Source organism: Oryx dammah, unplaced genomic scaffold (genome assembly GCF_014754425.2).
Source record: "Oryx dammah isolate SB20612 unplaced genomic scaffold, SCBI_Odam_1.1 HiC_scaffold_11, whole genome shotgun sequence".
Classification (NCBI taxonomy): domain Eukaryota; kingdom Metazoa; phylum Chordata; class Mammalia; order Artiodactyla; family Bovidae; genus Oryx; species Oryx dammah.
This window is the reverse complement of record NW_024070195.1, coordinates 48,634,791-48,778,969: the sequence shown is the minus strand read 5'-3', so window position 1 is coordinate 48,778,969 and position 144,179 is coordinate 48,634,791.

Genomic DNA, 144,179 nt, shown 5'->3' with positions numbered 1-144,179 from the left:
GAAGTTTATAGCAATACAATCCTACCTCAAGAAGCAAGAAAAGCATCGAATAAACAACCTTACTTTACACCTAAAATAACTGGAAAAGAACAACAACCAAAAAAAAAAAAAAAAACAAAACATTATTAGTAGAAGGAAAGAAGTCATAAAGTTCAGAGCAGAAATAAATGGGAAAAAATGAAATAAACATTAGTGACAATTAATAAAACCAAAAGCTAATTCTTTGAGAAGATAAAAATTAACAAACCTTGAGCCAGAGTCATCAGGAAAAAAGAAAGAATAATCAAATGAACAAAATTAGAAGTGAAAAAGGAGAGGCTACAATAGACAATGCAGAAATACAAAGGATTATGAAAGAAAATGAAAATGAAAGTCACTCAGTCATGACTGACTCTTTGCAACCCCATGGACTATACAGTCCATGGGCTTCTCCAAGCCAAAATACTGGAGTGAGAAGCCTTTCCCTTCTCGTGAGGATCTTCCCAACCCAGGGATTTAATGCAAGTCTCCTCAATTGGAAGCAGATTCTTTACCAGCTGAGCCACAATGGAAGCCTAAAAGTACTGGTGTGGGCAGCCTATCCCTTTTCCAGTGGATCTTCCTGGCCCAAGAATCAAACCAGGATCTTCTGCATTGCAGGCAGATTCTGCACCTACTGAGCTATCAGGGCAACACACAAAGGATTATAAGAGATTGTTATTAACAACTATATGGCAATAAAATGGATAACCTGGAAGAAATGGGCAGATTCTTAGAAAATTTCAATCTTCTGAAGAAATAGAAATTATGAACAACCCAATTATAAGCACTGAAATCAAAGCTATGATTAAAAACCTCCCCCCCCCCCCCCCCCCCAAAAAAAAGCCCGGGACCAGATTGTTACAGGAAAACTCTATCAAACATTTAGAGAAGAGTTAATGCCTATCCTTCCAAAACTCTTTAAAAATTTACACAGGAAGAAACTCTTCCAAACTCATTTTATGAGGCCACCATCAACCTGATACCAAAACCAGACAAAGACAGCACACGCACACACACACACACAAACTACAAGCCAATAGCACTGATGAACACAGATGGAAAAAAATCCTCAACAAAATTTTAGCAAAGATAATTCAGCAACACATTAAAAAGCTCATACACCATGATCAGGTTGGGTTTATTCCAGGGATACAAGAATTATTCAATATAAGCAAATCAATAAATGTGAACACCGTATTAACAAATTGAAGAATAAAAACCATATGATAACCTCAATAGATGCAAAAAAAAAGCCTTTGACAAAATTCAGCACCAATTTATGATTAAAACTCTTCAAAAATTAACACAGAAGGAACCTACCTCAATATAGTAAAGGCCATATATGATAAGCCTACAGCAAATATTATTCTCAATGGTGAAAATCTGAAAGAATTTCCCCTGAGATCAAGAACAAGATAAGGGTGCCCAGTTTCACCACGATTATTCAACATAGTTTTGGAAATCCTAGCTACAACAATCAGAGAAGAAAAAAATAAAAAATAAAAGGAATCCAGATCAAAAAAGAAGTAAAGCTCTCACTGATTGGAAATAGCATGTTGCTAAACATAAAAAACACTAAAGATACTATCAGAAAATTACTAGAGCTAATCAGTGAATTTAGTAAAGTCACAGGATACAAAATCAATACACAGAAATCACCTATATAATAACAATGAAAAATCAGAATGAGAAATTACGGAATTCATCACATTCACCATTGCAACAAAAAGAATCAAATATCTAGGAATAAACTTACCTAAGGAGACAAAAGAACCGTATACAAAAAATTATGACATTGATGAAAGAAATCAAAGATGACATAAACAGATGGAGAGATGTTCCTGAGGAGGAAGAATCAATATTGTGAAAATGACTACCCTACCAAATGCAATCTACAGATTCAATGTGATCCCTGTCAAATTTCCAATGGCATTTTTTTCACAGAACTAGAACAAAAATTTCACAATTCATATGGAAACACAAAAGACTGCCAAAGCAGTCTTGAGAAAGAAGAATGGAGCTGGAGGAATCAACCTTCCTGACTTCAGATTATACTACAAAGCTACAGTCATCAAGAGAGTATGGTACTGGCACAAAAACAGAAATATAGACAATTGAACAAGATTGAAAGCCCAGAAATAAACCCATGCACCTATGAGTACCTTATTTTTGACAAAGGAGGTGAGAATATAAAATTGGGCAAAGACAAACTTTTCAATATGTGTTGCTGGAAAACTGGACATGTACAAGTAAAAAAATGAAATTAGAACACTTTCTAACATCATACACAAAGATAAACTCAAAATGGATTAAAGACCTAAATGTAAGACCAGAAAAAACTCTTAGAGAACATAGGCTGAACACTCGATGACATAAATCAAAGCAAGATTCTTTCTGACCCACCTCCTAGAGTAATAGAAATAAAAACAAAAGTAAACAAGTGGGACCTGGTTAAACTTAAGAGCTTTTGCATGCAAAGGAAACTGTAAGCAAGGTGAAAGATAGTGCTCAGAATGATAGAAAATAATAGCAAATGAAACAACTGACAAAGGATTAATTTCCAAAGTATACAAGCAGCTCATACAACTCAATGCCAGAAAAACAAACAACTCAATCAAAAAGTGGGGAAAAGACCTAAACAGACATTTCTCCAAATAAGACATACAAATGGCTAACAAACATGAAAAGATGCTCAACATCGCTCCTTATTAGAGACATGCAAATCAAAACTACAATGAGATATCTCCTCACACTGGGCAGAATGGTCATCATCAAAAAGTTTAAAAACAATAAATGCTAGAGAGGGTGTGGAGAAAAGGGAACACTCTTGCACTGTTGGTGGGAATGTAAACTGATACAGCCACTATGGAAAACTGTATGGAGGTTCCTTAAAAAACTAGGAATTAAACCACCATATGATCCAGCAATCCCACTCCTAGGCATATACTTTGAGGAAGCCAGAACTAAAAGAGACACATGTATTCCAATGTTCATTGCAGCACTATTTACAATAGCTAGAACATGGAAGCAACCTAGATCTCCACTGACAGATGAATGGATAAAGAAGTTGTTACATGTACACAATGGAATATTATTCAGCCATTAAAAAGGAACACATTTGGGTCAGTTCTGACTAGGTGGATGAACCTAGAGCCTATTATACAGAGTAAAGTAAGTCAGAAAGAGAAAGATAATTATCGTTTACAAACACATATATACAGAATCAAGAAAGATGGTACAGAAGAATTTATTTGCAGGGCAGCAATGGAGAAACAGACATAGAGACTAGATTTATGGACATGGGGAGAGGGGAGGAGAGGATGAGATGTATCAAGAGAGTAACGTGGAAACTTACATTACCATATGTAAAATAAATAGCCAATGGGAATTTGCTGTATGTCTAAGGGAACTCAAACAGGGGCTCTGTATCAACCTAGAGGAGTGGGATGGGGAGGGAAATGGGAGGGCAGTTCAAGAGGGAGGGTACATGTGTACACCTATGGCTGATTCATGTTGAGGGTTGACAGAAAACAGTAAAATTCTGTAAAGCAATTATGCTTCAATTAAAAAAATAAATAAATATAAAAAATAAAAATAGGATTTTTTTCAGATTAAAGTGTACTAAATTTATCACCAGTAGACCTGTACTACAAGAAAGGCTAAGTAGACTAAAAGAATATAATACATGATTGAGAATGAAATCTTCAAGAAAATCTGAAGAACACTGAAAATTATATACAAAAGAGAAAATTTTAAAGACTGTTTCTCTTTTTAATTTATTAAGCATATATAACAGTTTAAAAGCATTATAATATGTTTTATAATAGATAGCACCTGTGTAGCTCTACTATGACATCTATTATGAAGAGGTTGGGAGGTGGGGTAAATAGACCTAGACAGTAGCAAGATTTCTACATTCAATGTGAAGTGGTACAATCAACTCTGTATATACTGTGAGATTTAAAGTATAAATATTGTAATTCCTAGAACTACCACTAAAAAAAATCTGTATAATGAGATTGGTGAAGAATAATAAATGAGTATGATTTAATAATTATAAACAAGGCAGAAAAAAATGTAAAACAGCAAAGTAATAATGACAACAGCAACAATAGTAAAACTATAGACCTAAATACAACGAAATAATAATTAAGTGTTCATTGACTAAGGACTCAGACTCAAAGTTAGCCATAGATTATCAACATGGATTTAGAATGAAGAAATGAAAATTAATTCTATGTTGCCTACAAAACCTACTTTTAAAACAAGTGGGTTAAAAGTAATCAAATGAAAAATAGATATTCCTTGCAAACAGGAAACATTAAAACGGTGATAGTGGCTGCTTTAATGTCCTGTAAAATAGACTTCAACACATAGAGAACATCCAGAAATAAAAGCTGTATTTCATAAGATAAAACTTCAATAGATTGAAGAATCTGTATCATAAATACATAACTTCCAATATGAGAGCTTTAACTAGGTGAAGGATCAAAACAAATGCTTTTGATGTTTTGGAGATTAAAAATTTTATCCCTTTCAAGGGAAAGCTTTGAGATATTTGTGTAGATATACTGAAATCATGTGGGTAAGATTTTAGAATTTCTTCATATTAAAGATGAGCCAAGGAAATTAAATAATTTTTAAAATAATCTAACTAAATTTCCAGCCACAAAGACATTTTAAAGGAAGGACTAAGTAAACGTCAATTACCTTTTCACCTTGGAAAGGTGTCTAGGACAAGTTTTCCATTTCAAATTCTCCACCTATTCCTGAAAGAGACTAGAATCTTAAAACATAGGTTTACCTTCCTGTCTACATCTTCTCTGCTGGGTTTTTGAAAAGCTGATATCTTTTGGAGCCATCAAATGTAAAATTTTCCCTTCCCTTAGATATAGAAATAACCTTAAGATGGAAAATAGTCCCTTATGGAAATCCTTAACAAAAATAGTATTTGGAATTCAACAGTATGACTGCTTTGGGATAAGGGAAAGAACACTTGGTTAGCAGGAGTGTGAGTTTTCCCAGCTCATCCACCTATAACCTACAGAACTGTGATAAAGGAGCTTAAGACTTTCTAAGTCTCATTTTTCTCATCTACAAAATGCAAGTTATAAAGTATGTGGCTCAGGTTTTCTCCGACCTTAGGGACTTTGTTTTACAGATACAGTGGAGAAGGACAAGCATCATCAAGCCAGTTGCACATTTATTGCTTTATGTAGCAAAGAATTTGTAAACAATTACCAGCACTAAAAGGTATTTTAAAAGCTATATGACTTGTTCATTTTTACGTTTTCTTGGCAAAGAAAGAAATTATAAGTAAGCAGATTTGTTTACTTTGACAAATTGACAGAAGTTGTTTAATTTTTTGTTTTCCAGAAAGAGGAAAAATGTCTCCAAAGTTTCTATGTTTTTAATTGTTTATTTCAATGTCAGCATATCCTCAAAAATGTGGAAAGAAGGCAGATTTAGATTCACATTGAGTCTTTACTTAAACTGACATTTATACTTGCATAATGGAGCAAGACAAAGCATTTATGTGTAAAACACATGAAAGATAGTGCTGATAGTACAAACCCAGTTAAGTCTGACTCAGAATTTGCTTATTATTTCTACTTACTCCCAGAAACATATAATACTGAAGTAAATCACTAGACTTATTTTACAATGGTGACAAATGTCAAAATCATAAATATCTGATATTAATATATCATAATATATTTTTATGTCCAACATGACGTATGCTCTATAAGATACACTGGAAATAATTAAATGTTAAGGAAATATATTAATACATGATTTGAAAAAATTATAATGGCAATTAAAGAAGACATTGATATTTATCTCCTTTAAAGTTAGATTGACACATTTACAAAGAATTTACTACATGCAGCATTTGAGTTTGGATTTGACATTTAATGTTTATGAAAGATACAATATATACCAATTTTATGTTCATGCAATCCTGGTTTCTCTAAAATACATATAGCTTAATAAAGAACAGAAAGTATATTTTACTTAATAATCGAGATTCATTCATTTCTTTTAATGAAAAAATTGCACATTTTCTTATTTTGTAAATGGCAACTGTATTTTATGCTATAATATGAAAACCTGAATTTATATTATCTGTTATGAAAACACATCTAAATAGTAACCATAATGTTAAAGATGATTATAAAATTTTTCCTTTGTATTGTGCATGTTAAATCACTTCAGTTATGTCCAACTGTTTGAGACACTACGGACCGTAGCCCTCCAGGCTCCTCTGTCCATGGGATTCTCCAGGCAAGAATACTGGAATGGGTCACTGTACCCTCCTCCAGGGGATCTTCCTGACTCACGGGTTGAGCCTGCATCTCTTGCATTTCTTACATCGGCAGTCAAGTCCTTTACTACTAGCACCACCTGGGGAACTTGTTGCTGCTGCTGCTGCTGCTGCTGCTGCTAAGTCTCTTCAGTCATGTCTGACTCTGTGTGACCCCATAGACGGCCTCTCACCAGGCTCCCCCGTCCCTGGGATTCTCCAGGCAGGAACACGAGTGGCTTGCCATTTCCTTCTCCAATGCAGTCAGCTTTTGAATAAATGTTACTGCATAGTCTTTTTTTTTCTTTTTTAAATTTTCCTAGTTACTTTGACTAGAATTCATATCTGAACTTTCTGGCTAGGGCAATTAACTCTGTTTAAAATAAGTTGATCCAATGTAATCTATGTTATAGTAACTATTGGAAGGACTGGAATAGTAACTATTAGAAGGACTGATGCTGAAGCTGAAACTCCAATACTTTGGCCACCTAAGGCAAAGAACTGACTCATTTGAAAAGACCCTCATGCTGATACTAACTGAAGGCGGAAGGAGAAGGGGACAACAGAGGATGAGTTGGTTGGATGGCATCACCAACTCAATGGACATGAGTTTGAGTAAGCTCTGGGAGTTGGTGATGGACAGGGAAGCCTGGCATACTGCAGTCCATACAGTTGCAAAGAGTCGGACACGACTGAGCCACTGAACTGATAGTAGTTATTAAGAGGACATTCCCCTAGTAATTCATAAATAAAAGAAATGATTACTCCAAGGCTTAAACTTGAACATCGATAGTTAAGAATTATGAAGCATTCAGAAAAATGCACTGACTTTTGGTCCTGCAAGACTGGCATGTAGCATGAAGACCTGGGTAGCCAGCAAGTCTGTAGCCTTCCGGTGAGGGAGGTTTCCCAAAGCAGGAATTTGTTCACAAGTTACCCATGTCTTCTGTATTGAGACCACAGATCAGCATTCTTAGCAAGGCAGTCATCACACAATGAAGGTAAGAAAGCAAATGGCTTATGGAGAGAGACCATGTGGGTATTCTACCCAGTATGGCTGTCTTCTCCGAGCAAGTGGGAAATGTGAAATTTAAAAAAAAAAAAGAGTCACTTGTGCCAGGGGCTCTCAAGTCGAGCCAGAAGGCGATTAAGAAGGTGGGCATTAACCATGTCCTCACCAGGTGGAACTATGAACGTTTGAACTGGGACAAGTCATTGATATTCCAAGGACTATCCTAGAAAACCTACAGCCTGTCACCATCACTGCCTTTTCCCTCTCTCTGGTTATGGCCTTAGTGATCAGTCCTTCAGCCAATACTGGCTTCTGCCTCCATGTTCAATTAAAATTCTTTGTAATGTAAACCTCTCTCCTTTGCCTCTAAAAGCCCCTGACTTTTACTTTCTAATAGGACACTGTTTGGGAACGCATGTACACCTGTGGTGGATTCATGTCAATCTATGCCAAAACCAATACAGAATTGTAAAGTAAAAATTAAAAATAAATAAATTAATTAATTAAAAAAAAATAATAATAGGACACTGTTTGGGCTGCCAGCTCTCTCTTAGTGACCAAATGGCAGTTCTCTGCTCCCAAATAAACACTGTTTGTTTGATTATTACCTTCTAGGTTTATTTAGGTTGACTTAAGAAAGAGATTAGATTATGTCGATTAGATTATGTGCTCTCTCTGGATGCTGATGTGAGGACACTCAGAGACAACAGAAGTGTTAATGCTAGGTCACTAGTGTTATTCTTGGTCATGATATATATTCAAGTTGATTGATACCAGCCACCAAAGTTTTCTTTACTTGTAATCTCAAAATAAACCTAGTTACCTCATCACCTGTGGAAATCTGAGTGTCTTTGCAACTTCAGTGAGCCAGTGCTAATAGAAAACTAGAACTCATTTCAATGCATTATCATCGTTAGAAAAGGACTGTACCTTTAAAAGAGTGGGCTATTTAGTCTCAGGAACGTAGTGGAAAGAAAGTCATAGAATAAAATATTGGCAGTGTCCATCCTAACATGCCCCATGGGAGAGGAAGCCCAGCTCTGGGACAGCAAGTGTTCTTGCCCTATATAAAACCACCTCTGCTGTGACGTAGGAGATTCCATCATTTTTCAGCATGAAGGCAGGACAGGTCAATTAATCTGAACACTCTATCCTTATTTTATGGCTTGTAAACAAGCTTAGATTATGCTTTTGTTTCTCAGGGACATGAGCCTATAAGAATAAAGTACATTAATGGGACATAAATATTATCCTTTGTGCAGCAATACATTTTCATTGTAAGTTGATAAATTGGTATTTTTATTTGTTTACATTTGAGTTACTTTGGTTAATAAAAATGAAACACTCAATAACTGTATATACTCTCAGATAAAATAAGGTTTCTAGGTCTATGGGCCAGAACTAGGCTATTTTAAATTGACCATGGTGATAAGTGGTCCCTAGTAGGTGACCTAGTAGACTTTTAGGAGACAACAAGCACCCAAAAGTTTCATGGTCATGATCCTCATGGGAGACTCTTCTCTGCCCACCTAAACTTCCACAGTCACACCTTGAAGAAGGGAGGAGCTCCCCACTGTCATCACTGAAGAGGCAAATAGATGAGGTCCCTTGTTCCCCAGACAGGTCATTTTAGTGCTACCACTGTCTGCATTGTCACCATCATCTCATCCATTGCTGTATTCAGTGCCAACCTCCTTACTGGAATCTAACAGGTATGAAGAATTCCCAATCTAAAACATGTGAAATACTTCACATTCATGATTTTTCCTTTTGTTTTATATCTTATCCCAAACTTAAGGAGTTGCCATAAGCTCTGTGTGTTTTCTAAGCTCTGCTTCTCCACATGCAATCCATGTCCTGTATCAGAATTACTGCTCTGCCTGTCAAAATGAAGAGCATTCTGAGCTCTCAAGGGAATTCTAAGCATACTGAGTTAGATAAACATGACTCTCCAATGAGAATAACAACACACAGCCCTAGTTCCCTGAATTCTGGGAGAATTAATGACATAATTTTCTTTCCCAAAGTTTTAGCCAATGGCTCCCACCTTGACAGCCTATTTAAAGCACCTGGGGATACACCAATAAATAGCCTCAGTCCACACCAACTACATCAAAAGTGTTGGGAACAGAATTTTTAAAGCCCCTCCCCCTGATGATTTTAATGTACATCCACAATGGAAAAACAACTATTCTAGTTTTTGTTTTTTGGTTGTTTCTTTTTTTTTTTTTCACTATTAATGTATGTTAACTCTTTCTCTGGGCATGGATGAGAAATTTAAGTATGATCACCAGATATTAAGAAATCTTAAATACATAAATTAAAACCACAAACACAGATTTTATTAGGAAAGTGGCTACTCATCATTGAAATATGCAAAGGGAAAAATAAAGTATATGTCTGTAAGCAAAGAGAAGTAAGTGATCTTGGCCCAATAATACTCAGCACCTCAGATGTTGCCTGAAAGTTGACCACTTTGGGGAATAAATAAATACCCTGGGCCTACAAATAAATTCTTGCATTTATATTGTTGTTTTGTTGATGAATATAGGTAAGTTCAGAATCTTAGAATGTTACAGGTCTTCACTATATAATACAATAGCTACTAGACACATGAGATTTTTAAAATTTAAATTAATTAAAACTAAATAGAAAATTTTATTTCTCCTGTGTCTAGTGCCTTGCACAAAGCAGTTCAGTGATAAACCATTACCCATCACGTAGAGAAAACTCTACTGGAGTGTGTTGTACACCCTTATAGTTTGTTTCACTTTGCAGATGAGAAAAGAAAAACACATATTTAAATGTCTTGTTCCATAATTGAAGAACCAAGAGAAGAATTAAACCAAGTTCAGTGTTCTGTATACTGTCATTATCATCATATTAATAATCAGCATGATAGCCAAAATTATAATAATAAGCCAGACTACCCTCAAGGTGTACTTGTGTACTTTAATTATTACAGAAACAAAAAAGCTAGATAGTGATTATTATACTTACTTAGGAAACATGGTAGCAAGTGCCACAGAGGTTACTCAAGAATGCACAGCTATGTAATAACAGAAATGGAATGACCATGTATATACAATCACGTGTATACATGCCTATATATATATCAGTTCAGTTCAGTTCAGTCGCTCAGTCTTGTCCGACTCTTTGCAACCCCATGAATTGCAGCACGCAAGGCCTCCCTGTCCATCACCAACTCCCGGAGTTCACCCAGACTCGCGTCCATCGAGTCAGTGATGCCATCCAGCCATCTCATCCTCGGTCGTCCCCTTCTTCTCCTGCCCACAATCCCTCCCAGCATCAGAGTCTTTTCCAATGTGTCAACTCTTTGCATGAGGTGGCCAAAGTACTGGCGTTTCAGCTTTAGCATCATTCCTTCCAAAGAAATCCCAGGGTTGATCTCCTTCAGAATGCACTGGTTGGATCTCCTTGCAGTCCAAGGGACTCTCAAGAGTCTTCTCCAACACCACAGTTCAAAAGCATCAATTCTTTGGCACTCAGCTTTCTTCCCAGTCCAACTCTCACATCCATACATGACCACTGGAAAAACCATAGCCTTGACTAGACAGACCTTAGTTGGCAAAGTAATGTCTCTGCTTTTGAATATGTTATCTAGGTTGCTCATAACTTTTCTTCCAAGGAGTAAGCATCTTTTAATTTCATGGCTGCAATCACTATCTGCAGTGATTTGGGAGCCCAAAAAATAAAGTCTGACACTGTTTCTACTGTTTCCCCATCTATTTCCCATGAAGTGATGGGACAGGATGCCATGATCTTCATTTTCTGAATGTTGAGCCAACTTTTTCGCTCTCCTCTTTCACTTTCATCAAGAGGCTTTTTTAGCTCCTCTTCACTTTCTGCCATAATGGTGGTGCCATCTGCATATCTGAGGTTATTGATATTTCTCCTGGCAATCTTGATTCCAGCTTGTGTTTCTTCCAACCCAGCATTTCTCGTGATGTACTCTGCATATAAGTTAAATGAGCAGGGTGACAATATACAGCCTTGATGTACTCCTTTTCCTATTTGGAACCAGTCTCTTGTTCCATGTCCAGTTCTAACTGTTGCTTCCTGACCTGCATACAGATTTCTCAAAAGGCAGGTTAGGTGGTCTGGTATTCCCATCTCTTTCAGAATTTTCCACAGTTTATTGTGATCCAGACTGGCAAAGGCTTTGGCATAGTCAAAAAAGCGGAAATAGATGTTTTTCTGGAACTCTCTTGCTTTTTCCATGATCCAGCGGATGTTGGCAATTTGATCTCTGATTCCTCTGCCTTTTCTAAAACCAGCTTGAACATCAGGAAGTTCACAGTTCACATATTGCTGAAGCCTGGCTTGGAGAATTTTGAACATTATTTTACTAGTGTGTGAGATGAGTACAATTGTGCGGTAGTTTGAGCTTTCTTTTGCACTGCCTTTCTTTGGGATTGGAATGAACACTGACCTTTTCCAGTCCTGTGGCCACTACTGAGTTTTCCAAATTTGCTGGCATATTGAGTGCAGCACTTTCACAGCATCATCTTTCAGGATTTGAAACAGCTCAACTGGAATTCCATCACTTCCACTAACTTTGTTCGTAGTGATGCTTTCTAAGGCCCACTTGACTTCACATTCCAGAATGTCTGGCTCTAGATGAGTGATCACACCATGATTATCTGGGTCGTGAAGATCTTTTTTGTACAGTTTTTCTGTGTATTCTTGCAACCTCTTCTTAATATCTTCTGCTTCTGTTAGGTCCATACCATTTCTGTCCTTTATCAAGCCCATCTTTGCACAAAATGTTCCCTTGATATCTCTAATTTTCTTGAAGAGATCTCTAGTCTTTCCCATTCTGTTCTTTTCCTCTATTTCTTTGCATTGATCACTGAAGAAGGCTTTCTTATCTCTACTTACTATTCTCTGGTACTCTGCATTCAGATTCTTATATCTTTCCTTTTCACCTTTGCTTTTTGCCTCTCTTCTTTTCACAGCTACTTGTAAGGCCTCCCCAGACAGCCATTTTGCTTTTGTGCTTTTCTTTTCCATGGGGATGCTCTTGATCCCTGTCTCCTGTACAATGTCATGAACCTCATTCCATAGTTCATCAGGCACTCTATCTATAGATCTAGGCCCTTAAATGTATTTCTGACTTCCACCCTATAATCATAAGGGATTTGATTTAGGTCATACCTGAATGGTCTAGCGGTTTTCCCTGCTTTCTTCAATTTCAGTCTCAATTTTGTAATAAGGAGTTCATGATCTGAGCCACAGTCAGCCCCTGGTCTTGTTTTTGTTGACTGTATAGAGCTTCTCTATCTTTGGCTGTAGAGAATATAATCAATCTTATTTCAGTGTTGACCATCTGATGATGTTCATGTGTAGAGTCTTCTCTTGTGTTATTGGAAGAGGATGTTTGCTATGACCAGTGCGTTCTCTTGGCAAAACTCTATTAGTCTTTGCCCTGCTTCATTCCGCATTCCAAGGCCAAATTTTCCTGTTACTCCAGGTGTTTCTTGACTTTCTACTTTTGCATTCCAGTCCCCTATAATGAAAAGGATATCTTTTGGGGGTGTTAGTTCTACAAGGTCTTGTAGGTCTTCATAAAACCATTCAACTTCAGCTTCTTCAGCGTTATTGGTTGGGACATAGACTTGGATTACTGTGATATTGAATGGTTTGCCTTGGAAACGAACAGAGATCATTCTGTCATTTTTGAGATTGCACCCAAGTACTGCATTTCAGACTCTTTTGTTGACCATGATGGCTACTCCATTTCTTCTGAGGGATTCCTGCCCACAGTAGTAGATATAATGATCATCTGTTGTGTATGGGGGTATCATAAATTATAAGGCTGATATAAGAGATTCATTATATCAATAAAGCTTAAGCACATTTTAAAAACTATGTTGCTAAAATATATTTGAGGTGCCACCAGAGATAAAGAATTTTCATCCATTGTACTAGGAACTTGTTTAAATAGACCCTTAGAAATATTATTGTGACTTCATTTACTTAATCAATATAAGTGGAGCAAAGAACCTGGCAACCAAACCCCAACAAGGTTATTTTGAGGAGCTAGCCTGCCATATGCTTCATCAGCAGACTCCCCAAAAAAATCCCTTCCTCATCCCAACACCTAGTCTTGGCTTCATTGACTTATTGTGCAGTGAGCAGAATCAGCTTGGACTCCATAAAGGTCACCCTGAGCATGAAACGACAGATGTGTGTAATATACCTGGCATAGGATAAAGCAACCTGATGTTGTAGCATGAAAAGTGAAACAGGTTAATATAAAACCTCTAGGAAAGGATGGAGAACAAACTGGTGGAGGAGTAGGTGGACGTGGAGTACATCTCTCTCCATGGATGCATCAGGAATACACCTTCAGACACTGAAGTGCATGCAGAACACCAGCTGAGAGGGGGCAGGAGTACCTGACCACCAGAAAAGAATATATAGAACCATGCAAAACTCGGTAGGATGAGGGAACTAGGGGGAAAAACAGGAACGTTGTTAGGACTGGACCTACCCTTGATGGGTGGCAGAACTGCAAGGAGGGTCTGATCCTAACGTCAGGCCAGTTGTCTGAGTCAGAGGAGAAACATTTTAGGTTGAGAGTGAAACAGCTGATCTGGGGCAGCCTAAATGGAATGAGAATCAGACAGTCCTTGCCACAGCCATATATACCCCAGACAGGGACATGGGTTCCCTGGAAGGCACAGTGGCTGGAAGCTAGAGTTTGGGGATTGTGGAGTGATCCCAGGGTGAGGGCTGCTGTTAACTGCAGAGAGACGGATAAAGGAGATGTGAGGAAGGAGACTGTGGTGGGAAAGGCCTTTGGAGGAAAGCCAGGCAGTCATGGAAGCAAGGGGATACTGCTGAGTCATGCATAAGGCGTGGAGCCATCACCATAGCCTCTCTTTTCCCACATGCTAGCAGCGGCACCTAAACAATAGAAAGCTTGGTCCATCAAGCACCTGATGCACCGAACTACAGAGTAGTACCCCACCCAGGTTGCCCCTTTAACGCCTGATGCACCAATCTACAGAGTAAGACCCCACCCAGCGGGGCCCCTCTATGTGTCTGATGCACCAAATAACAGAGAAGGACCCCAGGAAAAGAAGTCCTCTAAGTGTCTGAACAGGCAGAACTAGGAGAAAGACTGGCCAAAGAAGCCTTCTGATCACCAGCTACAAAAGGCTCGAAAAAAGACTGATAGGGCCATAACTGTGGTGGAGGCAGTCTGTGTTTCTGCACACTTGATGCTGCCAGAGTCCCTGCAAACCAACCAGCTGTGCACCTTCACGTTCAACTCTCACTGGGGCAGAGCTGCCATAGGAAAAAAAAAAAAGGTCTTGCATCTATATATTCAGGGTCGCTTCAGTCCTATCCAACTCTGTGACCCTGTAGACTATGGCTTGCCAGGCTTCTCTGATAGGAAGAGGGTTCTCCAGTCAAGAATACTGGAGTGTATTGGCCAATACTGGTCGCCATACCCTTCTAGAGCACTATATTTCCTGCTGCCCTAGCCGCCAACCCGCCTGAGTATCTGGTGTTGACAGAACTTCTGCGACCCAAGCAGCTGCACCACCTCCAGACCTGGCCTTCACAGAGGCAAACCCAACTCCACCAGATAACCTCAGAAGGAAAGCCCAGTGGATGATCCACATGCAGAGGTGAAAATAAAACCACAATTGAAACCCAGGGGCAGTGTGGCTAAAGAAGAAAACCTAAAATTTCCACCAGCTGTACAAGGTGCAGATTAAATCCACATGATCAACTAGGCAGACTCTATCTATGGTATATCTAAAAGGACATTGAGAGCTCCCACAAAAGAAAGTGCACTAGTTCTGATAGCTGTGGACACTGGAGATAACTCAGTTGAGTGGGACCAGATTAGAATCTGAGCTGCCCCTACTTCCAGAGATCAGCACAGTACTGGAAGGCATCCTAGGGAGGTGAGGTGGACTGTGACTCCCAGCGAGGGATAGGACTCTGACATCAGTGACTCAAGAAAAACATTTATTATTCTTATGTTTTGACTTGTTTTGTAGATTCTTTTGGATTTTTTTTTTCTTATTTCCCTCCTAAAAACTGTAGATTTTAATTGACGCTATGAAATCTAATTAAGCTTTTGAGCTTTTTGTTTTCCCTCAGTCACATTTTCTATTGGTGTTATAAACCTCTGCTTCTATGTTCAGTTTTTGCAATTGTGTGGAGTGTTCTTTTTTTTTTTTTCTTTTCTCTTCTTTAATTTTAATTTTTGAATTTATTATTAATTTTTCTACATTTATTCCTTTGTTTGCTTTTCCTACTGTACTTTTCCCTTTGCAGTTAACCTTTAATGTATGTAAATCTTCTTTATCTACCTCTATTTAACTTTGCATATCTATTCTTTCTTTCTTTTCATTCTTTCCTTTCCTCTCAACATATTTATTAGCTTTATTTTCACTGCTTCATTCCCCAATTGGCACCTTGCTTTAGTATTGCTTTCCAGTTTGTGATTTAGTTTTGTTCTGATAGATATAATTTTTGGTTTCCTTTGTTCACTGGGTCAATCTATTATACTTTTTATTTTTGTTGGACTGTTTTGATTTTGCTTATGTGTGTATATGTATATGTGTATACTCAGTCACACTTTTTATTGTTGTTATAAACATCTGCCTCTACATTGGGCTTTTGCAGTTGTGTGGAGTTTTCCTTTTTTTCCCCTTTTTTCTTTATTCTTCCTTTTTTATTTTATCTTTTTTATAAACTCAATTTTTAATTTTTAAGCCTGTTATATTTTTCTACATGTATTACTTTGTCTGCCTTTCCTACTGTTCTTTTCCCCTTGCAGTTAATCTTTAATGTATATAAATCTTCTTCATCTACCTCTATTTAACTTTTCATATCTATTCTTTATTTTTTTCCTTCTTTCCTTTCCTCTCAATGTATTTGTTAGTTTTGTTTTCAAGTGTTCTAGTTTCATTCTTTTATAAGTGGTTGACCAGTTTTCCCAGCACCACTTGTTAAAGAGATTGTCTTTAATCCATTGTATATTCTTGCCTCCTTTGTCAAAGATAAGGTGTCTATAGGTGCTTGGATTTATCTCTGGGCTTTCTATTTTGTTCCATTGATCTATATTTCTGTCTTTGTGCCAGTACCATACTGTCTTGATGACTGTAGCTTTGTAGTAGAGCCTGAGGTCAGGCAGATTGATTCCTCCAGTTCCATTCTTTTTTCTCAAGATTGCTTTGGCTATTCAGGATTTTTTGTATTTCCATACAAATTATTTTTTCTAGTTCTGTGAAAAATACCGTTGGTAACTTGATAGGGATTGCATTGAATATATAGATTGCTTTGATTACACTCATTTTCATTATATTGATTCTTCCAATCCATGAACATGGTATATTTCTCCATCTATTTGTGTCCTGTTTGATTTCTTTCATCAATGTTTTATAGTTTACATATATATATTACATATTTACATATATATATAATATATATATATGTCTTTTGTTTCTTTAGGTAGATATATTCCTAAGTATTTTATTCTTTTTGTTGTAATGGTGAATGGAATTGTTTCCTTAATTTCTCTTTCTGTTTTCTTATTGTTAATGTATAGGAATGCAAGGAATTTCTGTGTATTAATTTTATATCCTGCAAATTCACTATATTAATGGATTAGCTCTAGTAATTTTCTGGTGGAGTCTTTAGGGTTTTCTATGTAGAGGATCATGTCATCTTCAAACAGTGAGAGTTTTACTTCTTTTCCAATCTGGATTCCTTTTATTTCTTTTTCTGCTCTGATTGCTGTGGCCAAAACTTCCAAAACTATGTTGAATAGTAGTGGTGAGAGTGGACCCTTGTCTTGTTACTGACTTTAGGGGAGCAAGGATTCTATATATGCAAAAAAATCAATGTGATACACTATATTAAATTGAAAGATAGAAAGCATATGATAATCTCAATAGATGCAGAAAAAGCCTTTGAGAAAAATTCATCATCCATTTATGATTAAAACTCTTCCAAAAATGGGTGTAGAAGAAACCTGGATCAGTATAGTAAAGGCCATATATGATAAGCCTACAGAAAACATTATTCTCATTGATGAAAAACTGAAAGCATTCCCCCTAAGGTCAGGAACAAATCAAGTGTGCCGACTTTCCCCACTATTATTCAACATTGTTCTGGAAGTTCTAGCTAAAGCAATCAGAGAAGGAAAAGAAATAAAAGGAATCCAGATTGGAAAAGAAGTAAAGCTCTCGCTGTTTGCAGTTGACATGATATTGTACATAGAAAATCCTAAAGATAGTATCAGAAAATTACTAGAGCTAATCAGTAAATTCAGCAAAGTTGCAGGATACAAAATCAATACACAGAAATCACTTGCATTTCTATATAATGACAATGAAAAGTCAGAAAAAATAATTAAGGAATCTATCCCATTCATCATTGCAACAAAAATAATTAAATATCTAGGAATAAACTTACCTAAGGAGACAAAAGAACTGTACACAGAAAATTTTAAGACACTGATGAAAGAAATAAAAGATGACATAAACATATGGAGAGATATTCCATATTCCTGGGTAGGAAGAATCAATATTGTGAAAATAACTATACAACCAAATGCAATCTACAGATTCAATGTGATCCCTACCAAACTACTAATGGCATTTTTCACAAAACTAGAAAAAAATTTTTCACGACTCATATGGGAACACAAAAGACCCCAAACAACCAAAGCAGTCTTGAGAAAGAAAAATGGAGTTAGAGGAATCAACCTTTCAGATTTCAGATTATGTTACAAAGCTACAGTCATCAAGACATTATGGTACTGGCACAAAAACAGAAATACAGACCAATGGAACAATATAGAAAGCTCTCCCCACCAAAAAAAAAAAAAAACAAACATGCATCTATGGGTACCTTATTTTTTACAAAGGAGGCAAGAATATATAATGGGGCAAAGACAGTCTCTTCAATATGTGTTGCTGGGAAAACTGGACAGCTACATGTAAAAGAATGAAATTAGAACACTTCCTAACACCATACACAAAGATAAACTCAAAATGGATTAAAGACCTAAATGTAAGACCAGAAATTAGAAAACTCCTAGAAGAAAACATTGGCAGAACACATGATGACATAAATCAAAACAAGATCCTCTATCAACCACCTCCTAGAATAATGGAAATAAAAACATAAGTAAACAAGTGGAACCTGATTAAACTTAAAACTTTTGCACAACAAAGGAAGCTATAAGCAAGCTGAAAAGACAACCATCAGAATGGGAAAAAGTAATAGCAAATGAAACAACTGACAAAGGATTAATTTCCAAAATATACAAGCAGCTCATACAACTCAACACCAGAAAAACAAACAACCCAATCAAAAAGTGGGCAAAAGACTTAAACAGACATTTCTCCAAAGAAGACATACATGTGGTTAATAAAAACATGAAAAGATGCTCAACGTCGCTCGCTCCTTATTAGAGAAATGCAAATCAAAACCACAATGAGGTATCATCTCACACCAGTCAGAATGGCCATTATCTGCTGCTAAGTCACTTCAGTCGTGTTCGACTCTGTGCGACCCCATAGACGGCAGCCCACCAGGCTCCCCCATCCCTGGGATTCTTCAGGCAAGAACACTGGAGTGGGTTGCCATTTCCTTCTCCAATGCATGAAAGTGAAAATTGAAAGTGAAGTCATTCAGTCGTGTCTGACTCTTAGCGACTCCATGGACTGCAGCCTTCCAGACTCCTCCGCCCATGGGATTTTCCAGGCAAGAGTGTTGAAGTGGGGTGCCAGTGCCTTCTCCAGGCCATCATCTAAAAGTCTATGGAAAATAAATGTTGGAGACGGTGTGGAAAAAAGGGAACTCTCTTACACTGTTAGTAGAAATGCCAACTGGTACAGCCCACTATGGAGAACATTGTGGAGATTCCTTAAAAAACTGGGAATTCGTTTTCTGGTTCCAAAGCAACCAGAACTGAAAGAGACACATGTATCCCACTGTTCATTGCAGCCCTATTCACAATAGCTAAGACATGGAAGCAACCTAGATGTTCACTGAAAGAATGGATAAGGAATTTATGGTCCGTATACACAATGGTTATTTTTGTGGTACAAATACAAATAAAATTATGGTACAAATACAAATACTCAGCTATAAGAAGGATCACATTTGAGTCAGTTCTAATGAGGCAGATGAACCTGGAGCCTATTATACAGAGTGAAGTAAGTCAGAAAGAGAAAGGCAAGTACTGTATATTAACACCTATACCTAGATTTTAGAAAGATGGTACCAAAATCCTGTCATTTTCATTTTGAACCTTCCACATTAATTTTATAGTTTTTCTAAACCTTTCTTTGTCTTTTCTCTTTCTACTTTCTGGGAATTATTTTTCAATGAAACTTCTGTTAAGAATTATATTTTTGCTCTTAGATTTATAATTTCCAAACATTTTACTTCTAAAGCAAAAGTCTTGTTGACTAAATATTTTTAATAGCATCTTGCTCTCATTTTTTATAAACAATACATTCTCTTTCCACTCAGAGGACATTAACTGTAGGTGTCTTTGGGTTTTTCTTCTGGTGCTTTTTCTTACTTCTTCCACATGGAAGGTAATCTTTTGGCATCCTGTTAAATTTAAAAGAAAATTATTGTTAATATTTATAGGAAGCAATGTGTGATTTTGTGGGTGTATTTTTGGTACAACTATACAGTAGAGAGATGAAAAATAATTTTGCTTTTTTTAAATAGGTGGAGCTCCAATATATTAATATCTCTAGACCTTGTCAGTTCCATTAATAATCCACCTTCTCATTTCTCCCCTGGATTGGAAAGTGATAGTGCTTGAGTCAACACATTCGGAGCCAAGTAGGAGAATATGGCTGAATGTGCCCATATTAAATATACATATCTTTATTTGAATCACGTTTTTTTCACCACAGTAACTAATGTCTGAGCTTCCCAGGTGGTTCAGTAGTGAAGAATCTGCCTGCCGATGCAGGAGCTGTATGAGTAGTTGGTTTGATCCCTGCGTCTGGAAGAATCTCTGGAGGAGGAAATGGCAACCAACTCCAGTATTCCTGCTGGAATAATCCCAGGACAGAGGAACTGGGCAGGCAAAGAGTCAGAGAGGTCTGAGCTACTGAACATGCTTGAACCTGAACTCTAAAATACTCATTATCTTCAATTATATACCTTTTCTACCCTCTGCTGCTGCTGCTGCTGCTGCTAAGTCACTTCAGTTGTGTCCAACTCTGTGCGACCCCATAGACAGCAGCCCACCAGGCTCCCCCATCCCTGGGATTCTCCAGGCAAGAACACTGGAGTGGGTTTCCATTTCCTGCTCCAATGCATGAAAGTGAAAAGTGAAAGTGAAGTTGCTCAGTCGTATCCAGTTCTTAGTGACACCATGGACTGCAGCCTACCAGGCTCCTCCATCCATGGGATTTTCCAGGCAAGAGTACTGGAGTGGGGTGCCATTGCCTTCTCTGTTTACCCTCTAGGCTTCATCTAAGGATAAATACCATTCTGCAAATGCCTTCACTAGCTTCCTGATTACCCAAGCATCAAAGTATGTCTACCACCAGTTTCTTTTCCCTTTTGAATAAAAATAACCTCTTATCACATACTTATTTGGAAACAGCAGTCTAAATATTCCTGCACTGGTTCAGTGAAAGTAGAGCTCTGAATCAACCTCCAGTGATTCTCTTCCTTTTGTCCCCATGATCACAGGATGGCTGCAGAAGCTTCAAGCATTAGGTCTCCTTGGGATTTCCTGGTGGCTCAGACGGTAAAGCGCTTGCCTGCAATGCAGGAGAGCCAGGTTCGATCTCTGGGTCAGGAAGATCCCCTGGAGAAGGAAATGGCAATCCACTCCAGTACTCTTGCCTGACAAATTCCATGGACAGAGGAGCCTGGTGGGCTCCAGTCCATGGGGTCACAAAGAGTCGGACACAACTGAGTGACTTCACTTTCACTTTCAAAGCCAGAAGGAAAGAAAGGCCTTTCCTTGGACATTTGTATTTATTTAGAGGAAAAGAATCCTTTCTAGAAAATTCCCAGAAAGTTTTGCCTCAGATCCCATAACCAAGATCGTCTTTTATGTCTAGTCTTTTACAGCAAGCAGGATGGGAAACTGTATCTGTTTTTTAGTTTGGGGGATTAGAGGTTTCTTCTACCAGCCAAGAACTGAGAGTTTGAGGAATAGTGAGGCATCACCACACTTGCCAATTATCCCACTAAATTATTAATGGGAAATCTGTCTTTCAGTTTGTAGCAGCACTTTTATATCTGTCACTTGTTCAGCTTCTTGTAGGTGTTGCCATCTGTTTCTTTTTGTTCCTGTAACTAGAACACTTGTCAGAAGGAAAAGAGAAGACCTTTTAAATAAAGCATGTAAGTGGTTCCTCTGACTTCAGTGTGAGCTACTAAGAAAATCTGGAGAACCCTGACCACAGAACAGCACTACATAGCTAGGAAGTGTAGTTCCCTCCCTGAGATACAGAACAGAGTATCAAGGAGTTGACAGTGATTTTGGTAGTACTTTGACTTAATATCTACTTAATCAATAAAGTTTAATCCAGTAACACATTTGCAGCCATGATGCTTGATACTGTCATTTCCTAAAAATGAGAAAATGTGGGCATGGAAAATGGAATGCCATTGATCTGGGAAACTGAATGCAGCTTCATTGAAGGGACTTTGTAGGAAGTAAAGAGGGAAAAAAAATCCTTCTTGCTATACCCATAGAAATGTCTCTGCTCTGAACTCTTGTTAGAGTGAATAGTAATCAAAAGATAAATAGAATTTGTGATTATTCTCCAATAACTTTCAATATTGTCTCCTTAGGAAAGTTCTGGGAAAACATCTGAACCAATCACATAGACCTTGTGAGCTGCTCATGAAAAGAAGTGTTTATAGGGTTAAACAAAGCAAACACAAAGCTTTTCTGCCTTTACTTCTGAAAGAGTGTTCTCAGTACTTGCTCATCCAGAAGAAAATTAAATATTTAAATAACTTTGACATTCAAAAGCAACTTAAGATGAATTAAATTACACTGGTAGTAACTTATACTCACGTAGCAATTTCTGTTTTTCCAAGTCCTTTGAACTAACATTGTCTCTTATTTGCTAGAGCAATAATCTACCAAGTTACTTGTACAAGGGAGTATAGACCATCCCCCCAGTCAACAAACCTCCAGGACTCATGTACCTTCCTTCTCTGTACATCTGACCTCACCAGAGGAAACTATGGCCTCAAGCAGACCAATCACACGTGAGCCATATCTGCAGGGACTCCCACTGTGAGCCTCACTGTCATTTTGCCAGCTGAGTGGCCCCTCACTTACCACAAGACACCCCGGCCCCCTGAGACCAGAAGCAAGAAGAGGGCTCCCCTCCATTTACAGTTTTGACAGTTCTCCTATTTTGCTGTGACCTTACCAACATGGTGATAGTCACCCTAGTTTGGAAAATAATGCCATTGCCTTTCAGACACATAATTTAAAGGATTTGTGTACATAAACCATTACAGATGTGTGTTGTCCCTGTAAAATGAGAAATTCTTACTTATAATTACCGTCAAGTCATTTATTTTCATGCCACACACAATAGCAGCAGAGATTTTAAAATGAGAAAATAAAAATACATAAGTCTCTGTTGCTCTAATTTAAAGTATTGCTGTAAATTTCACAGTGACCCTTTTGGCAGGAAGCAGTCTTTTCTTCAGGTCTGTTACTATAGTTACCATATGTTCAAGCAGGGTCAGGATCATAACCTTGTACGCATTTTCTAGAAACAGTGTTTTAAGAAATATCTTCAAGCTCCCAAAGTAGGTAGACCACCAAAAAGAAACAATTTTTCTTTCATCTGGAAGCTTGGAAACTCTCCTGATCTGCGTCAAGGTGTTTAGTCTGGATCCAATCTAATATACTCAGGTTAGCTTTTCCATAGACTGTGAAAATTTGAAGAAAGTATTAGTTGCTGGAAAGGTCAGAAAAAAATATAAATAAAATTTTCTTTAAAGTTTTATCTAAGTAGAAAATATGTGCAATAATTATACTATTTTAACTTTGCTAAGTTTAGTTACTTGATATATAGATCTAGACCTAGCTCCTCATATCTGTAACCAGGTTAGAATATTTTTATAACAGTTTGCTTTCCTTATAAAAAATAAAGGTAAAAAGTGCAAGATCTGTACTATTAACTTAAAGCATGTTGGTAATTACAATAATTGAACAAAATGATTATTTAGTTCAACTACTATGCTGATGCCTGTTTGAATAATAAAGGGAGGTGATCATTAACAACTTGTTCAGTTGCTAAGTCATGGCTGATCCCATTAACTATAAATAGATAAGTTTTGTCAAGTGGCTGATTGTTTGCGATCCCATTAACTATAAATAGATAAGTTTTGTCAAGTGTTTTGCAATTTGAAATGCTGTCAATGCAATAATCAACAACCAAACTATAATATGTATAAAAATGGTTTTTATTTGAGCCAACTTGGGGACTATAGCCTGGGAGACATAGATTCAAAAAGCACGTGAATTGTGTTCTCCTAAACCATAAAATGAGGGAAACTTATAAAAGCAAAGAAACACAAAAATACATAAGCTGTTTGTCAAGAATTAAGATGGGAGCTGTCAAGAAGGAAGGACAGTTATTAAGTCAGGGTTGGCTGGAGTCTACAATGGTTGCATAATTACAAGGGGAGTGCATTAGACCATAAAGTTGGAGATGGTAGCTGCTGAAAGACATTGTTTTGAGAGCAACTGGTGCAGTTTGATACAGTTCAGAAAATTCATTGTCTCAGTCATGCAGAAAGTGTCTGAAACCACAGTCACATTGGCCACCTGGCTTCATTTTGGATGCCTGAATCACAGTTACTCAATTTTTTAAAATTCTTTTAAAAATGTTTTTAATTGAAGTATTGATTTATAATATTATATTTACAATATCAAAATTCAGGTGTACCGTGAGTGGTTCCAGTGAAATATATAGTTTATATATATATATAATTTTCAGATTATTTCCATTATATGTTATTATATGATGCTACATTGTATTATTATACTCACCATTATGTTATTACATAAGGATTTGTATAGGCGCCTGTGTTATGCAGTAGATCCTTGCTGGATTTTAAATGCATTCTTTTTTTGATGGTTAAAGCAGATGTACTGCTGCTGCTAAGTTGCTGCTAAGTCACTTCAGTCGTGTCCGATTCTGTGCGACCTCACGTGCCCACCAGGCTCCCCCGTCCCTGGGATTCTCCAGGAAAGAACATTGGAGTGGGTTGCCATTTCCTGCTCCAATGCATGAAAGTGAAAAGTGAAAGTCAAGTTGCTCAGTCATATCCAACTCTTAGTGACACCATGGACTGCAGCCTACCAGGCTCCTCCATCCATGGGATTTTCCAGGCAAGAGTACTGGAGTTTAATATGACACAAACAGGCTATTCTGGTTGGCCTAAAGTTCAAATCAAATCGTGTGTATACCAGGCTGACTTCTCTACACCTCAATTTGTGAAAAATTATTCCATCAATGCGTGTGTGTGTGTGTATAAATAAACTCATTTCATCCACACAAACTTGAATTAGTTGGTTTAGATGAATTTTCTGCTATATGACCTCTCAAATAAAAGTACTTGAAAATCCTAAATTATTATGTTTTCAGTTCAGTTCAGTCACACAGTCATGATGGTCTCTTTGTGACCCCATGGACTGCAGCACACCAAGCTTCTCTGTCCATCATCAACTCCCAGAACCTACTCAAATTCACGTCCATTGAGTTGGTAATGCCAACCAACCCTCTCATCCTCTGTTGTCCCCTTCTCCTCCTGCCTTCAATCTTTTCCAGCATCAGGGTTTTTTTCAAATGAGTCAGTTCTTTGCATCAGGTGGCCAGAGTATTGGAGTTTCAGCTTTAGCATCAGTCCTTCCAATGCATATTCAGGACTGATTTCCTTCAGGATTGACTGGTTTGATCTCCTTTCAGTCCAACGGACTCTCAAGAGTCTTCCCCAATACCACAGTAAAAAAGCATCAAGTCTTCAGTGCTCAGCTTTCTTTATAGTCCAACTCTCACATCCATACATGACTACTGGAAAAACCATAGCTTTGACCAGACAGATTTTGTTGGCAAAGTAATGTCTCTGCATTTTAATATGCTGACTATGTTGGTCATAGCTTTTCTTCCACGGAGCAAGAGTCTTTTAATTTCATGGCTGCAGTCACCATCTGCAGTGATTTTAGAGCCCCCCGAAATAAAGTCTGTCACTGTTTCCATTGTTACCCCATTTATTTGCCATGAATTGAAGGTACCAGTTGGCATGATCTTAGTTTTCTGAATGTTGAGTTTTAAGCCAACATTTTCACTCTCCTCTTTTACTTTCATCATAGGCTTTTAGTTCTTCTTCACTTTGCCATAAAGGTGGTGTCATCTGCATATCTAAGGGTTATTGATATTTCTCCCAGCAATCTTGAGTTCAGCTTGTGCTTCATCCAGCCTGACATATCACATGATGTATTCTTCATATAAGTTAAATAAGCAGGGAGACAATATACAGCCTTGTACTCCTTTTCTGATTTGGAACCAGTCTGTTGTTTGATGACAGGTTCTAACTGTTGCTTTTTGATCTGCATACAGATTACTTTGGAAGAAAGTCAGGTGGCCTGGTGTTCCCACCTCCTTAAGAATTTTCACAGTTTGCTATGATTCACACAGTCAAAGGCTTTGGCATAGTCAATAAAGCAGAGGTAGATGTTTTTCTGGAACTCTCTTGCTTCTTCAGTGATCCAATGGATGTTGGTAATTTGATCTCTGGTTCCTTTACCTTTTCTAAATCCAGCTTGAACATCTGGAAGTTCACGGTTCACATACTGTTGAAGTCTGACTTGGAGAATTTTGACCATTACTTTGCTAGTGTGTGAGATGAGTGCAATTGTGTGGTAGTTTGAGCATTCTTTGCCATTGCCTTTCTTTGAGATTGGAATGAAAACTGACCTTTCCAGTCCTGTGGCTACAGCTGAGTTTTCCCAATTTGCTGGCATATTGTGTGCAGCACTTTCACAACATCATTATTTAGGATTTGAAATAGCTCAACTGAAATTTCATCACCTCCACTAGCTTTGTTTGTACTGATGCTTTCTTCCTAAGGCCCATTTGACTTTGCATTCCTGGATGTCTGGCTCTAGGTGAGAGAACATACCCGCATGGTTATCTGGGTCATGAAAGTCTTCTTTGCATAGTTCTTCTGCGTATTCTTGCCACCTCTTCTTAATATCTTCTGCTCCTGTTAAGTCCATGCCTTTTCTGACCTTTATTGTGCCCATGATAAATGAATCACCTGTCTAGGTTCGATGCAGGATACAGGATGCTTGGGGCTGGTGCACTGGGATGACCCAGAGAGATGGTATGGGGAGGGAGGTGGGAGGGGGGTTCAGGATTGGGAACTTATGTACAACCGTGGCGGATTCATGTTGATGTATGGCAAAACCAATACAGTATTGTAAAGTAAAATAAAGTAAAAAAGAAAAACAGTGAACAGGGGGAAAAAAAAGAAATGTTCCCTTGATATCTCTAATTTTCTTGAAGAGTTCTCTAGTCTTTCCCATTCTATTGTTTTCCTCTGTTTCTTTACATTGATCACTGAGGAAGGCTTTCTTAGTTCTCCTTGCTGTTCTTTGGAACTTTCTGTTCAAATGGGTATATTTTTTTCTTTTCTGCTTTGCCTTTAGCTTCTCTTCTTTTCTCAGCTATTTGTAAGGCCTCCTCAGAGAACCATTTTGTCTTTTTGTGTTTCTTTTTCTTGCAATGGTCTTGATCACTGCCTCCTGTACAATATCACAAACCTCTGTCCATAGTTCTTCACTATCAGATCTAATTCCTTGAATTTATTTGTCACTTCCCCTGTATAGTCATAAAAAAATTGATTTAGGTCATACCTGAGTGATCTAGTGGTTTTCCCTACTTTCTTCAAGTTAAGTCTGAATATTGCACAGAGTTCATGATTTTGAGCCTCACTCAACTCCCAGTCTTGTTTTTGCTGACTGTATAGAGCCTCTCCATCTTTGGCTGCAAAGAATATAATCAATCTGATTTCAATAATGACCATCTGGTTATATCCATGTGTAGATTCTTCTCTTGTGTTGTTGGAAGAGGGTGTTTGCTATGACCAGTGCATTCTCTTGGCAAAATTCTGTTACACTTCGACCTGCTTCTTAGGTTTTAGCCATGCATTAATCGCATAGAGAGGTTTATTGTATAATAAACACCATATATGAACACAGATATAGGAATAATAATAAAAGTTACTAATTTTTAAGTTCTTTTAAATGATATTGTGTTTTTACATGCCTTATCTCATTTAGTTATCTTAAAATCCTTTGGAGTAAATATTAGTATCCTCATTTAACTTTCGAGAAAGTCAAGGCCCTAAAATAAAATTTTTTAGAAAAGAAAATCAAGGCTCAAAAAGCATGGTAATTTCCCCAAGGTCAAAGTTATAAAGTAACAAAGGAATTCAGTCCCATTTCTTTTCATAGTAAAACCTATACTTTTTCTCATTTTACCCTGCTATCTCTAATTTTAGAACTCAAACCAACCCCATTTAGAAAAACACACTTTCAAATCATATGAAATAGGAGAAAAATTCAACGAACATATTGAGAATAAAAATCATACATAACTCAAGAATGACCTCATAATTCACAAAACAAGCTTGCATCTGTTATTCTAATGTACTGCCTGTGTTGTAAAAGCATATTTTCATAACTTGTTCATACTGCTACATTATTTCTCTCCACATAAATCCAATGTATACTTCTTTGCCTTAGCAAATACTTTCCAGTAAACCTGACAAAGTTACCTGCTAGCTGACGCTGATTGGTAACAGACAATCAGAAAATCTCTTGCTGCCAGGCCTTAGAATGCTTTGCACTGTTTAAGAGAAACAACTCATGCTACTTGGAAAGGCACAGTAAAAGAAGCCCTGAAAAAGACATTCAATGCTTGATACATAGCATGTCCTTAGTGAATAGAAAGTAGGTGCTGAATGCAGGAAGGATTGACACTAGTAACTGACACTAGGTAGGCAGTGGGGATACGTTTCAGCTTTACTCAAATAACACTGCAACAGACTTGGTGCCTTGGGCACAGACTCTGAGATGGGTTTGCTTCAAGGAAGCAACTGTGCTGACTCTCAGAGGCAGGTCCTGTGAGGGAGTGAAGGAAGTGGGATGGAGCAGAGGGAGAAACTGACCTGTTATGCAGAAGCAACAGAGGCCTTGGCCAACCAAGGCCTCTAATTTGGGAGCCACTGTCCCTTCCAGTGGTGTCCTCTATTTGGGGAGCCAGTATCCCTTCAATGGTGACGGCCTTGTGGCAATGGCGCTGGTCCTCTGGACTTCTTATCAGTCAGCCATTGAATTTACCTGTGGTCTGTCAGAAGCTTGAAGTCCCATCAGCTACTGGAAAGAGGACTTCAGACACTAAAGTGGAATCTGCATGCTACACAATATAGTCTACACACAAAGCATGATACCCACTATACAGAAGATTTCCTTATGGGTAGAAAGGAGTTCAACACTTTGCACGCAATGGTAGTTTCCATTTTAAAAACCTACTATAAGCTTTGCAATGTACATAAGTTGTTGGTTTAGTTAGTCATAAAAACAATCTCAAATGTTGCATTTTTCTCAAGCCTGTTCTACAGATGAGGAAAGTGAGATTCAGAGATGTTAAACATCAGCCTGCAATCAGAGAACCACAATCTTCCTCACTGTTGCAGCTGTTAACCTTTTGCATTTGCTAAGGAGACAGGCAGAGAAGGCAATGGCACCCCACTCCAGTACTCTTGCTTGGAAAATCCCATGGACGGAGGAGCCTGGAAGGCTGCAGTCCATGGGGTCGCTGAGGGTCGGACATGACTGAGCCACTTCACTTTCACTTTTCACTTTCATGCATTGGAGAAGGAAATGGCAACCCACTCCAGTGTTCTTGTCTGGAGGATCCCAGGGACGGGGGAGCCTGGTGGGCTGCCAACTATGGGGTCACACAGAGTCGGACACTACTGAAGTGACTAGCAGCAGGAGCAAGGAGACAGGGGTTCTTGGGAGTTCAACTTTTTCTCCTGATGATGACAGCATGCTCCATAAAATGTGATGAATTCTAGAAATTGTCTCTGTTTTAATATCCTGTTTTGCATTATAACCCCATCATGGGTGTAGTGCCTCAGAAGCATGCACCTGATTTAGGTTTATTTATTGATATTTTTCTTTTCAAGTAAACAGGGAACAAATGAGTTTTTCCCCCAAGATAGAAATTGTAATTAAGTTGTAATTTTATTTTACAACTTAAGTAAATTCTAAGAAATAGTATATCAGTACCTCTTTTTCTGAAGTATCTTTGTTTCCATTTATTGTGACTAGAAATGCAATATTTGATAGATGCAATACTTAATTGAAAACAATATAAATGTCACAAGCAGAGGTATTTTGGTTTCTTCTACAAGGAAAATATAGATATTAAAAGTTAGATTTACTATAAATCATGTAAAGATAACCAAAAAAAATTCTGTATTTGAAAAAAAATAAAATTTGTCTTGCATATGAATAAGAGGATAAATGAACAGAGTACATCATTTTAAAGGCATAATCATTTTTTCATCAAAAAATATATAGAAGGAGATGTTAATTCTAAGAAATGCTTTGAACAAATTGGACATTATATTATTTGAGATAAACAATTTGAGATGAACATATTGACCATATGCATCAGAATGTTTCCCTTTGCTTCCTGGAAAGCACACAAGGTAATAAAAGAGCACATGCAAAAATTCCATTCCATTTTCAATGAAATTAAAAGAAGCAATATCCACCAAATCCAAAATACACAAAAGGCTCCAGTATGATCTGAGAACTGGCACTGGCAAAAGCCATGCAGAAAATGCCATGAGCACTGTTAAAGGGTCTGAGCTTCTCAAGCTCTACCCTGAAGATGACACAGAAGTCTGCAGTCCAAGGCTATAGTCCTCCAGTGGATCTGCTGTGAGCAAGGCTGAGCTTAGAGCTAAGATGCACCAGGGCAGGAGAAACACTGGGAGTAGGGGGGAACCCCAGCAGCAAATCTCAGAATTCATTAGCAATTACTTCTTTGTTGAGAGTGAGGAGCCCACCTTGGAATGCAGAAATCCTGTGCCTTGATTCTATGAGGCCGTGAGAAGATGGGGAGAGACTGCTCTGGATAGGGTTTGGTTTGTGGACACAGAGGAGACAAGCTGGCCCAAAGGAGCACAGAGAGCCACCTTATCAAAATTCTAACTCTGTAGCTACAGAAGAGGTGACAAGTTCTGGAAACTACTTTTTTTCTCAACTGAAAGAACACCCTGAAAATAGTTCTTCTAAGAAAACTCAACTTTTCTTCCATAAGAAATTAAAAAAGAGAGAGAGAGAGAAAGAGATGGCACAGTACCAACGTAGCATGAGAATTCCTTTTATAAAAGCATAAAACATCTGTGTCTCTTTTGCTGTCTCGCATACAGGGTTATCGTTACCATCTTTCTAAATTCCGTATATATTAGTGTTTTCCATATGTATTGGTGTTTTTCTTTCTAGCTTACTTCACTCTGTATAATCGACTCCAGCTTCATCCACCTCATTAGAACTGATTCAAATGCATTCTTTTTAATGGTTGAGTAATACTCCATTGTATCTATGTACCAGAGCTTTCTTATCCATTCATCTGCTGATGGACATCTAGGTTGCTTCCGTATCCTGGCTATTATAAACAGTGCTGTGATGAACATTGGGGTACATGTGGCTCTTTCAATTCTGGTTTCCTCGGTGTGTATGCCCAGCAGAGGGATTGCTGGGTTGTAAGGCAGTTCTGTTTCCAGTTTTTTAAGGAATCTCCACACTGTACTCCATAGTGGCTGTACTAGATTGCATTCCCACCAACAGTGTAAGAAGGTTCCCTTTTCTCCACACCCTCTCCAGCATTTATTGCTTGTAGACTTTTGGATCACAGCCATTCTGACTGGCATGAAATGGTACCTCATTGTGGTTTTGATTTGCATTTCTCTGATAATGAGTGATGCTGAGCATCTTTTCATGTGTTTGTTAGCCATCTGTATGTCTTCTTTGGAGAAATGTCTGTTTAGTTCTTTGGCCCATTTTTTGATTGGGTCATTTATTTTTCTGGAATTGAGCTGCAGGAGTTGCTTGTATATTTTTGAGATTAGGTTTTTGTCAATTGCTATTAGTTTGCTATTAGTTTCTCCCATTCTGAAGGCTGTCTTTTCACCTTGCTTATAGTTTCTTTCGTTATGCAGAAGATTTTAATTTTAATTAGGTCTCATTTGTTTATTTTTGCTTTTATTTCCAATATTCTAAGAGTTGGGTCAGAGAGGATCCTGCTGTGATTTATGTTTTCCTCTAAGAGTTTTATAGTTTCTGGTCTTATGTTTAGATCTTTAATTCATTTTGAGTTTATTTTTGTGTATGGTGTTAGAAAGTGTTCTAGTTTCATTATTTTACAAGTGGTTGACCTGTTTTCCCAGAACCACTTGTTAAAGAGATGATTGTCTTTTTTCCATTGTATATTCTTGCCTCCTTTGTCAAAGATAAGGTATTCATAGGTGCATGGGTTTATCTCTGGGCTTTCTATTTTGTTCCATTGATCTATATTTCTGTCTTTGTGCCAGTACCATACAGTATGGTACTGAAAAAACTTAAAAAAGAAATTCACATCAGACATAGCCATAGGAACAATCACTGTCAGAAGAAAGTGAAGTAACACATAAGACATTTAAGTAAACAAAACGAGGGCCAGTCTACCATTGTTTGGATGGCACAAACAAAACCTTGCATGCACCAGGACCCAGGAGAAAAGAGCGGTGACCCCACAAGAGACTGAGCTAGACTTGTTTATGAGTATTTGAGAGTCTCTGGTGTAGGCGCGGGTCATCAGTGGTAAACAAAGAGTCACAGTCATTGACAGCAGAGGTCCTGGGGGGCATGATGTGCTGGCATAAATCTTTTTGGAGGAGGTCTCAGTTGCCCCTGCCATGGGTTGGCCTAAGGCCAAATTAGAGCTCCACCCATAAGCAGAAAATTGGATTAAAGATTTGTTGAACATGGCCCTGCCCACAAGAGCAAGATGCAGTTTTCCCCACAGCCAGTCCCTCTCATCAGGAAGCTTGCACAAGCCTCTTATCCTCATCCATCAGAGGGCAGGCAGAATGAAAACCACAATTAGAAAACTAACCAAAATGATCACTTCAATCACAGCTTTGTGTAACTTAATGAGCCACACCATTTGAGCCATCCAAGATGACTAGGTCATGGTGGAGAGTTCTGACAAAATGTGGTCCACTAGAGAAGTGAATGGCAAACAACTTCAGCACTCTGGCCTTGAAAACCCCACAAAATGTATGAAAAGGCAGAAAGATATGACCACTGAAAGATGAACACACACACACACAACCCCCTCCCCCCCCCAAGTCAGTAGGTGTCCAATAGGCTATTGGAGAAGAGTGGAGAAATAACTCCAGAAGGAATGGAGAGGCAGAGCCAAAGCAGAAACAATGCCCAGTTGTGGATATGTCTGGTGCTGAAAGCAAAGTCCAATGCTGTAAAGAGAAATATTGCCTAGGAACATGGAATATTAGATCAATGAATCAAGGTAAAGTTGAAGTCGTCAGAGCAAACATCGATATTTTAGGAATCAGTGAACTAAAATGAACTTGAATGGATGAATTTAATTCAGATGACCTTTATATCTACTATTGTGGAGAAAATTCCTTAGAAGAAGAAATGGAGTAAGCTTCATAGTCAACAAAAGAGTCCAAAATGCAGTACTTGGGTGTGATCTCAAAAACAACAGAATGATCTTGATTCGTTTCCAAGGCAAACCATTCAATATTACAGTAATCTAAGTCTATGCCCCAACCACTAATGCTGAAGAAGTAGAAGCTGAATGGTTTTGTAAATACCTACAAGACCTTTTAGAACGAACACCAAACATGATGTCCTTTTAATTATAAGAGACTGGAATGCAAAAGTAGGCAGTCAAGAGATACCTGGAGTAATAGACAAGTTTGGCTTTCTAGTAAAAAATGAATCAGGGCAAAGGCTAACAGAGTTTTGCCAAGAGAATGCACTGATCATAGCAAATGCCCTCTTCCAACAACACAAGAGAAGACTCTACACATGGACATCACCAGATGGTCAACACTGAAATCAGATTGATTATATTCTTTGCAGCCAAAGATGGAGAAGCTCTATACAGTCAGCAAAAAAAACAAGACCAGGAGCTGACTGTGGCTCAGATCATGAACCCCTTTTTGCCAAATTCAGACTTAAATTGAAGAAAGTAGGGAAAACCACTAGGCCATTCAGGTATGACCTAGATCAAATCCCTTATGATTATACAGTGGAAGTGAGAAATAGATTTAAAGGACTAGATCTGATAGACAGAGTGCCTGATGAGCTATGGACGGAGGTTTAAGACATTGTACAGGAGACAGGGATCAAGACCATCCCCATGGAAAAGAAATGCAAAAAAGCAAACTGGCTATCTGGGGAGGCCTTACAAATAACTGTGAAAAAAAGAGAAGTGAAAAGCAAAGGAGAAAAGGGAAGATATAAGCATCTGAATGCAGAGTTCCAAAGAATAGCAAGGAGAGATAAGAAAGCCTTCCTCAGCAATCAATGCAAAGAACTAGAGGAAAACAACAGAATGGGGAAGACTAGAGATCTCTTCTAGAAAATTAGAGATACCAAGGGAACATTTCATGCAAAGATGGGCTCAATAAAGGACAGAAATGGTATGAACCTAATAGAAGAAGAAGATGTTAAGGAGAGGTGGCAAGAATACACAAAAAGGTACAAAAAAAGGTCTTCACTACCAAGATAATCACGATGGTGTGATCACTCAACTAGAACCAGACATCTTGGAATGTGAAGTCAAGTGGGCCTTAGAAAGCATCACTACGAACAAAGCTATTGGAGGTGTTAGAATTCCAGTTGAGCTATTTTGAATCTTGAAAGATGATGCTGTGAAAGTGCTGCACTCAATATGCCAACAAATTTGGAAAAGTCAGCGGTGACCACAGGACAGGAAATTGCCAACATCCGCTGGATCATGAAAAAAGTAAGAGAGTTCCAGAAAACCATTTATTTCTGCTTTCTTGACTATGCCAAAGCCTTTGACTGTGTGGATCACAGTAAACTGTGGAAAATTCTGAGAGAGATGGGAATACCAGACCATCTAACTTGCCTCTTGAGAAACTTATATGCAGGTCAGGAAGCAACAGTTAGAACTGGACATGGAACAACCGTCTGGTTCCAAATAGGAAAAGGAGTACCTCAAGGCTGTATATCGTCATCCTCCTTATTTAACTTATATGCAGAGTACATCATGAGAAACGCTGGACTGGAAGAAGCACAAGTTGGAATGAAGATTGCCGAGAGAAATATCAATAACCTCAGATATGCAGATGACACCACCCTTATGGCAGAAAGTGAAGAACTATAAAGCCTCTTGATGAAAGTGAATGTGGAGAGTAAAAAAGTTGGCTTAAAGCTCAACATTCAGAAAACGAAGATCATGGCATCTGGTCCCATCACTTCATGGCAGGTAGATGGGGAAACAGTGGAAACAGTGTCAGATTTTATTTTGGGGGGCTCCAAAATCACTGCAGATGGTGATTGCAGCCATGAAATTAAAAGACACTCACTCCTAAGAAGGACAGTCAAGACCAACCTAGATAGCATATTCAGAAGCAGACATTACTTTGCCAACAAAGGTCCATGTAGTCAAGGCTATGGTTTTTCCAGGGTTTTCCAAGGCTATGGTCATGTATGGTGTGAGAGTTGGACTGTGAAGAATTTGAGCACCAAAGAACTGATGCTTTTGAACTGCAGTGTTGGAGAAGACTCTTGAGAGTCCCTTGGACTGCAAAGAGATCCAACCAGTCCATTCTAAACGCGATAAGTCCTGGGTGTTCTTTGGATGGACTGATGCTAAAGCTGAAACTCCAATACTTTGGCCACCTCATGTGAAGAGTTGACTCATTGGAAAAGACTCTGATGCTGGGAGGGATTGGGAGCAGGAGGAGAAGGGGATGACAGAGGATGAGATGGCTGGACGGCTGAACTCCGGGAGTTGGTGATGGACAGGGAGGCCTGGCATGCTGCGATTCATGGGCTAGCAAAAGTAGGACACAATTGAGCAACTGAACTAAACTGACCTGAACTGAGGGAAAACCACTTAGCCATTCAGGTATAACCTAAATCAAATCCTTTATGATTATACATTGGAAGTGATAAACAGATTAAAGGATTAGACCTGATAGAGTACCTGAAGAAATATGGACAGAGATTCCTTACATTGTACAGGAGGCAGTGATCAAAGAAGACAAAGTGGTTGTCTGAGGAGGCCATACCAATAGCTGAGAAAAGAAGAGAGGTGAAAAGCAAAAGAGAAAAGGAAACATTTACCTATCTGAATGCAGAGTTCCAAAGAATAGCAAGGAGAGATAAGAAAGCCTTCTTAAGTGAACCATGCAAAGAAAGAGAGGAAAACAATAAAAAGGGAAAGACTAGATATCTCTTCAAGAAAATTAGAGATCCCAAGGGAACACTTCAGGCAAAGATGCATGCAATAAAGACCAGAAATGATATGGACCTAGCAGCAGCAGAAGATATTAAGAAGAGGTGCCAAGAATACACAGAAGAACTATGCTAAATGTATTAATGACCCAGATAACCATGATGATGTGATCACTCACCTAGGGCCAGACGTTCTGGAGTATGAAGTCAAGTGGGCTTTAGGAAGGATCACTCTGAACAGAGCTAGTGGAAGTGATGGAACTCCAGCTGAGCTATTTCAAATCCTAAAAGATGATAGTGTTAAAGTCCTGCACTCAATGCCAACAAATCTGGAAACCTCAGCAGTGGCCACAGGACTGGGAAAGGTCCATTTTCATTATGATCCCAAAGAAAGGCAATGCCAAAGAATGTTCAAACTACTGCAGAACTGCACTCATTTCACATGCTAGCAAGGTAATGCCCCAAATCCTTAAATCTAGGCTTCAACAGAACATGAACTGAGAATTTCCAGATGTATAAGCTAGTTTTAGAAAAGGCAGAGGAAGCAGAGATCAAATAGCCAACATCCGTTGGATCATAGAAAAGGGGGAATTCCAGAAAAACATCTACTTCTTCTTCACTGACTATGCCAAAGCCTTTGACTGTGTGGATCACAACAAACTGTGGAAAATTATTAAAGAGATGGGAATACCAGAACACTCTACCTGCCTCCTGAGAAATCTGTATGCAGGACAAGAAGCAAAAGTTAGAACCAGACATGGAAAAATGAACCGGCTAAAATTGGGAAAGGAGTACGTCAAGGCTGTGTATTGTCACCTTGCTTTTTTAACCTATATGCAGAGTACATCATGAGATAGGTCAGGCTGGATGAACCTTAATCTGAAATCAAGGTTGCCAGGAGGAATATCCATAATCTCACCTCTGCAGATGACATCACCCTAATGGCAGAAGAGAAGAGGAACTAAAGAGCCTCATGATGAATATGAAATAAGAAAGTGGAAAAGCTGCCTTAAAATTCAGCCTTCAAAAAACTAAGATCATGGCATCTGGTCCCATCACTTCATGGCAAATAGATGGGGAAACAAAGGAAACAGTGACTTTAATTTTGGAGGTTACAAAATCACTGCAGATGGTGACTGCAGCCATGAAATTAAATGATTCTTGCTCCTTGGAAAAAAAGCTATGACAAACCTAGACAGCATATTAAAAACCAGACATCACTTTGCCAACAAAGGTCCATATATTCAAAGCTACCGTTTTTCCAGTAGTCATGTATGAATGTGTGAGTTGGACCATAAAGAAGGTGGAGTGCCCAAGAACTGATGCTTTCAAACTGTGGTGTTGGAGAAGACTCTTGAGAGTCCCTCAGACAGCAAGGAGAGCAAATCAGTCAATCCTAAAGGAAATCAACCCTTAATATTCACTGGGAGGACTGATGTGGAAGGGGAAGCTCCAATATTTTGGCCACCTGATGGAAAGAGCTGACTCATTGGAAAAGACCTTGACGTTAGGAATGATTGAAAGCAAGAGGAGAAGGGGGCAACAGAGGATGAGATGGTTGGATGGCATCACTGACTCAATGCACATGAGTTTGAGGAAACTCCAGGACATAGTGAAGGACAAGGAAGACTGGCATGCTGCAATCCATGGGATAGCAAATAGTGGGACATGACTGAGTGACTGAAAACAATATATGCTTTAGACTTTTCTAGTGAATAAACAGCCAAATTCCTACTTTTCTGGACCTTACAGTTTATTTACTGCTGGATAAGAAAAAATAATGAACATTATAAATAAGTACTTTGTATAGTATTTTACAGCGTGGGAAGTATTACAGAAACAGAGAATAAGACGCCATAAGAAGTACTGAAGGAATGATACTATTTTTTAAAGCATAGTCAGAGTAATGCATTATAGGATATGATTAGGAAAAAATTAATTAACCATATTTTAAAGTGAAAACTCTTTGTCTTTTGAGAGTCTCTAGAGCAATTTCCAAGGCCTGAAAATTAACTCTTTTTAAAAATTGGACTAATTAATTTCATAACTTATTTTACTCTTTAAAGAATCAACCCAGCATTTTCACCATCTATTTTATTATTCCATTATATTGATTTTGATCTTAAGTATATTTCTTTATTTCTTTCATTTTCTTTCCTTGGGGAAGTGTTTTTTTTTTTTTTTTTTTTTTTTTCATTTCTTAGCCTCTTGAGCTAAAAGTTTTGTTGTTTCATTTTCATCCTTCTCATTTAAGAAAACAATCTTTTAGGATCATGAAATTTCATCTGAGTAATTTTTATTATGTCATGAATTATGATTTGAAAAATTACTAATTACTGTCTTTCTCTATTTTGTAATTGCAATTTAAATTTTTATTATACCCGAGAATCAATTAGAGAGAGTTTTCTTTTCTTTTTTAATTTCCAAGCATGCATACAGGTTCAGTTGCATCCAACTGTTTGCTACTCCATGGACTACAGCCCACCAGGCTCCTCTGTTCAGGCAAACATAATGGAGTGGGTTGCCATTTCCTACTCTGGAAATCTTACTGACCCAGGGATTGAACTCACATTTTCTGCATCTCCTGCATTGGCAGGCTGATTCTTTACTACTGCACCACTTGTGATTATTTTCTAGTGTTAATTTTTGAAGTGAAGTGAAGTGAAGTCGCTCAGTCTTGTCCGACTCTTTGTGACCCCATGGAATAGTAGCCTACCAGGCTCCTCCCTCCATGGAATTCTCCAGACAAGAGTATTGGAGTGGGTTGCCATTAATTCTGGTCAGCAAAAGGGGTCTGTATCTTTTTCTATTTTGTTATTATTTAACTATTCCTCATTACCTAATATATAGTAAACTTCAGTAAATGATATCTGGAAATTTGAGAGTAAATAATACACCAGTCAGTGAGAAACAGATTTCATGTGTATTTGGATATATGAATACTATGTATACAACGATGCTTCTGTGAGTTTATATCTCAAATGGTTGGCATAGTATTCATTAAATACAATGGTATTTATCTTAACATGTATTTACTTTTATCTTAACATGTATTAACATGTCTCTTCTTTAACAAAAAAAGATTACTTGTTTCTAAGAAAGAATTTAGCAAAGAAGTGACAAAATAGCAAGTGGATTAAAATGTGTTGGCAGAACTCAGACATACAAAGAAGTAAGATCAATACACACACACACAATAAAGTTGAAAGATGTAAAAAGAGACTAAACACTGAAAAAACAGAATAAGTGATACTGAGAAAGAAATAAAATGAAAAATTTTAATGTTAAAGTACTACAGATAAAATAACTGAAATATGTACAATCAAAAGAGAACCAAGATTCACATAACTTGGGTTCTCTAATAAAAGCAAAATCAGCTATCCATGATTGAAAGCACGTTAGTAAGTTAAGTGTCCATGCACACCAACTTGATGAAGGGAATTCTGGTTTGCACCTATTTACCCAGTGTCTGTGCAGTTACACTCTATTCTTTATCAAAAGTGACTTGCTCTTAAAGATATATCATAAAATCACTCTATGTACAAAGGAAAAATTGAGGGTAACTCAAGTTTCTGTGTAGTAACATTCAGTATCAGAAAGTAATTGAAAAAGCATTCAAGCAAAGCTCTATCTTTGTTATAAACATTACAGATGCACAGTTCTGAACATGCAAGGACTTTGATAGTAACGTTCTTATGAACTTTTCTTGAAGAAATTGCTAGATGCCTAACTTTAGCCAAGTATAATATGGCTAGAGAAATTCAGCAAAAAGACTACAAATGAGCATTTTAACATGCACTATTTAATTGCATAAGTAAATTAAATAATAGAAAAACATGAGTAAAATATGTAACAATTTTTTTATGTAGAAATGATAAGGCTTTTAAAATTTTGAAAGCAGAAAGGGGAAAAATTGCAAAATAAAATAAAATTGGTGCTTAACACATTTTAAGAGCTAAGAGGCAACAAAAGTATCATTTAACGTAAATTAAATGATGAGTAGTAGCATAATTAAGAGCAAAAAAGCTAAACATGAAGAAAAATTATAGCTTAGTAAAATAATGGAAGAGAACAAAGGGAGTGGTACAGAGAACTTCTCAACTATAATAAGAAACAAAAGCAAACAATAAGTGAAAACAAACAATAAAGTAAGAGACATTTAAGAAAAAAATTAAAAAAGAAAATATCACATAGGGTAGAATTCAGTTCAGTTCAGTTCAGTTCAGTCGCTCAGTTGTGTCCGACTCTTTGCGACCCCATGAATCACAGCACGCCAGGCCTCCCTGTCCATCACCAACTCCCGGAGTTCACTCAGACTCACGTCCATCGAGTCAGTGATGCCATCCAGCCATCTCATCCTCAGTCGTCCCCTTCTCCTCTTGCCCCCAATCCTTCCCAGCATCAGAGTCTTTTCCAATGAGTCAACTCTTCACATGAGGTGGCCAAAGTATTGAAGTTTCAGCTTCAGCATTAGTCCTTCCAATAAACACCCAGGACTGATCTCCTTTAGGATGGACTTGTTGGATCTTCTTGCAGTCCAAGGGACTCTCAAGAGTCTTCTCCAACACCACAGTTCAAAAGCATCAATTCTTTGGCACTCAGCTTTCTTTATAGTCCAACTCTCACACCATACATGACCACTGGAAAAACCATAGCCTTGACTAGATGGACCTTTGTTGGCAAACCCCACTTATCTGTCATGATAAGTGTATTAAACTCAACTGTTAAAAAATGTGTAGATTAGAGCATAAGCTACATATCAACAGTAGGATGTCTATAACTGATTTCTAAAGTTAAAAATCAAATAATATGCAACTGTAAACAAACAAGAAAAAATTAATGCTGCAATCATAATAAAAAACCACATAAATTTCAACCCAAAAGTATTAAACTTGGCTAAAAGGAAACTTCATAATACCAAAAGCTACTAACTAATGATAAACGTAGTACAGTTATGACTGTCATAACTGAATATCAAATAAGAGCAAAAATGTTGTCAGAAATTATGAGATATATAAAAGAGCAGCAGCAACAAAATTTTATTTCAGTTCTTTCAATTTACTGGATATTAAATTAAAGAAAAATAAATGTCCATAGAAAACTTGAATAATATAATCGATAAGGTCAATCTAGTTGACATATATGGTCACTGCCAATAAAGAACACACCTTTTTTTTCAAATGTCTGTAGAGTACTGACAGTCATAGACTATTGAGAAGGCTACAGAAGATGATCAATAAGATAGGCCTGACTGATACATACTAACTTTGGTCAAAGGAAGAAAGAAAATAATCAATGCTTCCACAATTTTACATCTAATATTTAGAACTGAATCAAAAAGTACCAGACATGCTGAGATTCAGAACCAAATAACCTGAAGAAAAAGGAAAAAAGAAAAAAGGAATAGAAACAGTAACAGAAGACTGAAATTGTCCAATCTAAATGATTATGATTAATATATTTGAACATAGATGAAAAAATGAAGAATTTTACCACATAATTGGAATGCATATAGAAAATCAAATAAAAATAATAAAAATTTAAAATAGTATCACTGAAAAAATAATTCACCAGATAGATTTAAAAACTGGCTGGACATTGCAGAAATTAGAATTAGTATAGTTTAAGATAGAAAATATTCATAAGATAGATAACAAATGGGGAAAATACTGGAGTCCAAGAAGCAGAGATAATGAGGCAGAATAAATAAAGAGAATTCAGTTCAGTTCAGTTCAGCTCAGTCGCTCAGTCATGTCCAACTCCTTGCGACCCCATGGACTGCAGCACACCAGGCTTCCCTGTCCATCACCAGCTCCTGGAGTTCACTCAGACTCAGGTCCATCAAGCCAGTGATGCCATCCAGCCATCTCATCCTCTCTTGTCCCCTTCTCCTCCTGTCTCCAATCCCTCTCAGGATCAGGGTCTTTTCTGACGAGTCAGTTCCTTGTATCAGGTGACCAAAGTATTGGAGTTTCAGCTTCAGCATCAGTCTTTCCAATGAATATTCAGGACTGATTTCATTTAGGATCAAAATTGATCAAAACTGATTAAAAACATCAGGCCAAAGTTTTAGGAAACTTTCCTTACTTCAAGTTGGGGACGAGGGACAAACAACAATAAAAAAAGAAAGAAAGAAAGGAGGAAAGAAAAGAGAAAACCACATCTGGCCACTGGCACCAAGGGATATTGGGTGACTGGGAAGGGGGCAGGATGGAAGAGTCTGGGTGCTGCTCCTCTTTGGCCTTGTGACCCAGGTGATGGCCACAGGGGTTTTCACTGTGTGAAAAGTCATAGAGCTTCAGGTGTATGCATATTACTGTTTGCATATCAGATTTTGATTTGCAAATTTAAAAAAAATCTAAATGTTTCTTGTTTAGCAATCAACTCCCTCCTGTCCCCCATCCCCACCCATTGAATCTCATAGAAGGAGGGAGGATGGATAACATCTTAAGAAAAAATAAAATCACACACACACACCAAAAAAAAAAAAAAACAGGCAATGCAAAGATGGGAGTCGGGAAGTGAATTACATACTCCAGTCTCATCTTTTCCTAATGGAGCTACAGGGGAAATGTCCAATAAAACATACTAAACTGTGTTCAGTGTGATCAGGACCCACTGGGAAAACTGTGGATGCTGCTGGTAACCTCTCCCTGTCGTGTGCAGGCAGCTTACATCATCTAGGAGAGAATCCCTCATAGGATTAATGTTAACGTGGGAAAGGGAAAAATGCCAGTGCTGCACTGGGGCAGATGTTTAGGTAAATGACCCAAGGGAGGCAGCCTTCTGGATCCTTTGCTGTGTGTACTGGGGGTTCACAAGCTACCACACCTGCAAGTGAGAGTTCAGGGTTTACAGGAGAAGGGGGGCCTCCCATCAGAAAAGGGGGCTACTGTCCACGGGATTTGCTATTCTGGGTGTGAACTCCTGCAAGGGCACCTAGTTTTGTTGTTTTCATTCAGTCACTAAGTCCTCTCTCCATGGACTGCAGCATGGCCAGTTTCCCTTGTCCTTCACTATCTCCTGAAGTTTGCTCAAATTCAGGTCCACTGAGTCAGTGATGCTATCTAATCATCTCATCCTCAGTCACACCCCTCTCTTTCTGCCTTCAATCTTTCCCAGCATCAGGATCTTTTCCAATGAGTCAGCTCTTCCCACCACGTGGCCAATGTATTGGAGCTTCCGTTTCAGCATGTCCTTCCAATGAATGTTTTTGTTCAGTCGCTCAGTCATGTCTGACTCTTCCTGATGCCAGGGACTGCAGCAGACCAGGCTTCCCTGTCCTTCACTATGTCTAAGAGTTTGCTCAAACTCATGTCCATTGAGTCAATGATGCCATCCAAACATCTCATTCTCTGTCACCCCTTCTTCTCCTGCCCTTTATCTTTCCCAGCATCAGGGTCTTTTCCAGTGAGTCAGCTCTTTCCATCAGGTGACCAGAGTGTTGGAGCTTCACCTTAAGCCTTCGTCCTTCCAATGAATATTCAGGGTTGATTTCCTTTAGGATGACTGGTTTGATCTCCTTGCAGTCTAAGAGACTCTCAAGAGTCTGCTCCAGCATAACAGTTCAAAAACATCAATTCTTCAGTGCTCAGCCTCCTTTATGGTCCAATTCTCACATCCATACATGACTACTGGAAAAACCATGAAAGTGTCAGTCCCTCAGTCATGTCCGACTATTTGAGGCACAGAGTTAGCTCACCAGCTTCTTCTGTCCATGGAATTCTCTAGGTAAGAATACTGGAGTGAATAATTAATCCCTTCTCCTGGGAATCTTCTCCACCCAGGGACGGAACCCAGGTCTCCTGCATTGCAGGTGGATTCTTCATCATCTGAGCCACCAAGAAAGCCCCCTAGTTGTGACTATGTGGGACCTTTGTCAGCAAAGTGATATCTCTTCTTTTTAATATGTTGTCTAGGTATGCCATAACTTTCCTTCCAAGGAGCAAGTGTCTTTTAGTTTCATGACTGAGGTCACCATCCACAGGGATTTTGGAGCCCAAGAAAAATAAAATCTGTCAACACTTTTTCCCTTTCTATTTGCCATGAAATGATGGGACCAGATACCATGATCTTAGTTTTTTAATGTTGAGTTTCATGCCAGGTAGTTCACTCACCTCTTTTACACTCATCAAGAGGCTCTTTAGTTTCCTCTTCACTCTCTGTCATTAGAGTGGTATCATCTGCTTATCTGAAGTTGTTGATATTTCTCTCAGCAATCTTAATTCCAGCTGTGATTCATCCAGCCTGCCATTTCACATGAGGTACTCTGTATATAAGTTAAATAAGCAGAGTGACAATATACAGCCTTATATTCCTTTTCCAACTTTGAGCCAGTCTGTTGTTTCATGTCTGGTTCTAACTGTTGCTTCTTGACCCTCATACAGGTAACGTGGTCTGGTATGCCCATCTCTCCAAGAATTTTCCAGTTTGTTGTGATCCACACAGTTAAAACCACAGCATAGTCAATGAAGGAGAAGTCGATGTTTTTCTGGAATTCCTTTGTTTTCTCCATTATCCAGAGAATGTTGGCAATTTAATCTCTGGTTCCTCTGCCTTTTCTAAACCCAGTTGGAACATCTGGAAGTTCTGGAAGTTCTTGGTTCGTGTACTGCTGAAGCCTAGATTAAAGGATTTTGAACATTACCTTCCTAAAATAAGAAGTGAGTGCACTTCTACAGTAGTTTGAACATTTTTTGGCATTACCCTTCTTTGGGATTGGAATGGAAACTTTTTTCAGTCCTGTGGTCACTGCTGAGTTTTCCAGATTTGCTGAGGTATTAAATGTAGCACTTCAGCAGCATCTTTCAGAATTTGAAATAGCTCAGCCCAGAGTCATTCCCAAAGTCAGAAGGCGTCCATGGCATCCCTCATACTTCAGAGATCACTGGTACAGAGGCCAGAACTGAATCAGCACTGACCCACAGAAATTGCTGAATGTCTAGAAGACAGGCAATCATGTAAGACCCCTGTCCTACCATGGCAAGGATAAAATAGTTCCCTTAAATTTCCAGATTCCAGTATGCAAGATGAGTGGGGAGGTTGGGTACAGCTATGAAACACAAAGTATTTCCCTGAAGTGGATGAGCAGTCTCAAAGAGCTCAATCAATTCCAATAAAGTATATAACTTTGAGTAGACTAATTATTTAAGCAGAATGCAACACTGTATGAACTGTCAAATAAAAACAACAATTATGATAGGAAATGAAGATGCTACATATTTTTTTAGTAAATCAAAAGATAGGGCATCAATTCATGACCCCAATACATCAATAAAACCAATTAAATAGCATATACCAATCCTTACCCTCTAAAACAGCCAAAACTTAAAATAATTACAATTCCAAATGTTGTTAAAATTATAGTAATAGCATTGCATTTATACACTGATGACAGAATAAACAAAGACATAATTTTACTTTAGGCAATAAAACTTATGAATTATAAGTAGATCCATGATAATATATTTTTGTAAGAAAATTGTTCATTAAAACCCATTATGGCATTATTTATAAAATGAAATAATCAAGAAAAACTTAAATGGCCAATAGCAGGAAATCATATAATAAATTCTAATACATCAACACCATGGAATATTAGACATCCATTAAAAATGTAAAAATTTTAAACCTGCATTGCTATAGAGAATTATTTAGTGGAAAAATAAATAAAATATAAAATTATTCTATAAGTTTAATAACTATATAAAAATTCTGTAAGGTTTTGAAAAATATCTAGAATAACAATGGAAAAGCAAAGAGTTTAGCCACAGAAAGTAAGAAGATAAAAAGTAGTTTCCATTTAAAAATATATTTTTGTCATTTTAATAGTATTTCACAATTTTAAATACAAAACATTAATAAAAGCCAATCACAATTATTGGAAATTAGACTCTGACTTTATACTTTGAGTCCTCTAATTTCCTACTCTCTTTCCAGCAAAGAGAGGACTTCTGACCCTGTAACCCCACTATCTGGGTTCAATTCTTGATTTAACTACTTGTATGCCAGGAGACTGCTGGCAAGTCACTTGCCCTCTTTCTGTCCCAATGTCTTCCTCCTATAACAGGATCGATAGTCCCTTACTAAGAGTGTGATGGAGAGGATTAAACAACCTTCCATATTAAAGCACTTTTCCCAAGTCCTCACTCAGTAACCATTCTGAGAGTTAGCTGCTGTTGTTTTCTTATGGCTGCTATTGTTTTTCTTTGTTAAATAATGGGAACAATACATCATGGTTCACGAACAAAGCATGTGGTAAACACTGAGTGATCCTTGAATTGAATTAGGTTCAGAACCTAATGGAAGACTCTGAGTGCATCTGTCTTTCTGTTCTGATTCTTTTTGTTTGTGGCATACTTAATATGTACAGTCTCTTCTGTTGGGATTGAATGGGTAATTTTAGTAGCAAACAAATTGACTTATTTAGAATTAGAATGTTGTTTCTTCTTAGCAGTGTCTCTGCTGCTGCTGCTGCTACTGCTGCTGCTGCTAAGTCGCTTCAGTCAAAGCAAAATAAATACTGAGTCTGTGTAGCTGACTGATGATGTTCACAAGAAGTGTTTGCAGATTCGAACTCCCCATTTTTCAACATACGTTATATTTGTTGTCATCATGCAAACACACTCATCATCTGCAAATACACCAGCTACTTTTGCCAACAGTCATCATCAGTGGTTTCTGAACGTCCTCAGAAACGTTTAAGACCACAATCAATCATTTCACACTGGAACATGAATTTTATAGGCTCTTTTAATCTTCAATCATCATATGTGTGTACCAAAATAAAATTATATGGGAATTTACTTAAAATAAGCTTTTATGCTTTTCTTCTCAAGTTATTTTCTTCATAATATACTTTTTAAGTGAGAAAAACGAACACCACAGATACTAATTATTTGAGTGAAAAACAATCAAAATATATTCTGGTTTTCCTCTCCCCTCCTCTCAATGATTCTTCCCGCCCATAACTCCCCTCTCTTTTCCAATCTCTCTTGCCTTTTTCCCAAGTATATTAGACTCTGAGCATGTAGGTGGGTGTGAGCTGTTGTCTTTTTCTGCTGACTCTTGCCACAGAGAGTGGATGACATGGAACACAGTAAGTGAAGACTCAATAATATAAACACCCCAATTTCAGTGCCTTGAAGCACAAGGAGTATTTCTCTTTGATGACCCTAGTTCCTCCGCATCTGGCTGTGGTTCTGTCCTGCATTATCCTCATTCTGGGAAGGAACCGTGTGAATGCAGCAGCCAATGTCTCGAGTCACCATTTCAGAGAGAAAGACTGAGGCAAGTCACAGTATCCCTTAAAACTTCTTTCCAGAAATGACTTGAATCACTCCTTACATTTGGCTGGCAAGGCAAGTCACCTGGCAAAAGCCAACTTCAAAGGGCATGAAATTGTTTCTACAGAAATCAAGGAGACTCACAGATACCTGCAAAATAGCATTAATAACTACTGCAAAGTGCACTCCCAAAGTGAAGATGGCACAATTCTTTATGGCTGCATGATCAGTACCAAAAAGCATGATCCCTCCTGGGATTTATCATTTTAGACTCATATCTATTCCTTCGTTGAAAATTAATTTTTCTATAGTTATTCTTTCATTTGTACTCTTTCTTATCCAACAAAAGTAGTTTTGAGAAACCCATAGCTCCTTCAGACATCTAGAACAGATTTTCTGCTCTTCATGGCAGAAGAATTTAGAACCAAATATTTTTTTACATGGTGGTTGGTTAGTTTGTATAGTAGTTTGACCAGTAGGTTGATTATGTTCAACGGAGGTCTTACCCAAAACAGGAAACCAAACAATAGCAAAAGCTGTGGGAGGAATCTTTCCCTGAGAAGCCAAAAGTGTTTACCTAACAGAACTTAGTGAAGTCTAGAGAAAAATTTAGAGTTTTTAGTCCACCACCTGGCCATTTGGGATTACAGTAATAAAAATTACCCAACTTGTTGTGATTTATGCTATATCATAGTTTTTCAGTAAGTGTTGAAAGTGTTGTGAGCAGTGTAGAAAACGACTGAAACCCATTTGACATTCAAGTCGTTTCCTTCAATAGCCTGATTTTGAGTGCATCCATGTTTGTTTTGTTTCTGAAATAAAAAGACAGTTTGAATCCACACATAAATAAAAGAAAGAGTTATTATCTAACTGACAAGTTATTAATTATGGGTTTATATGGTCTCTGTTGGAGCCTTGAAAACTGGAAAATCTTGTTTAAGCACTAGCATTTATTTATTTCTACTTTCACCTCACTTTTACAACTTTTTCGATGCCTGTAAGAACACTCTTCCCCAAAGATCTCAAATAAGTACTTGAATAAAACTACAGTATAAGCATAGCTATAAAGAATGCATTTAATTTCAAGGGCTGCTATAAAGAATTTTACAAATGACATACAGGGTCCTTTTATTGTCCCTAATTTCATTCCATAGCCTTTCTAACAGCCCTCCTGAGAACAGAGCTGTGCTAGTGTCAATTTTTTTTATCAATTCACTTGGTTACAAAAGGAGAACATTATTCTGACATTATGGACACTGGTCTAGTTATTTGAAGGGTCCCTATTGTAACTTTCTCTCAAACTTAGTGCTGAACACAGATTCAGTTTCTGAAGAACCTGAAAGTATTGTCAGAATTAATGGGATAAGTTCATATTTTGTCCAGGTAAGCTGAAAAGATGAGACGACCCAGAGGGATGGTATGGGGAGGGAGAAGGGAGTTAGGTTTAGGATGAGGAACACATGTATACCTGTGGCAGATTCATGTTGATGTATGGCAAAACCAATACAATATTGTAAAAAAAAAAAAAAAAAGGAGTATGCACTAAAATGCATCCGTGCTGCCAAATTGACCTCCAATAAATTATACCAATTTATTTTTTAAAAAAAAGAAAGAAAACAACCCATTAGCTAAAAACAAATGTCATCTAGAATCAGCACAAGCCCCTAGATACAATGTGAACTGAGGAAAGAGACTTTTTGCTTCTCCTCTTCTAAAAGAGCTTCCCAGTGAAAGCCCATCTAGACTGCTGTTACTCAAATATCTTTTAAGGTTTCTATGGTTAGTTATCAATAATTACTCCTCTGAATCAGAATATGCCAACTTCAGGTCCACAGGTTTAGAGTTATAAAACGATCTGCTAAATTTTTTTTAATTTTTTACTTTTGTGATAGTTGTAATACCAAAAAAAAAAAAAAAAAAAAAGATATTAGACAAAAACAGTGAAAGGGTTGCCCAATCACAGGATGCATGTGGTCTGGTAGATCCAAATGTCGCAGAGCATTGGCCTTGATCATCATCTTGGACTCATCTCTGCAGTACAATTGCTGTATCACAGCAAGAACCAGCTTTTATTATATTAAGATAACACTATTTTGAAGGATATCAAAGACAATGTAAAAGAGAAAGAAGTTAGACACGAAAAAGTGCACACTGTACAATTCTGAGGCAAAGGTGGTGGCTAACTGACAGTGTTGACTTCAAAAGGCCATGAGTGAGTCCTCTGGGCTGCTGTAAATAGTTCACCTTGACCCTTAGGGTTTTTTCAGGTGAATATAAATATTACATAATATATGTAAAATTCATATACTTTATACTTGATTCATGTTCTTTATTGTATGTGTCTGATGCACTTTGAGAAGACATTTTTAATATTAAAATTGGTAGATTGAAGTGGTTTTATATATTTGTTATATCTTTTGTATACTACCTATAAATATTTTAAATATTTTTGTTTCATGGGTGTGAAAGTGAAGTCATTCAGTCGTGTCCGACTCTTTGGGACCACGTGGACTGTAGCCTCCCAGGCTCCTCCATCCATGGGATTCCCCAGGCAAGAATACTGGAGTGGGTTGCCATCTCGTTCTCCAGGGGATCTTCCCAACCGAGGGATTGAACCCGGGTCTCCTGCATTGTAGACAGACACTTTACCATCTGAGCCACCAGGGAAGTCAGTGTGAAAGAACTATAAATGGACTTCTCTGGTGACTCAGAAGTAAAATATTTGCCTGCCATTGCAGGAGACATGAGTTCAATCCATGAGTCAGGAAGATTGCCTGGAATAAGAAATGGCAACCCACTCCAGTATTCTTGCCTGGGAAATCCCATGGAGAGAGGAGCCTGGTAGGTTGTAGTCCTTGGCATCACAGAGTCAGATACGACTTAGCCATTGAACAACAGCAATAACACAGAGCTATAAACACAAGGGATTTATACCTACAGCTAAGTTTGTATGCTTTTAAAGTATACTATAATTAAATCAGTTCACCTCAACTTAAAGGACGATGAGAAAATTCTCCCTTTAAAGAGGGCTTGAACATACATAATTTGATATCTACTGCCTTGAGCTGTGACACTTTCTCCAAGTAATTCCCCCAAAGCAGGGATACAAGCCTGCTGCTTCTGGGGCATTTCCCCTTAGTCACAAAAAGATCCCATTTGGGTTTACGTAATGGCTCTTACTTCCTTCTGCAACCTCACAGGGCCTCCAGAGGAGAGTCAACATCTTAGAGAGACTGGACACAGCACTTCTCAACCCTCCAGACTCCCATCTACCCTTTTGTTTCCTGGTTGAGCATCAGATGGCCAATCGATCCTCTCTGCTTCCAACCTGCTGGAAAATCAAAGTGCTCTCAGTGACAGGAGTTGTTGTTTGGTGGCTAAGTGGTTTCCAATTCTTTTGTGACTCCATGGACGGTAGCCTGCCTGGCTCCTCTGTCCTTGAGATTTCCCAGGCAAGGATAATGGAGTGTTGTCATTTCCTTCACCAGGGGATCTACCCAACCCAGGGATTGAATCCATGTCTCTATGTCGGCAGTTTCTGTTTCATTGAAGTGAAGTGAAAGTCGCTTAGTCGTGTCCAACTCTTTGTAACCCCATGGACTATACAGTCCATGGAATCATGGAATTCTCTAGGCCAGATTACCAGAGTGAGTAGCCTTTCTCTTCTCCAGGGGTTCTTCCCAGCCCAGGGATTGAACCCAGGTCTCCCACATTATAGGCAGATTCTTTACCAGCTGAGCCACCAGGGAAGCCCAAGAATACTGGAGTGGTTAGCGTAGCCCTTCTCTACTGGATCCTCCCATTCCAGAAATCAAGCCAGGATCTCCTTTATTGCAGGCGGATTATTTACCAACTGAGCTATCAGGGAAGATAGGTTCATTTCTGTCATATATTTGATTCCACATATAAGTGATATCATATGGTATTTATCTTTCCCTGTCTGACTTACTTCACTTAATATGATAATCTCTAGGTCCAACCATGTTTGCATGAAGTATGATTCTTAAATATGATAAAAATTTTCAATTAGACAGAGGAGCCTGGCAAGTTACAGTCTATGGGATTGCAAAGAGTCAGACAGGACTGAGCAAATAGCACAAGCACACTCATACACAGATAGGTACACAGAAGTCTCTTAAGAGTTTAGCTAGTTTGTAAAGATTCAGCACTTTCGTTTCATATGTCAATCCATCCATCTTCATCTGTACCCCAACCCCCAATAGATCATGATTCTTGGCAGCAAATGTCACAGACTTGTCAACTATGATATCAGTAGGCTCTGCACAATAAATATTGAAAGAATGGAAAATGGATACCATAAGAATGAAAAACTGCAGAGTAACTAAAATTTTGTGCAAGTAAACCAAAATGATACTAACACAACCTTGACTTTATCTAAGTTTATGAACACCAAAATTAAGCAGTTTTATTATTAAAAGTCAAGTTGCAAGGAAAGAGAAAAAAACTACTTCTGCCAAGAAAATGAAGGTGATTCTCAATTGTGAGTTAAAGATGAATATAAGTGCAAATACAGTATTCTTTTATTGGAGGGTGTTGGCAAAGGATCCCAATTAAGCAAGATTTCAAAATGAATAGAAGACTTAAAAAAAAAGTCTTGATGCTCATCCTCTCATTTTAAATTTATTTTTATCATATACCTGTAAGAGCAACTTTATCACAAAAAGAATATTTTTTAATTTATATGGCTTTCATGTGGCAAGAAATGGCATCCTCACAGGGAGATTGCCCATCATGCTGAGAGGCCAGCGGTAGGGAGACTTGTGGAAGCCCAGTGAATTCAGAGAGATAGCTCATTACCTGGAGAGCAGGATGGCTCTAGTGGTGGGGTGGACCTCAATCTACAGATGCCAGTCCACTACCCATGGAACTTCCACCTTAACACATCCTGCCAATCATGCCAAGACTTGCTCAGCCTTATCTGGAATGATATTTGCAGGTCTCCTGAATTAGCAGACAAGTGTCTTCAACACCTGGAGAGGTAATAATTGTGAGAAAGGAGAACCTCATCACTGGAAACTGGGTAGAATGGACAGAGGTACATCCTACCCCTGTTAAACATTAAACAAAGCAGATTTTCTATAAAAAAATTTTAAAATGTCATTCCCTTTATGAACCTAACTATGAAAGGTCAAATTGAACATAGTTTGTTTTGCTTTGTTTTGTTTTGTTTTTTGTATCCACACACTTAAGCTAATCTGGAAATAAAACAGCATGAAAATAAAACCTCTCTAACACAAAAATAATTCATATGGTTTTCTTGTCAAATGTTTTCAGAATGACAATTTTATTCATTCCTAGAATGCATGTTTTATAATCTATTGTAAATCTTAGGTGGAATATTCACACACACCTAGCAAACAGTATTTTTGTTTTGTGCCTGAAAAGAGCTAATGTAACACAAAATCCAACAGTCAAATAATCAGGCATATCATTGGTGGATAGAATGCTAAATAGCATTGACTCTAAAGGCTGGAGAGCCTAAACTTGGTTTAAGATGAATTTTATCCTGATTTTAGAAGAATTTTACAGAGGTTAGAAAAACTTCATAAGAACAATGTCAAGAATCTAGCCTTTGATTCAGCAATCCCACTGTCAGTATTTATTCAAAACAAAGAAAATATCTTGAAAACATATGTGCACTTCCAGGTTCATTGCAGCATAATTTACAATAGCCAAGATATCAAAGTAGCTGAAGTATCCACTGACGAATGAATAAAGAAAATGTGGTATATACATAGATTGGTATATTATTCAGTCACAAAAAGAAGGAAATTCTGCCATCTACAACAATGTGAATGGACCTAGGGCATTAGGCTTAGTGAGAAAAGTCAGACAGAGATAGACGTATGCTGTATGATCCCATGTATATGTGAAATCTAAAAAACAATAACAACAACAAAAACTTATATATGCAGAGAACAGATTGGTGGGGCCAGAGGCAGTGGTTAGGAGGTCAGCAAAATGGGTGAAGATGATCAAAAGGTATATACTTCCAGCTATTAGATAACTATTCCTAAGGGTGTAATTATGACTATGTGTGTGCAGTTGCTCAGTTATGCTGTATTCTTTCCAATCCTGACTGGAATCCAGCAGACTCCTCTGTCCAAGGAATTCTCCAAGTAAAAATACTGGTATGGCATATCATTTCCTATTCCAGGGCATCTTCCTGACTCAGAGATGAAACTTGTGTCTCTTTGCATTCCCTGCATTTGCAGGCAGAGTCTTTACTACTTCGTCACCTGGGAAGATGCTAATTGTGACAATAGGTAACAAAAATATATACTGTATATTGGAAAGTTGGTAAGATAGTAAATCTTAAAAGTTCTCATCACAAGAAAAAAATGTTGTAATTCTGTGTGATTGAGATTAAATAGATTTACAGTGATAATTTTGCAACACATACATATACCAAATCATTATATTATACATCTAAAATTAAATCAGTGTTATATATCAAGCATATCTCACTAAACAAAGAAGAATATAGCTTGAAGCAAACAGAAAACAGAAAATGAATTTGAATAAGTTTTAGACAAGTAATATAAACTCATCATCTTCCTTTATGTTACTTTCCTTTCCAAGGCAAACCATTCAATATCATGGTAATCCAAGTCTATGCCCAACCAGTAATGCTGAAGAAGATGAAGTTGAATGGTTCTATAAAGACCTAAAAGACCTTTTAGAACTAACACCCCAAAATGATGTCCTTTTCATTATAGGGGACTGGAATGCAAAAGTAGGAAGTCAAGAAACACCTGGAGTAACAGGCAAATTTGTCCTTGGAATGCAGAATGAAGCAGGGCAAAGACTAATAGAGTTTTGCCAAAAAAATGCACTGGTCATAGCAAACACCCTCTTCCAACAACGCAAGAGAAGACTCTACACATGGACATCATCAGATGGTCAACACTGAAATCAGATTGATTATATTCTTTGCAGCCAAAGATGGAGAAGCTCTATACAGTTAACAAAAAACAAGACCAGAAGCAGACTGTGGCTCAGATCATGAACTCCTTATTACCAAATTCAGACTGAAATTGAAGAAAGTAGGGAAAACCACTAGACCATTCAGGTATGACCTAAATCAAATTCCTTATGATTATATAGTGGAAGTGAGAAATAGATTTAAGGGCCTAGATCTGATAGATACAGTGCCTGATGAACCATGGAATGAGGTTCGTGACATTGTAGAGGAGACAGGAATCGAGACCATCCCCATGGAAAAGAAATGCATAAAAGCAAAATGGAAGAGAGGCGAAAAGGAAAGATATAAACATCTGAATGCAGAGTTCCAAAGAATAGCAAGAAGAGATAAGAAAGCCTTCTTCAGTGATCAATGCAAAGAAATAGAGGAAAAGAACAGAATGGGAAAGACTAGAGATCTCTTCAAGAAAATTAGAGATACCAAGGGAACATTTCATGCAGAGATGGGCTCGATAAAGAACAGAAATGGTCTGGACCTAACAGAAGCAGAAGATATTAAGAAGAGGTTGCAAGAATACACAGAAAAACTGTACAAAAAAGATCTTCACGACCCAGATAATCACGATGGTGTGATCACTCACCTAGAGCCAGACATCCTGGAATGTGAAGTCAAGTGGGCCTTAGAAAGCATCACTACGAACAAAGCTAGTGGAGGTGATGGAATTCCAGTGGAGCTCTTTCATATCCTGAAAGGTGATCCTGTGAAAGTGCTGCACTCAATATGCCAGCAAGTTTGGAAAACTGAGCAGTGGCCACAGGACAGGAAAAGGTCAGTTTTCATTCCAATCCCAAAGAAAGGCAATGCCAAAGAATGCTCCAACTACCGCACAATTGCACTCATCTCACACGCTAGTAAACTAATGCTCAAAATTCTCCAAGCCAGGCTTCAGCAATACGTGAACTGTGAACTTCCTGATGTTCAAGCTGGTTTTAGAAAAGGCAGAGGAACTAGAGATCAAATTGCCAACATCCACTGGATCATGGAAAAAGCAAGAGAGTTCCAGAAAAACATCTATTTCTGCTTTATTGATTATGCCAAAGCCTTGACTGTGTGGATCACAATAAACTGTGGAAACTTCTGAAAGAGATGGGAATACCAGACCACCTGACCTGCCTCTTGAGAAATCTGTATGCAGGTCATGAAGCAACAGTTAGAAATGGACATGGAACAACAGACTGGTTCCAAATAGGAAAAGGAGTACATCAAGGCTGTATATTGTCACCATGCTTATTTAACTTATATGCAGAGTACATCATGAGAAACGCTGGACTGGAAGAAACACAAGCTGGAATCAAGATTGCTGGGAGAAATATCAATAACCTCAGATATGCAGATGGCACCACCCTTATGGCAGAAAGTGAAGAGGAGCTAAAAAGCCTCTTGAAAGTGAAAGAGGAAAAAAAAGAAAGAAAGAAAGAAAGTTAAAGAGGAGAGTGAAAAAGTTGGCTTAAAACTCAACATTCAGAAAACTCAGATCATGGCATCTGGTCCCATCACTTCATGGGAAATAGATGGGGAAACAGTGGAAACAGTGTCAGACTTTATTTTGGGGGCTCCAAAATCACTGCAGATGGTGATACAGCCATGAAATTAAAAGACGCTTACTCCTTGGAAGAAAAGTTATGACCAACCTAGATAGCATATTCAAAAGCAGAGACATTACTTTGCCGACTAAGGTCCGTCTAGTCAAGGCTATGGTTTTTCCAATGGTCATGTATGGATGTGAGAGTTGGACTGTGAAGAAGGCTGAGCACCGAAGAACTGATGCTTTTGAACTGTGGTGTTGGAGAAGACTTGTGTGTCCCTTAGACTGCAAGGAGATCCAACCAGTCCATTCTGAAGGAGATCAGCCCTGGGATTTCTTTGGAAGGAATGATGCTAAAGCTGAAACTCCAGTACTTTGGGCACCTCATGCGAAGAGTTGACTCATTGGAAAAGACTCTGATGCTGGTAGGGATTGTGGGCAGGAGGAAAAGGGGATGACAGAGGATGAGATGGCTGGATGGCATCACTGCCTCGATGGACATGAGTCTGAGTGAACTCCGGGAGTTGGTGATGGACCGGGAGGCCTGGAGTGCTGCGGTTCATGGGGTCGCAGAGAGTCAGACACGACTGAATGACTGAACTGAACTGAGGGTCAGAAATAAGAGCTGGGATATCAAAGACAAGACAGGTTACAATACTAAATACAAAATTTTAAATTTAAATAACAAATTTCTGGTTTGTCTTTCCCCCATTAGTAAAAGTTTAAAAATTTTGGGAAAAAAAAAAAGTTGTGAGTATATTATCAAGTATGATTTCCCGAGTCCCTGTGTTCAACATACTGAAGGATTTTTTAAACAAATAGATTCTGAATCTCATTTCCAAGGTTCTCAATTAGAATGGAGCAGGCAGTTTTTATTTTCAATTAATTAACTCCTAGGCCTAGTCTTCAGAGAAGGCAATGGCACTCACTCCATTATTCTTGCCTGGAAAATCCCATGGATGGAGGAGCCTGGTAGGCTGTGGTCCATGGGGTCGCTAGGAAGTCAGACACGACTGAGCAACTTCACTTTCACTTTTCACTTTCATGCATTGGAGGAGGAAATGGCAACCCACTCCAGTGTTCTTGCCTGGAGAATCCCAGGGATGGGGGAGCCTGATGGGCTGCCGTCTATGGGGTTGCACAGAGTTGGACACGACTGAAGCGACTTAGTAGCAGCAGCAGCAGCAGCAGGCCTATTCTTATATTTATTGACATTTCAGACATACTATTAACTGTGCTGTATGCAAAGAGATAGTTTGACCATGTAAGATATTTTCTTATCATTTTGTGAAGAAAAATCACAGACTTAAAAAAAAAAAAAAAAGACCTTCAGGGAATTTTCTGGTGGTCCAGGGGATGCCGGTTTGATTCCTGGTTGGAGAACTAAGATCTCCATATGATGTGGGAAAACAAAGCTGGCACACCGAAACTACTGCAGCCCATGTGACCTGAAGCCCACACACAGGAACTACTGAGCCCACACCACACAACTGGAGAAACTATGCACTGCAATGAAACATTATGCTGGATGCAACAAAGCTCCTGTGTCCCACAGCTAAGACACAATGCAGCCAAATATATATATAGAAGAAATGTATATATTTCCTTTTACAAAAGAAAATATTAAAAATGTATCTTCATAATACAGATTTCTAATAATCTGATATGGTTAACAGTATAATATAGAGTTATGTAAAAAGGCAAATTTGTTGACTTGGTTTTAGACAGTTATCATCAAAAAAACACTAACTTTATGTTCAAATAAATATTTTAATTCTCAAAAAGAAATGAAATCTATGCATTTATGATGTCCCAGAGTTTTCATACTCTGATGTTGTTATTTTGCTTTGTTCTTTTCTTAAGTTAATGTTAAAACAAAATTCTAGGCAATTAGAAATTGTAGTAAAAGTTTCTGAAAATAAAGCCTGGGGGGGCTTTTGATGTGATTTTGTACATTTCTATTGCCAAACTGAAATTTAATTTCTCAAAGTAAAAGCTACTGGGGTTAGACATTATAGTGACTGATGATAAAGTTTTGGTTTCTAGATATTTTCTAAATAGAAAATTTCAGAAGATATTTTACAAAATCTACTAAAAATCTCATTTGTTCAATCGTTGAGTCATGTCTGAATCTTTGCGACCCCGTGAACTATAGCAAGTCAGGATTCCCTGTTCTTCACCATCTCCCAGACCTTGCTCAAACTCATATCCATTGAGTCGGTAATGCCATCCAACCATCTCATCTTCTATCTTCCCTTTCTCCTCTGCCCTCAATCTTACCCAGAATCAGGGTCTTTTCCAATGAGTTGGCTCTTTGCATCAAGTGGCCAAAGTACTGGAGCTTCAGTTTCAGGCACAGTCCTTCCAATAAATATTCAGGATTGATTTCCATTAGGATTGACTGGCTTGATCTTGCTGTCTAAGAGACTCTCCAGAGTCCTCCAACACCACAGTTCAAAAGGATCAATTCTTCCATGCTCAACCTTCTTTATGGTCCAACTCTCACACCCATATATGACCACTGGAAAAACCATAGCTTTGACTAGACAGACCACTGTCGGCAAAGTGATGTCTTTGCTTTTTAATACATTGTCTAGGTTCACCATAGCTTTTTTTCTTCCAAGAAGCAAGCGTCTTTTAATTTCATGGCTGTAGTCACCATCTGCATTGATTTTGGAGCCCAACAAAATAAAGTCTGTCACTGTTTCCATTGTTTCCCCATCTATTTGCCATGAGGTAACGGGACCAGATGCCATGATCTTAGTTTTTTGAATGTTGAATTTTAAGACAACTTTTTCACTCTCCTCTTTCACTCTCATCAAGAGGCTATTTTGTTCCTCTTCATTTTCTGCAGTAAGGTGGTATCATCTGTACATCTGAGGTTATTGATATTTCTCCTAACAATCTTGATTCAGGCTTGTGCTTCTTCCAGCCCAGCGTTTCTCATGATGTACTCTGCATAGAAGTTAAATAAGCAAGGTGACAATATACATCTTTGATGTATTCCTTTACCAATTTTCACCCAGTTCATTGGTGCAGGTCTCGTTCTAATCGTTGCTTCTTTACCTCCATACAGGTTTCATAGGAGGCAAGTAAAGTGGCCTGGTATTCCCATCTCTCTAAGAATTTTCCATTTTGTTGTGATTCATACAGTCAAAGACTTTAGCATAGTCATGAAACAGAAGTAGATGCTTTTCTGGAACTATCTTGCTTTTTCTATGATCCAAGAGATGTTGGCAATTTGATCTCTGGTTGCTCTGCCTTTTCTAAATCCAGCTTGACCATCTCAGAGTTCTCAGTTCATGTACTGTTGAAGCCTAGCTTGGAGAATTTTACACTTTATTTTGCTAACATGTGAAATGAGTGCAACTGTGTATTAGTTTGGATGTTCTTTGGCACTGACCTTTCCAGTCAGGTGGGTTTGCTGAGTTTTCCTTATTTGCTGGTATATTGAGTGCAGCACTTTCAAAGCATCATCTTTTAGGAGTTGAAATAGCTCAGCTGGAATTCTGTCACCTCTACTAGATTTATTTGTTTGTGGTGCTTGCAACACCAGCATCACTGTAACCTGTAAGGTTCCTTTGTCCATGGAATTCCCTAGGCAAGAACACTGGAGTGGATTTTCCATTCCTTTCTCCACAGGATCTTCCCAACCCAGGAATCAAACCTGTGTCTCCTGCATTGCAGGCAGATTCATTACCATCTGAGGCACCTGGGAAGACCCAAGAGTCTCACAGCTACATATTTATTGATGGTGTTCAAGATGTAGAAAAACTTGCTTTATCATATACTCCTTTAGTGGATATATTTTGTTTTTGATGGAAATATTTATTGTTTTGTTTTCCTGTTTGATTATTTCTAAGTGAGGCCAAATTAATTCCAACCAAAGTGAAAAGAAGAATAAATTTAAATCAGAAAATCAGGTTTAGCATGAAATACAAACTCATTTCAGACAATTGGTGGTATTAGCCTTGTAGAGACAAAATGTGTATGACATAACATAGCACGTTTTGTTGTCTCATAAAAATGTGTTTTGTATAACAAAACATCATCCACTGGAGAAAGGATTGGCAAACCACTTTGGTATTCTTGCCTTGAGAACCCCATGAACAATATGAAAAGGCAAAAACATATGACACTGAAAGATGAACTCCTCAGATTGGTAGGTGCCCAATATGCTACTGGAGAAGAGTGGAGAAATAACCCCAGAAAGAATGAAGAGATGGAGCCAAAGAAAAAACAACACCCAGATGTAGATGTGACTGGTGATGGAAGTAAAGTCTGATGCTGTAAAGAACAATACTGAATAGGAACCTGGAATGTTAGGTCCATGAATCAAGGTAAACTGGAAGTGGTCAAACAGAAAATAACAAGAGTGAACATTGACATTTTAGGAAACAGTGAACTGGTTGGATGAATTTAATTCAGTGACCATTATATCTACTGCCATGGACAGGAATCTCTTGGAAGAAATGGAGTAGCCCTCATAGTCAACAAAAGAATCCAAAATGCAGTACTTGGGTGCGATCTCAAAAATGACAGAATGATCTCTGTTTGTTTCCAAGGCGAACCATTCAATATCACAGTAAACCAAGTCTATGCTGAAACCAGTAATGGTGAAGAAGCTGAAGTTGAATGATCCTATGAAGACCTACAAGACCTTCTAGAACTCTCAAAAAAGATTTCCTTTTCATCATAGAGGACTGGAATGCAAAAGAACAAAGTCATGAAATACCTGGGTTAACAGACAAATTTGGCCTTGGAGTACAAAATGAAGCGGGGCAAAGGCTAACATAGAGTTGTCAAGAGAATGCACTGGTCATAGTAAACACCCTCTTCCAACAACACAAAAGAAGACTCTACAAATGGACATCACAAGATGGCCAATACTGAAATCAGATTGATTATTTCTTTTCAGTGAAAGATGGAAAAGCTCTAAACAGTCATAAAAGACAAGACTGGGACATGACTATGGCTCAGATCATGAATCTTTTATTGCAAAATTTAGACTTCAGTTGAAGAAAGTAGGGAAAACGTATAGACCATTCAGTTCAGTTCAGTTCAGTCGCTCAGTCATGTCCAACTGTTTGCGACCACATGGACTGCAGCATTCAAGGCTTCCCTGTCCATCAACAACTCCTGGAGCATGCTCAAACTCATGTCCATCGAGTCAGTAATGCCATCCAACCACATCATCCTCTGTTGTCCTCTTCTCCTCCAGCCTTCAATCATTCAAATCATCAAGGTTTGGTTTTTCCACTGAGTCATTTATTTGCATTAGGTGGCCAAAGTATTGGAGTTTCAGCTTCAGTACCAGTCGTTTCAATGAATATTCAGGACTGATCTCCTCTAGGATGGACTGGTTGGATCTCCTTGCAGTCCAAGGGTCCTCAAGAGTTTTCTCCAACACCACACTTCAAAAGCATCAATTCTTCAGTGCTCAGCTTTCTTTATAGTCCAACTCTCACATTCATACATGACTACTGGACAAACCATACCTTTGACTAGATGGACCTTTGTTGACAAAATAATGTCTCTGCTTTTTAATACGCTGTCTAGGTTGTTCATAACTTTTCTTCCAAGGCCAAGCGTCTTTTAATTTAATGGCTGCAGTCACCACCTGCAGTGATTTTGGAGCCCAAGGGGAAAAAAAAAAAAAAAAAACTGTCACTGTTTACATTGTTTCCCTATCTATTTGCCATGAAGTGTTGGGACCAGATGCCATGATCGTAGCTTTTTGAATGCTGCATTTTAAGCCAACTTTTTCAATTCCCACTTTCACTTTCATCAAGAGGCTCTTTAGTTCCTCTTCACTCTCTGCCATAAAGGTGGCTACTGCTAAGTCGTGTCAGTCGTGTCCGACTCTGTGCGACCCCATCGATGGCAGCCCACCAAGCTCCACCGTCCCTGGGATTCTCCAGGCAAGAACACTGGAGTGGGTTGCCATTTCCTTCTCCAATGCATCAAAGTGAAAAGTGAAAGTGAAGTCGCTCAGTCGTGTCCGACTCTTAGCGACCCCATGGACTGTAGCCTACCAGACTCCTCCATCCATGGGATTCTCCAGGCAAGAGTAATGGAGTGGGGTGCCATTGCCTTCTCCTCATAAGGGTGGGGCCATCTGCATATCTGAGGTTATTGATATTTCTCCTGGCAATCTTGATTCCAGCTTGTGCTTCATTGAGCCTGGCATTTCACATGATGTACTCTGCATATAAGTTAAATAAGCAGGGTGACAATATACAGCCTTGATGCATTCCTTCCCTAACTGGGAACCAGTCTGTTGTTCTATATCTGGTTCTAACTGTTGCTTCTTGAGCTGCATACGGATTTCTCAGGAGGCAGCTAAGCTGGTCTGGTATTCCCATCTCTTGAAGAGTTTTCCACAGTATTTTGTGAACTACAGAGTCAAAAACTTTGGCTTAATTAAAAGCAGATGTTTTTCTGGAATTTTCTTGCCTTTTCAATGATATAATTGATATTGGCAATTTGATCTCTGGTTCCTCTGCCTTTTCTAAATCTAGCTTGAACATCTGAAAGTTCACAGCTCATGTACTATTGAAGCCTGGCTTAGAGAATTTTGAGTACTATTTTGCTAGCATGTGAGATGAGTGCAATTGTGCAGTAGTTTGAGCATTCTTTGGCATTGCCCTCTTTTGGAGTTGGAAAGAAAAATGATCTTTTCCAGTCCTGTGGCCACTGCTGTGTTTTCCAAATTTGCTGGCATATTGGGTGCAACACTTTAACAGCATCATCTTTTAGGATTTAAAATAGTTTAGCTGGAATTCCATCTCTTCTAGCAGCTTTGTTCATAGAAACCTTCCAGATATGACCTAAATAAAATGCCATATTTGTAAACACTGGAAGTGACAAATAGATCAAGGGATGAGCTCTGATAGACAGAGTGCCTGAAACACTATGGATGGAGGTTTGTGACATTATACAGGAGACAGTGATCAAGACCATCCCTAAGGAGAAAAAAATGCAAAAATGCAAAATGGTTGTCTGAAGATGCCTTACAAATAGCTAAGAAAAGAAATGAAGTGAAACTCAAAGGAGAAAAGGAAAAATATACCCATTTGAATGTAGAGTTATAAAGAATAGCAAAGAAAGATAAGAAACCCTTCCCTGGTGATCACTGCAAAGAAATAGAAGAAAACAACAGAATGGGAAAGACTAGAGGTCTCTTCAAGAAAATTAGAGATTCCAAGAGAACATTTGATGCAAACATGAGCACAATAAAAGACAGACCTAAAAGAAGCTGAAGGTAAAATGAAGAGGTGGCAAGAATACAAAGAAGAACTATACAGAAAAAGATCTTCATGACCCAGATAACCATGATGGTGTGATCACTCACCTAGAGCCAGACATCCCAGAATGCAAAGTCAAGTGAGTCTTAGGAAGCATCATTACAAACAAAGCTAGTGGAGGTGATGGAATTTCAGTTGATATATTTCAAATCCTAAAAGATGATGCTGGTTAAGTGTTGCAATCAATATGCCAGAAAATCTGAAAAACTCAGCAGAGGTCACAGGACTGGAAAAAGTCAATTTTCATTCCAATCTCAAAGAAAGGCAATGTCAAAAAATGTTCAAACCAGCGCATAATTGCACTCATCTCACATACTAGCAAAGTAATGTCAAAATTTTCCAAGCCTGATTTCAACAGTATGTGAATTGTGAACTTCCAGATGATCAAGCTGGATTTAGAAAAGGCAGAAGAACCAGAGATCAAATTGCCAACATCATTTGGATAATCAAAAAAGCAAGATAGTTCCAGAAAAACATCTATTTCTGCTTTATTGACTATGCCAAGCCTTTGACTGTGTGGATCACAACAAATTGTGGAATATTCTTCAAGTGATGGGAACATCAGACCACCTGACCTGCCTCCTGAGAAATCTGTATGCAGGTCAAGAAGTTAGAACTGGACATGGAGCAATAGACTTGTTCAAAATTGGGAAATGAGTGCATCAAAGCTGTATATTATTACCCTAATTACTTAACTTATATGCAGAATACATCATGTGAAATACTGGGCTGGATGAAGCACAAGCTGAAATCAAGATTGCCCAGATAAATATTAATAACCTCCAATATGCATATGACACCACCCTTGGGGCAGAATGCAAAGAACTAAAGAACCTCTTGATGAAAGTGAAAGAGAGTGAAAAAGTTGGCTTAAAGCTCAACATTCAGAAAGCGAAGATCATGGCATCCGGTCCCATCATTTCATGGGAAATAGATGGGGAAACAGTGGAAACAGTGTCAGACTTTATTTTGGGGGGCTTCAAAATCTCTGCAGATGGTGACTACAGCCATGAAATTAAAAGACGCTTACTTCTTGGAAGAAAAGTTATGACCAACCTTGACAGCATATTCAAAAGCAGAGACATTACTTTGCCGACTAAGGTCCGTCTAGTCAAGGCTATGGTTTTTCCAGTGGTCATGTATGGATGTGAGAGTTGGACTGTGAAAAAGGCTGAGTGCCGAAAAATTGATGCTTTTGAACTGTGGTGTTGGAGAAGACTCTTGAGAGTCCCTTGGACTGCAAGGAGATCCAACCAGTCCATTCTGAAGGAGATCAGCCTTGGGATTTCTTTGGAAGGAATGATGCTAAAGCTGAAACTCCAGTACTTTGGGCACCTCATGCAAAGAGTTGACTCATTGGAAAAGACTCTGATGCTGGGAGGGATTGTGGGCAGGAGGAGAAGGGGACGACAGAGGATGAGATGGCTGGATGGCATCACTGACTCGATGGACGTGAGTTTGGGTGAACTCCGGGAGTTGGTGATGGACGGGGAGGCCTGGTGTGCTGCAATTCATGGGATTCCAAAGAGTCTGACATGACTGAGTGACTGAACTGAACTGAACTGATGCCCAATATTGGACTTTCCAGGTGGCACTAGTGGTAAAGAACCCACCTTCAATGCAGGAGACATAATAGACACAGGTTCGATCCCTGGGTTGGAAGATTCCCTGAAAAGGGCATAGCAGCCCACTGCAGTATTCTTGCCTGGAGAATCCCATCGACAGAGGAGTCTGGCCAATAGCCTTTTCTATTTTTCTTAGTATCTTTCCAATGTTTCCTTCCCAAACAACTTCATCATGAAGTATTTAAAGGTGATATGGTTAACATATGTGACACTTGTACAAGCACATATTCAAAGCACATTCTTAGGTAAAATGCCCTCTTCACTCATTTCCTAACTCCACTCAGACATCTTCCTGTTACCACCTTTTATCTCTGGGTCTTCTTTCTCTTGTTGTGAGATATTCTTTCATTTCTAGGTACCACATCCTCTCTACCCTTCAGTTGCTGTTGGTGTTCTTCAGTCGTTAAGTCAGGTCCAACTCTTTGCAACCCATGGATTACAGCATGCAGGCTTCCCGGTCCTTCACTGTCTTCCACAGTTTGTTCAAACTCATGTCCACTGATTCAGTGACGTCATTCTACCATTTCTTCCTCTGTCACTGCTTCTCCTCCTGTGCTCAATCTTTCCAAGAATTAGGTTCTTTACAAATAATCATCCTTCAGTCATATTTCCAAACTTGCTTCCATGAATTTTCCCCTGACCATTTTCCTCAAAGTCTTTAAATTATTTCTAACCTTGTTACTTAACAATTCACTTGGGTCCTCTTTCTTTAGATACAGTTTATTGAATACAGAATTCTTATTTTTTGCTTGCAGATTCTATTCACAGTGTTCAGTGTAATAGGAGGAAAGACATTAGTTGTTGTTTTTATTTTTTTCCCTGTTTATTTATTTATTTATTTTACTTTACAATATTGTATTGGTTTTGCCATATATTGGCTTGAATCTGCCATGGATGTACCTGTGTTCCCCATCCTGAACCCCCCTCCCACCTCCCTCCCCATCTCGACTCCTAATTTTCTTTGATTTTACAAGTTACTTCAGCAATCTGAGTCTGTTCACTTACCTATAATGCAGGGATTTCCATATTTACCTGGTTGGGTGAAGATAAAGACAATTAAGAGAGATAATGTCTGTAAAGTGCCTCACACATGAGAGGTACACAAAAATGGTATGGTAATTTTGAATAGAATGATCATAGACATTCATTCAGCATTGTTCATTTGATTTTTGTCTTAGATCAAATTCAGAATCCTAGGGTAGGTCTTTAGAAGAGTTATCTTTGGTTAGGAAAATTCACTAGGAGAAATGTGTTAAACTATAAGGTGACTATCTAGTATGGGTGAAGTGAAGGTCACTCAGTCGTGTCTGACTCTTTGCGACCCCAAGGACTGCATAGTCAATGGAATTCTCCAGGCCAGAATACTGGAGTGGATATTTTTCCCTTCTCCAGGGGATCTTCCCAACCCAGGGATCGAAGCCAGGTCTCCCGCATTGCAGGCAGATTCTTTACCAACTGAGCCACAAGGGAAGCCCAAGAATACTGGAGTGAGTAGCCTGCCCCTTCTCCAGTGGATCCTCCTGACCCAGGAATCAAACCAGGGTCTCCTGCATCGCAGGCAGATACTTTACCAACTGAGCTGTGAGGGGAAGCCCTGTTATTCTAGGATTAACTTAACTGCTGTAAAATAGCAACATATTTCTATCATTCTTTAGATGATGACAGTGAGTGATGCAGAAAACTCTACATCACTAACACTATCTTCAATAAAAATGTTGAATAAATTGTCTCTCAACAAATTTACTACTTTATTCCTTAAAAAAGTGAAAGTTGCTAAGTCACGTCTGACTCTTTGCAAACCTATGTACTATACAGTCCATGGAATTCTCCAGGCCAGAATACTGGAGTGGGTCACCTTTCCCTTCTCCAGGGGAATCTTCCCAACCCAGGGATTTTTTCTTTATTTTTAGTTTATTTTATTTTTTCATTCTTTAAGGTCCTTTTTATTTACAATTATAATTTTTAATATTTCCATTAAATCTTTTCTTTTGATGATATCATAGAGCTCATTATCTTTTACATCAAAACCAGTCTAACCATTTAAAATTATTTTGTATTTCTTTTACATTGGAATTAATATCATAAACTATTGAAAATAATAATTATTTTGAAACCTCTAATAACAAGACAACTTTTTTATTTTTTTATATTTGGGGAATTCAAACAAATTGCCTGGGAGAATTTACAGTACATTTAAAAGTGTCTTTTCAAGAATCACTGTTTGCTCACTCTAAATGATATGCAAATTCAATCTATCATGAGTGGAGAGTGTTCTTGCTTTATATTAAATCTAAAAATAACTTTTTAATATTACAAGACCAAACTTCACTGTAAAAAATATATATATTAATTTCTGGTTTCCAGTTCCATATGTAAGAAACTTGAAAGTTGTCACTCTGCTCTAACAAGTAAAAGCTGAATAGACTGAAAAATCAACAATTCTTCTTGGTTTCATAAGAGATGAGAGGACAGGGGGCAAACCACTGCCCAAGATTGGAGAGAAAGACAAGTGAACACAGGAAGTCATGGCTTATTGGAGTAGAAACCAGGGGAACCAGGGCCAGGAGAGGAAAACTTGAACATAATTGACAAATTTCTGGAGGTGTGGCCACTGCTGAGTTTTCCAAATTTGCTGACATGAGTGCAGCACTTTCACAGCATCATCTTCCAGGATTTGAAATAGCTCCACTGGAATTCCATCACCTCCACTAGCTTTGTTCGAAGTGATGTTTTCTAAGTCCCACTTGACTTCACATTCCAGGATATCTGGCTCTAGGTGAGTGATCACACCATCATGGTTATCTTGGTCGTGAAGATCTTTTTTGTACAATTGTTCTGTGTATTCTTGCCAACTCTCCTTAATATCTTCTGCTTCTGTTAGGTCCATACCATTTCTGTCCTTTATCAAGCCCATCGTTGCATGAAATGTTCCCTTCAGTTCAGTTCAGTCGCTCAGTCGTGTCCAACTCTTTGCGACCCCATGAATTGCAGCACACCAGGCCTCCCTGTCCATCACTATCTCCCAGAGTTCACTCAGACTCACATCCATTGTGTCAGTGATGCCATACAGCCATCTCATCCTGGGTCGTCCCCTTCTCCTCCTGCTCCCAATCTCTCCCAGCATCAGAGTCCTTTCCAATGAGTCAACTCTTCGCATGAGGTGGCCAAAGTACTGGAGCTTCAGTTTAGCATCATTCTTTCCAAAAATCCCAGGGTTGATCTCCTTAAGAATGGACTGGTTGGATCTCCTTGCAGTCCAAGGGAACCTCAAGAGTCTTCTCCAACATTACAGTTCAAACGCATCAATTCTTTGGTGCTCAGCCTTCTTCACAGTCCAACTCTCACATCCATACATGACCACAGGAAAACCCATAGCCTTGACTAGACTGACTTTAGTCGGCAAAGTAATGTCTCTGCTTTTGAATATGCTATCTAGGTTGGTCATAACTTTTCTTCCAAGGAATAAACGTCTTTTAATTTCATGGCTGCAGTAACCATCTGCAGTGATTTTGCAGCCCCAAAAAAATAAAGTCTGACACTGTTTCCACTGTTTCCCCATCTATTTCCCATGAAGTGATGGGACCAGATGCCATGATCTTCGTTTTCTGAATGTTGAGCTTTAAGCCAACGTTTTCACTCTCCTCTTTCACTTTCATCAAGAGGCTTTTTAGCTCCTCTTCACTTTCTGCCGTAAGGGTGGTGTCATCTGCATATCTGAGGTTATTGATATTTCTCCCAGCAATCTTGATTCCAGCTTGTGATTCTTCCAGTCCAGCGTTTCTCATGATGTACTCTGCATAGAAGTTAAATAAGCAGGGTGACAATATACAGACTTGACGTACTCTTTTTCCTATTTGGAACCAGTCTGTTGTTCCATGTCCAGTTCTAACTGTTGCTTCGTGGCCTGCATACATATTTCTCAAGAGGCAGGTCAGGTGGTCTGGTATTCCCATCTCTCTCAGAATTTTCCACAGTTTATTGTGATCCATACAGTCAAAGGCTTTGGCATAGTCAATAAAGCAGAAATAGTCCCTTGGTATCTCTAATTTTCTTGAAGAGATCTCTAGTCTTCCCCATTCTGTTGTTTTCCTCCATTTCTTTGCACTGATCGCTGAGGAAAGCTTTCTTATCTCTTCTTGCTATTCTTTGGAACTCTGCATTCAGATGCTTATATCTTTCCTTCTCTCTTTTACTTTTCACTTCTCTTCTTTTCACAGCTATTTGTAAGACCTCCCCAGACAGCCATTTTGCTTTTTTGCATTTCTTTTCCATGGGGATGGTCTTGATCTCTCTCTCCTGTACAATATTACAAACCTCCATCAATAGCTCATCAGGCACTCTGTCTATCAGATCTAGTCCCTTAAATCTATTTCTCACTTCCACTGTATAATCATAAGGAATTTGATTTAGGTCCTACCTGAACGGTCTAGTGATTTTCCCTACTGTCTTCAATTTAAGTCTGAATTTGGCAATAAGGAGTTCATGATCTGAGCCACAGTCAGCTCCCAGTCTTGTTTTTGCTGACTGTATAGAACTCCATCTTTGGCTGCAAAGAATATAATCAATCTGATTTCAGTGTTGACCATCTGGTGATGTCCATGTGTAGAGTCTTCTCTTGTGTTGTTGGAAGAGGGTGTTTGCTATGACCTGTGTGTTCTCTTGGCAAAACTCTATTAGCCTCTGCCCTGCTTCATTCTGTACTCCAAGGCCAAATTTGCCTCTTACCCCAGGTGTTTCTTGACTTCCTACTTTTGCATTCCAGTCCCCTATAATGAAAAGGACATCTTTTTTGGATGTTAGTTCTAAAAGGTTGTGTAGGTCTTCATAGAACCGTTCAAATACAGTTTCTTCAGTGTTACTGGTTGGGGCGTAGGCTTGGATTACCATGATATTGAATGGTTTGCCTAAAAACAAACAGAGATTGTTCTGTCGTTTTTGAGATTGCATCCAAGTACTGCATTTCAGTCTATTTCTGCTTTATTGACTATGCCAAAGCCTTTGACTGTGTCGATCACAATAAACTGTGGAAACTTCTGAAAGAGATTGGGAATACCAGACCACCTGACCTGCCTCTTGAGAAATCTCTATGCAGGTCAGGAAGCAACAGTTAGAAATGGACATGGAACAATAGACTGGTTCCAAATAGGAAAAGGAGTGCATCGAGGCTGTATATTGTCACCCTGCTTATTTAACTTCTATGCAGAGTACATCATGAGAAATGCTGGACTGGAAGAAACACAAGCTGCAATCAAGATAGCCGGGAGAAATATCAATAACCTCAGATATGCAGATGACACCACCCTTACGGCAGAAAGTGAAGAGGAGCTAAAAAGCCTCTTGATGAAAGTGAAAGTGGAGAGTGAAAACGTTGGCTTAAAGCTCAACATTCAGAAAACAAAGATCATGGCATCTGGTCCCATCACTTCATGGGAAATAGATGGGGAAACAGTGGAAACAGTGTCAGACTTTAATTTTAGGGGCTGCAAAATCACTGCAGATGGTGACTACAGCCATGAAATTAAAAAACGCTTACTCTTTGGAAGAAAAGTTATGACCAACCTAGATAGCATATTCAAAAGCAGAGACATTACTTTGCCGACTAAAGTCAGTCTAGTCAAGGCTATGGTTTTTCCTGTGGTCATGTATGGATGTGAGAGTTGGACTGTGAAGAAGGCTGAGCGCCGAAGAATTGATGCTTTTGAACTGTGTTGCTGGAGAAGACTCTTGAGAGTCTCTTGGACTGCAAGGAGATCCAACCAGTCCATTCTGAAGGAGATCAGCCCTGGGATTTCTCTGGAAGGAATGATGCTAAAGCTGAAACTCCAGTACTTTGGCCACCTTATGCGAAGAGTTGACTCATTGGAAAAGACTCTGATGCTGGGATGGATTGTGGGCAGAAGGAGAAGGAGACGACCGAGGATGAGATGGCTGGATGGCATCACTGACTCGATGGACGTGGGTCTGAGTGAACTCTGGGAGTTGGTGATGGACAGGGAGGCCTGGAGTGCTGCAATTCATGGGGTCGCAAAGAGTCTGACACGACTGAGCAATGGAACTGAACTGAACTGGTTCCTAGGATGTTGATGTTCACTCTTGCCATCTCCTGTTTGACCACCTCCAATTTGCCTTGATTTATGGACCTAACATTCCCAGTTCCTATGCAATATTTCTCTTTACAACATCAGACCTTGCTTCTATCACCAGTCTCATTCACAACTGTGTATTGTTTTTCCTTTGGCTCCATCACTTCATTCTTTCTGAAGTTATTTCTCCACTGATCTCCAGTAGCATATTGGGTACCTACGGACCTGGAGAGTGCCTCTTTCAGTATCCTATCATTTTGCCTTTTCATACTGCTCATGGGGTTCTCAAGGAAAGAATACTGAAGTGGTTTCCCATTCCCTTCTCCAGTTGACCACATTCTGTCAGACCTCTCCACCATGACCCGCCCATCTTGGTTGGCCCCACGGCTGCAACAGACCGTGCAGAAGCATGCCAGCTGTGATGGACCATGCATAACTGTGCCCAAGAGGAGCTACGAGGTCAGAGTGCCTGAGGTCAGAGTGCCCGAGGTCAGAGGTGGCAGCCAAAAAGAGCTACCCCACGACCGAGGTTCAGGGAAGCCAGCCGAGAGGAACAACCCCAAGTCCAAGGAGCGGCAGCTGCACAGGCGCAAGAGGGTCAAGAGGAGCTACTCCATGTTCAAGGTCATAAGGGATGGCCATGAGGAGATACCCTCCTCCAAGGTAAGGAGCAGTGCCTGCACTTTGCTGGAGCAGCCGTGAAGAGATACCCCACGTACAAGGTAAGAGAAACCCAAGTAAGATGGTAGGTGTTGCAAGAGGGTATCAGAGGGCAGACACACTGAAACCATACTTATGTATATGTGTGTACAAAAGCTTTTCTGCAATGCTTGATAAAGGCTTGAGAAAGAACATAAAAAAAGAGGAGATGGAGAAATTGGAAAATATAAACTAAATGAAACGAGAGCATTGAATATGAAATAGAAAAAGTGAAACAGACTAGAAAAAGTAAAAGATCATCATATGGTTCAGTTGTTTTTATTTATTTTTTTATTTTAAATATAAATTTATTTATTTTCATCGGAGGTTAAGAAAAACACCAATACAGTATACTAATGCATATATATATGGAATTTAGAAAGATGGTCACGATAACCCTGTATGTGAGACAGCAAAAGAGACACAGATGTATAGAACAGTCTTTTGGCTCAGTTGTTTTTAAACATGGCTGCTCATTGGAAAGACATCTGGAGCTCTGGAGAAGAATATCAATACCTGGGCATGTATATTTTTCAAAAATTTCCAAAATAATTCTGATACACATCTGGATTTCAGAAAGTGATTACAGGTTTTCCTGTGAAATTCTAGCTTTGGTTATATAGAAATCTATTATTTTTCTCTTGACCAATCATGATTCAATGGTATTAAGGGAGTAATAATTACACAATCATAATATAAAAGGCATTTATCAGTTTTCACAATTAATAGCCAGGCAAAAAATAAAAGATAATTACAATTGCAAGCCAATAAGGAAACGTGATTAACCTAACAATATAACTACATACAATTTGGGGACTCAAGCAGAATGATACAGTAAGTGGAAGTGCATGCATGCACAAGTATTGATCTGTCCAGCCAGTCTATGTCTTTTGGTTGGTGCATCTAATCTATTTACATTTAAGTCTACATGTATGATCCTATTACCATTTTCTTAATTGTTTGGGGTTTATTTTGTGTAGGTCTTTTCCTTCTCTTTTGTTTCCTGCCTAGAGAAGTTCCCTTAGGATTTGTTGTAAATCTGGCTTGACGGTGCTGAATTCCCTTAACTTTTGCTTGTCTGGAAAGTTTTTGATTTCTCCATCAAATCTGAATAGAGTCTTCCTAAGTATTTTTGGTTGTAGGCTCTTCCATCACTCTAAATATATCATGCCATTCCCTTCTGGCTTGTAGAGTTTCTGTTGAGAAATTAGCTGTCAACCTGATGGGTGTTCCCTTGTACATTATTTGTTATTTTCCCTTGTTGCTTTTAATATTTTATCTTTGTCTTTAATTTTTGTCCATTTGATTGCTATGTGTCTTGGTGTGCTCCTCCTTGGGTTTATCCTGCCTGGGACTCTCTGCACTTCCTGGACTTTATTGACTATTTCCTTTCCCATGTTAGGGAACTTTCCAACTATTATCCTTTCAAATATTTTCTTGATCCTTTCTCTCTCTCGTCTCCTTCTGGGACCCCTATAATGTGAATGTTGGTGGGTGTAATGCTGCCCTAGAGGTCTCTGAGATTGTCTTCATTTTTTTCATTCTTTTTCTGTATTCTATTCTGTGGCACCTATTTCCACCATTTTGTCCTCAAAGTCACTTATTCGTTCTTCTGCCTCAGTTATTTTGCTATTGATTCCTGCTGGTGCATTATTCATCTCTGTTTGTTAGTTCTTTAGTTCTTCTAGGTCTTTGGTAAGCATCTCTTGCATCTTTTCCATTCTGTTTCTGAGATCCTAGATTATCTTCACTTTCATTATTCTGAAGTCTTTTTCTGAAAGGTGGCCTATTTGTACTTCTTTTAGTTGTTTTTCTGGAGTTTTATCTTGTCTATTCATCTGGGATGTAACTCTCTACTTTTTTTTATCCTAATTAACTTTCTGTAATGTGGTTTTTGCTCCAGCAGCTGTGGTTCAGACTGTGGTTCTTTTTGCATCTTCTATTTTCCCTCTGGTGGATAAGGCTAACAGCTTTCTGTAAACTCCTTGATGGGAGGAGCAGGCTGGGAAAAACTAGGCCATGCTCTGGTAAGCAGGCCTTTGGTCAGTAAAGCTTTAATTCAATTATGTGCTGATGGGTGGGGTTGTGCTCCCTCCCTGTTCGTTGTTTGGCCTGAGGTAACCCAGCCCTGGGATCTGTGGGCTCTGTGGTAGGGTTAATGGTGAATTCCAAGAGGGTTTACACCAAAGAGGAACTTCCAGGACTGTTTCTGCCAGTGCTCCCATCCCTGTGATGAGTCCCTCCATTCCACACCTCCATAGAAGACCCTCCAACACTAGCAAGAAGTTTTGGCTCAGGCTCCTGCAGGGTCATTGCTCCTTTCCTCTGGGTCTTATGCACACAAAATTTTGTTTGTGCCCTCCAAGACTGGAGTCTCTATTTCCCCTAGTCCTGTGGAAGTCTTGTAATCAAATCCCACTGGTCTTCAAGCTAAGATTCCCTGGGGATTCCTAGTCCCTTTGTCATATCCCCAGGCTGGGAAGCCTGATGTGGGGCCAGAACATTCACAACAGTTGGGGAACATTTTTGCTTTTTTGGTATTAATGTTCTCCTGTTTGTGGGTCACGGTGACCTATCCAGTGGGTATGAGATTTGATTTTATCGTGATTACCACCCCCCCCACCCTATCATCTCACTGCAATTTCTTCTCTGTCTTTGGATGTGGGATATCTTTTTTTGGGGGGGGTAGGGGGGGGGGGGGGGATCGTTCTAGCATCCTCTTGTCAATCATTGTTCATCAACTAGTTGCAATTTTGGTACTCTCCCAGGAGGAAATAAGCACGTGTTCTTCTGCTCTGCCACCTTGAACCAGAAGTGAACCTATTTTGTTCTTTCTATTGCTGAGAAATAGTTCAGAGTATGAATATACCACAGTTTGTTGATTCATTTCCCTACTGAATAGCATTTGATTCAGAGAAGGCGATGGCACCCCACTCCAGTACTCTTGCCTGGAAAATCCCATGGACGGAGGAGCCTGCTAGGCTGCAGTCCATGGCGTCGCTGAGTCGGACACGACTGAGCAACTTCACTTTCACTTCTCACTTTCATGCATTGGAGAAGGAAATGGCAACCCACTCCAGTGTTCTTGCCTGGAGAATCCCAGGGATAGGGGGGCCTGGTTGGCTGCCATCTATGGGGTTGCACAGAGTCAGACAAAACTGAAGCGACTTAGCATCAGCAGCAGCAGCAGCATTTGATTGTTTCCAGTTTAGGACTTTACATGTTAAGCTGCTCAGCACTTTTGCAAAAAAATTAAGTGACATTATATGTCTCCTTCCAGGTTTCTGTTCTACTTCACTGAATTAGTAATCTGCCCTATACCAAGGGCTTCCCTCATGGCTCAGCTGGTAAAGAATCCACCTGCAATGCAGGAGACCTGGGTTCGATTCCTGGGTTGGGAAGATCCCCTGGAGAAGGGAATGGCTACCCACTCCAGTATTCTGGCCTGGAGAATTCCATGGAGTCGCAAAGAGTCGGACTCAACTGAGAGACTTCCACTTTCATCCTATACCAAAAACACTCTTATCTTAGGTACTATAACTTCATATTAAATTTTAAAATGTGTTGATATGTTTTGTAATTTTCTTCATGCTCATCTTGCTATTCTAGTCTCTTTGCATTTCCATATTTATTTAAGAGTCACCTTGTCAATTTCAACAAGAAAAGCTGCTGGGTTTGTATTGATAGAACTGAATATATAAATAAACTTGGAGAAAATTAAGATCATAACAATATTGAGACTACCCTTTCTGAATACGCTCAGATTGTTCAGACCTTCTTTAGTTTCTCTCAGAAACATTTCAGTTTCTAGGTTTTTTTTTAATTTTTATTTTTACTTTTTTTTTTTTTAATTTTTATTTTTGCTTTATTTTACTTTACAATACTGTATTGGTTTTGCCATACATTGACATGAATCTGCCACGGGTGTACATGAGTTCCCAAACATGGACCCCTCTCCCACGTCCCACCCCATATCATCTCTCTGGATCATCCCCTTGCAACAGCCCCAAGAATCCTGTATCCTGCATTGAACATAGACTAGCAATTCGTTTCTTACATGATAGTATAGATGTTTCAATGCCATTCTCCCAAATTATCCCACCCTCTCCCTCTCCATCAGAGTCCAAAAGTCCACTCTACACATCTGTGTCTCTTTTGCTGTCTCGCATACAGGGTCATCATTACCATCTTTCTAAATTTCATATATATAATTGCTTTACAGAATTTTGTTGTTTTCTGTCAAACCAAAACATGAATCAGCCATGGATATACATATATCCCTTCCCTTTTGAGTTCCCACCCATCTCCCTCCCCATCCCAACCTTCCAGGTTGATAGAGTCCCTAAAACATGTCCACAGATTCTTCACTATTCCTCACTTCAAGAGTTGAGATTAATTCCCCTCCCCTGAGTGAGGTCTGGGTTTAGTGAGCTGCTGTTAATGAACCATGTGACAAAAATGATGGTGTGTAACTTCTGAGACCAGGTCACAGAAGATTCTTTGCAGTTTTCTTCTTGGATTGTTTGCCCTGAGGAAGGCCTGCTTACATGTCCTGAAGACACGGGAACAGCCCTAGAAAGAAACAGAGGCCCACTGCCAACAGCCATGTGGTGAGTCACCCTGGAAGTGGACCCTGCCGCCCCAGTCAAGCCCTCAGATGATGGCACTCTGGCTGACAGCCTGTCTGGAACCCTGGGAGGACCCTGAGCCAGACCATGTGTAAGGATGAAATTTCATGTATGTGTAGTAGGGGAATGGATGCATTTAAATGTTAATAGGTATTAAGTTATCTGGTTGATGGGAATATGAACCATTTAAATGTTTTACATTTCTATGTTAAAATACATATCAAATAAAATGGAAAAATAAACCTTGATACATAGTCCTAAGAATTCTATTACCAAAAATCAATAAAGTCTTTTGCAAGGCAGAAGAATTGTAAACTATGTACTGGTCTTTATCATACTGTTCTCTCAGTGAGGGGATATTATCATTAGGTCAAATTTGCAAAAAATAATAAACTGAATAGTTACATAATTTAAATTCCAATTTTTCTTTCACTTTCATATCTTTCTCAAATGTTATTGAAAGTTTTATATTATGCAAGTTTTTATTGGTTTAGGGAAGAAGAAATTTTATTTTTCTTTACAGTTGCCTTAAGATCCACATCAGTAGAATAGGCAAGTTACAATATATATACATAGGACGTGTGAAGCAGGACAGTCTATAAAAACAAAATGCAGTCATCTGCCTTGGTGCTGTGTATACTTTATTATATTTTAAGGACATGCATACTTGTGAGTAGTCTGAAATTGACATTTTATGTCTTAGAGTATATATACACACACATACTTACAATATATAATCTTATACTTTGGAACTATTATTAAAAATTCACTGAAGCTTTATGACAGAGTAGGTACCAGAGGAAGGTGAAAGAAAGAAATGAATGACTTAGATCAAGTAGTACCAGATTTAATAAAAATTCTATAAACAGGGTAACTATATACTCTATCATCCATTCCAAGACAATTTGAGAGTGAAGGAGAATGACAGTAGTAATTAAACTAAAACAACAAGAATAAAATGAGACTGTGCTGTATGAAACAGAACATATATCACCCTATCTTTGAATCTTGAACTATATTTACCCAGAAAGTAAGACAATTTTACTTTCATCATCTCTCCTCTAAAATTTCCAAGGAGCTTGAGATTTTAGCTAGAGGAGTTAGAGATCCTAAAATCTCTAGGATCATTTCTAGGAACTTTATGATAGAATTTAGTCTATCATATTTAGATTTGTCAATTTTAGTATACTTTTAATGAGACTGATGTTTTTAGTGTGGTTATAAACAAAATAACTGCCATCAAAACTAAGTACAGCTCATCTTTACAAATAAAATCTCTTAAGAGCTTTTCAGCATTTTTGAAAACTAATATCCCTGCCAGGGAACATAATACTGAAGATTGGTACAGCACTTGAAAAGTATAATTATGGTTGTTAAATGCCATGAAATCTCCGCCAGGAAAGTGAGTAATCTTGTCAGTGCAGATGCTATAAATGTGATAGAATTCAAGTGAAGAGTAAGAAAAATAGATGGGACATCAAAGGAATACCAAACAGGAAGACAGATGTGATGCTTGCTAATAGACACACATGAACACACATGCAACCTCATCACTGAGTTTCCTGTGGAAAATACTACCTAAAATGCCACCTGGTGTAGAAAAAGTACAATTTCACTTGCACCATCCACAACTTTTTCTTCTGACACAGGTATCTGAAGTGCTTAAATGAGTCTATTATCTACTATTTTTATCTACATATTTCTATCGTGAAAATTCAAAGATTTTTTTAAAATATATATTTAGGAGTAAAACATGCTGAAACATTTAAAAGGTATTCTTGGAGGGCTGTGATAGCTTCCAGTTGGCAATTGCATTGATGCTTTTCAGGTATTATTCAGGTTACTATTTTGATTAAAGCTAGTTTCCACTGAGGAGACAGAATTTAAAAATGCAGATTAAATCTGAGAAGATCATCATGGTGCAGGCACTCTTCTTTCCAGGACAGCAATGTAATCCCCCTCACCAATGGGAGATGGATATGGATTAAAATATTGATTATGGAGGGCAGGAGATATAAATTATTGTTGAGACTATGAGTTGATGAACATTTCTGGGAACCAATTTGACTATAGATTCAAATTCTCAAATATAGATAGCTTAATGTACAATTGGATTTTTAAGGAAGTTTTTACAAGGAAATAATAGGTGAATTACATAAATGGAAACAAATTAGGACATATTTGTAGCACATTTGATAATAGTGAATAATTAGAAACAACCCAAAAATCTGGCAATAAAAGTATGGTACAGTTGCAAATGATAATGTAACTCATTTATTTATTACATTGAGAGATATCTTCACTGTATTGTTAAGAAAGGACTCAGGTTCAGGTTTTATGCTGGTGGGTGAATGCATGTGTACAACATTATTTCTCTCCATAATAAAATAACACATCTTCCTGTCATATTAATGATAGACACAGCTCTATAGACACGGCTCTATAGATACGGCTTCCTGTCTTGTAATGTTGAAACGTGCTGTCTTTCCCTCACCTTTCCCCCATTTTTCACCTCCTTACTGTGTCATCTGTATGTCTACTTTATCAGGGATGATAATATTAATGTTCTATTTTGTGGTTACAATCAATAATTTTATACTTTGTCTTCACTTAAAAATAATAGTGCTTGTATCTTTATACCTTTTTAATTATAAGCTCTACTTGAACAATAATTTAAAATCATAAAAACCGTAAACATTATATTATAGTTTTCCTTGGCATGTCTAATGCCTTTGTAAATTGCCTCTTTTCCCCCTGGCACTCAGATCATATACTTTATATCTTTGTATTTTACTATAGCTCTCTTAGGAACCCCATCTCTTCCTTCCCCAAGTAGAACTTCCTGCAGACTTCTTGGGTCCTTGCCTTCATTCTGGAGGGCTGCTGTCTAAAAGTACCAAATAGTGCTATTCCTGAAACTTCAGGTACCTCTTCTGGATTGGATAATCTCTTTCTGGATGTCACATCTTTCCCTTTTTATGCTAATTTTTTGGAAAATGTCTTCAATTAACTTTCTAAGGAAAGGAGCTTAGAAAGTAATGAATCTTTGAATATGCATGTTTATATTCAGCTCTTAGACTTTATTTATTCTTTGGACACATTTTTAAATATATTTTTTCATTCCTTCACAATTTTAACATATTGTTATTGAGACCTTGCCAAAAATTGGCACAAGTGGCCACAGATTGGTTAATACTGACAATGTACCTAAGTTTTGTTCCTACTTTCAGTTTAATGCCAACCAGAAATCTGTATGCAGGACAATAAGCACCAGTTAGAACTGGACATGAAACAACAGACTGGTTCCAAACTGGGAAAGGAGTACATCAAGGCTGTATTATTATACATGTTGATTTTTTTTTTAGTTTATTTATTTATTTTTATTGGAGGCTAATTATTTTACAGTAGTGTGGTGGGTTTTGTCATACACTGACATGAATCAGCCACGGGTGTACATGTGATCCCCATCTTGAACCCCTCTCCCACTTCCCTCCTCATCCTTTCCTCTGGGTTATCCCAGTGCACAGGCTTTGAGTGGCCTGTTACATGCATCGATCATGGACTGGTCAGGCGCCAGTGGTAAAGAACCTGCCTGCCTACAGAGGTGATTATTTAACTTCTATGCAGAGAACATCATGTGAAATGCTGGGCTGGATAAACAAGCTGGAAACAAGATTGCCAGGAGAAATATCAATAATCTCAGATACACAGATGACAACACCCTTATGGCAGAAAGTGAAGAAGAACTAAAGAGCCTCTTGATGAAAGTGAAAAAGGAGAGTGAAAAAGTTGGCTTAAAACTCAACATTCAAAAAATGAAGATCATGGAATCTGGCCCCATCACTTCATGGCAAATAGATGGGAAACAATGGAAACAGTGACAGGCTTTTTATTCTTGGGCTCCAAAATCACTGCAGATGGTAAGTGCAGCCATGAAATTAAAACCTGCTTGTTCCTTGGAAGAAAAGCTATGACCAACCAAAGCAGAGACATTGCCGACAAAGGTCTGTCTACTCAAAGCTATGGTTTTTCCAACAGTCACGTATGGATGTGAGAGCTGGACCATAAAAAAGGCTGAACACCAAAGAACTGATGCTTTTGAACTGTGGTGTAAGAGAAGACTCTTGAGAGTCCCTTGAACTGCAAGCAGATCCAAGCAGTCCATCCTCAAAGAAATCAGTCCTGAATATTAATTGGCAGGACTGATGCTGTAGCTGAAGCTCCAACAATTTGGCCACCTGATGCGAAGAGTTGACTCATTGGAAAAGACGCTGATGCTGAGAAAGACTGAAGGGACGAGGAGAAGTGGGTGACAGAGGATGAGATGGTTGGATGGCATCACTGACTCAATGGATATGAGTTTGAGCAAGCTCCAGGGGATAGTGCAGGACAGGGAAGCCTGGCGTTTTGCAGTCCAAGGGGTCAGACAGGATTGAGTGAGTGGACAACAAGAGAAAGACACACACCTAACCAATCACACAGGATGTCCTGTTTCTTTGTTGTTGTTGTTGTTAAATATAAATTTATTTATTTTAACTGGAGGTTAATTACTTTACAATATTGTATTGGTCCTGTTTCTAACCAGCCTGCCTACGGTTTCCCCATGTCCCAACCCCACTCAGGGCACACCTTCCCTTTTTTCCAGTAAAAAGCTCTCTCTCCTCTGCCTGCCTTTGAGTTTCTGCCAAGACCAAGTGATGGTGGCCGACTACTTTGCTTTAGAAAAATCTGAATAATTAGCCTTTGTTTATTCTCATCCTGGTGGCCTTTCTTCATTTCCACATTATATATGGATTTCTAGAATGTAAGTCTACTCAGAACTCTGATAATGTGACTTTTTGAAAAAAATACCTTCATTGAGATAAAATTCACACAAACCACTCAAGTCACCTACTTAATGTGTACAATTCAATGACTTATAGTATAGTCACAGAGCTATGTAATCATCCCCGGAAAAATTGTAGAGTATTTTCTCCCCTCTAAAAGAAATCTGTACCCATCAAAAATCACTCTCCCTTTTCTCTCAACCCTCACTTCCCTAGAAAATATCTCTTCTCTGTCTCTATAGATTTGCTTAATCTGCCTATTTCATGCTAAGGAGTTCTTAAATATGTCCTTCTTTCATTTAGCATATCTCCAAGGCTCATCTCTGTTGTAACATACACTTCATTCCTTTTCATGGCCAGATAATATTTCATTGTATGGATGCATGTTATGTATCTTTTCATGAGTTGGGTTGTTACCATGAGGGGCTGTTAAGAATAGTACTACTATGGAAATTTATTTGCAACTATTTATGTCAATATTTGTTTTCATTTCTCTTGGCTAGATATCTGGGGTAGGGGAGGATTGGTGGGTCATATGTATGGTAGCTATGTTTAATATTCAGAGACGTTATTAGACTGCTTTCCAAAGCACATATCACTCTCCATTCCAACATCAGTGTATGAGAGTATAAGCTATCCACACTCATCATCTGTCTCTTTGACCGTAGCCATCCCAATGGTCTTAGATAGTACCCCAGTGTGGTTCTGATTTGGATTTCCCTGATGGCTCATAATTATTAGACATTTTTCATGTGCTTACTGGTCATTTGTTTACCTTCTTGTTTGTTCAGGTCTTTTGTTCCTTTTTTAAATTGAGTTATTTGTCTTCTAATTATTGAACTGTAAGTTGACCTGTTTCTTTTTTTTTTTTTCTGGATGTTTGTATTTTATTTATTTTATTTTTTTAATATACATTTATTTATTTTAATTGGAGGTTAATTACTTTACAATATTGTATTGGTTTTGCCATACATCAGCATGAATCTGCCACAGGTATACATGTGTTCCCCATCCTGAACCCCCCTCCCACCTCCCTCCCTGTACCATCCTGTTTCTTAATTTTTTTTTCTTTGTAGTAACTTCAGCATTCTGAATTTTCACAACATGTGTAGGCAAACAATTTTGCTTCACTTTGCCAGACATGTGGTGGGCTTCTCCAAATGGAAGCTCATGCTTTAGCTCAGTGTTGCCTCTGCCGTCATTTCTTTGATGATTCATTACCCTCTGCTTTCTCTTTCAGGGACTTCCATTTTTAAGTAGCAAATCTTGGATTTATCCTTATGTATTTAGTCTTTATTCTCATATTTTCCTTTCTTGTTTTTTGTCCTTTTTATTCTTTTTCAATATTTATTTAATTTATTTACTCTTTGGTTTTTCTGTTTGTTACATTTTTCTGTGTTCCTTTTTTTCACAGCATATTGTTCTTGTTTAATAAATGTAGTATCTCTCTAAAAGATCTGTAAAGATCCTCAAAGAGTCAGACCTGACTGAGCAAATGAACTGAACTGAACTGAACTGAACTGAACTGAACTGAACTGATAGAGACGATTGTGCAGTTCTCTTCTGTTTTCTGAATTAATCATTCTCTCTCTGTCCATTGTTGTGAATTGTTAATATTTCTCTTTCATTTTTGACATTCCTCATTTGTCTGGTCATGCTTTATTGCCTGTTTAAATTTAAGGTTAAGACGGTAGAAAATCTAGCTGAGGACTTTGTACTGATAGACAAGAGTTTACCAACTTTCAGGTTTTGTTTTCTGTTGAGTCAGTGGTGAGTTGGCTGCTGTGAAAGGCAGATATGTAGAAGGCTTTACTCTGGAAGGACAGTTCCCGCATGAACCACCTAGTTTTACCAGGCATTCCTATAGATAAGAAGCCTCCTTTCTTGTGTTTATTGTGGTAAATAAACATAACATGAAATTTACCATTTTAAGCATTTTTAACTGTATAGTTCAGTGACATTCAGTACATTCACAGTGTTGTGCAACCATCACCACCATTCATCTCCAGAGCTTTTTCATCTTTTCAGATTGAAACTTTGTGTCCTTTAAACACTAACTTCCCATTCCTCCAGCTCCCCAGACACAGTTCTATATTCTGTGTCCATTATTATGTTGTGTTTGATATATTTTGGGCATTGAGTTTTGAGCTGGAGGAAAAGATATGTGGAAGATGAACATTAACCAGCTACAGGCTTTCTACTGCGCACCATGCCCTCACTTTCAAAGTTACATTCACCTTGACATACTCCCCAACCTGGATTCCTCTTGAAATCTGGATTCCTCTTGTTCCTGATGACCATACAGGAGAGGCCAACATGGAATCCAGAAATCCAGATTTGGGCATTTATGAACTTGGACAATTTTCTCATCATCTCAAGTGATTCTTCAACTGTGAAATAGGTTTAAAATAATACCTATTTACAACCAGTGCAATTTTGATGCCTCTCAGGGTTTATAAGGTGAGGTTCTTCTGATTTGTTTTCCTCTTTGGGAATTTCCTTTCTTTCTTTTTTTTTTTTTTAATGTGGACCATTTTTAAAGTTTTTGTTGAACTTGTTACAATATTGCTTCTGCTTTTATGTTTTGATTTTTTTTGGCCATGAAACATGTGCAATTTTGATCCCCAATCAGGGATCAAACCCACAACCCCACCATTGGAAAGTGAAGTTTAAACCCCTGGACCTCCAGAGAAGTATCCTCTTTGGGCATATTCTAAGCTGTGGTTCCCTGTCACTTTCTTAACCAGGTCTTACTCCTTCAGTTACTCTCTTCAAATATCGCATACATTTTCATACAATCTTTCACTACTTCCACTTCCCATTTCTACATTTTTATTCCTAGTACAATGAGTTTGTTAACCCAGTAGTAGATATCATCATGTATCCAACTTGCTGCATTAAAATATAAGCCTGTGCTAAAATTTTAATTTCTTAAATGCTGCCAAGTCTATAAACAGAGATCTAACAGTTTTATATCTAAAATTAGTATAAAAATTCAGAGCTTTTTTTAAAACAAGAAAAATTCAAAGAGGTATTAAGATTCAGTATATAAGATATGCAACTTTTTATCATAAATAAATTTAAATCCTAAACTCCTACACATAGCACAAATACGTTTTAAAATCAACTATTTTGTGACTACCATATTTATGTTCTTTAGTGATTCTTTACAATTAAGGTCTCAGCTGAGTAACATCTTGTCACTAATGGGCATTTATTATGGATTCATGAGATATTATGAAGCTCTGGATTCCTTTTGTTCCTGATGACCATACAGGAGAGGCCAACACGGAATCCAAAAATCCAGATTTGGGCATTTATGGACTTGGACAACTTTCTCAGCATCTCAAGGGATTCTTCAACTGTGAAATAGGTTTATAATAATACCTATTTACAAGATACCTGTGAAAAGTAGATGAAGTATGTGTAAATCTGGGCTCAGAGTAGATAACTATTAGCCATTATTATCCAAATTTGGACTCCAGTATCACCCCCTGTGAGTCAAGGTTCTGGGTCAAACATTGGCTGAGCTACTAAACCTCATCACTAAAGTGAGATGATGCTGAGCCTAAAACAAAGAGTCATTTTGAGGATGGAAGGCAGTAGAGATACAGGATTCAAAACAGTGTTTTTATTATCCTCACCTACACCATCATTGCATGATTGTTTGGTCTCTCTAAAGCAAGCCATCTTATTGACACTTTCACCATGGTGAAAACTGAAACCAAACATCTTTTCGTGATTGTGTGACTTACCCACTCAGTCTTTTCTTGGCTCCTCTGTCCTCCAATCCACCTCAAAATATTTAAAATCACATTTATCTTCACAGTTTGAACCGGCATAATTTTAGAATATTTCATATTTAAATCATCAGCAGTGCTATATGGAATCAATAATTGTCTTTACTGTATTTAAAAATATTAATAACTGAAATCTATAGAAAACTGCTTCACTTTTAACTTTTATTGTTTCTACATTTCACTGAGTTTTGAATGTGCCTTTCCTGAATTGCTGCCATACTATTTTTTTCCTTCAGTAAGAAGTAAAAGTGTTAAACTTCACTGCAATTGCCTTTAAGAGCTTTCTAACATTTTTATCTTAACAACTTGAGCTAAAAAATAATCATTATTTCCACTATAGAGTTTTCTTACAAGTGGAAAAACAGTTCAGTTTAATAGAAGTCGAGTTATCTAGGATAAGTTGCACTGGCTTTCAGCCAAAATGAACAAGCAACTCAAATTTTCCAAGTCATGATTTTTTTTCAAACTGCTGGCTTATAAAAACTTAAAATCTCTTTTGATTATTATATAAATGCTAGCTATCATTCATGATGATAGCTTTATTTATTTTCCTTTCTATAGTTTGTGTCTTTATACTTGCTGGCCCCTATTCCTGGGCTCCCCTTCCCAATGTGTCCACCTTACAACCCCCACCCATTCTCCAAATCCAGCTCACTGTCATCTGTGGTGTTTACTCTTTACACTACTGAGTCCCACCTAGTTACATGCTCCTCCTGGCTCCTTCAGAATTCCATCCCTATCTCCACTATAAAGTGAAAGTGAAATAAAGTCGCTCAGTCCTGTCTGACTCTTTGCGACCCCATGGAATGTAGCTTACCAGGCTCCTCGCTCCATGGGATTCTCCAGGCAAGAGTACTGGAGTGAGTCTTTACACTAAATGTAACAATTGCTAAAGACCAGCCCCACCCATTGAACTGACTCCAAGGACAGGAAGTCAGCATGGGTGCTTCTCTAGATCTCCAAATTTTATGATCAATAAATGTCTGTTGAAAGAACTAAACAAGTCATCTCATTGGAGAATATCAGCTACTTTCTTATGCTCAAATCTCCTCCTTTGGGAGAACCATGCCCAGACTCACATATTCACAGAGCCCCATGGGGTGATACAGATTTTGGTTCCGAAGATAGATGTGTGATCCAGGAATGGACAATCAGGGGACTCAAGGACTTCATCCCAGTGACCACTAAGATTAAGTTAGGAGTGGGCGTGTGGCTTTCATAGGCCAAGGAAGGTCACCTCTGCAACTTCTGCAAAGGGTATTTGGACCATCAGTAAGAGCAATCGATGTAGACCTAGACTTAATGATGACCATCTTCACCACCACTTGGGAAGACTTTACCAGAATGAAGTAAGTCCTGAAAATTAGAGCTAAAGAATGGTTAAGAATGAACCAGTCATTTGAGTCTCAGCTCTAGATATGTGTAAAGTCCATTCTTATCTTCTTCAGTTACATAAGTTTTTGTTTTCTTAAGCTAGTTTCAGTGTCATTTCTGTTACCAGCAATCAAGTCCTGGAGAAACACAATTAAACCATGGAGTGAAATACATGACTATTTGCCACCTGACTTATACCTTTGCATGCTAACCATGAGCTAACTCACCACCAACTATTTTCACAGGAACAAATAAAAAATAAAACATGTTTCTTTCTTCCTTTATAATTCTCTGACACAATTCTCCTATAAGACTAAACGTATATGTTCAAATGCAAAAACAAATAGATTGTGATTTTTTCCTATTGTCAAGTTGATAAATGAAAGCAGGCAAATGAAAAAACTACATAAAGAAAAGTATGTTTAAAGATAATTATTTCTTCCTTCCACAGGAAGAAATGGATTTTTGGAGATTTGATAACATGAAAACAAACCATGCTGACATACTGAAACTACAGTCTTGAGGATCCACTGCACACATTGTTGAACTTTAACATCCATAGGAGTCATCAGAAGATATTCATTAAACATTAGGATTCCAAAGAGCCTTCCCAAAAGAAGATTCATTCACTAGCATGGGGCCAAGAATCTAAATTTTAAAGAAGTACTCCATGTCAGTCTGAATTAAATGGTGCCTTGCTCTCCGAGTTAAAAGGAATCAAAACGGATGATGAAACCCAGAGCTGAATCTTTCCCTCCAAGGTGAGAAATGAGACTAGCTTTCACCAAAGGTAATATTGAATGAGAAAGTGTTACAATTTAGAGTATTATTTTCTTAGAATGAGTAAGACAAAAGATACGAAGCCTCTTTTGACCAGAAAAATATAAAACCCTAGTTCTATTCTTTTTCATTTAGGAACTAGTTTATTTCTTTATTTTTCTTAAATGGGACACAGAAAAATTTCTTAGAAATAACATGGCTTCCTGAACCTTAAACCCAAGGCATAAAATTGGGTACATTCTTAGAACATTAGATGTTTGATTTCAGAGGAAACTTACAGGCCATTTAACTGAACCATTATCAGATGTTGGACTCTTTTCTGCTCTGTTCCCTAAAAGTGGTCTTTCAGTCTCTGCTTAAACACTTCCAGTAACCCAGAAATCATTACTTCATGAGAAAGCAATTATTTTCTCTTATGGTCAAAGTTTGTGTTTGTTTGTTGGTGAGTAACAGATTGATTTTCCCTTCCACAAGGCTAAAATCTACCCCCCAGTACAGGATTTTCATCAAAAAGCTTGTTCTGTTGACACACACACACAAATATAACTCTCCTATTTTTATCAGGACACTCCCTCAATTCTCTTTTCCAGATTAAACGAGTTTCTTATGTTCTTTCTTTTCTGCCTCAGTTTCTAGAGACTTTTCCCATCTAGTAACCCACTAACCCTTCTTCTCCTACTTGTTCAATTTGTCCCTTAATTTGGAGGACTTAAGGAAAGGGGTAAACAGGTTTTTCTAGTTTTCAATAACTAATTCACAAGGTGGAACATTACTCTTAGCAAGCCCTCTTGATGCATCCTACTATCAGCAGAGAATAAAGAAAGCTCCTTTTGAACTGAGATCAAACATCAGGAAAGTGGTAATGGAGGTTTTCTTCTCCAAACCTGCAGTCTCAAGCGAGTGAGAACCACAGGTGTGTTATCTGAGGTGATGATGTGTGTGCCCTGTGACTCCCTGGATCCAAAGTCTGCAGATCCCCATTTCCAGATGCTTCTGTAAAAGGCAAGAACAAAAGCTGTTGACACATTGGTCATTCTGTCCTCAGGATCAGCCATTCCTCTTGCAGAGCTGGTGCCCTCACTACCAAGATAGTGATACCAAAGTGCCTTGTTTTATATCAAACAAGCATACTGCCCGTTGTCTTGTTTATTTTCTCATTTGAAGTGAGTCACCAATTTTTATTAGATCAACTTGTAACTTGCCTGGTGAGATAATTTTTAATATCAGAAAGAGAACATTTCGGGGATTCATACTTGCTGCCTGGAACCAGAAAGTTATTTTTGTTTTCAGTCAGTTCAGTTCAGTCGCTCAGTTGTGTCAGGCTCTTTGCAACCCCTCAGACATGACTGAGAGACTAACACTTTCACTTTCTCAAAGTTTACAAGCACAAGTGTATGGTTTAATTACTAGTATTTTTCAAATTTTCTTTTCAGTGAAAAACTCTTGAGAATACTGCTTTGGTAATCATTGTCAACACTTATTACAGTGCTGACTTAGCATTCAACTTTGCCTGCACTTATATGTGCACATGAGCACATAAAATATGCATGTATAATATTATTTGATTAACTGGTAAAAACATAATAATGCCTAGTGGAATAATTACTGCCAAACTAGACATTGGTTGTTTAGGATTTGTGCGTGTGTGCTGTCGCTTGTCTTGTCTAACTCTTTGCAACCCTATGGACTGTAGCCCCCCAGGCTCCTCTGGGGGAATCCTGGGGATTCTCCAGGCAAGAATACTGGAGTGGGTTGCCATGCCCTTCTCCAGGGGATATTCCTGACCCAGGGCTCAAACCTGCTGTCTCATGTCTCCTGCATTGGCAGGTGAGTTCTTTATCACTAGCATCATGTGGAGAACTCTGTTTAGGATTTGCTGGTCTAAAAATAGCTCATTTAGTTTTTCTTATCACTTCTCCATTAAAAATTTCTTACATTATATGTTAGTTCCAGTAATGGATAAAATAAATTATTTTATCCTTGTGCCTTTCCATCTAGTCTTTTTTTTTTTTTTTTGTCCATAAAATTTACCAATTTGATATCTAAGACATATCTAAAATAAGATTGTGGAACAAAAGTAATAGTGGCAGTTAAGATTGATTGACAATTGACTGTGCACGAGACACTATTCACCTCGAACTCTAATGCTGATTCCCTTGTTCTCTTAAGACAGGCATCTTTACGGTTCTTGAGAGGCTGAGGTGTGGAAGGTCAGTCAATTTTCCCACAGTCATATAGCTACTAAGTGGTAAGAATCTGGTGACATGATGGTAACCACTATCCTGTGTTGCATAACACATGCATATATGTATTATATACATGCATAAAGTAATAAAATATGTCAGGATTAGAAACTCTGATCAGTGACACATACCTGCCACACTATAGTCAAGAAGTGAAAACTGGGCATAAAAGAGGAAGTTTTAGAATGAATTTTATTCTTGAGGGGCACCACTCTTGAGTTCGTCATTACATACGAATTATTAGTCATCTTTTTCATCCTTTTATCACAAAGCCCTGAGCACAGAACCTGGGCACATGGATGGCTCTCAGTGAACATCTGTTAAATAGCAAATGATAAAGAAATCTCTCCAGAGAACAGCCACTCACATTGCTACATCTCAAAGCAGGACACCACTCATGTATCTTCTTGGCAGAAGGAGACCACAGGGAGAGGCCAGTTGAGAGAACACAGACTTAAACTTGAAATCCAGATACAAATAGCATTCCTTGGATCTGTGGCCTGAGGCTCTTTAAACCACTGCTGCTTTATCTTAAAAATCACAGTAATTACAATTGACACAAATGTGTTGTCTCGAGCATTAAATTTTGATAAAATATATAGGGTACAAGGGTACAGTGAACTGCTTAACCCAGTACTAGTTCTCAAGCTACACAGTCTTCTCTGACTCAGGTTGCCTTAAAATTTTCCTTTTCTAACTCTATTTCCTCTATCCAACCAATAACATCATTGACACGGCCTATTTCTGACAGTTTTCCTTTCATCCATTTCCTATCATTTCCCCCTCACCATTTAGCTTCTCCCCACTGCTTTGTTCAGAATATTTTATTTGTTGATTAGACAGTCTCCCTCTGTCCACCCCAAGTTCTGAAAGTCAAATCTTCTAAAACATGAAGAGCCACCTGCTGGGTGTGTGGGCCTGATGGGTGTGTGAACTACACAGTTGCACAGGATCTTGTGCTAAGCACTGTGTTTTGTGTAATAATCTACTGTCACCTCAAAATTCTTAATTTGTGTACAAAGAGTCTAATTTTTTTCCCAACTGGGCTCCAACAATTATGTAGAGGGTCTTGGCCATATATTTCATTTTTTAGAAAAAGAATTGCACATTTTCCTTGTCTATTAAACCTACAGACTTATCAGCATTCAAGGTCTTTCACAGCATGGCCTCACATGCTTCCTCAGACTTGCAAAACCATGGCACAGCTCAACAGACCTTTATTCTTTCATTTCCTCATCCATTTAGCAAATCTTATAAAGCATGATCCTAGCCACACAAGGAGGCACAGTATACATATGCCCACCTCTCCAATTGTATCCTCAACTGCTCCAGCCAATCAGGTCAATCTTCACCCTCTAAAACCTCCCTTAAAATGTTCTGCCCTGTGTCATTTTCTCCTCTGTTCTTTCTTCTCAGTCACTCTTTCTTCCCATTAGTGGCATGGCATGGCTTATTTTTTATTTCAAGCTCATAAATTTCACCATAGCAGACTTTTCTGAAACTTTGTTCATAAACTGTGTTGTAAAATACTGTGTTTACCTGCTTCTTAATAATATTAAAAATGATCATGAAAATAATAATGGTAGGAATCAAGTGCTGTATGTCGTCCATACAACTCTCTGAGATGAACGTTGTTCCTTCACAGCACCTGCTAAAATGCATACTCATTTCGTGGATTTGTTCTTGGAGAGACAGCAGTTTTGAAGCAGGAACTTATTTCTCTGTCCAGGGATTGGACCCAGGCACCAGTCCACCAGGGGCTAGAGGGTAGAAGCAAAGTTCCCTGACTCTTACCCCTTTAAAAGCAAAAATACTTCAAGGAGGCAAAAACTGTAAAACAAGTTGTTGTTCAGTCACCAAGTCATGTCTGACTCTTAGCAACCCCATGGCCTGCAGCACACCAGGTTTCACTGTTGCTCTCCATCTCCCAGAGTTTGCCCAAGTTCATGTCTATTGAATCATGATGCCATCCAACCATCTCATCCTCTATTGCCCTCTTCTCCATCTGCCTTCGATCTTTCCTACATGAGGGTCTTTTTTCCAATGAGCTGGCTCTTCACATCAGGTGGCCAAAGTATTAGAATTTCAACTTCAGTATCAGTCCTTCCAAAGAATATTTAGGGTTGATTTCCTTTAAGATGGACTGGTTTGATTTCCTTGTTATCCAAGGGATTCTTAAGAGTCTTCTCCAACACCACAGTTCCAAAGGATCAGTTCTTCAGCACTCAGCTTTCTTTATAGTCCAGATCTTACATCCATACATGACTACTGGAAAAACCATAGCTTTGACTAGATGGACCTTTGTTGGCAAAGTAATGTCTCTGCTTTTTAATATGCTGTCTAGGTTGGTCATAGCTTTTCTTTCAAGGAGCAAGCATCTTTTAATTTCATGGCTGCAGTCACCATCCACAGTGATTTTGGAGCCCCCGAAAATAAAATCTGTCACTGTTTCCATTGCTTCCCCATCTGTTTGCCATGAAGTGATGGGACTGGATGCCATGATCTTAGTTTTTGAATGTTGAATATTAATCCTCCAAGCTAGGCTTCAGCATTACTTGAAACCAGAACTTCCAGATGTTCAAATTAGGTTTATAAAAGGCAGAGGAACCAGAGGTGAAATTGCTAACATTTGTAGGATCATAGAAAGCAAGGGAATTCCAGAAAAACATCTACCTCCATTTTATTGACTATGCTAAAGCCTTTGACTGTGTGGATCATAACAAACTGTAGAAAACTCTTAGACTATCTTACTTTTCTCCTGAGAAACCTGTCTTTGGGTCAAGAAGCAACAGTTAGAACTCTATATGGAACAACTGGTTCAGGACTGAGAAAGGAGTTCTGACAAAACTTTTATTGTCACCCCAATTATTTATATGCAGAGCACATCATGTGAAATGCCAGGTTGAATAAGTTACAAGCTAGAATCAAGATTGTCAGGAGAAATATCAACAACCATAGCTTTGAGGATGATACCACTATAATGGCATAAAAGGAAGAGGAAATAAATATCCTACTGAAGAGGGTAAAGGAGGAGAGTGAAAGAGCTGGTTTAAAGCTCAATATTATAAAAACTAAGATCATGGCATCTGGTCCCAACACTTCATGGCAAATAGAAGGGGAAGAGGTGGAAGCAGTGACAGATTTCCTCTTTGAGCTCTAAAATCACTGTGAATTGTGACTGCAGCCATGACATTAGAAGATGATTGCTTCTTGGCAAGAAAGCTATGATAAACCTAGAGAGTGTGTTACAGGATTTTGAGCATAATCTTACTAGCATGGAAGAACAGTGCATTTGCCCAGTGATTTGAACATTCTTCAGTACTGTTCTTCTTGGGAATCAGAATGAATATTGATTTTTTCCAGACTTGTGGCCACTGATGGATTTTCCAAATTTTCTGACATATTGAGTGCAGCACTTTAATAGCATCATCTTTTAGGATTTTAAATAGCTTTGCTGGAATTCCATCACCTCTACTAGCTTTGTCTGTTGTGATGCTTCCTAAAGCCCACTTGACTTAACATTCCAGAATGTCTGGCTCTGAGTGAGAGACTATGCCCTCAAGGTTATTTGGGTCATTAAGATATTTTTTGTCCAGTTCTTCTGTGTATTCTTTCCATCTCTTCTTGATCTTTCCTGCTTCTGTTAAGTCTTTACCATTTGCAAAACAGGTACAAAGTTTACTATTAGAGACACAGCACAACATGTGAGAGAGCACACAGAGAAACTGTTTATTTATTTAAGTCAGAAGCAGGACAAAAATACACGTGCAGAGAGGAATGCTGGTGTTTTGAGTGAGGAGCAAGGTAAAAAGGTAATTTAAATCACTTATACGGGACAGTCCTTCAGGATCTTTGTTTACATTTGGCCAATTATCTTGTTTCTTTCTTCACACCTGACTGTCCTACCACCTTCCCCAAGATCTTTGCTAAGATGGATGCCACAGCAGAGACCTGTGGGGGTATGTCCACACTTATGGGGTGGGGCCCCCTTCTTTTGTGACCCCCAAAAAGCCTTCCTGTGCGTGTGCATACATCGATGCTTTCCTCAATGTCAGGAGTAGGCACCTTATCTGTACTTTACTAGAGCTCAGTTTCTGTCACTTACTTTGTCCTTGGAGTGTGTGGTTAAAAACAAAGTTTGAATTTTACTCCATCTGACAAATACCAGGTGCCCAGCCGAGTGTCCCATCTATCTCTAACCTCATGTTCACTTTTGGGTCTTCTTCATGTGACAGTGAGTTCAAGAAGAGCAGTGACCGTGTCACCTTGGCTCACTGCTGAATCCCCATTTCCTGCGCACAGTAAGGATTTGGTGATTTCTTATTGAATAATTGCCTATGCTGTGCATGCTCTAATGTTACTTCATCCATTTCCCAAATGATCTAGAAACCTGGATATTCCTCTCTCCTATTGTTTTCATTCTCCCCTCGGATTGGAGTGCACTTCCTTTTATTAAAATACTCTCATCTTAAAAACTTACTTTAAATGACACCTCCATGAAAACTTCAATTCTTCCATTCTCTCTCTTACCCTTGTTGATCCTTGTTCACCTCTCTTCCTGAATTTCCATAGCATATTAGTTTTCTCTTATATGACTTATAGCTTACCACCATTTTAGCTATTTTTTTCCTTTAAGATATCTTATTTTAATTTTAGCTATTTTTGTGTTTATCTTTCTTTAAATAAATGACTAAGGCTATATCTTCCTCATCTTTGCATTTACTGCAGCACCTGGTACCATGTCCTACCCATGTTAGGGATTGATACATATTAATTGGGATTCCACCAATACTCACATTTTGTGGAGACCTGGGTAGTCGTCTCCAAACCTCAGCTAATCCCAAATCATACTGATGAAACAATATATTCAACTAGATTCTAACTATTCCTTAATCTACCTGAAGGATGACTAACTGATTAAAAATATTAAGCTTTCTTTCTCTTTCCCCTTTGAGTAATCTGTGCGGATATAACACGTATTTCTCAAAGGTTCCCAGAGACAAATTCAGTTACCAATAAAAAAAAATAGCATAAGAACTAGCAGGGCAGAGTGAATGAGCTTGGTATTTAGAATCAGATACATCTACCAGAGATTGAACCCATGCCCCCTGCAGTGGAAGGGCAGGTCTTAACTTAGACCACCAGACAAGACCCTAGAATCAGACACACCTAGATTTATAAATGACACCTACCAATACCAAAAAGAAAAGTTTAACAAATTACATAACCTATAGTTCTACAGTTTTTCACATCTGAGGAAAATACCTCAGAGAGTCGTTGTGAGGGTTAAAGGCAAAAATGTAAACCAATATATCAATCGTTAATGTTTGGATAGCATTTGTATAGTATCACCAACTCAATGGACTGAGTTTGAACAAACTCTGGGAAATAGTGGAGGACAGGGAAGCCTGGTGCACTTCAGTCCATGGGGCTACAAAGAGTTGGATGAGGCTTAATGACTGAACAACAACAAACAGCAATGTTAACATTAAAATTTAAATGTTTGAAAATTTTGATACAGATTTCTGGGTCAAGATGGATGACTGAGTACATACTTTTATTTCTTCTCTTCCTCCCCAAAATCATACTAAATAATTTTTAAGGCTGAAACACCCAAGAGCAAACAATGAGTGGGGTCACCAAGAGACTTGAGATTTTAAAATAGAGAGTAAAGAAAGAGGATTGACAGAAGCTGAAGAGAAGAAACCATGGGATAGAAAAATTAAAATTTGCACAGAAGAGGATACAGTCAGTGAGGGATCCAGCTAAACCAGATCCCTGTAGAGGATCTAGATTCAGAGGAAAGAAATGATGGGGTGTATGGCTGGGAAATACCACTTTTGCCCTGAGAAGGGATCTGCTGAGCTTTGAACCACTTTAGCCATAGAATAATCAATTCAGAGCAAGCAGAGATTAAAGATACTCTCAGACACATATGGTTCCATACTTCCTTCTTAGGAAGATCCTTTAAAATGCCCTCCAGCAAAACAAAGAAGTGAAACATGAGAAGAAAATATAGGGTTCAGAAAACAGAAGGGGAAACTAGGTCAGCAGTGTTGGAAAGAATGAAGTGGACAGTTAACAGAAACAAGACCAAACAAGAGCATGAAAACTGCCAATTCTGGTGGAAGATGTCAGAAAGGGGACAAGATAGGCTGTATGGTGTGAATGACCACCTGGACAAGAAATATGAAGTAACAGTTAAGCCAAATTCAAAGAGGACAGCAATGAATTTGAAGGAAAAACTCACAAGGGGATTTTAAGCAAGAGTCAGAATAAGTGAGAAGCTGGAGGCATTAGGTTTTGGTGAAAAAACTTAATGATTATTTTCCCAAGAAGAAAAGAGCAGGATAAAGCAGCATGGAGTTCTGAGACAAGAGGCACAATCCAAATATAGAGGAAAGTCTAATATGGAATGATTGATGGAGAATAGGAAAGAGACCAACTGAACAATCATCCTTGATTGAAACAGAAACACTGATACTGAAAACAGAGAGGGAAAGAAAAAAAAAAAAAAGAAATCCTGGCAAATCTCTTGGCTTTGCAATGAGGAATATTCCCACATTCATAATATTACAGTCATAATAATATAAATGTCAATTACCAGCCTTCAACTTTGAAAATCAACCAATTAAAAAGTATAGATGTCTTAATTGTGGTTACAAAACAGCAAATGTTTTCAAATTTGCCAATTTAAAAGTAAAGCTAGATTGACAGAAATGGGAAGAATTGGTGTTATCGAACCAAACTTGGGCCCACTCATCTGAATGCAGTGAAGCCTGTCTACTGACACCAGGTTTTCATGAAGAAAAGTGTAGAATTTATTGCAGGGTACCAAGCAAGAAGGGCTGCTAATGCTCAAAAGACCCAGGCTCCTTGACGAGTTATAGGGAAGCATTTTGTTTCATGCTATATTTATTTTTACATATATATAAAATTTCTTAATATATATATTTTATTGAAGTATCAGTCAGTCAGTCAATTCAGTCGCTCAGTGGTATCCGACTCTTTGAGGCCCCATGAATCGCAGCACGCCAGGCCTCCCTGTCCATCACCATCTCCCGGAGTTCACTCAGACTCACGTCCATCGAGTCAGTGATGCCATCCAGCCATCTCATCCTCGGTCGTCCCCTTCTCCTCCTGCCCACAATCCCTCCCAGCATCAGAGTCTTTTCCAATGAGTCAACTCTTCACATGAGGTGGCCAAAGTACTGGAGCTTCAGCTTTAGCATCATTCCTTCCAAAGAAGTCCCAGGGTTGATCTCCTTCAGAATGGACTGGTTGGATCTCCTTGCAGTCCAAGGGACTCTCAAGAGTCTTCTCCAACACCACAGTTCAAAAGCATCAATTCTTCAACGCGTGGCCTTCTTCACAGTCCAACTCTCACATCCATACATGACCACAGGAAAAACCATAACCTTGACTAAACAGACCTTAGTCGGCAAAGTAATGTCTCTGCTTTTGAATATGCTATCTAGGTTGGTCATAACTTTTCTTCCAAGGAGTAAGCGTCTTTTAATTTCATGGCTGCAGTCACCATCTGCAGTGATTTGGGAGCCCAAAAAAATAAAGTCTGTTTCCACTGTTTCCCCATCTATTTCCTATGAAGTGATGGGACCGGATGCCATGATCTTCATTTTCTGAATATTGAAGTATAGTTGACTTATAATGTTTCAGGTTCACAGCAAGGCAATTCAGTTATACATAGGTACATATGTCATTTTTGAAATTATTTTCCATTATAAGTTATTATAAGTATTGGCTGCAGTTCCCTGTGCTGTACAGTAAACTTTTGTTGCTTATCTATTGTTTTTAATTAGAAATCTAGCATTTTATTCATGCTAAGTCAAACAAGTGAAGTCAAAATATTATAAATTTCTTACTTAAGCAAAAATTCATGTTTTCTAAAATACACATATTATACATATTATTTATATGCCGTGCTGTGCTTAGTCACTCAGTTGTGTTCATCTGTTTGTGACCCCATGGACTGTAGCCCACCAGGCTCTTCTGTCCATGGGGATTCTCCAGGCAAGAATACTGGATCGGTTGCCATGCCCTCCTCCAGGGGATCTTCCCAACCCAGGGATTAAACCCAGGTCTCCCACATTGCAGGTGGATTCTTTACTAACTAAGTCACAAGGGAAGCCCCAAAATACTGGAACAGAAAGCCTATCCCTTCTCCAGGGGTTCTTTCTGACCCAGGAATTGAACTAGGGTCTCCTGCATTGCAGGTGGATTATTTACCAGCTGAGCTACCAGGGAAGCCCAATTATTTATATGTATATGGATACAAGAACGTTTCTACTATGTTTGATAAAGGCTTGAGAAAGAACATCAAAAAAAAGAAAAAGAAAAGAGATGGAGAAATTGGAAAACATAAACTGAATGAAATGGGAGCACAGGATATGAAATACAAAAAGTGAAACAAATTAGAAAAAAGTGAAAAATCATCATACAGTCCAGTTGTTCTTAAACATGACTACTCATTAGAAATATATCTGGATCTCTGGGGGGGGAAAGGCAATACCTGGTCATATGTAACTTTTTAAAAATTTCAAGATAATTCTGACATCATCTGGCTTTTAAAAAGTGATTACAGGTTTTTCTATTAAAGCCTAGTTTTCGTGATATATAGTTCTATTATTTTTCTGTTGACCAATCATGAAGCAAAAGTATTAATTGAGTAATAGTTACATAATCACAATAGTAAAAGATGTTTATCAGTATTCACAGTCAATAGTCAGACAAAAAATAAAAGAGAATTACAATTGCAAACCATAATGAGAACATGATTAACTTAACAATATAAAATAATTACCTATGTTTTGGGGGATCAAGTAGAGTGGTGTGGTAAGTGGAAGTGCATGCATGCACAAGTTTTCATCTGTCCAGCCAGTCTATGTCTTTTGGTTGGTGCATCTAATACATTCACATTTAAGGTAATTATCTATATGTATGATCCTATTACCACTTTCTTAATTGTTCTGGGTTTATTTTGTGTAGGTCTTTTCCTTCTCTTGTATTTTCTGCCAGGAGAAGTTCCCTTAGCATTTGTTGTAAATCTGGTTTGGTGGTGCTGAATTCTCTTAACTTTTGCTTGTCTGGAAAGCTTTTGATTTCTCCATCAAATCTGAATGAAAGTCTTCCTAAGTAGAGTAGTCTTGGTTGTAGGCTCTTCCCTTTCATCACTAAATATATCATGGCACACTTTCACTTTTCACTTTCATGCATTGGAGAAGGAAATGGCAACCCACTCCAGTGTTCTTTCCTGGAGAATCCAAGGGATGGGGGAGCCTGGTGGGCTGCTGTCTACGGGGTCGCACAGTCAGACACGACTGAAGTGACTTAGCAGCAGCAGCAGCAGCAGTACCTTCTGGCTAGTAGAGTTTCTGTTGAGAAATCAAGTGATAGCCTGATGGGAGTTCCCTTGTATATTATTTGACATTTTTCCCATGGTGCTTTTAATATTTTATCTTCAGTTCAGTACAGTCGCTCAGTTGTGTCCAACACTTTGAGACCCCATGAATTGCAGCACGCCAGGCCTCCCTGTCCATCACCAACTTCCAGAGTTCACTCAAACTCACATTCATTGAGTCAGTGATGCTATCGCACCATCTCATCCTCTATCATCCCCTTCTCCTCTTGCCCCCAGTCCCTCTTTCCAATGAGTCAACTCCACGTGAGGTGGTCAAAGTATTGGAGTTTCAACTTCAGCATCAGTCCTTCCAAAGAACACCCAGGACTGATCTCCTTTATAAAGGACTGGTTGGATCTCCTTGCAGTCCATGGGACTCTCAAGAGTCTTCTCCAACACCACAGTTCAAAAGCATCAATTCTTTGGAGCTCAGCTTTCTTCACAGTCCAACTCTCACATCCATACATGACCACTGGAAACACCATAGCCTTGACTAGATGGACCTTTGTTGGCAAAGTAATGTCTCTGCTTTTCAATATGCTATCTAGGTTGGTCATAACTTTCCTCCCAAGGAGTAAGCATCTTTTAATTTCACGGGTGTAATCACCATCTGCAGTGATATTTGGAGCCCCCCAAAATAAAGTCTGACACTGTTTCATCTATTTCCCATGAAGTGATGGGACTGGATGCCATGATCTTTGTTTTCTGAATGTTGAGCTTTAAGCCAACTTTTGCACTCATCAAGAGGCCTTTTAGTTCCTCTGCACTTTCTGCTATAAGGGTGGTGTCATCTGCATATTTTATCTTAGTCTTTAATTTTTGTCAGCTTGATTACAATGTGTCTTGGTGTATTCTTCTTTGGGTTTATCCTGCCTGGGTCTCTCTGCACTTGGTTTTCTGGACTTGGCTCACTATTTCCATGTTAAGGAACCTTTCAGCTATTATCTCTTCAAATATTTTCTTGGTCCTTTCTGTCTCTTGTCTCCTTCTGGGACCCCTATAATGTGAATGTTTATGCATTTAATGTTGTCCCAGAGATCTCTTACTGTTACTGCTACTGCTAAGTCACTTCAGTCATGTCGGACTCTGTGCGACCCCATAGACGGCAGCCCACCAGGCTCCCCCGTCCCTGGGATTCTCCAAGCAAGAACACTGCAGTGGGCTCCCAGTTCCTTCTCCAATGTATGAAAGTGAAAAGTGAAAGTGAAGTCACTCAGTCATGTCCAACTCTTGGCGACCCCATGGACTGCAGCCCACCAGGCTCCTCTGTCCATGGGATTTTCCAGGCAAGAGTACTGGAGTGGGGTGCCATTGCCTTCTCCACAGAGGTCTCTTAGGCTGTCTTCATTTCTTTTCTTTTTTTTTTTTTTCTTTATTCTGTTCTATGGCAATGATGTCCACTATTCTGTCCTCCAGGTCATTTATCCATTCTTCTGCCTCTATTATTCTGCTACTGACTCCTTATAGTGTATTGTTCCTTTCTTCTTGTTTGTTCTTTAGTTCTTATAGGCTTTTGGTATACAATGCTTGCATGGATCTTTACTGTTTTCCTGAGATCCTGGATCATCTTCACTATCATTACTCTGAATTATTTTTCTGAAAAGTTGCCTATCTCCACTTCATTTAGTTGTTTTTCTGGGGCTTTATCTTGTCCCTTCATCTATGACATAACTTTCTGGGGTTTTTTTATCCTGATTAACTTTCTGCTGTGTAGGTTTTGTTTTAGCCACTGTAGGATGGGGTTTTTCTTGCTTCTTCTGTCTCTCCTCTGGTGGAGGAGGCTAAGAGGCTTGTGTAAGCTTCCTGATGTGAGGGTCTAGTGAGAAAAATCTGGGGCTTGTTTTGGTGAGCATGACCTTGCTCAGTAAAGCTTTAATCCAATTATCTGCTGGTGGGTGGGGCTGCACTCTCTCTCACACACATGTTTGGCCTCAAGCAACACAGCTCTGGAGGCTATAGGATCTGTACTAGGGTTAATGTCAAACTCCAAGAGGGTGTATGCCAAGGGGAACCTTCCCAACTTGCTGCTGCCAGTGCTGCCACCCCTGTGGTGAGCCCCTGCTGACCCACACCTCCACAGGAAGCCTTCCAACACTGCCAGGTAGTTTTAGTTCAGTTTCCTCTAGGGTCATTGCTCCTTTCCTCTGAGTCTTGGCGTGCACAAGATTTTGTTTGTGCCCTCCAAGTGTGGAGTCTCTGTATCGCCCAGTCCTGTGGAAGTTCTATAACCAAATCCTGCTGCACTTCAAGTCCAGATTCCCTGGGAATTCCCAGTCCCTTTGTCAGATCCCCAGGCTGAGAAGCCTGATGTGGGGTTCAGAACCTTCACAACAGTGGGAGAACTTCTTTGGTATTATTATTCTCCAGTTTGTGGGTCACTCAGCCTGTGGGTATGGGATTTGGCTTTTGCCATGATGGCATCCCTCCTACCATCTCACTGTGACTTCTTCTTAGTCTTTGGACGTGGGGTATCTTTTCCTAGTGGGTTCCAGTGTCCTCCTGTCACTGACAGTTCAATTTGGTCCTTTCACATAAAAAGATGAGTGCACATCCTTCTACTCTGCCATCTTGAACTGGACTCCTCAGAGAAGGTTTTTAAAGGCTACATGAGAGAGGGAAGTGCAGGGTGTGTGGTCAGCTCAATGGTAGTGTCTGATTGGTTGATGGTGAGTCCACAGGGCCGTGTCACAGAGGTCACAGTGTCAATCCTCAGGCTCCAGCAAGTCTGGGTGCTTTGTGCTCATGGTTATCACATAGTTAACTTCTACATCTGGTCGGGGTTTCAGTATCTGTAAAACAACTCAAGAATATGCACTTGACCTTCAGGGAGGAACTAAAGATTCTTTGACCCTTCTGTATGGCTAATTTACTGTTTAAATTGTCACCAGTCCTGGCCCAACTGCTGCTTCTTGTTACTACAAGTTCACATTCTTTCCATCATCGATTCAGCCTTTTGTGATTCAGGGGAAGCCTGGGGGACTACAAGTGTTCTACAAACAAGAGACAGAAAGAGGACATGCGTGGCGGTGGGGAGGGGGGTTGAAATCCATCCCAGGAAAGCCCCATAGGGCCTTGCTTGATTATAGAAGGAGGGAAAGGTAGGGTAGAAGTGCATTGTTTTCTTATTTGACAAACTTAACAGTCAAGAAATACTGACTCTGTTAAAGGAATGAGAGATGAAGGATAAGCACAGTATATGTATTATGGATATTACTGATTGCATAAGCAAACACCTGAGAAATTAACAGCAGTATTAGGCAAAGTAGATGAAATTTGGGGGGCTGGAAAGTGAGCTAAATCTGATGTATTATTGTAGGAAGTTGATGATAAAGTCCACAGTTGATAAGAAAGGTTGGAGTCCAGACTGTAACAGAGGATACTGAAAGGTTGTTTCTGACCCACGAAAGGATGCCGGGATTCTTGGCCTCCAGAGGAGAATTCAGCCCGGGGCCAGAGACGAGGCTTAATTGCTCAGAGCTTTTGTGCAATAGAGTTTTATTAAAGTATAAAAGGGATAGAGAAAGCTTCTGACATAGACATCAGAAGGGGACAGAAAGAGTACCCCCTTGCTAGTGTCAGCAATGGAGTTATATACCTTTTAATTAGTTATTACAATGAATCAAAAGAATGTCTCAAGTTTGTGAACATTTTACCAGACATACTCCAGCAGTTTACATTTTAGGATAACAAGATTATAATTTAACAATAGAAAGATCCTCCAGACCCACTCCTGTAATACACATTCTAAGATATCAGAAATAGTCAGAAGGTTTTCAGGAAGGAGAAACTGTCCTCCAGCCCAATACATTGTTGTTGTATAATCCCTAGTACAGAGTTTAAACTGAGTGGTGTAATTGACTGAGACTAACGAATGCAAAGGGGAAAAAAACATTTCTCCTTTTCTCCTCCTTGAGAATTCCAGACCCGCAATCTCCACTTCAAGAGCCCCAGACCCCTGTCTCCTCCTTCGGGACCCTGAACTTATCTGCCTAGGAATTGACTCCCTCAACACCACTGACAGTCTTTGCCTCCAGGATCAGACGTAGGTGGAAATGAGTGGAAATGGGTACATTCAGAAATTGCTGCTTTACATAACTACACCATTCATACCGTTTTACTTTCCATTCATGTATTTGCATAATTTATATTTTAAGTTAATATAAATAATGAAAATTTTTGAAATTTTCTATGTAGAATCAATGATTCTTAGTGACAAAACTAAAATGACTTATAAAATTATTTGTATTGTTGAAAATGGCAATAAATATACAACTCTTTTTGCATATTTCCAATATATTTTGAAAAGCATTCTTTAAGTGTGACTATTTCTGCCCTGGAAACTTGAATCTCAATAAAATATAAAATGAATTTAATAATTATAGTTCAGACATGGAGGTTATGTATTGAGAGTCATGATTTCTGGATTTTTTTTTTTTTTTTTGGTACTATTCACTGTTGGCTTAATATTGGTCTTTTTTCTGAAAGGTTGTCAATGCAATAGACTCAGAGAATAGTTATGCTTATAAATGCATCTAAGGAAGGTTCAGTTCAGTTCAGTTCAGTTCATTCGCTCAGTCATGTCTGACTCTTTGTGACCCCATGAATTGCAGCACGCCAGGCCTCTCTGTCCATCACCAACTCTTGGAGTTCACCCAAACTCACGTTCATTGAGTTGGTGATGCTCTCCAGCCATCTCATCCTCTGGCGTTCCCTTTTCTTCTGCCCACAATCCCTCCCAGCATCAGAGTCTTTTCCAATGAGTCAACTCTTCACATGAGGTGGCCAAAGTATTGGAGTTTCAGCTTTAGCATCATTCCTTCCAAAGAACATCCAGGGCTGATCGCCTTCAGAATGGACTGGTTGGATCTCCTTGCAGTCCAAGGGACTCTCAAGAGTCTTCTCCAACACCACAGTTCAAAAGCATCAATTCTTCGGTGCTCAGCCTTCTTCACAGTCCAACTCTCACATCCATACATGACTACTGGAAACACCAGAGACTTGATTAGACGGATCTTTGTTGGCAAAGTAATGTCCCTGCTTTTCAATATGCTATGTAGGTTGGTCATAACTTTCTTTCCAAGGAGTAGGCGTCTTTTAATTTCATAGCTGCAATCACCATCTGCAGTGATTTTGGAGCCCCAAAAAATAAAGTCTGACACTGTTTCCACTGTTTCTCCATCTATTTCCCGTGAAGTGATGGGACTGGATGCCATGATCTTCGTTTTCTGAATGTTAAGCTTTAAGCCAACTTTTTCACTCTCCTCTTTTACTTTCATCAAGAGGCTTTTTAGTTCCTCTTCACTTTCTGCCATAAGGCTGGTATCATCTGCATATCTGAGGTTATTGATATTTCTCCTGGCAATCTTGATTCCAGCTTGCGCTTCTTCCAACCCAGCGTTTCTCATGATGTACTCTGCGTATAAGTTAAACAAGCAGGGTGACAATACACAGCCTGATGTACTCCTTTTCCTATTTGGTACCAGCCTGTTGTTCCATGTCCAGTTCTAAATGTTGCTTCCTGACCTGCATATAGGATTCTCAAGAGGCAGGTCAACTGGTCTGGTATTCCCATCTCTCTCAGAATTTTCCACAGTTTATTGTGATCCACACAGTCAAGGGCTTTGGCATAGTCCATAAAGCAGAAATAGATGTCTTTCTGGAACTCTCTTGCCTTTTCCATAATCTAGCAGATGTTGGCAATTTGATCTCTGGTTTCTGCCTTTTCTAAAACCAGCTTGAACATCTGGAAGTTCACGGTTCAGTGTTGCTGAAGCCTGGCTTGGAGAATTTGAGCATTACCGACCTGGTTTCAAAAAGAAAGATAACTATTCCAAACAAGTAATGTACAAAAAAAAATTTCACAAAGTGAGATTAAGGAACTCCAAGGGGAAATTCCTGTTAGTTGTCTAGCATAGGAAAAAGCGAAGATGATTTCTATTATCAAGCTGAACAGAAAACCACACCAAGATTATTTTAGCATGAAAATGGAATCTTAACTACTTTTTACCTCAAATCTTTACTCTTCTTTCTGGCTGAAGTTACAAAAGCAAATAGATTTTCAGTTCAGTTCAGTTCAGTCGCTCAGTCGTGTCTGACTCTTTGTGACCCCCTGGACTGCAACATGTGAGGCTTCCCTGTCCATCACCAACTCCTAGAGTTTACTCAAACTCATGTCCATTGAGTTGATGATGACATGCAACCATCTCATCCTCTTTTGGCCCCTTCTCCTCCCACCTTCAATCTTTCCCAGCATCAGCGTCTTTTCAAATGAGTCAGCTCTTTGCATCAGATGGCCAAAGTATTAGAGTTTCAGCTTCAGTATCAGTCCCTCCAATGAATATTCAGGACTGATTTCCTCTAGGATGGACTGGTTGGATCTCTTAGCAGTCCAAGGAACTCTCAAGAGTCTTCTCCAACAAAACAGTTCAAAAGCATCAATTCTTCAGTGCTCAGCTTTCTTTATAGTCCAACTCTTACGTCTATACATCACTACTGGAAAAACTATAGCTTTGTCCACATGGACCTTTGTTGGCAAAGTAATGTCTCTGCTTTTTAATATGCTGTCTAAGTTCGTCATAACTTTTCTTCCAAGGAGCAAGTGTCTTTTAATTTCATTGCTGCAGTCACCATCTGCAGTGATTTTGGAGTCCCAAAAAATAAAGTCTGCCCCTGTTACCACTGTTTCCCCGTCTATTTGCCATGAAGTGATGGGACCAGGTCCCATGATCTTCGTCTGGAAGATTTAAATCTGTTTCACGTTAATTACTTCACACAAACTTTGTTTGAAACCAAGTTTTCCCTAAGAGCTCCTTTTCATTTATTTCTATATTAAGCCATTTATTAGATAAAATCATTATACTTTATAATACTCTAGTTTTCTGTGTATACATATACAACATATCCACTAAACTGTCACTAAACACTACAGGCACATGAATTGACCTCAGTGATTTAAACAATAGCATTTGAGGCTCCAAATTCTAGAATATTTGAATCAACTTTTCATTTTACATAGCACAGGCAATTATGCAACTAAAATCATAATAGTAGTTGGAGTTTAAAATCTATAATGCTCTTCCTCATTGGACAAAATTGTCTCATTTAATCAGAAAAAATGTAGCCATCTTCAAAGATCTGGATTGCTTCTAAGTTTTCCTTAACAAAAATCTCATGATAAACAAGGGTCAAGCCATTGATTTTGTATAATTAGCAGATAAGTTTAAGCAGGCTGAAGAGGCTACTTCCTCTGACCACACCCAAGATGAGTAACTTGTCAAATGCAAACAAATACATTTGTCCTTAGTTACTCACTGCTCATAAAATCTGCCAATACTCAGGATGCTCAGAAGTCCCCTTAAGATTGTTGTTGACTGTGTTTGTGAGAAACAAGAATGCACTGAATTATATAATATCAGTTTTTAAAGAAATAGCCCAAAGTACATGTAAAAGAAATTGACTGAAAAATGACATCTGTGATAATAAATAGAAAAGTGGACTGGAAGAATCTGAGCAATTATTTCATAAAATGATGCCAGATTCTTATTCTTATATGAAAATCATCACTTTAATATTTTATAGATATCACTTTATTCAAAATTATATTGTTTCAGGGGCTTCCCTGGTGGCTCAGAGGTTAAAGCATCTGCCTGCAATGCAGGAGACCTGGGTTTGATCCCTGGGTCGGGAAGATCCCCTGGAGAAGGAAATGGCAACCCACTCCAGTATTCTTGCATGGAGAATCCCATGGACAGCGGAGCCTCATGGACAGCGGAGCCTGGTGGGCTACAGTCCACCGGGTCGCAAAGAGTCGGACACAACTGAGCGACCTCACTTTCACTTTCACTTTCATATTGTTTCAACGCAATATGGGGCCCTAAATTTTCATCTCAAGCAATTTTTCATTGTAATATAAGGTACTATAATAATCAGCTGGAAAATAACATCCATTTCATTTTGAAATTGTTTATTCTTTAATTTAGTAATACAAGCATCTATACTTTAAATTACATGTCCTTTGTAAAGATATTTTTAGTTCAAGTTGGTTTAGCAAATGTTTATCCTGTAGCTACTGCAAATCAGAGCTCTAAAGTTTCAAATATATGTCTTTTCATGTGTTTGTTAGCCATCTGTATGTCTTCTTTGGGGAAATGTCTATTTAGTTCTTTGGCTCATTTTTGGATTAGGTCGTTTATTTTTCTGGAATTGAGCTGTAAGAGTTGCTTGTATATTTTTGAGATTAGTTGTTTGTCAGTTGCTTCATTTGCTATTATTTTCTCCCATACTGAAGGCTGTCTTTTCACCTTGCTTATAGTTTCCTTTGTTGTGCAGAAGCTTTTAAGTTTAATTAGGTCCCATTTGTTTATTTTTGCTTATATTTCTAATATTCTTGGAGGTGGGCCATAGAGGATCCTGCTGTGATGTATGCCAGAGAGTGTTTTGCTTATGTTCTCTTCTAGGAGTTTTATAGTTTCTGGTCTTACATTTAGATCTTTAATCCATTCTGAGTTTATTTCTGTGTATGGTGTTAGAAAGTGTTCTAATTTCATTCTTTTACAAGTGGTTGACCAGTTTTCCCAGCACCACTTGTTAAAGAGATTGTCTTTAATCCATTGTATATTCTTGCCTCCTTTGTCAAAGATAAGGTGTCCATAGGTGTTTGGGTTTATCTCTGGGCTTTCTATTTTGTTCCACTGATCTATATTTCTGTCTTTGTGCCAGTACCATACTGTCTTGATGACTGTGGCTTTGTAGTAGAGCCTGAAGTCAGGCAGATTGATGCTTCCAGTTCCATTCTTCTGTCTCAAGGTTGCTTTGGCTATTCGAGCTTTTTTGTATTTCCATACAAATTGTGAAATTATTTGTTCTAGCTCTGTGAAAAGTACCAACATCACTCATTACCAGAGAAATGCAAATCAAAACCACAATGAGGTACCATTTCACGCTGGTCAGAAGAGCTGTGATCCAAAAGTCTACAAGCAATAAATACTGGAGAAGGTGTGGAGAAAAGGGAACCCTGTTACACTGTTGGTGGGAATGTAAACTAGTACAGCCATTATGGAGAACAGTGTGGAGGTTCTTTAAAAAACTAGAAACACAACTGCCTTAAGACCCAGCAATCCCACTGCTGGGCATACACACATAGGAAACCAGAATTGAAAGAGACACGTGTAACCCAATGTTCATCGCAGCACTGTTTATAATAGCCAGGACATGGAAGCAACCTAGATGTCCATCAGCAGACGAATGGATAAGAAAGCTGTGGTACATTCACACAATGGAGTATTCAATTCAGTTCAGTTCAGTCACTCAGTCATGTGCGACTCTTTGTGACCCCATGAATCACAGCACACCAGGCCTCCCTGTCCATCACCAACTCCCGGAGTTCACTCAGATTCGTGTTAATCGAGTCAGTGATGCCATCCAGCCATCTCATCCTCAGTCGTCCCCTTCTTCTCCTGCCCCCAATCCCTCCCAGCACCACAGTCTTTTCCAATGAGTCAACTCTTCGCATGAGGTGGCCAAAGTATACTGGAGTTTCAGCTTTAGCATCACTCCTTCCAAAGAAATCCCAGGGCTGATCTCCTTCAGAATGGACTGGTTGAATCTCCTTGCAGTCCAAGAGACTCTCAAGAGTCTTCTCCATCACCACAGTTCAAAAGCATCAATTCTTCGGCACTCAGCCTTCTTCACAGCCCAACTCTCACATCCATACATGACTCCTGGAAAAACCATAGCCTTGACTAGATGAACCTTAGTCGGCAAAGTAATGGCTCTGCTTTTGAATATGCTATCTAGGTTGGTCATAACTTTTCTTCCAAGGAGTAAGCGTCTTTTAATTTCATGGCTGCAATCACCATCTGCAGTGACTTTGAAGTCCCCCAAAATAAAGTCTGACACTGTTTCCACTGTTTCCCCATCTATTTCCCATGAAGTGATGGGACTGGATGCCATGATCTTTGTTTTCTGAATGTTGAGCTTTAAGCCAACTTTTTCACTCTCCTCTTTTACTTTCATCAAGAGGCTTTTTAGTTTTTTTAGTTCCTCTTCACTTTCTGCCATAAAGGTGGTGTCATCTGCATATCTGAGGTTATTGATATTTCTCCCGGCAATCTTGATTCCACCCTGTGTTTTTTCCAGTCCAGCATTTCTCATGATGCACTCTGCATATAAGTTAAATAAGCAGGGTGACAATATACAGGCTTGACGTACTCCTTTTCCTATTTGGAACCAGTCTGTTGTTCCATGTCCAGTTCTAAATGTTGCTTCCTGGCCTGCATACAGATTTCTCAAGAGGTAGGCCAGGTGGTCTGGTATTCCCATCTCTCTCAGAATTTTCCACAGTTTATTGTGATCGACACAGTCAAAGGCTTTGGCATAGTCAATAAAGCAGAAATAGATGTTTTTCTGGAACTCTCTTGCTTGTTCCATGATCCAGCAGATGTTGGCAATTTGATCTCTGGTTCCTCTGCCTTTTCTAAAACCAACTTGAACATCAGGAAATTCACAGTTGACGTATTGCTGAAGCCTGGCTTGGAGAATTTTGAGCACTACTTTACTAGCGTGTGAGATGAGTGCAATTGTGTGGTAGTTTGAGCATTCTTTGGCATTGCCTTTCTTTGGGATTGGAATGAAAACTGACCTTTTCCAGTCCTGAGTTTTCCAAACTTGCTGGCATATTGAGGGCAGCACTTTCACAGCATCATCTTCCAGGATTTGAAATACCTCTACTGGAATTCCATCACCTCCACTAGCTTTGTTTGTAGTGGTGCCTTCACATTCCAAGATGTCTGGTTCTTGATGAGTGATCACACCATCGTGATTATCCAGGTCGTGAAGATCCTTTTTGTACAGTTCTTCTGTGTATTATTGCCATCTCTTCTTAATATCTTCTGCTTCTGTTAAGTGCAGACCATTTCTGTCCTTTATCGAGCCCATCTTTGCATGAAATGTTCCCTTAATATCTCTAATTTTCTTGAAGAGATCTCTAGTCTTTCACATTCTTTTGTTTTCCTCTATTTCTTTGCATTGATCGCTGAAGAAGGTTTTCTTATCTCTTCTTGCTATTCTCTGGAACTCTGCATTCAGATGCTTATATCTTTCCTTTTCTCCTTGGCTTTTCACTTCTCTTCTTTTCACAGCTATTTGTAAGGCCTCCCCAGACAGCCATTTTGCTTTTTTGCATTTCTTTTCCATGGGGATGGTCTTGATCCCTGTCTCCCATGTCACGAACCCCATTCCATAGTTCATCAGGCACTCTGTCTATCAGATCTAGGCCCTTAAATCTATTTCTCACTTCCACTGTATAATCATAAGGGATTTGATTTAGGTCATACCTGAATGGTCTAGCGGTTTTCCCTGCTTTCTTCAATTTCAGTCTGAATTTGGTAATAAGGAGTTCATGATCTGAGCCACAGTCAGCTCCCAGTCTTGTTTTTGTTGACTGTATAGAGCTTCTCCATCTTTTGCTGCAGAGAATATAATCAATCTGATTTTGGTGTTGACCATCTGGTGATGTCCATGTGTAGAGTCTTCTCTTGTGTTGTTGGAAGAGGGTGTTTGCTATGACCAGTGCATTATCTTGGCAAAACTCTATTAGTCTTTGCCCTGCTTCATTCCACATTCCAAGGCCAAATTTGCCTATTACTCCAGGTGTTTCTTGACTTCCTACTTTTGCATTCCAGTCCCCTATAATGAAAAGGACATCTTTTTTGGGTGTTAGTTCTAAGAGGTCCTGTAGGTCTTCATAAAACTGTTCAACTTCAGCTTCTTCACTTTTACTGGTTGGGGCATAGACTTGGATTACTGTGATATTGAATGGTTTGCCTTGGAAACGAACAGAGATCATTCTGTCATTTTTGAGATTGCATCCAAGTACTGCATTTCGGACTCTTTTGTTGACCATGATGGCTACTCCATTTCTCCTGAGGAATTCCTGCCGGCAGTAGTAGATATAATGGTCATCTGAGTTAAATTCACCCATTCCAGTCCATTTTAGTTCGCTGATTCCTAGAATGTCAATGTTCACTCTTGCCATCTCTTGTTTGACCACTTCCAATTTGCCTTGATTCATAGACCTGACATTCCAGGTTCCTATGCAATATTGCTCTTTACAGCATTGGACCTTGCTTCTATCACCAGTCACATCCACAGATGGGTATTGTTTTTGCTTTGGCTCCATCCCTTCATTCTTTCTGGATTTATTTCTCCACTGACCTCCAGAAGCATATTGGGCACCTACTGATCTAAGGAGTACCTCTTTCAGTATCCTATCATTTTGCCTTTTCATACTGTTACTCAGCCATTAAAAAGAATACATTTTAATCAGTTCTAATGAGGTGGATGAAACTGGAGGCTATTATACAGAGTGAAGTAAGCCAGAAAGAAAACCACCAATACAGTATACTAACGCATATATATGGAATTTAGAAAGATGGTAACGATAACCCTGCATGTGAGACAGCAAAAGAGACACGGATGTATAGAACAGTCTTTTGGACTCTGGGAGAGGGAGAGGGTAGGATGATTTGGGAGAATGGCATTGAAAGATATATAATATCATATATGAAATGAGTCGCCAGCCCAGGTTCAATGCATGATACTGGATGCTTGGGGCTGGCACACTGGGATAAACCAGAAGGATGGTACGGGGAGGTAGGAGGGAGGGGGGTTCAGGATGGGGAACACGTGTATACCTGTGATGGATACATGTTGATGTATGGCAAAACCAATACAATATTGTAAAGTAATTAACCTCCAATTTAAACAAATAGATTTATTTTTAAAGACCAGGAAGAAAAAATAAATAAATAAATAAATAAATAGATTTATTTTTAAAAAAGAAGTTTCAAATATAAAGCAAAGAAGCAGTAACATTGAGAGATAATTTTCTCATATAGTGATGGGAATTTAGTAATAAAGTCTTTCAGGAAAACAATTTTGAGGTTATATATTAAAAACTTTAGTACTGGGATTTCCCTGGCAGCCCAGTGCTTATAACTCTGGGCTTCCACTGCAGGAGGCACAGGTTCAATCTCTGGAATGGGAACTAAGAGCCCACATACCATATGGTGTGGCAAAAAAAAAAAAAACAAGAAACAAAAGTATTTACTACCTTCTGATCAAGCAATTTCACAGGTTTAGCTTAAGATAACGTTAATAGGGGGGACAATGCATGCACAAGGTAGTCACAATACAACACATTTATAATTCTGCCTTTAAAGGCAACTGTCTTTTATATATATATATAGTCTCTTCACTTTGGGAATATACATGAACCTTGACTGTAAAACAGAAATTTTCTAAGGAACCGAGTACTTTAGATAACTATTTAAGAGAGGCCCTTGGAGAATAGAGGCTTCCCTGGTGGCTTATAAGGTAAAGAATCTGCCTCCAATGCAGGAGGCTGGGGTTTGATCCCTGAGTCAGAAGATCCTCTGAAGAAGGGATTACCCATCCATTTTAGTATTCTTGCTTGGGGAATTTCATGGGCAGAGGAGCCTGGAAGGCTGCAGTCCATGGGATCACAAAGAGTCAGACATGACTGAGCAACTAACACTTGGAGAATTATCAGGGAGACATTCTAAAAGTCTCTGTAAAGAAAAAGAAAAAGTTATAGAAAAAAAGAGGAAACTATCACTATCATCATAAAATAGAAAAAGTTGTTCTCCCCATCCTCCACTGACAGAAGAACCATAGGATTTGTAATATATAAGAATGTGAATGTGAGGCAGCTCACAAGTCACTAAATCGCATACAGTACAATGGGGCCAGTGATGCCGTGTAAGAGATGCTGCAGTTTCCAGCAAATTCAAAAGAAAAGATTCTCACACATATTCAGAACTAATAACCAAGTTTAAGGAAGCATTTGACATCTATATTTATCTATCAGAAAACACTTTTTTTCATATTAGTTTGATACTGTGAAACTTGGAAGAGAATCTACCTGTTTATTTCAAATATTTTCAAGATATTTGGGTGGGGTAGAGGAGTGTAATAGGAGAGGCTACAGGGAGATGAAAGGGCAGGAATAGAACAATTGAAAGTCAAAACTCATAAAATCATATAGTTTAAAGGGTGAATTTTATAGTATATATAAATTATACTTCAATAAACTTGGCTTATAGAATAAAATAAGTCAATTATCTAGGAGGAATTTGGTTGGGAATTCCACCAAATTTCTGAAAATTCTTCTTATTCAATTGACTTAGATTATAGTTAAATTCTTAGTTAGTGTGAAAACTTGCAAACCTTGATTTTGAAGTTTACATTTTCTGACTAAAGGGCTAGAATTTGGATTGTGGGATATTGTCCTCATCACACTAAAGCTCAGTTCAGTTCAGCTCAGTTCAGTTTATCTCAGTTCAGTCACTCAGTCGTGTCCAGCTCTTTTCAACCCCATGGACTGCAGTAAGGCTTCCCTGTCCATCACCAAATCCTAGAGCTTACTGAAATTCATGTCCATCAAGTTGGTGATGCCATCCAACCATCTCAACCTCGGTCATCCCCTTCTCTTTCAGCCTTAAATCATTTTTTTAAAGGAATTATCTTTTTAGTTAATGTGCATTAATTATTATCAAAGCACAATATCTCTAACCTCAACATAAAACATGCCACTAAGAAATAAAACAGGAAGATTTAAGAGGGAGGGGACATATGTACACCTCTGGTTAATTCATGTTGATGTATGACAGAAATCAAATCAGTATTGTACAGCAATCATCAAGCAATCAAAAATAAATATAATTTTTTAAAAGAAAAGCAACTACTTCAAATGGCTTTAAAAGACAGCTTAGAAGCCAGACACATAAGAGTAGTTCAAAAACTATATTCTAAAACTAACTGCTCATTTGGTAAATAGTGTACAAACATGCTGTCAGTTCAGTTCAGTATGGATGTGAGCGTTGGACCATAAAGAAAGCTGAGTGCCAACAGACTGAAGCTTTTGAACTGAACATTCTTTGGAAGGACTGAAGCGAAAGCTGAAATTCCAATACTTTGGCCACTAGAGTCAGTTTTTCACATAAAGTGGCCAAAGTATTGGAATTTCAGCTTTAGTCCTTCCAATGAATATTCAGGACTGGTTTGATCTCCTTGCCGTCCAAGGGACTCTCAAAAGTCTCCAACACCACAGTTCAAAAGCTTCAATCCATTGGCACTCAGCTTTCTTTATGGTCCAGCTCTCACATCCATACGTGACTACTGGAAAAACCATAACTTTGATTGGACAGACCTTTGTCTGCAAAGTAACGTCTCTACTTTTTCACATGCTGTCTGGGTTACTTATAGCTTTTCTTCCAAGGAGCAAGTGCCTTTTAATTTCATACAGTGAAATTTGGAGCCCATCTGCAGTGATTTTGGAGCCCAAGATAATAAACTGTCACTGTTTCCCCATCTATTTGCCATGAAGTGTTGGGACCAGAGGTCATGATCTTAGTTTCTGAATGTTGAGGGTTTTTTTTTAATATAAATTTATTTATTTTAATTGGAGGTTAATTACTTTACAATAGTGTATTGGTTTTGCCATACATCAACATGAATCTGCCACAGGTATACACGTGTTCCCCATCCTGAACCCCCCTCCCACCTCCCTCTCTATACCATCCCTCTGGGTTGTCTCAGTGCACCAGCCCTAAACATCCAGTATCATGCATCGAACCTGGACTGGCGATTCGTTTCATATATGATATTATACATGTTTCAATGCCATTCTCCCAAATCATCCCACCCTCTCCCTCTCCCACAGAGTCCAAAAGACTGTTCTATACATCTGTGTCTCTTTTGAATGTTGAGTTTTAAGCAAGCTTTTTCATTCCCTTCTTACACTTTCATCAAGAGGCTTTTTAGTTCCTCTTTGCTTCTTAACTGTATTATAAATGTCAGTTGGTAAATGTTACTAAGGTAGTTGGTCCCTAGAGCCTGTGAGTTAACTAACCAAGTAAGCATTGCATGCAATTAATTTAAACAAGCATCTAGACTGAAAGGCAAAACTAAGAAAGAGCTGTGATCCAAAAGTAAAGTTTAAAAAAAAAAATGTGCCATGATCAGGAGAAATTTTAGATATGGTGGTCTGTTGTTGTTTTTTCACTCTCACAGAAGCAACATGGAACCTCATGTACTTTTCTTTCCTTCCCACGGGGAAGATGCTCGAGGCCCATCTGGTTGAATGGGACTGAAATAAATGGACAATATATTCATAAACTAAGAAAAGGAGAATACAAGACTAATTCCTCAGCTTAAAATCCCATTGTCAAAGTTGAATGATAAGAAAACACATATTGTTTTTATTAATGTCTTTATCCTGGAAGTCTAGGCACAGAAAGTTTACAGAATAAAATTCTACTTATGTGTTTTACTGAATTTAGGATTAAAATAAGTCTTTAAAGTACAAGTTTATTAGAATGATACCTAATTATATCCTAAAGTTGCTTCCCTTTAAAAACTTTTATAAAGCACCAATTCCTTGAAATATACATACCAAAATTCACTCAAGAAGAAATAGATAACATGAATAGTTCTATTCTATTGAAAAAAATACTAAATACGTAATTAAAATCTTTCATCAAGTAAAACTCCAAGCCTAGATGATTTCACTGGTGAATGCTACCAAATATTTAGGACAGTATCAGTGCCAATTCTGTTAGATTACTTCCCTTATTTTCTGAGACAATATTACATTAACACCAAAACCAGAGACATTATTAAAAAAAAAAAAGAAAAATATAGACTGAAGAGCATATTACTCAAAATTATAAGCACACATCATGAACATATTCCAGAATCATTAAACATTCTTCAAAATACAGTTTTAGTAACTTCATATAATCCACGTTATTAGGAATGACAATCACTTTTCCTACTGTTGGAGGGTGTCCTCTAGGGGTCAATCATTTCTTCTTCTTTTCACTCAAAAATCTGTGCCCTTATTCCTTGTATAGTAAGGCAGATTCTGATTGGATTCTCTCTCTGAGGAATTTGTCATAGAGAGACTAAGAAAAGTGAACACTTACTGGTGGATTCTAGGCTTTACTTGGGGGATTTAAGGAGCATCCATGATTAAACAGCATGCACTGAAGAGCAGAGTTGCAGAAGAACCTGGAGGATGGGTCAAAATACCCTCTAAGTCTTTAGTCTCCATATTTATTAATATCATCTTGAAGGCAATCAAAGATTTCTTGAAAAGAGCAATTTAATTATTATTTACTTTACAACAGATAAGCTTCTGAGTCCCTGGTGCTTCACTTAGGGTAAGGCCATGAAAACCAGATGTTATCCTATAGAAATGTGGGGCCTGTGTTACAGTCATGAAAGCCAAAACCTAATTAATCCAACGGTCCCCTCCTTTCCACATAAAGAGGAAAAAGCCTTTTCTCTCTGGAAGTGATACTGGATTCTCACTCCAACCTTTCGGAAGGCAAATAAATTTATTCAGAAAAGATAAATCCAACTTTACAACCTAGGAACGTCTCCACATCCCCGATCTCAACTCACTCCTTGAAGTCAAAATATACACTTCTGTATATAAGTGATATCATAGGGTGTTTGTGTTTCTCTCTCTGATTTACTTCCCTTAGTATGGTCATCTCTAGTCGCATTCATATTACCCAGACATGGAGTCTAAAAAATGACACGAATCTATCTATGAAGCAGAGCAACACACAGACATAGAGAAGAGACTTGTGGTTGCCAAGGGGAGGGGTGATGCGGGAGGGATGGACTGGGATTTAGGGTTGGTAGATGCAAGCTGCTACATAAGGATGGATGGACAACCAGGTCAGTCTGTATAGCACAGTAAACTATATTCAATATCCTGTGATGAACCATAATGGAAAATAATATTAAATAAATATATATATATATATGTGTATGTATGTATACTCATATACACACAACTGAGTCACTTTGCTATACAGCAGAAATTAACACAACTGTTAATCAACTATATTTTTATTTTAAAGAAAAAAGAAATACACCTAGGGTTGGGTAAAATTTTTGGAGTTATTATGGTTTTAAATTACTTCCCAGTGCTCACTCTTTTAGTCAGGTCCCAGGTCTCAGTAAAATTTGCTGAGAAAAATCCTTTTCTGCAGAAATACAAAAATATTTTCTCTACAGCCCCTCAACACTAGGCAAAGGTCATGGAGCAGCAGGGACTGGTGTGAAGAGACCAGCTGTCCTAGATACAGATGAGTTTTCCTTAATTTCCTCTTTGGGTTAACAGAACCCCAAACTAGTTGTACTTCCTGCTCTTGAATTCCATGAACTATATGGAAATGCCCATACAAATCAACCTCCCCTGATCCTTCAGCCAGCTACCATAGGTTTCAGATGTATGATGCATAATAATGCCAAACAAGGAGAGATCTTCAATTTGTCCACAATTTTGTACACCCGTGGTGGATTCATGTCAATGTATGGCAAAACCAATACAGTATTGTAAAGTAAAATTTTTTTTAAAAAAAAGAGTAAAAAAAAAATAAATTGTCCACAATTTTTCACAAAAGTAAAAACATGTTTAAATACATATTTTCAAAGATAAACTGTGTATTAAATGAAAGAGACTCTATAAAGTTCATGATGTCTATCAATAAGTTGATTTCCAGGAAGTTTACACCAAAATGTTACAGTCTTACAGAACAGGTGCTCCCTTTACCACCTCATCTCTAGCACTAGGATCAACACTTAAAACTTTGCTCATTTGTTAGGGTAGATAAAAGTGCTGCCTCACTGTGTGCATTTGCACTTCTACAACTGAAATTTTCACTGTAAATTTTCTACATTTACTAGAACTATACTAGTATACACATACTAGAATCAATCGTGAGCTATGTATCTATTGGTTTTGTGCCAATAGAATATTGCTTTTTATTGTAGTTTTATAACAAGCTGTCATATATAGAGGTACATGCACTTCTCACTACTTTTGCAAAATTATATTGGCTAGTATCATGGTTTCATTTTCCAAACTGAACTTCAGATAAATGCTAAAATTACTCTGTCTAACTTCAAAAACATAGTAATAAGGCCTAGAATGTAATTACATTAAACATACAAATTAACTTTGGAATAATTAAGTTGTTTTGGAGCCAGCTCTTACTAGCTCAGAAAAAATAAATTGATAAATAATTCAGAAATTTTTAATTTTTAATTCTTGGTATCTTGAAAAAAGCCATGGTGTCATTTTTATTCAATGGAAATCAGCAAATGCCACAAATCATGGCTCTACAGTCCCTCAAAGCCAGGCAAAGATCAGTTTACCAGTACACTACTGAAATAATTTATATTATGTATTTATGTTTCTTTTAGATATTTCAGCAAAGTTTTTTATCTGGATTTATTTTGATCCCATACATTATCTCTTTTCATGGTGTTAATCGAATTCTTCCAGCAAGAATGTTAGAGTGTTTTGTCATTTCCTCCTCCAGTGGATGGCCTTTTGTCAGAACTCTCCACTATGACCCATGTGTCTTGGGTGGCCCTGCATAGAAAGAATAGATATATCTTCAAGAAAATTGGAGACACCAAAGGAATATTTCATAAGGACGGGCATGATAAAGGATAAAAATGGTAAGGACCTAACAGAAGCAGAAGAAATTAAGTGGGAAAAATACACAGAAGAACTATACAAAAAGGTCTTAATGATCCAAATAACTATGATGGTATGGTAACTCACCAAGAGCTCAACATCCTGGAGTGTGAAGTCAAGTGGGCCTTAGGGAACATTACTAAAAACAAAGCCACTGGAGGTGATGGAATTACAGTTGAGCTATTTGAAATCCTAAAAGATGACGCTATTAAAGTTCTGCACTCAATATGTCAGCAAATTTGGAAAACTCAGCAGGGGTCACAAGATTGGAAAAGGTTGGTTTTCCTTCCGGCTCCAAAGAAGGGCAGTGCCAAAGAATATTCAGACTATTTAACACTTGTATTCATTTTGAAAGATAGTAGGGTTATGCTCAAAATCCTTAGGTTTCAGCAGTACATGAACCAAGAACTTCTAGATGTATAATCTGGGTTTAGAAAAGGCAGAGGAACTTGAGATCAAATTGCCATTATCCATTGGATCATAGAAAAATCAAGGGAATTCCAGAAAAACATCTACTTCTGCTTCATTGACTATGCTAAAGCCTTTGACTTTACAGATCACAACACACTGTGGAAAATTCTTAGAGATGTAAATACCAGACCATCTTACCTGTATGTCTCTTGAGAAAACTGAATGCAGGATAAGAAACAACAGTTAGGACCAGACATGGAACCACGGACAGGTTCATAATTGGGAAGGGGGAAAACAGGCTTTATACTGTTACTCTGCTTATTTAACTTATATACAGAGTACAACATGTGAAATGCTGGGCTGGATGAAACACTAGCTGGAATCAAGATTGCCAGGAAAAACATCAACAACCACAGATGTGCAGATGATACCACTCTAATGGCAGAAAGTGAAGAGGAACTAATGAGCCTCTTGATGAGAGTGAAAGAGGAAAGTGAAAAAGTTGGTTTAAAACTCAACGGTCAAAAAACTAAGATCATGGCATACTGTCCCATCACTTCATGGCAAAAAGAAGGGGGAAAAGTAGAAGCAGTGACAGATTTTCTTTTCTTGGGCTCCAATATCACTGAGAATGATGACTGAAGCCATGAAATTATAAGATGCTTGCTCTTTGGAAGGAAAGTGATGGCAAACCTAGACAGCATAGACATCACTTTGCTGACAAAAGTCCATTCTAGTCAAAGCTATGTTTTTTCCAGTAGCCATTTATGGATATTAGAGTTGGACCATAAAGAAGTCTTAGAGCCAAAGAATTGATGGTTTCAAACTGTGGTGCTGGAGGAGACTCTTGAGATTCCCTTGAACTGCAAAGAGATTAAACCAATCAATCCTAAAGGAATCAACCCTCAATATTCATTGCAAGGGCTGATGCTGCAGCTCCAGTACTTTAGCCACCTGATGCAAAGGCCTGACTCATTGGAAAAGACCTTGATGCTGGAAAAGACTGAAGGTAAATGAGAAGAGGCCAGCAGAGAATGAGATGGTTAGATAGCATCGTCCACTCAATGGACATAAATCTGAGCAAAGATCCAGAGATGGTAAAGGACAGAGAACCCTGGTGTGGTGCAGTCCATGGGGTCACAAATGTCGGACACGACTTGGTGACTGAACAACAAAATATTATTTCTAGGCAGTTTATAAGTTTTTAGCTGTTGTGAATGGGCTCTTTTCCTTCTATTGAAATTCCCAAATAACAAAAAAAAAATTGACTATTTTTGGCATTTTTTTTCAATCGGTATAATTTCTTTATTTCTCTTACTGCTTTTAATAGATTTTCTACTAGTTTTCTTATGCTTCATGGATAGGCCATCATATGTAGATTATGATAATTAAATATTTTTTCCCAAAAGATATACTTCCTTGTAATTGTTTTATTGTTCATTCAATCACCAAGAATTTCTGGAAATGTATTAAATATTATGAGTATAAGGCAAACCTGCTCTGATCTTGCTTTCAGTATTTCATTGTTTACTCTGATGTTCACCTTTAGGTTTAAACAGACCCTTTTATTACATTATATCTCTACTCATAATTTGTGTTGCAGTGGTTGCAGTGGTACCAGTATTGAGTGGTGGTGAATTCATTGGTGGTGGTTATAGTGGTTCTGTAGTTTTCATAACTTATTTTAATAGAAATAGGTTCTGTGCATCATGTGCCAGAGAACAAGACCACAGCAGGACAGTCACACTGCTTGGGTTCCTGTCCTGACTTTGCCCTTTCTTAGTTTTCTTTAAGATATCTGTGCTTTGATTTTCTTTTCTGTGAAATTGGTAAAACAGTGACAACACTTTTTTTTTTTTCTTTTTTTGATGGTTTTGTGAGAATTCAGTGAGCCAAGTGTATGGAGCACTTGGAACAATGCCTGGCACAGTCTAAGCATTCAGTGAACATTCATAAAATTCAGTGAACATTGATCAACACCTTCCAGAGAACTTTTTAAATTAAATTTTTTCTTTAACATTTTGAAAATATATATTGTTTTAGTGTTCCTAGGATAAAACATACTAAACATCTCTTTTAATTTTTAAGAAATTGTCATAAAATATAGCAGATTTAGAATGTTGTGTTAATTTCTGCTGTACAAAATAGTGATTCAGTTACACATATATTTATTCTTTTTCATATACTTTCTCATTATTGTTTATCACAAGATACTGAATATAGTTCTGGATGCTATACAATAGACCTTGTTGATTTACCAATTTCTCTTAATAACCAGTTGAAGTCAATTTGCTATCTAACTCAAGGTTTTTTTGTTTTTTTTTTTTTCAAAAACAGATTATTCTATATTTGAGGAAACTTTTATGTCACACATTGATATTAGTATTCTTTCAACTTTATATCTGTACTCTGAAACCATTTACCTAGCATATATCTTCTTTTTTGTTCTAATGATATGTACTTGAAGGATTTTGTTCTTCTGTCTTGAAAAAACATGCTAAAGTTGTACATATGTTACAGGATTTATTGTAAGTAAATATCTTGAAATTATTTACAATTTCTATTTTGTATCTTCCAATTTATTAACATTTGTGTCTCTCATCCTTTTTCATCCTTCCATTTGCTTATTTCTCACTTTGTAATTCCTTTACTGAATGCTCAGTTCATTTATTTTCATTCTTCCTTGTTTAGTAACAAAGCACAATTTACTGCATCTTTAAAAGGCATATTGAATAACGAGTCATTTTTCATTTGTAATTTGGAAAACTACATACACAATTGATAGGCAGTGTATTACAGGTCCTGTTATACTCTCCACTAACACCTATGAATGTGAAATTCACTGTTAACCTTTGGAAATCAGAATATATCCTAAAACTGGAAACAACCAAGATGGCCTTCAATGGACAAATGAATAAACTATGGTACATCCGTACTATTGAATATTATTTGTGAACAAAAAGAATAAGCTGATAATCTATGCAGCAATGTGAATAAATGTTGTATGAGATTGCTTAAATGTGTTTGCTTAAGTGAAGGGAAGAAGTTTCAAAAGGACATATACTATATAATATTATTTACATGAAATTCTGACAAAGGCTAAAGTATAGAGGTAGAAAACATATAAGAGGCTGTCAGGAGCTTGAAGAGGTGGGAGGGTTAACCTGGTGAAATGCAGAGGGCTTTCAGGGCTGTGAAACTTTCTGTCTTGTATTATATTCATGGGCATGTGACACTGTGTATCTGTCAAAACTCCTAGAACTTTACAAAGAATAACTGTGACAAAAGTATCTAGCTGTATGAGCACTTGATTGAGTTGAAAGTTTGACACATATATCATTTAAATCAAACAATCATCTTGCTCGATCTTTATGCTCTGAGTTGTGTTTGTTTGTAGAAGGGAGAGAGGAAGGCAGAATTGCAGGGCAGTAGGACCCCTGACTAATGGGGGTTTGAAATCCAATTCCAGTACTTCCTAATTATTTAACCCTTGGCACATTGCTTATAATCTCCATCACTGAATTTTCTTCCCCATAAAATGAGAGAATAGTATCTGCCTCAGCATTGTTAGAGGATTAAATATTAATGTATATAAAACTCTTAACCCGGACTATATTTTTATGCATAATAAACCACATGCTGTTTTCCACAATAACTATGATTATTATTTCTCCTTTTTTATCTACTATTTTGGATTTTGAGATTACATGTCTTTTTCTGTGCATTGAAATACATGATCCATTATTTTGTTGCATATCATGCTCTTCATAAATACTATATTCTCATTCTATTTTGTTTAAAGTTAATAATGTCACATTTGTTTTATGTTTCTTTTCCTAATAAAATTTTGTCAGCCTTAGGTTTAATCTTTAATTTTTTTAATATTTTGAGTTTTTCTCTAGGCATGATTTAACTTTTAATCAATAGGTATCCACAAATACAAAATGGAGAGACTAAAATGCACTGACTCCTTCATAGATCACTGCCTTGTCATGGCAAAGGGGCTTGCATAACTCAGTGAAGCTATTAGTCATGCTGTGCAAGACCATCCAAGATGGACAGATTATAGTGGAGAGTTCTGAAAAAACATGGTCCACTGGAGAGGGGAATGGCAAAGCACTCTCACTAGCCATGAGAACCCCATAAACTGTATGAAAAAGCAAAAAATTATGACACCAAAAGACGAGCTCGCCAGGTCAGAAGGTGTCCAATATGCTACTCGGGAAGAGTGGAGGACACCAAATAGTATTTTCAGAAAAAATGAAGCAGCTGGGCCAAAGCAGAAAAAAAATGCTTAACTGTGGATGTGTCTGGTGATGAAAGTAAAATCCAATGCTGTAAAGATCAGTATTGCATAGGAGTCTGAAATATTAGGTCTATGAATCAAGATAAATTGGACATGGTCAGCAGGAGGTAGCAAGAGTAAATATTGACATCATAGGAATCAGTGACCTAAAATGGAAAGGAATGAGTGAATTTAATTCAAATGACCGTTATATCTATTACTGTGGGAAAGAACATGTGTGTGTGTTAGTGGCTCAGTCGTATCCAACTATGTGTGACCCCATGGAAGAAATGGAGTAGCCCTCATTATGAACAAACAAGTCTGAAATGCAGTACTTGGATACAACCTTTAAAATGACAGAATGTTCTCAGATCATTCCAAGGCAAACCATTCAACATCACAGTAATCCAAGTCTATGAACCAAAAACTAATGCTGAAAAAGCTGAAGTTGATCAATTCTAAGAAGACCTAGAAGATCTCCTAGAACTACACCAAAATAAGATGTCTTATTCAGCACAGAGAAAAGGAAAGATATACCCATCTGAATGCAGAGTTCCAAAGAATAGCAAGAAGAGATAAGAAAGCCTTAAGTGGACAATGCAAAGAAATAGAGGAAAACAATAGAATAGGAAAGACTAGAGATCTAAGAGAATTACAGCTAACAAAGGAAGATTTCATGGAAAGGCACAAAAAAAGACCAAAACTGTATGGATCTAACAGAAACAGAAGATATTAAGAAGAAGTGGCAAGAATACACAGAAGAACTACACACACACACACACACACACACACACACACACACACACACAAAGACTTAACGACCAGGATAACCAAGATGGCATGATCACTCACCTAGAGGCAGACATCCTAGAGTGTGAAGACAAGTGGGTCTTAGGAACCATCCCTATGAACAAAGCTAGTGGAGGTGATGGAATTCTGGCTGAGATACTGCAAATCCTAAAAGATCGTGCTGTTAAAATCCAGCACTCGATATGCCAGTAAATTTGGAAAACTCAGCAGTGGCCAATGTTACCCCATCTATTTGCCAGGAAGTGATGGGATCAGATGCCATGGTCTTAGTTTTCTGAATGTCATTTTCACTCTTCTTTTTCACTTTCATCAAGAGGCTTTTTAGTTCTCCTTCACTTTCTGCCATAAGGATGGTGTCATCTGCATAACTGAGGTTATTGATATTTCTCCTGGCAAACTTGTTCCACCTTGTTCTTCCTCCAGCCCAGTATTTCTCATGATGTACTCTGCATAGAAGTTAAATAAGCAGGGTGATGATATACAGCCTTTTCCTATTTGGAACCAATCTGTTGTTCCATGTCCAGTTCTAACTGTTGCTTCCTGACCTGCATACAGGTTTCTCAAGAGGCAGATCAGGTGGTCTGGTATTCCCATTTCTTTCAGCATTTTCCACAGTTTATTGTGATCAACACAGTCAAAGGCTTTGGCACAGTCAATAAAGCAGAAATGGATATTTTTCTGGAACTCTCTTGTTTTTTTCAATGATCCGGCAGATATTGGAAACTTGATCTCTGGTTTATGTTTATGGTTCATGTACTGTTGAAGCCTGGCTTGGATAATTTTGAGCATGAGTTTACCAGTGTATGAGATGAGTACAATTGTGTGGTAGTTTGAGCATTCTTTGGCATTGCCTTTCTTTGGGATTGGAATGAAAACTGACCTTTTCCAGTCCTGTGGCCACTGCTGAGTTCTCCAAATTTGCTGGCATACTGAGTGCAGCACTTTCACAGCATCATCTTAGGATATGAAATAGCTCAACCAGAATTCCAACACCTCCACTAGCTTTGTTCATAGTGATGCTTCCTAGGGCCCACTTTACTTCACATTCCAGGATGCCTGGCTCTAGGTGTGATCACACCATCAAGATTATCTGGGTAGTGAAGTTTTTTGGTACAGTTCTCCTGTGTATTCTTGCCACCTCTTCTTAATATCTTCTGCTTCTGTTAACTCCACACCATTTCTGTCCTTTATAGAGCCCATCTTTGCATGAAATGTTCCCTTGGTGTCTCTAATTTTCTTGAAGACATCTCTAGTCATGACAAAGAGATGGGGAAACAGTGGAAACAGTGAGAGACTTTATTTGGGGAGGCTCCAAAATCACTGCAGATGGTGACCGCAGCCATGAAATTAAAAGACGCTTGCTCCTTGGAAGGAAAGTTATGGACCAAAATAGATAGCATATTAAAAAGCAGAGACATTACCTTGCCAACAAAGGCCCATCTAGTCAAGGCTATGGTTTTTCCAGAGTCATGTATGGATGTGACAGTTGGACTATAGGGAAAGCTGAGCGCTGAGGAACTGATGCTTTTGAACTATGGTGTTGGAGAAGACTCTTGAGAGTCCCTTGGACTGCAAGGAGATCCAACCAGTCCATCCTAAAAACAATCAGTCCTAAATATTCATTGGAAGGACTGATGCTGAAGCTGAAACTCCAATACTTTGGCTACCTGATGTGAAGAACTGACTCATTTGAAAAGACACTGATGCTGGGAAAGACTGAAGGCAGGAGGAGAAGGGAACGACAGAGGATCAGATGGTTGGATGGCATCAATGACTCAATGGACATGAGTTTGAGTAACTCTGAGAGATGGTGATGGACAGGGAGGCTTGCCGTGCTGCAGTCCATGGGGTTACAAAGAGTCAGACATGACTGAACAACAACAACATTAATCATAAGGGTTTGGAAAGCAAAAGTAGGAAGTCAAGAGATACATGAAGTAACAGGCAAGTTTGGCCTTGGAGTAGAAAATGAAGAAGGGCAAAGGCTAACAGAATTCTGCCAACAGAGCACACTGGTCATAGCAAACACCCTTTTCAACAACACAAGAGAAGACTTTACACATGGACATCACCAAATGGTCAATACTGAAATCAGATTGATTTCATTCTTCATAGCCGAAGATGGAGAAGCTGTATAGTCAGCAAAAACAAGACCTGGAGCTGACTGTGGCTCACATCCTTAGCTCCTCATAGCAAAATTCAGGAAGAAACTGAAGAATGTGGGAAAAACCACTAGGTCAGTCAGGTACAACTTATATCATATCCCCTATGAATATACGGTGGAGATGAATATATTCAAGAGATTAAACCTACTAAACAGAGTGCCTGTAGAACTATGGACAGAGGCCTATAATATTGTACAGGAGGAAATGAGCAAAACCACCCCAAAGAAAAAGAAATAGAAGACAACATGGTTGTCTGAAAATGCTTTACAAATAGTTGAGAAAATAAGAGGGAAAAAAAGCAAGGGAGAAAGGGAGAGATACACCCAACTAAATGCAGAGTTCCAGAGAATAGCAAGGAGATACAAAAAATACTTCTTCAATGAACAATGCAAAGAAATAGAGGAAACAACAGAGGGGGAAAAAGTAGAGATCTTCTCAAGAAAATTGGAAATATCAAAGGAACTTTTCATCCAAAGATGGGCACAATAAAGAACAGAAATGGTAAAAACCTAATAGATGCAGAAGAAATCAAGAAGAGATGGAAAGAAAACACAGAAGATCTGTACCAAAAAAAAATCTTAATGACTGGGATAACCACAGCGGTGTAACCTCTCAGTCAGAGCCAGATATTCTGAAGTGTGAAGTCACGTGGGCCTAAAGAAGCACTGCTGCCAATAAAGCTACTGGAGGTGATAGAATTCCAGCAGAGCTATTTAAAATCCTAAAGGATGATGATATTAAAGTGCTGCATTCAATTTTTGTTGTTTTCAGTTGCTCAGTTTTGTCTGATTCTTTGCAACCACATGGACTGCACCATGCCAGGCCTCCCTGTCCATCACCAAGCCCCAGAGCTTCCTCAAACTCATGCCCATCGAGTCGGTGAGGCCATCCAACCATCTCATCCTCTGTTGTCCCCTTCTTCTCCTGCCACAATCTTTCCCAGCATCAGAGTTCTTTTCAATAAGTCAGTTCTTCACATTAGGTAGCCAAAGTATTGGGGTTTCAGCTTCAGCACCAGTTTGAAAGGTTGTTGCTGAGCCATGAAAGAGGCTGAGATTCTTGGCCTCTGGGGGGAGAGGAATTCAATCTGGGGCCAGTGACAAGGCTTGATCATTGTGAACTTTTGTGTAATAAACTTTTATTAAGGTATAAAAGAGATAAAGAAAGCTTCTGACATAAACATCAGAAGGGGGCACAAAGAGTGCCCCCCTGCTAGTCTTTGGCCAGATGTTATATAGCTACTAGCAGTCTGCTAATTAGAGAAAGGAACTGTCTCAAAACTCAGAGAATGGCATCAGGCCCTCACCCACAAAATGCATTTTGAGATAACATTGGTGCAAGGTGAGTTGTCCCAGGCCATAAAATGATTGACAGGAATCTTGAAGAAAGGTGGGTTTCCAAACAAAGACAGTCTCATTAACATAGCTTAAGAGAACATTTGCATGAGTAAAACATACCGATTTGTCACTTGGGTCCTGAGTCTTAGGTTCCAGTCTTAGGTTGAACCAACTTGAAGACAGAATCTAGGGTAAATACACAGTTCATTAACATAGCTTAAGACAAACATTTCTATAAGAAAAATGCATTGGTTAACTCAAAGTTTGAGAAAAGTTAGTTTAGATGGAACCAGGTGTCATCATGGCAACACAAAATTTTAAAAGAAACCTCTTTTTAAGTTTGTATAGAGAAGGGGAAAAAAATCTAACACTTGTTTATTTCCTTCTGCCACTTAAGAGAGAGATAAGAAATGTCTGACATTTGAAGCCTATTTCCTCCATTTGGAAACCCCTGGCTTTCCTGGCTGTTAGCAACTCAAGTCTATCCAATGAATATTCAAGACTGATTTCCATTAGGAATGATAGTTTGATCTTAAAGTCCAAGGGACTCTCAGGTGTCTTCTCCAACACCACAGTTCAAAGCCATCAGTTCTTCAGCACTCAATTTTCTTTATAGCCCAGCTCTCACATCCATATGACCACTGGAAAAACCATAGCTTTGACTAGACAGACCTTTGTTGGCAAAGTAATGTCTCTGCTTTTTAATATACTGTCTAGGTTGGTCATAGCTTTTCTTCCAAGAAGCAAGCTTCTTTCAATTTCACGGCTGCAGTTACCATCTGCATTGATTTTTGAACACCCCAAAATAAAGTTTCTCACAGTTTCCATTGTTTTCCATCTACTTGTCATGAAGTGATGGGATCAGATGACATGGTCTTGTTTTCTGAATGTTGAGCTTTAAACCAACTTTTTCATTCTCCTCTTTCACTTTCATCAAGAGGCTTTTTAGTTCCTCTTCACTTTCTGCCATAAGGATGGTGTCATCTGCATATCTGAGATTATTGATATTTCTCCCTGCAATCTTGATACCAGCTTGTGCTTCATCCAGCCCAGCATTTACTGTGGTGTTGGAGAAGACTCTTGAGAGTCCCTTGGACTGCAAGGAGATCCAACCAGTCCATTCTGAAGGAGATCAGCCCTGGGATTTCTTTCTAAGGAATGATGCTAAAGCTGAAACTCCAGTACTTTGGCCACCTCATGTGAAGAGTTGACTCATTGGAAAAGACTCTGATGCTGGGAGGGATTGGGGGCAGGAGAAGAAGGGGACGACAGAGGATCAGATGGCTGGATGGCATCACTGACTTGATGGACATGAGCCTGAGTGAACTCTGGGAGTTGGTGATGGACAGGGAGGCCTGGCGTGCTGCAATTCATGGGGTCGCAAAGAGTCTGACATGACTGAGCAACTGAACTGAACTGAACTGAACTCTGCATATAAGTTAAATAACCAGGCTGATGATATACAGCCTTGAGGTGCTCATTTCCCAATTTGGAACCAGTCTGTTATTCCATGTACAGTTCCAACTGTTGGTTTTTGACCTACATACATGTTTCTCAGGAAGACATAAAGTGGTCTGGTATTTCCATCTCTTTAAGAATTTTCCCACAGTTTTGGGGATTCACACAGTCAAACCTTTAGCATAGTCAGTGAAGTAGAAGTAAATGCTTTCTCTGGAATTCTCTTGCTTTTTCTATAATCCAACTGATTTTGGCAATTTGATCTCTGGCCCCCTTGCCTTTTCTAAATCCAACTTGAACATCTGGATGTTTTTGGTTCCTGTGCTGTTGAAGCCTAGCTTGGAGAATTTCGAACATTACTCTGCTAGCATGTGAAATTACTGCAATTGTGCAGTAGTTTGAGCCTTCTTTGGCATTGCCTTCCTTTGGGATTGGAATGAAAACTGACCTTTTCCAATCCTGCCGCTACTGCTGAGTTTTCCAAATTTGCTGTTGGGTGTGGCACTTTGACAGTCTGACACTGTTTCCACTGTTTCTCCATCTATTTCCCATGAAGTGATGGGACCGGATGCCATGATCTTCGTTTTCTGAATTGCATATATACAATTATATCTCTCCATTATTTCTCAGTAAAGTTAGCAAAATAAAAGTAAATAAAATAAGGGGAAATGTGATGGAAGTTTCTCTTACCTCCTTACTGGCAGTATTATCCTTTCAGAGTCAGCACGTGAGTCATTTTAGGAAAGAAATTGTTCTCCCATGAACAATGTTTAGAGTCTAACAATGTAGTCACTGTTTAGTGGTTATCAGCTTCCAGGAATAGGTATGTGAATAAAAGCTAGTGGCTTTATCCACTCCAGTATCTCTTTTTAGATCCCCATGGCTTAAGGAAAAGATCACCTGAGTTTTTTCTATGTGATTTGCTTTACTTCTCTCTCTCTCTCTCTTTCCCCCTCTATTTTTTGAGATAATTTTACAACTCATTTTTCCATACATTCAAGTGAATTCTTTCTACTCCATTTTTTTTTTTTTTTTCAATTTCTGAAAGACTGCAGAGAGGTCATTGACAAAGTAAAAATGGAGGACTGAGATCCTTGCTGTCTGTCACCTGAGGGCTATTCCCAGCTCCCAGAGGCCCTGCATTCTTTCACTCATGGCCTCCTTCCTCCAACTTCAAATCCAGTCTTAAGGAGGTGAATCCCTCTCATGCTTCAGATTCTCTTTCCATCTAATCCTCTGACCCAGCCAGAGAAGTTGTCTGCTTTACATAAGTTGTACTGATATAATTAGATTGGGCCCACTCGAATAAGTCAGGATAACTCCCTGTTTCAAATTCCATACCCTTAACCACATCTGCAAAGTCCCTTTTGCAATGTAAGGGGCTTACATTTACAAGTTCCAAGACTTAGAGTTGGTTATCATGGGGAACAGAGGGTACAATTCTGTCTACTGCAAGGACAATACTGTATTTACAGACAGAACTATGCTATAGACTCAAATCGTCCAGTTCTTCACACAGGGTCTCACATAATGTACACAAATTACACAGTATTATTATACATATGGATAATATGATTCCATACTATAGAACACTTTCGAGATTTATGAGATTTTTTAAAACAGGGACATATGCATTGGACGTGTACAGTTAACATTTATGAATTATCTAGAATGCTTTCATGCAAGAACTCTTCACCATCTTTTTTCCTCATTGTCTCTGGCAAAAACACTTCCACTTACTTTAGAAAAAATATACAAGTGAAGCAACTTTTACAGCCTCATGAACCTGATGCTATTACAATTCCTCCATCCTTCTATAGTTTATCGTTTAAAAATCACTTATTTGCTATGTTTCCTTTTTTAAAAATATTTTCAATCTCTTCTTCATTTTGTTTTTCTAATAAAGTGGTTATCCTTGTCATCTACACCTCCCAATTACCCTCTGAAATTTACTCTTGATAAGAGATTTCAATTCTTTGTAGAAAGCCTCATACAGATACAAAGGAGTTAATGATAGAGTGTCATTTGCTGTATCAATTTCAATTTCATCAGAAACACAAGGATAACGTTCCCATCTGTGGCATCTGGCTCCTTGGCAATTTCATCAGACAGTGCCAGCCACTATTATAGAGTTTTGAGTTGTCACAATGATTAAGCTGTAGTGCAGCTGTTTCTGCCACAGCAGTGCTGCAAAGTACAAGTTGGCTTTCAATTTTTTCTCTGAGTAATCCCCTTTTTTTCCTCTCTCTTCCTATTTTGTTAAGATACTTCGGAGATTTGTGTTTAGGTAAAGTCTGCATTCCAATACACAACCTTTGGGGCAGACGAGAGGGAAGAACATGCATCATATCTACTTTGAATAGAATTTCAGTACAGTTTGAATATAATTTCATTTGAAAATAAAAGTAAAATTAAAAAAAATGTTAGTGCTTTTGTTCTAGGAACTGTTGTTTATGTGTATTTATGCACAAGTTATTTGTTTAACTTTTCTAATCTATTGTTACTGTCAGCACATAAAACAGAAAGTGTTTCTTGATAGAGTGTATTTAGTGAATGTTCTCTTTATCTTTCTCATGAATTCATTTGCTAAGTATGGCTGTTAAATTGCTAACCAACCATCAGTGTCAAAATGATTGATTTGGTGTGTTCTTTTTCAAGTTAATTCTAATGTTCTAAGCAGCCTTATGCCTTTTGACAGTATGATAGCTCCAAATAAGACCCACCATAGACCCATAGATCTAAAACTGTGATGGAAGTTAGTGCTTTGTTTATTTTACAGATGACAAAACTAAGAATCAGTAAATTTAAAGAATATATCTCAAGTCACACCAATGACACACATACATTAGTGACGGGACCAAGCCCAGAACTCAGTGCCTCAGCCCCAGTCCAGCGTGTTTTCTGCAGTCTTCACTGGCCACCCTAGTGCAAGTCAGTGGTCTGTGGTCCTGAGTCTCCTCTTCCGTCTGTCACTCACTCGTACCAGAGACCCATTCCTACCTCCCACACACTCCTTCTCCACACACATTTCACACCAGGCCTCATCTTCCCCCTGTTCTGTTCCTGCCCCCGAGCCTTCAGTCCCTCTCCTGATTCTGAGAGAAGTCTGCAGACACAGTGGGCTGTCCCGATCCTTCTGTAGGGTGTTCTCCCTGTGGAGAGGGGGAAGAAACAACAACAGACACCCAGCTACTACTGATGAGGAAAAAGGTCACTTATGGAACACAGGAAGTCCAAGGAGTATGATAACTGTTTTAGACCTTAAGCATCTCAAGATTCAGGTCCTCTCAAACAAAGAAAGGGGCTTCCCTGGTGTCCAGTGGTTAAGAATCCACCTTGCAATGCAAGGGACATGGGTTTGATCTCTGGCTGGAGAGCTAAGATGCCATGGGGCAACTAAGACCCAATGCCACCAAATAAGTAAAAACTTCTGTTTAAGAAAATAAATGAATAAAAAATAAAGAAAGAATGCTGTCTACAACGAGTTTCTCATCCCATTTTGCATCCCATCCTGGGAAAACTGTACATGAAGAATTTTTCTTCTATTCTGCATCCCTCCCTGAGGATTCCAGCTCAGTTTTTATGTTGAATGCTAACTGGATTCTTCTCTGTGAAATAGATTGTTATTACCCATGCCCGTGCAACGTGCTTGACTAGATACATGCCTTACTCACTTTCTTGCTTGGGATAGAGCACCTATAATTTCCATTTCTATAGCCTTGTTAATTGAAAGTTTTGCATTTAATTTGGAAGGTGACTGTTTCATTAGGTAGCTGTTCTCAGGGAACAAGGCAAAAATATTGCTCTGCAGATTGGGTGTCACTGAAGGAAGTCAGTCCAAGTCCATCAAACTGTGGCCCAGCCCCACAAACAGGGGACATGCTCACTCACAAATTTATCCTATCATGTAAAAAACAGACTTTTGGACTCTGTGGAAGAAGGCAAGGGTGGGATGATTTGAAAGAATAGCATTGAAACATGTATATTATCTTAAGTGAAATAGATCGCCAGTCCACGTTTGATGCATGAGACAGGGTGCTTAGGGCTGGTGCACTGGGATGACCCTGAGGGATGGGATGGTACATCCATGGCTGATTCATGTGAATGTATGGCAAAAACCACCACAATATTGTAAAGTAATTAGCCTCCATTTAAAATAAATAAATTTTAAAAATTTAAAAAGCAAAAAAAGAAAAGAATAAGAAGAAGAATCTTCAGAGTAATGGCATTCACACCGTTTAACTCCCTCAGCTTACACTTCATAAAGTGTAAGGTAAGGACTGCATTTCTGAACAAAAAAGGATTGATACTTCTTGAGATGATTATGAACAGAGTAGTTAATAACTACTGATGAAGGATAATACTGATAAAAAACAACAAAGGAATATCTTTGTTAAAGGAGAAAATATTTGTCTCTGTCTAAGAATGAAAAAGAAGACAACTAATGATATTAGTCATAATTCTCCAAAAATAAAAAAGAGCCCGTTTACTCCTATGCCTATTTCCCCTGTTGTGTACTATATATAATAAGTACATTAAGGAAATAAGAAGGAAAATAATGCATTGAAACAAGTAAGATTATGTTAATGGGGAAAAATAGTCAGCACATATTTAGATTCATTCACATGACATTGGACAAAAGTTCATCAAAGCTTGCATCACCCTTGATTACAAAGAGTTTATGATCTAAAGTAACAGTGCCAAAGGCGTATAGTTTAAAAAGCCAGTCTGATTTATGCAAGAGAGATTTTTTTTAAATAATTGTTTTGTTTATTTTACTATTGGGGAATATTTTCAAGTCACGCTACAGTTCTGTTGAATTCCTTCAGGAAAAAAAAAAAAGCATATGAAGAAAAACAGACAGTTGAGAGTTATGTGCAGGTAAGATTGTATATTGTCACCCTGCTTATTTAACTTCTATGCAGAGCACATCATGAGAAACGCCTGGAAAGCACAAGCTGGAATCAAGATTGCCAGGAAAAATATCAATAACCTCAGATATGCAGATGACACGACCCTTATGGCAGAAAGTGAAAAGGAACTAAAAAGCCTCTTGATGAAAGTGAAAGAGGAGAGTGAAAAAGTTGGCTTAAAGCTCAACATTCAGAAAATGAAGATCATGGCATCTGGTCCCATCACTTCATGGGAAATAGATGGGGAAACAGTGGAAACAGTGTCAGACTTTATTTTGGGGGGCTCCAAAATCACTGCAGATGGTGACTGCAGCCATGAAATTAAAAGACACTTACTCCTTGGAAGAAAAGTTATGAGCAACCTAGATAGCATATTCAAAAGCAGAGACATTACTTTGCCAACTAAGGTCCGTCTAGTCAAGGCTAGGGTTTTACCAGTAGTCATGTATGGATGTGAGAGTTGGACTTGAAGAAAGCTGAGCACCGAAGAATTGATGCTTTTGAACTGTGGTGTTGGAGAAGACTCTTGAGAGTCCCTTGGACTGCAAGGAGATCCAACCAGTCCATTCTGAAGGAGATCAGCCCTGGATGTTCTTTGGAAGGAGTGATGCTGAAGCTGAAACTCGAGTACTTTGGCCACCTCATGGGAAGAGTTGACTCATTGGAAAAGACTCTGATGCTTGGAGGGATTAGGGGCAGGAGGAGAAGGGGACGACAGAGGATGAGATGGCTGGATGGCATCACCAACTCGATGGATGTGAGTTTGAGTGAACTCCAGGAGTTGTTGATGGACAGGGAGGCCTAGTGTGTTGCAATTCATGGGGTTGCAAAGAATCAGGCATGACTGAGCGACTGAACTGAACTGAACTGAAGATTGCAAAAGAGAAAAGAACAGAGTATCAATGCATGGTGCTGTGTCCTTTTTAGACTCAAGGCCTAACAAAAAAAGCCAGTACATTCAGCTGGCGAGGGTTCTGAGTCCAGTTCAAACCTCCCTCTTTCCTGAATGTGCATTACTACCCAAGAACTGGAGCTAATTTAAAGTCAGTACAGTGGGGTGCCATGAAATTAAAAGATACTTGCTCCTTGAAAGAAACGTTATGACCAACCTAGACAGCATATTAAAAAGCAGAGACATTACTTTGCCAACAAAGGTCCATCTAGTCAAAGCTACAGTTTTTCCAGTAATCAAGTATGCATATGAGAGTTGGACCATAAAGAAAGCTGGGCGCTGATGAATTGATGCTTTTGAACTGTGGTGTTGGAGAAGACTCTTGATAATCTGTTGGACTGCAAGGAGATCCAACCAGTCCATCCTAAAAAAATCAGTCTGAATATTCATTGGAAGGACTAACGTTGAAGCTGAAACTCCAATACTTTGGCCACCTGATGTGAAGAACTGACTCATTGGAAAAGATCTTGATGCTGGGGAAAATTGAAGGCTGGAGGAGAAACGGACGACAGAGGATGAGACGGTTGCGTGGTTGGATGTCAACTGACTCAATGGACATAAGTTTGTGTACATTTTAGGAGTTGGCAATGGACAGGGAGGCCTGGCGTGCTGCAGTCCATGGGGTCATAAAGAGTCGGACATGACTGAGCGACTGAACTGAACTGAACTGAACTGACCGTGCGGTGCCTGTGTGCCCAGAAGAGGCCTGGGAGCCCAAGCTGGTCCACAGGCTCTCAGGCCAACAACTATTTTCCAAACATGAACTCTGGGCTTGATCTGTACTCTGTAATTTAGGATGGACTGACTATTACCTAACCAAAAGTTTCTCTGTAGAGTAAGTTTTACAAACAGACCTGTCTCACCCATTTTTAGAGTTAAGAAAGAGTAAATGATAGGATTTCCCTGGTGGCTCAAACAGTAAAGAGTCCACCTGCAATGCAGGAGACCAGGACTAGATCAGGAAGGTTCCCTGGAGAAGGAAATGACTACCCTCTCCAGTATTCTTGCCTGGACAATTCCATGGACAGAGGAGCAAATGAAAATGAAAGTCTGTAGCCTAAATATAAATAAACATATAGGTCAACTGTCTATTACTGAATCAAATTTTACTAGGGGGTTGAAAATTATGGTGAATCTCTCATTCCAGTCAATATGTTTGGGCAGAACTGAAGTGTGATGATCAGACAGCTAGGTCCTTACCTGCCAGCAGGAAGATTCATTTTGTGAAAGTTTACCTTTATATGACAATAAATGAGAAAATGATGTAGGGAAAAGCTGATCTTAAAAATGTTAAATAAATGCAAGAAACTTAAAACTGAAATGAAAGTGGGGGTTGAGGGGAATGGGAACTCATCCATCTCAAAGGACAGAATCAAACCAAAATATATCACTGTCATGATTTTTTCTATGTAAAAGGTAAGTGCTAAATAAAATAGTGCTTTTTGTTGTTGTTGTTACCTGCTGCTTGCTGTTGAAGACTTATCCTTTTTTTAAAAAAATGTACAAGCCACCCTTAGGGTTTTTTCTCTCTAACAAATACAGACTTTCTTTATGAATTAAGTTGCAAAGTATTTGAAGTGTAAAGTATGATGATCTGATACACATATGATTTATGAAACAATTCCCACATCTAGTAAGTTATCATATCTGTTACCTCACATATTTCTCTTTTTCTCTCTCTTCCCCCCTACCCTTTTGGTGAAAACTTTTAAGTGTTCTATCAAATTTCAATTAAACAATACAGTGTTATCAACTACAGTCACCATGTTTTACATTAAATCCTCAGAACTTATTCATCTTATAGCTGAAAATTTATATTCTTTTACCAACCTCTCCATATTTCTCCCATCCTCCAGCCCCTGGAAACTACTTTTCTACTTTGTTTCTACAAGTTTGATTTTTCCTTTTGAGAGCCCACATATAAGTAGGTGCTAGTGGTAAAGAACCTATCTGCCAATACAGAAGACATAAGAGACAACAGTTTGATCCATGGGTCAGAAAGATCCCCTGGAGGAAGACATAGCAACCCACTTCAGGATTCTTGCCTGGAGAATCCCACAGACAAAGGAGCCTTGCAGGCTACTGTCCATAGGGTTGCAAAGAGTCAGACATGCCTGAAATGAGTAAGCACGCATAAGTAATATAATGAAGCATTTGTCTTTCTCTTTTTGACTCATTTCATTTAACGTAATTCCCTCAAACTCCACCTACTTGTAACAAATGGCAAGAATTCCTCATTTCTCATGAATTAATAATATTCCATTGTATATGTATATCACATCCTTTTTTTTATCCATCCATTAATAGACAAGTTATCTCCATATTTAGCTATGGTGAATAATACTGCAATAACATGTGCAGAATTTCTTTGACATCCTGTTTTCATTTCCTTTAAACATATACCCAGAAGTAGGACTGAGTCCTACTTCGTTCACAGCTAAGGCTGATGTCAAGGAGCTTACCACTTATGTTTTCTTCTGGAAATTTTATGGTTTCTAATTTATATTCAAGTCTTTAATCCATTTGGAGCTGACTTTTATGTGATGTAAGATAGGGGTCCAGTTGCACTCTGTTGCATATGATTACACAGTTTTCCTGGGAGATGAAAGGAATACACAGAAGACCTGTACAAAAAAAGATCTTAGGGAACCAGATAACTACAATGGTGTGGTCTGTCACCCAGAGGCAGACAGTCTGGAGAATGAAGTTAAGTGGGCCTTAGGAAACACTGCTGTCAGTAAAGCTAGTGGATAGGATGGAATTTCAGTAGAGCTATTCAAAATCCTGAAGGATGATGTTGTCAAGGTGTTGCATTCAATATGTCAGCAAATGTGAAAGGCCCAGCAGTGGTCACAGGACTGAAAAGGTAAATCCTTATCCTAATTTCCAAGAAGGGTAGTACTAAAGAATGTTCAAACCACCAGACAATTGCATTCGTCTCCCATGCTAATAAGGTCATGCTTAAAATCTGGCATGCTAGGTTTCAGCATTATGTGAACCAAGAACTTCGAGACTTCCAAGCTGGGTTTAGAAAAGGCAGAGGAACCAGAAATCAAATTGCCGATATCCACTGGATCATAGAGAAAGTAAGAGAACACCAGGAAAACAACTACCTTTGTTTCATTGACTATGCTAAATCTTTTGACTGTGTGGATCATACAAACTGTGAAAAACTCTCAGAGAGATGGGAATACCAGACCATCTTACCTGTTGCCTGAGAAAACTGTGTATGGGTCAAGAAGCAACAGTTAGAACCATGTATTGAACAGCTGATTTGTTCAGGGTTGAGAAAGGAGTGAAACAGGGTTATCTGCTGTCACTCTGTTTATTTAACCTATATGCTGAGTATATTAGGAGAAATGCTAGGCTGGATGAGTTACAAGCTGACATCAAGATAGGCAGAAGAAACATCAACAACCTCAGTTATGTGAATGACACCATTCTAATGGCAGAAAGTGAAGAGGAACTGAAGAGCCTCTTGATGAGGGTAAAGGAGAGTGAAAGAGCCAGCTTAAAACTAAATATTAAAAAAAAACTAGATCATGGCATCCAGCCCCATTCAGTTTAGTTCAGTCGTTCAGTCGTGTCCAACTCTGCAACCCCATGGACTGGAGCTCTCTAGGCTTCCCTGTCCATCACCCACTCCCAGAGCTTACTCAAACTCATGTCAGTTAAGATGGTGATGCCACCCAACCATCTCATCCTCTGTTGTCCCCTTCTCCTCCTGCCTTCAATCTTTTCCAGCATCAGGGTCTTTTCAAATGAGTCAGTTCTTCGCATCAGGTGGACAAAGTATTGGAGTTTCAGCTTCAGCATCAGTCCTTCCAGTGAATATTCCGGACTGATTTCCTTGAGGATAGACTGGTTGGATCTCCTTGCAGGCCAAGGGACTCTCAAGAGTCTTCTCCAACACCACAGTTCAAAAGCATCAATTCTTTGGTGCTCAGCTTTCTTTATAGTCCAGCTCTCACATCCATACCTGATTATTGGAAAAAACATAGCTTTGACTAGACGGACCTTTGTTGGCAAAGTAATGTCTCTGCTTTTTAGTATGCTGTCTAGGTTGATCATAGCTTTTTTTCCAAGGAACAAGCATCTTTTAATTTCATGGCTGAAGTCACCATCTGCAGTGATTTTAGAGCCCCCCAAAATAAAGTCTGTCACTGTTTCCATTGTTACCCCATCTATTTGCCATGAAGTGATGGGACTAGATGCCATGATCTTAGTTTTCTGAATGTTGAGTTTTAAGCAAGCTTTTTCACTCTCTTCTTTCACTTTCATCAGGAGGCTCTTTAGTTCTTCACTTTCTGCCATAAGGGTGGTGTCATCTGCATATCTGAGGTTATTGACATTTCTCCCAGCAATCTTGATTCTAGCTTATGCTTCATCCAGCCTGGCATTTTGCATGAAGTACTTTGCATGTAAGTTAAATAAGCAGAGTGACAATATATACCCTTGACGTACTCCTTTCTCTATTTGGAACCAGTCTGTTGTTCCATGTCCAGTTCTAACTGTTGCTTCTAACTGTTGCTTCCAGCCCCATTTCATCATGGAAAATAGAGGGGAAAATACGGAAGTAGTGACAGATTTCCTCTTCTTGGGCTCTAAAATCACTGTGAATGGTTACTGTAGCCATGAAATCAGAAGACAGTTGCTTCTTGGCAGGAAAGCAATGACGAACCTAGACAGTGTATTGAAAAGCATTATTCTGCCAACAAAGGTCTATATAGTCAAGTCTTTCTAGTAGTCATGTATGGTTGTGAGAGCTGGACCTTAAAGCAGGCAGAGCACCAGAGAATTGATGCCTTCAGACTGTGGCGCTGAAGAAGACTCCTGAGAGTCCGTTGGACAACACAGAGCTCAGACTAGTCAATCTTAAGGGAAGTCAACCCTGAATACTGGTTTGAAGGACTGATGCTGAAGCTGAAGTTCCAGTATTTTGGTCACCTGATGTGGATAGCCAACTCACTGAAAAAGTCCCTGAGGCTGGGGAAGATTGAGAGCAGAAGGAGAAGAAGGCATCAAAGGATGAGATGGCTAAATGGCATCACTGATGCAATGGACATGAACTTGGGCAAACTTGGGGAGACGGTGAGGGACAGGGAGGCCTGGTGTGCTGCAGTCCATGTGGTTACAAAGAGTCAAACACGCCTGGGTGACTGAACAAAAACAACCCAGTTTTCCTAACACTCTTAATTGAAGACACTATTTTTTGCTCATTGAATATTCATTGCTATTTTGCCATGAATTAATAGACTATATATGCTTAGGTTTATCTCCAACCTCTTTATTCTGTTCCCTTGATCTATATGTCCATTTCTGTGCCAGTACCACACACATTTTAATATTAACACTAAAGTTTTATAATATAATTTAAAATGAGGAAGCATAATCTTTCTAGCTTTACTGTTCTTTCTCAAGATTTATTTGTCTATTCAGGGTCTTTTTTGGTTTCATACAAATTTTAGGATTATTTGTTCTAGTTCTATGAAAACTGCTATTGGAATTTTGAAAATGATTACATTTAATCTGTAGATTGCATTGGGTAGTATGGACTTTTTAATAGTTTTCATTTTTCCAATACATGAGCACAAATATCCTATCATTTATTTTTGTCTACTCAATTTCTTTTGTCTATATCTTATAGTTTTCATTGTATAGATCTTTCATCTCTTTAGTTTTTTGGTCCTGGATATTCTTTCTGATGCAAATATAAATGGGATTGGTATCTTTACTTCTCTTTCTGATAGTTTGGTACTAGTGTATAGAAACACCACTGATTTGGGTACATTTATTTTGTATCTTTCAATTTTACTGAATTAATTTATTACTTCTAAAAATTTTTGTAGAGTCTAGGGTTTTCTGCTGTATCATTTGTGAATAGACAGTTTTACTCCTTCCTTTACAATCTGGATGTCTTTTATTCATTTTTCTTTCCTAATTTCTCTGGCTAGGATTTCCAGTATTATGTTGGAAAAAAGTGGTAAGGCTGATCAACCTAGCCTTATAAACTCAATCCTTCTTAAACTGAAATTCTGACACACTTTATTTCACCTAATACTTAGGCTTACTCTCTGAATAAGAGATACTCTAGAATATGAAATAAATAAGATCTGCTTAATGGATACACTAAACAACAATAACAGATCCTCTGAGGAATACAATGCCTACCAAGCCAAAATAGAAATACAACATGACTTGTAGTGAGTCCTGGGGAGTTATGTAACATTCTCTAGATAGTGTTTTCATGCGTCACAAGATTACAAAAATACTTTCTTGTAAATATGAACTATATAACATGAATTTTTTGGTCTGGGGGTCAAAAATATTTGCTTAGGTTAAGCAAAAGTATTTTATGAGCCAAGGCTACAGTTTGCCCAAGAATTTTCAGAAGCACATTTAAGTTCTCTAATGTCTCTATGGATTTTTTCCCTCCAGTGAATTAGATCCAAGTTAATGGGAACCATTAAATCTGCTTTTGTCAAATCTCTTAACTCCATTTCTCCAAGTTATTTCTTTTTCAGATGCCTTTTGAGATTTCTTATTTGTTCCATCAGAGTCTCTTGGAATTAAAACCTTTACTGACCTGTGAAATGCATGATAAAACAAAAACACCTAACAATATTTAGAGGCTGAGTGGATGTGATTTGTGGGATGACCATGTATGATGTTATATGAAAACACAGCTTGATGCAATGTCTAATCTGCTGTGACATTCACGTTCTAAGTGACGCTCAAGGAGATGGAAGGATTGGCTGCTCATACATCCCAACCTACACTGGTCTTCTGTCTGTTAACTTGTTAATGAACCATGATTGAGTAAAGTAATGAAGAGTTTACAGAAAGCCCCAGGAAACCAATTTCCAATTTTGCAACCAGCAGGCTCTAACTTCACAGAAGCCTTAGCTAATTTTGTCTGGAAGCAGACTTGGATACTAAATGCCATCCTTGCTTTGTGATTCAGACATAATTTTCTAATCCCTGTATACTTGCCTATTAATGAATGTTTCTTCAAAAGATCCATTCTGTTTCTCTCCTTGGTTGTTATAAATAGGCTGATTAGCTAAAAATTGTTACAATGAAACATGAAATTTTTACCACTTTGGAAATTAGAAATATTGAAAAACATTGTTCTTATGTCTAACCTACATAAGACAGGAAACTAAATATAAGAGAATTGTCTAAAATTAATCAAAAAAATTTTTAGATTATGTAATGCTTATATCTAGGGTTTAAAAGAGGTTTTTTTTTTTTAATGTCTTTCAGAGTATATCCAATCATTCATTATATTTTTAACTATAAGAAAAGATGTAAGTCAGGCTTTATTAATAATCACCAGGCAGATGAATGAAGAAGATTTCCTTCAGATAAGACAAATAATCTTTTAACTGGAAGGCACAATAAAGAATAAAAATACTTTCTCCTTATATTAACTCCTGCATTTAACACTCTCTGCAAATGAACACTCATCATCAAGAGTCCCTTTTGATTTAAAAGATCAAGTAAATGGGAGTGAATTACATTCTGTATGACATTCTTAAAAATAACCTTTATATACTCAACAAAGCTACTGAAAAATAAGTATTAAGATGTGTATAAACTGGAGCTGCTAACAGCAAGCGTGTGTGCTGCTGCTGCTGCTAAGTCACTTCAGTCGTGTCCGACTCTGTGCAACCCCATAGGCAGCAGCCCACCAGGGTCCCCCGTCCCTGGGATTCTCCAGGCAAGAACACTGGAGTGGGCTGCCATTTCCTTCTCCAATGTATGAAAGTGAAAAGTGAAAGGGAAGTCACTCAGTCATGTCCGACTCTTGGCAACCCCATGGACTGCAGCCTACCAGGCTCCTCTGTCCATGGGATTTTCCAGGCAGGAGTACTGGAGTAGGGTGCCATTGCCTTCTCCAGCAAGCATGTGTAACTGATGGCAATGCCTGTACATGCTGGCAGCACAGGAGTCCCGCTGTAACTTTGGACACACTGGGCTAGGCTGGTGTGTCCCTAGCTAGTCTTAATCTGTTTAAGGAACATTTGGTTCCATATAAATATTTGGTAAATGTGAGCATGTCCCTCTCTAATTCCAAGGAAATTGCCCACTTTTTCCTCTGGTTATTAGAGGAGTACCAAAGTACAATTTATTTCTACATACATTACTTTATTTTTTTAATATAAATTTATTTTAATTGGAGGTTAATTACTTTACAATATTGAATTGGTTTTGCCATACATCAAGATGTAAAATTGACTGTGCTCACATTTGAAGTAAAGTGGGAGAAACCCTTTTAGAGTTGACTGTAATGACTCAAGGGAGGAAGTATTCTCAAAGAAACACCAGCTCCCTTTAATGTTGGTATGTGAAGGTGTGAGCCAAGCTTAATTGATAATCCCTGTTCAGGGCATGACACAGGTTTCCTTCAGACAAGGCCAAAAGTCTTCTAACAGGGAGGCTTTTATTCTCACTTCCATTAACTCCTCCATTTAAAAGTGTCTATAAATGACCACTTATCATCGAGAGCCCCTTCTAATTAAATATATCAAAGAAATGGGAGTCTGTCAATAGCCCTTCTGGAGGTGAGTTATGCTACTCAATTGTGAAACAAGGATTTTTTTTCCTCTCCGTTTTAAAGATGTAGAAAGTAAAGTGCATCATCCAGATGAAAATGAGTCTAGACATTCAGGCTATAACATTGTTATCTCTGAGACTCTTTTCCACTGGTTCCAGCTGAGTGCAGATTGCAGACATCTTGGAGATAAAAATCTAAACGCTCCAGTGGCACTGAAAAACCCATATGCCAGTCAACATTAGCAAAGCTGGATATTTCTTTTGCATACGCCTCGTTTGACCCCATGGACTGCAGCATGCCAGGCTTCCCTGTCCTTCACTATCTCCCAGAGTTATACACCTATTTTAAACTACAATGTATAAAAAGGCAACTTATGCAGACTTCAAAGCCTATGTATTTTCAGTAACCTTGCACAAATGTGAGATTCTTTTTTGCTTTCACAGTTCCATGCTTGTCCCAGAGTCCAGCCTAATAAATGCTGACACTCTTGGCTCAGTTTAATTAGCAAAAAGCAAGCTGTGTGGAACAGTGGGGCACTGAAGCAGGGGTATAGATGGTGTCAAGCATGCTCCTGCCAATCATGGATCAGAGTCCACTTTCAAAGCAGCCCTGGGTGAGACATTTTGGCAAACTCTCTACTGGCAGTACATTCTCATGGACAGTGCTTTCCATTTGTTCCTTAATAATAACTGCCTACACATTTCACAATAATTCCAGTATTTTAAATTTGGGAACCTCTCTAGAGTTTACAGATGCTTTTTGTGTATTATCTCATCCAACCCTAGGACAAGCATGTTTGTCTTTGACACAAGAGGAAATGGAGGCTCAAGAAAAAAAAAAAAAAGATTTAATCAAAACTATCAGGCTGCCAAGAGTCAGAGCCTGGGCTTGAGCCCAGGTTATCCAGCACTTAGCCATCTCTTTCCCCTTTGCAAGAGATGTCTAAAAAGTCCAAAGATAGGTACACACAATTGTGCCCATTATACATGCAGATGGTAGCCATAGGCTCACTGCAAGCTTAGCAGCTCTACTCCTGGCTTTATCATCTAGCACAGAAATTAAGTGGCACAAAGAAATGTTATAATAAATGTTTACTGAATGAGTGACAGTAGATGAATACAGCAAACTGTCTTGATATTACATAATACTCCTTGTCACATCATG